Source organism: Engystomops pustulosus, chromosome 1, assembly GCF_040894005.1.
Source record: "Engystomops pustulosus chromosome 1, aEngPut4.maternal, whole genome shotgun sequence".
Classification (NCBI taxonomy): domain Eukaryota; kingdom Metazoa; phylum Chordata; class Amphibia; order Anura; family Leptodactylidae; genus Engystomops; species Engystomops pustulosus.
In genome coordinates, this window is record NC_092411.1 from 170,785,967 (window position 1) to 170,917,659 (window position 131,693).

At 43.5% G+C, this 131,693-nt stretch overlaps 1 protein-coding gene across 3 annotated transcripts; it reads right to left on the minus strand.

Annotated features, from left to right (window-relative positions):
- Nucleotides 1–16,930: 16,930 nt before the first annotated feature.
- MED11 (mediator complex subunit 11) lies at nt 16,931–111,111 on the minus strand. Of its 3 annotated transcripts, none has more exons than XM_072113872.1 (4): nt 110,920–111,111; nt 88,280–88,415; nt 50,086–50,216; nt 16,931–17,247 (listed from the first exon to the last, which is right to left on the minus strand). In XM_072113872.1, the coding sequence occupies exons 2-4, from the start codon at nt 88,362–88,364 to the stop codon at nt 17,107–17,109; spliced, it is 357 nt and encodes a 118-aa protein (XP_071969973.1). In that variant the 5' UTR covers nt 88,365–88,415; nt 110,920–111,111; the 3' UTR covers nt 16,931–17,106. The 3 variants fall into 3 exon arrangements, with proteins under 3 accessions (XP_071969973.1, XP_071969972.1, XP_071969971.1); XM_072113871.1 differs by lacking the exon at nt 110,920–111,111 and adding an exon at nt 110,646–110,780; XM_072113870.1 differs by lacking the exon at nt 110,920–111,111 and adding an exon at nt 110,634–110,771.
- Between the last annotated feature and the right edge of the window lie 20,582 nt (nt 111,112–131,693).

Sequence of the window (131,693 nt, forward strand, 5' to 3'; positions counted from 1 at the left end):
TTTGTAAATGAAGGAAATAGCATGAGGTGTGAGGTTGAGGTTTAAGCACCCCTGTTTGAAGTCAGAAAGGGTGCGCAACAGGTTATTGTGATTCTTAATGGAGTCGTAGAACTGCTTGAGCTGGTTGTATTGGAGGTAATGTGTGGGAGTAAGCGTCTCGTGGGGTAGTAAGAATTGTAGGGGTTTTAATGTGGAACCTGCCAACACTTGTGGAAATCTAATTGGTTTGCTGCAAGGGCGGCCTAGAAAGGGGGCCTTGGATTGTCCCGGTGGGAATTCAGGGTTGTCTGTAATTGGGAGCAAGGGTCCCCTAAGGTCTCTCAGGGAGAGATGTGTGTTGTAGTAAAGGAGATGGAGGTAAGATCCCCAGAAGTTAAGTTGGAGGGTTGTGAGGTCTCTGGGTGAGATTTCTTGGGCCAGCCCTACCCAGCTTTTTGAGGTTTTGGCATGGAAGAGGTCCACCGAGAGTAGGCTGCTGACAAGTAATAAAGACAACAGTCGGGTAGGGCAATGCCTCCCATATCTTCAGGGCAGGTCAAGGTGTTCCTCTGAAGTCTCAGGCGGCTGTTGAACCAAAACATTTTCGGACCTTCTTCCAGAAGGTGAGGGGTATAAACATTGGTATAGTCTGCATGAGGTAGAGCAGACAAGGCAATAGGGTCACTTTGAGGATCTTGAGCCAACCAAACCAGGAAAATTCTTTCTATTTCCAAGAGGTTTGGGTCCTGTTCAAATTTAGTAAGTAAAGCAGCAAAGTTGTCTGCAAATAGTTTAGACAGGTCCTTGCTGATTCTGATCCCTAAGTGTTTAATGTCGCCCAGCGGCCAAATGAAGGGGAATCCCTACATCAAGGGAGGTAAGTCAGCGGGGGGGGGGGGGGGGAGGGGGGGAGTAAGATGTTGAGGGCTTCAGATTTGGTCATATTGATCTTGAAATTTGACCATTTCCCGAACTTATCCAGCTCAGTCATCAGAGCAGGAAGGGAAGAATGAGGGTTAGTTAAGTAAACTAGTAAGTCGTCCGCAAAGGCCGAACACTTATGTTCTGATTCCCTTAATGTCAGGATTATTTCGAATCATCGCCAGGAGGTGCTCCATAACCAGGATGTATAGGAGCGGGATGAGGGGGCATCCCTGGCGAGTGCCGTTGTGGATGGGGAATGAGTAAGAGAGACTGCCATTTATCTTGAGGCTGGTCGAGGGGTTTACGGTAGAGGATTTTGGCTGTAAGATTCGGGCCTAATCCTATATTAGAAAGGGTCTGTCTGTGGGAGGGCCAGGAGATTGTCAAAAGCCTTCTCCGCATCTAAGGATATGATCATTGCAGGTATCTGGTGTGACTGGGCATAATGCATTATGTCCAACGTTTTTAATAATAATAATAATTCTTTATTTATATAGAGCACAAAGCATGTCAAATCGATTTTAAGGTGTTGTCTCGACCCTCCCTGCCCGGCACGAATCCCACTGGTCCCTGTTGATGAGGGACGGTAGTAATGGGTTGAGTCTGTTAGCCAGAAGCTTCGCAAAGATTTTTAGGTCTACGTTAAGAAGAGAAATGGGGCGGTAGTTGGAGCACAATTGTGGGTCTTTGCCTTGTTTAGGGATGATAGCAATATGAGCAGATGTGGACTGTGCAGGGAAGGGGGAGTCCGAAGAGACTGTGTTGAAGGCCTTTACCAGGATAGGATTGAATTCCTTTAAGAAATGCTAAAAGAATTTGCCTGTAAATCTGTCTGGGCCTGGGCTTTTGTCTTCCGGGAGGTTTTTAATCACCTGGGAAAGTGAATGGCTCCTCCAACTCTGATATGGTGCTTGCTGAAAGGGTACTGAATGGCGACTGGGGGTGTGTGGCTGAAGTGTAAGAGGTCAAGTCCTGAGGGTCAACTGGCAGATTGTAAAGGGACATGTAGAAAGAGAGAAAGGTGTCCGATATTTCTGGGATGGTGTGAACTACCTTATTTTGGGTGGATTTGATGTTGGGGATAAAAGTTTGTGTTAGGCGATGGCTGAGGGCTCTGGCGAGCATGCGGCCACATTTGATTTTCAAATGCAGGTACCTGCCAGGGTCTGATTTTTTTCATCACTCCCAGGTATTTAAAGAAACCATCGCTGCTTAAAATATCTAATTGTATCCCGAGCTTGGGGACTTCGCCATCCAATGGGAGCAATACAGTTTTTTCCCAATTAATCTTTAGGCCTGAAAACTGGCCAAACTTATTAAACAGGCTGCAAATATCTCCCAAATATTTCCTCCCTTCTAAAATAGTTTTTTTTTGCCCAGGAGATGTCATTGAAGTACATCCCTCTTACCAATAGTTTCAGCGCATCCCAGAACTCTAGCGGATTATTGGAGCCTTTATTTTGTTCCCAAAACTCTGTTACAAGTACCAACATCCTCACCGCACTGTCCAGTACCATCAACCAATGGGGATTCAAACGGAAGGGCCTAAGCCCACCTGTAGAAGCCCACTCAGCCATATTCACAGCTAAATTAATCGGTGCATTGTCAGAGATTATATTAGAGTCATATTTCATCCTGACAATATAAGTCAGTAAATTATCATTTGCTAAACGCAAGTCAATTCTGGATAGTGTAGAGTGTGTTCGGCTTATACAAGAGGCCTTTTTGTCTAAATATTTTACTCGCCAAACATCCTTAAGGTTCCATTCCTCACACAAATCCTTCAGCCCTGTTTTCCTTCCGATTGTCTTCATACTTAAACTATCTAATGAATTTCCATAGAAGCGTTGAAGTCTCCTAAAACCAAAATCGGACAGTTTGGTTTATCTGCAATGAATTGAAACAGCAAATTTAGTACTTCATATGAAAATGGGGGCGGTATATAAAAGAATGCTAGAATACAGAGTGTCTTACATAATTAACAAAAGATGAAAATAAATCTTCCCGCTTCTCCACCTATTAGAAATAATTTTTATATCCACCTTATTATGGACAAGGAATGAGATCCCCTTAGAAAACACAGAGCCATATGCATGTAACCTGGTCGAGGCTCATTTTTTATTCAGCTACCCTGACGTCTCATCAGTTTTCCCGGTAAATCATGGGTCACTAGATTCTCCACCATACCCTTTTTTTTACGATTATTTAAGTCACTCACATTCCATGTAAAGAATTGAACAGCCATTTTATCTGTAGTAGAGAGGGGAAGGAAAATTCAATTCTCTCTGTTGTATCCTGGCCGATGGAGAATCGTGTTTCAAGATCAAAGTCACTTCTTTGAGAAAGCAGAGGAAGCGTCTAGTTGGGTGGAGGCGAGGGGTTTTTAGACAGGGGTTTGTCTAGGTGGCCTTATCGATTGGGCTGATATTTGAAACTGTAGAAGTATGTTCTATATTTTAGATATATTGTTGTGGAAGGGGGTCCCGTATTGGCTGCAGAGTCGGTGGGCCCCAACCTAAATGAGGTGTTCCATACCGCTGGGGCTCTTAATCTGGCCCTGAATGTACCATTAAAACACTAGAGTGGTGGTTGTTGGAAATGGGCCTATATAGACAATGTCAGTTTAAAAAAAACAAAAAAACTATTGCATTGTTAAAATTTTGAAGAGTCTGCAACGTTTTGATCACTTACACTTTTACAATTACATTTTTCGTGTGATGTAAAAGTGTTTTATATTTTAATAGATTAGGCATTTTGGAACGCGGTGATACCCAACATGTTTGTGATTTTTACTGTTTATTATGTTTTAGATCAGTTCTAGGGAAAAGAGCAGGGGATTTGAATCTTTAAGTTTTTAAATTTTTTTATTACACAGCTGAAGACCCGAGCCTATTATGGCAACCGATCGCCACCCCACAAAGATGTTTGGGGTAGCGACAATTTCAACCGTTGCGGAAGACTGTTGGGAAAGCAGTCTTAAGGGGATCTCTTGTATAGGTTCAAACGGAAGTTTGGTAAGGCACAGGAGGACCAGAATACATGTTATCTTCTTTCTACTCTGAAGCAGTGTAGATGACTAGATCTGAAAGCAGCCACGCTGTTAACTCCATTTGACCGATTTAGGGGTGTTAGACTGGTCCTTGAGACAGGAGTTTTTGGTTCGGAGGAAGGATCCAGTAGTCTCCTGCCGACATTTAAAATAGCAGAGGGAAACAGGCTCTCTTCTCTATTCACTGAGAATTGTCCTCTTGATGTAAGGAGAAATATTTCAGTACCTAATGTTTTTTCCAGGATGGAAAGAGATCCAGTTCCCGCATTCCCCATTTTTGGGTAATCTGGTGGAAAACTTCTGGAGACAACGACCATTCCCTTTCGTCCAGGTGGACTCGCTTTGGGTGTTCAATTCCCCTTTTAGGTGCATCCATGAGGGAAAGTAGGTTTATTTCTTACCACCTGAAAATTTAAAACACCAGGTTGTTCAGTTTCACGCTCAGAGTACCCCCTTGTTTGTTTAGGTAACATCCGTCCGATAACATCTTTACATGGTATGAACGGATTTTGAAAGAGAATGCTAAAAAGGCTTCCTGAACTACTGTAGATTCTCGGAAGTTGGATGAGGCTGAACTTAACTCTTGATTCCAGACCCCCTGAGCTGTGGAATAGCTGCCTTGGGCTCCCCAGCTTTTCTTGCTGGTGTCCGTTGTAATCACAACTTGTGCAAATGGTTTCCAGGGGACGCCTCTTTGTAAGAGGCGTCCATGGCCAACCAAGAGAGGACAAGGTTTTCAGGGTGAATTCGAGGTTTTGAAGAATCGATGGGGCCTGTGCTGCCACCAGAAATATGGAATTATCTGTATGTTGCCATTATTTTGGTGAAGACCCTTGGGGCTGCCCATAGGCTAAAAAGGGAGCACTTTGAATTAAAAGTGACGGACCAAACCATCTATCTGGACCGCAAACCTCAGGAATCGTTGAGAGTTTTTGTGGATTGGCACATGGTGATTTGTGTCTTGTAGATCCACAGCATCTTTGTTTAGAAGATAGGTCGTCAATTTTTTAGTATAGGAGGTATTGATTTCATTTCAGGTTGATTCAACTTAATCAGAAAAATTGATGTTCCTCTGGAGGTAGGTGGACTATTCAAAAATAGTCTGGTGGACAAAGGCTTTCAATGAGATAGTTATGGGTGCCTCTCTTCCCAGAGATGCATTGAGAGCAACAATAGCTGTCATACCTAAACCAGGAAAAGATACCACCCTATGCTCAAATTATTGCCCAATTTCGCAATTAAATCAAGACCTTAAATTATCCGCGGAGGTCATAGCGATGAGACTTGCACCCCCTCCTTCTCAGTGCCATTCACTCGGACCAAGAAGGCTTTTTGTTGGGAAGAGAAGCTAGAGACAACACTACAAAGGCCATCAACCTGATATACAACGCCCAAATGGAAGTATGCCACGCAGAGTAAACTGGTCTTATATGTCCGGAATCCTTCGTGCTTTTGGTATTCAAACCAAAATGTTTTGCTGGATTATGTCTCTATACTCTGGCCCCTCAGCATCTGTCCGGGTGAATGGCACTCTCTCAGATAGCTTTGAAATAAGAAATGGCACCAGGCAGGGCTTGCCACTGTCTCCCTTACTCTCTCCCTGGAGCCATGTGCCCATTGTGTATGCTCGAATCAGGATATTTCAGGGATAGGAGTACAGGGGGTTACATACAAAACAGCAGCCTACGCTGATGACCTTCTCTTTTTCTTGACCAACCCTCAGATTTCCCTCCCTAACTTAATGAAAGAATTACACACATGTGCTGAATTATTGCACTTCCATATCAACTGGGCTAAATCGGAAGCTTTAAATGTCTCTCTCCCGGAGCATCTCCAGGAAACACCAGGATCGTTCAATTTTAAATGGGCGTCCCAGAGTATCACTTACTTAGAAACCCAGCTGCCTGCTGACCCGTCCAAACTTTACACACAACTTCCTTCTGATACTTAAGAGTACAAGAGGACTGCTCCAGATGGGCCAAGGGGCTTATATTCAAAATGAACGTTCTCCCGCGCTTCCTCTATCTTTTTCAAGCACAAATTACCAAAAGCATCTTTCCGCTCCCTAAACGCCATTCAACATAAATTTGTTTGGGCTGAAAAGCCAAGAATCAAGCGTAGAACTGTGTATCGCTCAAAGATCTCAGGGGGTATTGGATCACCACACTTCAAAGACTACCACACGGCCACCCATGTAGCTAGAACCACCCATGGTGCTGTAACTCCAGTCTGAAACTCTGGGTACGTCTGGAGCAGTCCTTCACAACAATCACAGGTGTTACAGTGGCTGCCTGCCGGAAAAACTACTGCCCTAAAAACACATCCCAGGTTCGGCATAACTGTTCTCCATTAGCTAGACACAGTCAGGAAAAGACTGCTGCCCAAACTCTTTCCGTTGACACTAATTTTGGGGAATCTTGATTTCTCCCCAGGATGTGAGGACATTGCATTTAAACAATGGAGGCGGACGGGCAAGACCAGAGCAGATCACTTAAGCAGGGACTCTGCATGGTTGACAACCATGGCCCATGCCCACAAGGAGCGTGGTAAGCGCAACAATTACGTCATTACTTTACCTTCCTTCCTCCATGCTCTCAATTCTCTAAAAGCCCAACCTCATTTAAAAGTCTTTGCTCCAACACGGGAAATATACGTCACGCGGTTTCTTCTTCCTACTCATGTCTCCAATCCATCCCGGACGACCCTGGCCCACAATACTTGACGCAATGGGAAACGGATTTAAATATTTCTTTCACGTCTTTACTTGAACAGACACACCTTCAGCAGAGGGCATAGTTCTCTAGATACCTTTATGACCATGCTGATAAATGTGGCCGTTACCTGGCTCGACTTTTGCACCCGCGTAGTATGGCAACTTTTATCCCCAAAATTCAAACACAAGGGGGGACCATTACCCATCACCCTCTTGAGATCCTAGATGTGTTCCGTTCATACTATGCAGACCTGTATAACATCCACACCCAATTTGCAGACATGGATCAACACCAGCGAAAAGATAGAATAAATGCTAGTAGTAACACTGCGTTACCGACACTATCAGAGGAAACAATTGAATCCTTGGAACAACCTTTAAATGAAAGTGAGATACACCATGCTATTAAAGAGACCCCAGCAGGAAAGAGCCCTGGTCCTGATGGGTTCACACCTGCCTTCTACAAATTTGCACGGGAAATACTGACTCCCTTCCTCACCAAGGTTTTTAATGCTGTCACTAATGACGCTCCGTTTGCCTCCCAATCTTTAGTAGCCACAATTAGTGTTATACCGAAGCCTGACAAGGACCCTGCGACACCGGGTAGTTACAGGCCAATAACGCTAATTAACGTGGAAAGTTATATGCTAAGACATTAGCGAACAGACTGGGCTCGCTTCTTCCCTCTGTGATACATAATGACCGGTCTTGAGGCCCAGGACAACCAATAAAACAGTACACTTGATTTCACACATTAAAACATCCAAAGCACCCTTCTGTTTGCTATCGATGCCAAAAAGGCGTTCGATAGGGTGCACTGGGGTTTCATGCGGCTTTATATTCAAAACCATCAAAATCATCAACGCAGGTTCAGATAAACGGAGCCTTGTCTCCCCCCCCCCTACACATCCATAACGGGACACGGCAGGGCTGCCCGATGTACCCCTTGCTGTATGCCATTGTCATGGAACATTTGGCCGTGGCGATAAGAAACAATCCAAATATACATGGAGTGAGCATGGGAGACATACATTGTAAGATAGCATTGTATGCTGATGATCTTTTAGTATATGTTTCCCAGCCTCCGATCACATTGCCATCCTTACTCCAAGAGTTTGAGCGGTAAAGCCTTGTAAGTAATTTTAAGATTAATTATACAAAATCTCAGACAGAAGTTCTACAGACTATGGCGCACTTTCCATTACGATGGCATACAGATTCTATTAAATATCTGGGCTTGCAAATCCCAGCAGATTTGAGCTTACTTTATTCCCTTAACTATAGCCCATTACTTGAGCGCACGCTGTCTGACCTTTCCATATATGATAAAAAAGGGCTCTCCTGGTTTGGGCGCATCAACGTCCTTAACCCCTTCCCGCCGCGGCCCTTTTTCGATTTTGCGTTTTCATTTTTCACTCCCCACATTCAAAAATCTGTAACTTTATTATTTTTCCATGTACAGAGCTGTGTGATGGCTTATTTTCAGCATAACAAATTAGACTTCAAAATGGTGGTATTTAATATTCCATGCCGTGTACCGGGAAAAAAATTCCAAATGCAGTGAAATTGGTAAAAAAACGCATTTGTGCCGTATTCTTGTGGGCTTGGATTTTACGGATTTCCCTGTGCACCCCAAATGACTTGTCTACTTTATTTATTGGGTCGGTACGATTACGGGGATACCAAATTTGTATAGTTTTTATAATGTTTTCATACATTTAAAAAAATTAAAACCTCCTGTACAAAACTTTTTGGGGCTAATAACTTTTTCATACTTTGGTGTATGGAGCTGTGGGTGGTGTCGTTTTTTGCGGATTTTGATGATGTTTACAATGTTATCATTTTTAGGACTGTACGACATTTTGATCACTTTTTTTGATCATTTTGATCATATTTTGATAGATCGGGCATTTTCGGATGCGGCAATACCTAATGTGTTTATGATTTTTACTGTTTATTTATATTTATATCAATTCTAGGGAAAGGGGGGTGATTTGAATTTTTAGGTTTTTTTATTTTAATTTTTTTTATTTTAATTTTTACTATTTTTCAGACTCCCTAGGGTACTTTAACCCTAGGGTGTCTGTACGATCCTATCATATACTGCCATACTACAGTATGGCAGTATATGGGGATTTTACTACTCATACATTACCATGTGCTGACAGCACATGGTAATGAATGGGTTAACCCGAAGTAGCTTTGTGTGGGGTTCTTCAAGACCCAGGGTGGGGTGGAAAATTTTAACCCGCCCCAAATCCTCCGGGGGGCGGGCCTCCCCAATTTACAGGTTTATCACTGGGTGACTGTGGTAATGCACTTTGTGTACTGGACATATAACTCTACCTCTAAACAATGGGTACTCTTAGAACAGCATACTGCACCTATATCCCTGAAAACTGTGCCTTGGATACAGGGGGATTTACACAATCGTTAGTGGGTTATACACCCTACGCACGAGCTGCACTGGTGCTATGGCGGAGGGGTCTTCTCTCCCGGCCTTCAGGGCCCTTAACTCCGTTGCTGAAGAATCCGATGTTTCCTCCAGGTATTGGTAGGGAATCGTTTCTGGTGTGGCCCACGCATGCACACTGTCCTCAAGGATCGATCTCTACCCTACTTTAACGATCTGAGTGCCCAGGTCCCCGACACCAGGCTTTCTTGGATGGAATATTCTCAGCTACAATCCTTCCTATGCTCACAGTGAGACAGGGCAACTTTTGGAGCTGATCTAACCACATTTGAGGGAATGCTCAACTCTTCCACTCCACCTATGCATGTTATTTATCAAATTTATACTAACTTGAAAGATGAGCTACATCCGGAGGACCCTGCATTTCTGACAAGATGGGAGCAGGAACTGGGTGTTGACTTTGGGCCACAGGAAAAAGAGAAAATGTTTGTCTTTACCCACAAATTATCTTCCGCGTGCTCTGCACAGGAGAAAAATTATAAAATTATGACAAGATGGTACCAGATACCGACAGTTTTACATGAATTCTACCCTACAGTGTCCGACAGATGTTGGTGTCGTCAAAACTCCAGAGGAACAATGTTACACATCTGGTGGGAGTGTACCGCTCTCAAACCTTTCTGGGACACAGTGTTTGCTACATACGAAAAGGTCACAGGCTGCTCAGTGGAGACCATAGCTCAGATAGACCTTCTGTCCATCCTCCCAGGTACAATAAGGTCACAGAAAAAGGGCTTATTGAGGTTTTGTCACACAGCTGCTCGCGCAGTCATTCCCCGTCATTGGAGATCCCCCCCCCACTCCCTTTTTTGAGTGGATCCACAAATTCTGTAATATCTGCCGCATGGAGGAGCTTTCGGCAGAGGTTAATCAAACCATGGAGAAATTCACTAGAATCTAGCAACCGTGGTTTCTGTTTAAGGGCACACCAGATTATGTAGCACTGTTTGCTTGAAGCCTTTGGCGAGTGACAGTTGTTTTGTGTTTCTAGCCCATCATCTTGTCTCCCCTACCCTTAGTCCCTCCCTAGTTTCCCCCGTCTCCCCCCCACTTAACCTCCCTCTCTTTACTTCTATTCTCCTCATCTTTATTACTCGCTTCATGAGGACTGGTTAGTCGGTCGGCATTATGTGTCATGAACACATTAAATAGGTAACATTTAAGACTCTATACTTATTTGTACTTTTACTCTTATTCATTACTTGCCATAAGTGTTTTATGGAGTCAGTCTTTCTATATGGGTTTGGTATGTTACCACTTCGCTGCAGTGCGTTCGCTGCGTGCGGGGGTTTCCCATTCACATTTATTGTCGTTGGCTCCTGCGTGTCCCACTGCTGTTACGATGCATACGGTCATTGTTGACAAAATTGTTTTACACTGCTTTTTTTAACTGTATGCATGCACTTTTCAATTAAATAAACCGTATTGAATATAAATATTTCTCTCACGCCTGAAGGGAAATCTTGCATTTTCGAACTCTGTCACAGTACCTCAGTTAGCTTAAGATACCAGGAGGCAGGATACAAACTCATGGCCAGGTGGTATAGTGTTCCTACCCGATTACACACCATCTTCCCACTGGTACCCACTACATGCTGGAGATGCATATTGAGATTCATATGTTTTGGTCACGCCGGGCCCTTCCTGGATCCTCCTTATCCTTCACCAATGTGATGTCTTGGCACGTTAATACAAAGGATCACTGCTCCGATACTTAATAGTAGCGGCCCGATAATGCATTCCCAATCTCTGGAAGCAGACCACCCCTCCAACAATTGCTATGAGGATCACCATAGTAAATGACATCATGCATATGGAAGACCTCATGTCCTCTTTGCACGGCACTTACGCAAAATTCAGCGAAACCGGCAGCCATGGATCCTCTTTCAACAATCGGCCGAATACAGGCAATCCATTTTACATACTTGAGTGGCTTCTTCTTCAGCCCTTTCTGGTTGTTGCTCTCCGCAACCCCCTCCCCCCCTCAGCCCCCCCGCGTGGACGTCCTCATTACTTTGTCTACCCTCCCACCCCACCCTCCATTCCTTTCTCCCACTATTCCACAGTTAGTGATTGCCCTGGGGAGCCCTCTGTGGATACTCTACTGAGTCCAGGGACTCCACCATGGCCTTGTTTCTTAAAATACTATACAAAAAAAAAAAAAGTTGTCCAGAGTTGATCCAAACAGACAGACAATCTCCTTCACATGGTATTCCTACTAGTTAACTTTTAGAGCTTGTGTCTCCAGAACAAGTTCTCATTCATGTGCATCTTCTTGTGGAACTTGATAAAGCAGTTACTCTCACCAACAATTTTATGAGGCATCAGCTATGTAGTTTTCTGCCTTCTTTAATAATGGTAATGATGCGATGATATCCTCCCTCGGTGTACCTGCTGAGAGACGATCTCCCAGTTGTTCTAACCACATGGACATAGATCTGGACATACAAGTTGCTGCAATGCTTGGCCTAAGCATAGCGGTATTGGTTTCCCAGCTTCTTTTTTACCCCTTATCACTGATGCTTGTTTTCTGCTTAGTGACCAGACTTGATTTTTAGAATCTGACATGTGTCACAATTATATGTTATAACTTGGAAAGCTTGCTGGATTGACAAGAAATGGTGTCACAGTAGGCTGTGACGTATTTCATTATATATATCACTAATCGGTGTTTGGTAGTGTATTACATTTGTATTCTCTTTTCATTCATATATATAACCATTGGTATTCTCTTTTATAATAATTTATATATATAATCATGTGAGTAACATGGACCTCTGGAGGTTTGTAGTCCTGGAATGTTCTACCCACCTCCAGAGGTCTCAGTGACCCCAAAGCTCCAGTGGGGGTTGCTGTACTAGGGTAATAAATTCCCACCCCCCCCTACTAGGTGATAACCAGATAGCAGAGGAGGTGGGGGTGGTCTTGGGTGTGGGGGCTGTGTTTTTGAAACAGTTTTGGAGATGGAGTTGTTGATGAACCTTTGTGAGGAGAGCAAGCTGCGGCACTCTACCTGAGGCCATAGCTGATATGTAACTTGTGATTATACTGGAATAAAACCTGAAGAAATATCGCTCAGTGCTTGTCTTCTCTGATCACGAGGGCCTTTCGTGACAAATGGTTTGGCCTTATCCGGGCTATTATTAATAAAGTTATGGGGGAGGAAGAAGATATTAAACAAGATATTTTAATGAGGGATAAAAGGTAAGGGAGGTCTTTCCCTTCCGTAATTTTTTCATTATTTTTTGGCCTCTCAGATCCAATTTATAATTGAAAATAAAGGAAGCTTGCTTTTTCAGATTCTTTCTAATGTGGTTGGGAGGCGGTTTAACTCAATGTTTGCCCTACTGGAGGCGGGACAATTGAGGAGACGGGATATAAGACAACTTGGCTATACTACTGACGAATACATGAGAGAGGTAAAGAAGGTGTTAGGAATCGAGGGAGGATTTAGATTTACATCTTTGTGGGGGCAAACTCAACTTCCCAGAGTTGTATAAAATAGAGGACTGCGGATTTTGGGAAAAGAGAGGTATTAGATCGTTGGAGCATTTGGGTGATAATGGGGAATTGCCCACGTTTGAATTTTGGGTAGACTCTGGTGCTCTCAAGGAAAGGGATTTATTTAGGTATTGTCAATTTTTCACGCATATAGAAGTGAAAAAAATCTTGATGGGTTTAACGTAGAAGGGAGTAACAGTTTCACAATTATTTTAGATTTAGGGGTGCTTCCAAAAAAACTTAGCAATGGTGTATCGGTTCTTACGGAATCACATTGATAAGGATATTGGTCACATTAGTCAAAGTAAATGGATAAATCAGGTTGGTGGGATCACTTTAGAACAATGGGGGGAAAGTATACAAAGTATACAATTGAATATTTTATATAGAATGTATTTTTCAGAAGTATACAATTGAATATTTTATATAGAATGTATTTTTCACCACAATTAATATATAAGATCGGGTTAAGAAATAATTCTAATTGTTTCAGATGTAATAGAGTCAATGCAGATGCCCTCCATGTTCTCTGGCATTGCCCGGTGATTGGGGAATACTGGTTAGAGATTTTTGAGATAACTGAGGCCAGGGCCTGTTGCTCTCTCCCGCGTACAGTCACTCTGGGTCTATTGGGTTTAATTCCAGCCAATGTAGGAACGAGAGCTAAACGAGATTTGGTTCTGAAGGTCCTGTTCCTGGCAAGGGTGGTGTTGATCAAACATTGGAAAGACGACAGCAAAATACAGTAGAGCGCATTAGATTATATGAATGTGCCTATGAAAAACGTTACAGAGGAGGAAGGAGACTGAAGGATAGATGGGATCAATGGCAGGCATAGGGATTTTTTTTTCTTTCCTCTGACCATTTCCAGTAGGGTTTAGAAGGTTGCAAAAGGGGGGATGTGTACTTTATGACATTCAATGTTTTCCTATGTGTAACTAATAATGAATTTCTGTAGGAATGACATGGATGATATATGTTTTAACACAATTTGCTGTTTCTTTGTTCGTTCCTGTTATTGTAACGAGTAGTATTATAATAAAGATTTATAAATAAAATTTTTTAAAAAGTGAAAAAAAAAAAAAACTTGGAAAGCTTTATCATATCCAGGTATTCTGTGATTGTTTTCTCAAAACACAATGTACTTCGTTAGTTGTAAAATTTAAGTGAAAAGTTTTGCGTTTCGTTCTAAAAAAAATGAAATTTTGCAAAAGGTCATTAAAATTCTTCATTTTAAAAAGATTGTTAATGTGTTTTTTACATTTAACTTTACCACACTTGGGCTTGAACAAACATTCATTAGATCACTTGTTCAAGTCCTTACACTCTAATACACAATGTGCACTGCGCATGCTCAGTTAGTTACAGCCAGGTCCTGCCAGAAGATGAGTCGGCAGCCTCGTAAGCTCACCTGGGGGGAACATCCAATCCAGTTTTTCCAATCTCGGGTGTTAGTGCCAGGTCTGGGCTGTTGTCACAGCCCGACACCAGAAAGACCTAATGTCCCGCAATCTTCCTCTGACGCACCGCCGTAGAAAGGTGTCGCGTCAGAAGACGTTCCCTTAATGACTGCTGTAGAAAACGATAGGGTGGTCATTAAGGCGTTAATATTGATTCGGCTTTCTTGTCCATCGGGCCTTCCAACGTCCCTGTGTCTTCAAAGTGAAGAGATGCCTTTTTCGAAATGCCGGCTATTGGTGCATCAATTTGGGGTATTTTGTTCCAAAGAAAAGCTGCTTGAATGCATCCGTAATAGATGTCCTTTGTTCCAAGTCTTTCCATTCTTTATGAATCAACCCTTGGATATTGCTGGGAACTGAAAAAACCTTTGATGTCTTCTCTTCCAACCCCTGAAACACGCGTTCTTGCACGGTTAAAGGTTCAACTGGATCTTCCAGATTCATTGTAATCTTAACTGCTTTCAGAATCTTCTGTATCTTCCGCCTGGCATAAGGGGTGGCCTTCTAGGTCATCTTGAGAGAGGAGTTCTCCCTCATCCAAAGGAGCCAGATCCAAGGGTCCAACTATGTCTTCCACCAATGTCGTGGCAGACATAGAAGGTTTAGGGTCTTTGCGCTTCCCCACTTCAACATCCACTTCATCTTTGATAAAAAATTATTTTTAGTGTAGTTAGGAGGGAAGGAGCTTCGTCTGCTACTACACTCTGAATATGCACTTGGTGCAAAGCGCTTTTTTGTAGGAAGAGGAAAGACTTCTTGCAAATGCCACATTTATTGGACCATGGTTTTGGTGGAGCAGTCTACTGAACATGGAAAAACATATTAGAGACATTAACTGTTTTTTTAAATTTCCCTCAGTCCCTTTAAGGAAGAGGGACGTAACTGGGCATGAGCTTCTGGGGGCACCACAGACCTGCGAGGTTCAGCTTCTGTAGCAGGCATCCTTGCTGTGCTCTACAAACAAAGCAACACATACCTAAAACACACTGGGTTTTAAGAAATTCAAATTTCCCGCCAGACCAATGGCGTCATCACAGGTGCTCCCTAATTCCTGTTGTTTCCCGTCCCTGGAGAGGTGGGGAATCCCTCCTGTCAAGTGCCTTTGTGGAGGTGTTAGGAAAACTTTAGTTATGGTCAAATCTAACTTATAAGGATCATCCCATGTCAAAGTTGCTTCAGAATCAAAAGGGGTACTTCCTTTTTATTGCTCTAGGGATAAAAGATCTTGTCAGGATTTTTCCAAAGATGTAATAATTTTATGTAGTGGAAAAAAGACATGTTTGCATTTTTCAGCTAAGCCCTCAAACATAACATGGATAGATCTGTATTCCTTTTTATCCTCTATGACCATGGTGACTGATGATCTGTGTTGTTCTGTGTCATCTGCTGAGAAAAAAAAAAAAAAAAAAAAAAGACATCCAGCATGTTCGGCAGAATTGCCATCAGAAATAGTATCTTCATCCTCCGATACGGACTGTTTGGCCTTAACATCATAGTTACAAGGCAGCTTTCTGCTACACACTCTGCTGTCCCCAAGATGTGTTCTACAAGTTGCTTACTTTAAGGAGAAGAGGTGCCTAAGTATCAGTAAAAGATGGTAAATCAGTTGCCATTCATTAAAGCAAAGTACAAAGATATAACCCACCACCCTGCAGTATAGTTACTGGGGTCAGATCTTACAGTAGCCACAATCTCACAAGTCTGTAGTAGTACACTCAGTTACCCACACCAAAGAATATTCATGGGTTTATAAATAGCCCCCAAAAACTGGGTAGGCGGGACTTATAGGATTACTAAAAACTACACAGCCTGGGAGGGAGAACTAACAGGCCTGGAATCCCTGTATGGGCTCTGGCTGGGTGAAAGAACCCAAAGCGACGCACATTGCGTCCACTGGTCTGACTGAGGTATCCAGGAGCAGTAACAATCTGGACTGGAAGTGACACTAGCTAGTGCATATTCCAGGCCGGCTGCCAGTTTCTTCCCGGCAGCATGGTGTAGCATGAAGGAAACTCTGGACCAGAAGAAGTCGCTCATCGCAAATTCCGGTCAAGCCCCCTGCTGGAAATCCAGCACGGGCACACAGAACAACCTCTGGGTGGAAGTGAAAGGTTTCCTGTCTCTAGGGAGGGGGGGGGGGGATACCTCTATCAGGTGGTGCCATCCTGGTGAAGGGGAAAAAAAATCCTGATTTTAAGTGCTGAGGGTCCAAAATTATGCAATACATCCTAGATTCCAGGCGCCATGAGTCCTTCGACCAAACAAATGCCATCCCGTGAGTATGTATGACATACATCCTTGGCAGAGAAACAGTTAACGGGAACCTGTAAGCAGGTTTTCACATTTCAGGATAATGACATTATGCTCTAGATCGCATTATACTCAAAACAAACATATCTGCATTTTCATTGTTTGTATGTTTTTTTTTTTTTTTTTAAACCACTCTGGTTTTAGAAGTTAAATAAAGACATAGCTATTCAAAGTTGTGTGTGTTTCAAGCAGAAGCCGAGTAATGGATTCAGGAATGATAAATAGATTTAAAGGCTTATCATAGTATATAAGCAGTGAGCAACTCTTGCTCACTGCACAAGTCTCAAAGGTGCCGGGATAGACCCTCTGGCTCATGAGCATAATTTTAAAAGTTGATTTTAGAAGGAAGGAGGTCAGGCTACCTATGGAGGTGAGAGTGAGGAGCACTCGCCCATCTCCAATGATCCGCAAATTTCCCCCAGTTTCCTATCCTGACGGGGTAAATGAAATTTACATAGATAAATATATAACTGCAAATTAATCACTTTCAATTTCTCAATAAAATGAGATATTACACAATGTTGTATTCTAAAAGAACATATTTAATGAAATTAATTACAAATGTACCCCACAACCAGAGATGTTAGTCAAAAAGGCAATAAGCGAGAAGAATAAAAAGCACATCATGACAGTATAAAACAAAAGATCTAAAGTGGGTAACTCTGTGCCATTTAAGCAAATTGGGCACTGTGCTTGATCAAAGCTGCTCCAACATCTGTTCACATGTTCTACCAAGTTCTGCTACCTTCACACGAGCATAGTCAATTCTGTTGAGTGCCATTGTTCCATCTTTACGTGCACTATAACTAGAACCTTCATGTGGTTGTCCTGTGGCTACCTGTGAGAGAATATAAAAATAAAGAAAACTTCAATAACGCAAAGGATAAAAAAAAATCATATCAACAGAAGTGTATTTGTAAGTAGGATGAGGACCTAGGGCAGTGATGGCAAACCTTTTAGCGACCGAGTGCCCAAAAAGGAACCCAAAACCCCCCTTATTTATCGCGAGGTGCCAACCAAAATTAAAGCAGTAACTTACAGCTCCCTGTTCTTCAACAATCATATTGGCCACCTGAGGACAGCAACACAGTAGAAAGATAGAAAATTTGCATAATTTTAGCTTATTTCCAGTGTCCCTCTGTACACAGAGAATAGTGGGGCCAGCAGGAGGTCCTCCAAAGATCGACCTTGTATACTCATTCTCCCTCTTCCTACAGCCCCAAGTAGCGAAGTAAGTATCAAATTATCACTGAAAGCAGCATCTTTTAAGTTGCTTGAAACTGCAGAAGGATTCTATGAGTCCTGTCTGGTGTGCTGGGGCGATGGCCAGAGTGCCCACAGAAAGGGCTCTGATTGCCGCCTCTGGCACCCGTGCCATAGGTTCGCCAACACTGACCTAGGGCATATGTAGTGGACATGCTGGAAATTAGTACTATTTTGGTCCCAAGCACTCTTCATTCTAGTGCTGTGAAGACTCAAATTGATCCCTGCTTTCCTTTAGCTCTACTACACATAGGCAGAGAGAAATTTGCTTTGAATCATAAATGGATTATTACTTCTATTTTGATAGCAGCAAGACAATGGATTGCTTCAAAGTGGAAAACTGTTGCATTTAGATCTTGAAGAGGTTTGTAGTAGAATTAATATGTATATGCATTATGAGCGAACAATGGCAGGTAATAACTGTCACTTCTCCAAATTAAAAGAAAATAAATAAAACAACCTACATAGTTCCTCTGAAATCATTCTGACCAGTTGCTGTTTGAGCTCTATTCCTCTATTCCCCCAGAATAAAAGTCAATTCCCTCTGGACTTCACTGTTAATAAGTGTTAAAAATTATGTGTAATGTTAGGTATATTTGTAATTTATGTATTTATATTTTTTAAAACAGTAGGAAACACTGACTGATGTGTGCACTACAGTGGCATGTTTCCTCAAATATCCATATATTACACAAATTCATGAATCAGTAGTAGTACATTTTTGCTATTGCCGACTGTGGGGATGTATGTACGGATTCTACATTATCATTCTGCTCCATACTTTCAACCATCTACCATCAGATTTAATTGTTCGCTATGTCCGTCTGTGCTTTTGGCATGTCCAGGAACAGCTGTATGACTTTATAAAATGAATCAAATGAGCCCGAAGAGGCAGAAGCACGAGTCAGTAGCTCCGCACTACGGCAAACTAGCACGGCTGCATAATCCGCAAAAACACCTCCCCAAAAGCAGATTAGCGGTGGCCCTAAAGCTGCAGAGTCTCACACGACTCAGAATACATGAAAGGGGGAGGCACAAAGAGGTCCACAGCCAAAGGCTCACAGCAGTCGGTCACAGAGTTTCGGCACACAGTAGCACATGGCAAAATGCCATCTTTAGCCCCGGGTCAGAGCGCCATTACTGCACCTGGGTCGCCAACACATGCCTTCCTGGCTCTCCTCAGCCTCTGCAGGAAACGTGTTCTATTGAGCAAAAAAGGACGTGCCTCAACAGTGTCCCCAGACAACCTTACCTCTTACTATGTCACCACCAGTTCAAGTGCCACAGGACCGTATTGAAGTCCTGCATGAAACTCAGCTCTAACCTTGCTGAAATACATCAAGAATTATATAAAGTAGAAGAAAGTGTCTCCACCATGAAGTCCTAGTTAGATTCTACAATCAAAAGAGTTAACCAGAACTTTTGACATTTCTCTGATCTACAAGTGCAACTTGAGGCAGCTACTACTAGAATAGAGGATCTTAAGAATCGTTCCCCGAGTCACACATAGATGCCCAGCAAGATCCAGTGTGTCGTCTCAAGGACCGGGATGAGGAGTGCATAGCGCTTAATTTAATGATATGCAGTGCTGAGGACTATATCTGTAGTGGAGATATTTTATCTCTCTAATAAAGGTCACATTTAGTTCTCATTGGTTGACCTGTTATCACTTAAGATTTAAAGTGTAAAATATAATCTGCCTTTGTTCAGGTGGAATCCTGTTTCATGCACTATATGATTGTCTAGGGTGTCCTCTCATGGTATAACACCGTCCCCCTCATAGGAGTAGGAGCAGTTGAATATGAGTGCTACCATGAGAGATCACTATATTAGCAATTCATTGTGGTGGGCTACAGAAGAATTAGTCACTATTTGGGGGTCTGTGCCTCAACTTTTCATTACATTGTGATGAATGGGTTTTAAAGACCCTGTTACATCCTGTGCTATAGCTTTTCTTTCAGAGAACTTATAGCACACATATTCCTTATCTATGAGAGCGTGCATAGGTTTATGTCTACCACCACAAACCCATCCCTTCCCTTATCCTCTCCACACCCTACTTTTCCGCCCACCACCCCCTTTGAGCCTGTCAATAAAAGCTTTTGTTACTCATAATATGATTGCACTTGTATTTCTGTATGTGATAAAAACATCTGACAAACACACAAAAACCAGAGGGCAACAGATCATGTGAAAATAGAATATTTGTGTCATTCTCAAAACTTATGGCCATGACTATAGAGAGCTGTGTGAGGGCTAATTTTCTGTGCAACAAATTTAGCTTCTTAGTGATGTTTATTATTCCATGTCATGTACTGGGAAGCTTTTAAAAAAAATTCCAAAATGTAGTGAAATTGCCGAAAAAAACGCATTTGCGTCACTTTCGCATGGGCTCACTTTCAAGGTGTGCTCCAAATTACACATCCACTCTATTCTTTGGTTCGGTATGATCACCGTGATACCAAATTAATATGGCTTTTATGGGGTTTTAATAAAATGTTCAAAATTTAAAACAGTGTACAAAAATAAAAATTTGCTTCAACATCTTATGACGCTAATAACTTTTTCATACTTCGGTGTACGGTTCTGTGTAAGGCGTAATTTTTTTTGCAAGAGCTGACATTTTCATTGCCACCAATTAGAGGACTGTGCGACCTTTTGATCACTTTTTATTTCATTTTTATGCAATGTAAAATTATGTAAAAGTGCCGTTTTGGACATTAGGGTGCTATTTTCCGTTATGGGGTTCGCTGCCGGGTGACAGTTTTTATATTTTGTATTATATATATTTTGTATATTTTATACATTTTTTTTACCTTTACAATTTTTTTTTAGACCATCTAGGGTTTTTTTTACCCTACACTGTATACTGTATTGCAGTATATGCCATTTTTACATAGGATTCTCCAGCATCCAAAAAGGTAAAATTGTATTAGTTTAATAAGGGGCACCATCTAAAGTACTGTATGCAGAGATTTATCTGTAGTATGTATGGGCCTAGCTGTATGTGCGGTTTGTGACACAATGTTGCGGTGGTGCTCTAACTCCAATAGTGAAAGCAACAATCTTCATAGTATTCAAAAGGAAAAAGCTGTCACTCACCGTAGGTGAGCCCTGGTCATACATATTGCAGCAAACACCCACCCCTAATACCTGCGATGGGTGATATAGATATTATCCCCTTGATCACCGCCACCGGCATTTTACAGACGATGGCGCGTGGGCGGCACCATCTTTGTTGAGAACACATGACTACACTGGAAGCGGCAGTCGGTTTCCATGACAGCCTCGGGTCTGATAAAGACTGGCTTCTGGATAGTATTCAAAAAGAGGAACACTTGTTTTTTAAGCGATACAGGGAGGGACATACGAAGCAGGAAAAAGTGTGAAGGACGACTCGTTTCGCACTACTTAATCTTTTTTGCATTTGCCCTCAATACTGAGTGCTCACCTATAGTAAAATGAATTAGGCATGAAGCACAGGGTTCGTCATAACATGGGGAGGAGTTGTGTTGATACTATCCAATAGAGTACAGCTATTTTTCGATAGCATCTATCAGACAATTTTAATGTACCATCTGAAACAACCATTCTATTCATATTAAATCCTTACAATTTCAAGATAAATTATCAATCAGCCTCATAAAATACCCCATATCATTTTTGGATTCTAATCTTCTGTTTTAATGATCCACCAAGCTTCTCTTCTCAGAAGGGTTTTGTGTCTATCGCCTCTGTGTTCCAGACCTGTGCATGCAAGTAGTTCTGGATCATAAGCCCAAACTGTACAGTATAAACAAACCGCGATACAGGTACACTGCAGAATGTACATATTGAACATTAAGACAGTCTCAAGTAAAAAGAAAATAAGGAAAGAGGGAAAAGCGAAACGATAAGACAGGGGAACGGGAGAAACTGAAAGATAAATAACAGGAAGCAGGGAAAGAGAAACAATTAATATCATTATTTAGATAATATTACAGAAAGGACCCCATTTCATTTTTGTCGTTCAGACCTAGAGGGCCTAACGCATTAGTTTTAATTCTCCAAGAGGCTTCTCGCCTTAAAAGGGTGCCATGTCTATTACCTCCGTTGGGAGGTACGGGGATGACCTCTAAAGTCTGCAAAAGAAATGGTATTGGGGTTACTAGCACGTGCCTCTCTAATGTGTTCAATGAGACGTGGTGCTCCTTCTCAAGTCCTAATAAAATTTCGATGTTCTCGATACAGAATGTTTTCTTATGTTTTTTCCTATGTTGAACCTACATTATAAGCTAAATAGCGGGGATATGCATAAAAACTGGGTATGATACCCCTGAGGAAGCCCGTGGAGGCGGAACACGTGGGGTACAATCTTCGACCCCCCAATGTTAACACGGTGATATCACTTTTATGCTGTTTGGACTTTATGTGTTTGACTGATTATGGTATAAGATGCATATTTATCACTTTAACAGGCACTTGCCACTTTACTCTCTGGAGTATCTTGCATTGTTTATACAACTAGTCCTAGCAGGTTGGGATTTTCTTGCATTGATATCAGCTTTGGGGTAGCAATGCTGCAGCAAGACGTGGCCTCTAGCAACCAGGGGACTGTCTGCTCCAGTAAGAAGGGTAATTAGAGCACAGGCAAGGTCAGACAGGTGCTGGTAGTGGGAGATTCAATTATTAGGGGAACACACAGGGCAATCTGTCACAAGGACCGTGCATACCGAACAGTGTGTTGTTTGCCGGGTGCTCGGGTTCGGCATGTTGCGGATCGGGTTGACAGATTACTGGGAGGGGCTGGTGAGGAACCATCGGTCATGGTCCACATTGGCACTAATGACAAAGTAAGAGGTAGGTGGAAGGTCCTTAAAATGATTTCAGGGATTTAGGCCATAAACTCAGGGAAAGGACCTCAAAGGTAGTTTTCTACGAAATACTGCCTGTACCACGTGCCACACCAGAAAGGCAGCGGGAGATCAGGGAGGTAAATAAGTGGCTCAAAAGTTGGTGTAGGAAGGAGGGTTTTGGGTTTATGGAGAACTGGGCTGACTTTTCTGTCGGCTACAGGCTCTACAGTAGGGATGGGCTGCACCTCAATGGGGAGGGTGCAGCTGTTTTGGGGGAAAAAATGGCTAGAAGGTTGGAGGAGTGTTTAAACTAGAGACCTGGGGGGAGGGCAACTACGCTTGTGCAGGGCAAATAGACAGTGTAGATAGAGAGCTGGGAAGAGTCATAGTCCATGGGGGAGGAAGGGGGGCTGGAATGAGATTGGGGATTAAGGACAAAACGAATACGGACAGGGAAAACCATATAAAGTGTATGTACACAAATGCCAGAAGCCTCACAAACAAAATGGAGGAACTGGAACTCTTGATGTTGGAGCGGAAATATGATATAGTGGGTATCAGCGAGACATGGCTGGACAGTAGCTATGACTGGGCTGTTACTATAGATGGTTATAGTCTTTTTAGAAAGGATCGTATAAATAAAAAAGGGGGAGGGGTTTGTTTATATGTGAATTCTTGCCTCAAACCTGTCTTGCGAGATGACATCAGTAACGCAAATGCAAATGTGGAGTCCCTATGGGTGGAGATAAGAGGAGGGAAAAAGAATAATAAAATATTACTAGGGGTTTGTTATAAGGCTCCAAATATAATGGAGGCAGCAGAGGAAATGCTGATAAGTGAAATGGATGCGGCTTCAAAGCAAGGTGAAGTACTTATCATGGGGGACTTCAATTACCCAGATATTGACTGGGGGGCAGAAACCTGCAGGTCCTTCAAAGGTAGCAGGTTCTTGTCAACAACAAAAGACAATTACCTGTCGCAACTAGTCCTGGAGCCAACAAGAGGGGGGGCACTGCTGGACCTTATCTTTACCAACAGACCTGATAGTGTATCAAAACTACAGGTTGGGGGGAAACTGGGGAATTGTGATCGTAATATCATTGATTTTGTATTACGCTTTACTAAGAGCGTTAGTGAAGGGGCAACCAAAACTCAACTTCAGGAGGGCAAATTTTCAGCAACTAAGGGAAGACCTTAAAGGCATAGACTGGGATAATGTTCTCAAAGACAAAAGCCCCCCCAAAAATGGGACTTTTTCTCATATATTCTTAAAAAGTCCTGTGAGAAACACATACCTTATGGGAAAAAGCATAAAAGGAACAAGAAAAAGCCTATGTGGCTAACTAGTCTTGTAAGTAAAGCAATAAGCGAGAAAGATAAAGCGTTTAAGGTGCTAAAACGTGAAGGTAGCGATGAGGCATTACAGGATTATAGAGAGAAAAATAAATCCTGTAAAAAGCAGATAAAGGCCGCAAAAATAGAGACTGAGAGAAATATTGCCAGGGAGAGCAAAAATAATCCCAAATTATTTTTCAAGTATATAAATGATAAGAAACTAAAAGCAGAGAGTGTGGGTCCCCTTAGAAATAACATGGGGGTCATGGTGGAAGGAGATGAGGAAAGGGCCAATCTACTGAATGTCGCCTTCTCAACTGTCTTTACCCAGGAAAATCCCCTGGTGTAAGACACAATGAGGAATAATGTAAATTCTTTTTGGAATGTCAACAGTTTAACCCAGGAAGAAGTATGGTGCCGCCTCGCAACCACTAAGATAGATAAATCACTGGGGCCAGATGGCATACACCCCCGGGTTTGCATGAATTATGTACGGTGATAGACAGACCGTTATTTTTAATATTTGAAGATTCACTGAGGACTGGTTATGTTCCACAGGACTGGCGCATAGCAAACGTAGTACCAATATACAAAAAAGGATCAAATAGCGATCCTGGAAACTACAGACCCATGAGTCTAACTTCTGTGGTGGGGAAAATATTTGAGGGGTTTGTTAGAGATGCTATCCTGGAGTATCTCACTGGGCACAACCTTATAACCCAGTGTCAGCATGGGTTTATGAGAGATGGGTCCTGTCAGACTAATTTGATTGGTTTCTACGAGGAGGTAAGTTCAAGACTGGATCTGGAAGACGCTGTGGATGTTGTATATCTGGACTTTTCAAAAGCATTTGACACCGTGCCACATAAAAGGTTGGTATATAAAATGAGACTTCTGGGAATAGGAGAAAATCTGTGTATTTGGGTAAGTAATTGGCTTAGTGATAGAAAACAGAGGGTGGTCATTAATGGCACATTCTCAGATTGGGTTGATGTTACCAGTGGAGTGCCACAGGGGTCAGTATTGGGGCCACTTCTTTTTAATAATGACCTTGTAGTGGGTTTACACAGTCAAGTTTCAATATTTGCAGATGATACTAAGCTGTGTAAAGTAATAAATACTGAGGTCGATAGTTTAGCATTACAGAGGGATTTGTGGAAGCTTGAGGAGTGGGCAGAGAAATGGTTGATGAGGTTTAACGTAGATAAATGTAAAGTTATGCACTTGGGCCATGGAAACAAAAAGTATAATTATGTTCTAAACGGTCAATTACTTAATAAAACTGGAGCTGAAAAGGACTTGGGGGTATTGGTGGATGGTAAACATAATTTTAGTGACCAGAGCCAGGCGGCTGCTGCTAAAGCAAATAAAATTATGGGATGTATCAAGAGAGGAATAGATTCTCATGATAAAGACATAGTTTTGCCCTTATACAAATCCCTGGTCAGACCACACATGGAATATTGTGTACAGTTTTGGGCACCAGTGTATAAAAAGGATATAGTAGAGCTGGAAAAGGTGCAGAGGAGAGCAACCAGGATTATTAGGGGAATGGGGGAACTAGAATACACTGACAGATTAAAAAATTTGGGATTATTCAGTTTAGAAAAAAGACGACTGAGGGGAGACCTCATTACAATGTACAAATACCTGAACGGACAGTACAAGGATCTCTCCAAAGATCTTTTTATACCTAGGCCTGTGACCAGGACAAGGGGCATCCTCTACGCCTAGAGGAGAGGCGATTTTACCATCAACATAGACAAAGGTTCTTTACTGTAAGAGCAGTGAGACTGTGGAACTCTCTGCCGCAGGAGGTTGTTATGGCGGACTCTATGTACATGTTCAAGAGAGGCCTGGATACCTTTCTGGAGAGAAAAAATATCACGGGTTATGGGGATAAAAAATTTATTTAATTCTTAAAGGTTGGACTTTATGGACTTGAGTCTTTTTCCAGCCTTATATACTATGATACTATGATACCAGTGTTGGTCCATACTGGACCTATTGGGGGCTGTAAGCATATTACGCACATTGGACGTATTTATGCATTGTGTTATGGCACATGTGGCCATACGATTTTAAATGTTTTTATGTTAGTGCTACTACATTTCAATAATGTAAGGAGTTATGTGACAATATATTTGATGATTATCCTTTTTTGGCCAGTTTTTATGCACATTCCCGCTGTTTAGCTCATGTTATACATTTGATATTGAGATGTGAGGCTAGCTAGTCCATGCATCAATACCTATCCTATGTAGAACCTGCCACATGGACAAAAAAGGACGTAAACCACAAATGCATTTTTGCATGAAATAAAGTGTTTAAGTGTGCACAGCCTCCAACATTTAAGTGTTTTCCTTTTAGAAAATAAGGCCAGAAATTACAAATGCCACAACAAAAATTTTTTTTCTCTCTCCCTTATTAATAGCACTTCAGATAAGAGTTTTCAAATAAAAATTCAAGGAGTTGGTTAAAGTTAAATTAGTTTTAATAACCCCTTCACGATATCCACACGGCTATATGCGTCCATTGCATTTGCACATGCCCCATGCAAAAAGCACGTTTGTAAACGTCTCGACAGTGACCAAATTCAAAAAGTCATATCTCCTGAACCCTTGATGTATTAATATCTTTAACCCCCTTCCCGCTGTAGACCTATTTCGTTTTTGCGTTTTCATTATTCACTCCCCACCTTCAAAAATCTATAAACCTTTTTTATTTTGCCATGTAAAGAGCTGTGTGATGGCTTGTTTTCTGCATTGCACTTCAAAAAGGTGTAATTTAATATTCCATGCCGTGCACTGGGAAGCGGGAAAAAAAATCCAAATGCAGTGTAATTGGTGAAAAACCACATTTGCGCCGTTTTCTTTTTGGCTTGAATTTTAAGGATTTCAGTGTGGTGTAATTTTTTGCTACTTTTGATGATATTTTTAATGCTTTCATTTTTAGGACTGTAAGATCTTTTGATCACTTTTTAGAGAATTTTTATATTTTTTAAAATTGCAAAAAAGTGCCATTTTCAACTTTGAGCGCTATTTTCCATTACAGGGTGAAGCGCAGTGAAAAACTGTTATATTTTGATAGATCAGGCATTTTCGGATGCGCCAATAACTAATGTTTATGATTTTTACGGTTTATTTATATAAGTTCTAGGGAAAGGGGGTTATTTGAACTTTTAGGGTTTTTTAAATTTAAATTTTTTTTAATTTTCCTTTTTCCAATTTTCAGACTTCCTAGAGTACTTTAACCCAAAGTTGTCTGATCGATCCTATCATATATTTTCCTCCACATTCATTACAATGTGCTGATTGCCACAATTTTTTTTTTAAAGCCCACCGACCGCGGGTGTTACCGGTAAGCCTTTTTCTGCAATATGGAGCAAAGATTTACCGGCTATGTTGAGGGCTCAACCCGTGAACCCCCTCCATGCATCCGCAACCCGGCATGTGACATTTTACTATTACATCACATGTTGGTAAGGGGTTAAAGTTGTACTAAAAAATGATTTTGATCATTTTTATGTACAGCTTTCTATTCCTTATTGCAACTTTATGAGTGTATATATCCCGTTCTGCTAAGTATTCATGCAAAATCCCTCACTCATATTAATAGAGGAGACCCTTCTGTTTAATATTACCCCAGAATTGTGTTTCTATGTGCAAATGTTCAGAAGCTATAGGTGGGAGAAGCAGCTGTGGGAGACTCTCTTTGCAGAAGTACATGCACCCTCTGCATCTGAAGCTGAACCAGGGAAAGGGTGAAGGAATAATGCTGTACATATTTATAACATATTTTAGTAAAAGGCACAGTATATACTCGAGTATAAGCCGAAGCCCCTAATTTTAACACACAAATTGGAAAAACTATTGACTCGAGTAAAAGCCTAGTATATAGCCAGAAGCCCTTTGCACCCAGTATAAATCTAGCCCTTTTCACCCAGTATACAGCCTGCAGCCCCTGCCTCCCCAAGTATATAGCCTGCTACCCCTGGCCCCACCGTATATAGCCTTCTTCCTCTAGTATTATTTATTACTATTAAATTTAGCCACCAGCCCCGCCCAGTATATAGCCTGCTTACTCTGCCCCTATTATTATTACTACTACTATTATTACTACTATTTTTATTACTGTATATACTGAAGTATAAGTTGACCCCAGTATAAGCCAAGACCCCTAATTTTACCACCAAAAAGTGGGAAAAACTATTGACTCGAGTATAAGCCGAGGGTGGGAAATGTATTGGTCACAGCCCCCATGTAGTATGATTTATTATATTACTATTATTACTATGCCATCAGCCCCTGGCCAGCCAGGCCCCGCATAGCGTGCGGCCAGCCAGGCCCCGCATAGTTTACATGGCCAGCACATTAAAAAAAAAAAAAAAAAAAAAAACAGACTTACATAATGACCTTCGGTCCCAATGCTCGGCGCAGCTTCCCAATGCTTCGGCCCCCACTGCTCCTCTTCTTTCTTCTCTCAGCTGTATTAGCCGGCAAAGACGCGTCCGCCTGGCACAGACTATGACGTCGTCAGCAGCGACACCACTGCATCACAGTGTGTGCTGGGTGGCAGATCGCATGGACGAATCTCTGCAGGCCAATACAGCAGTGAGAAGACAGAAGAGGAGCCGCGCCGAGCATCGGGGCACCAGAGGGTGAGTAGGCAAGGTTCTTTTTTTTTTTAAATTGACTCTTGTATAAGCTGAGGCGAGGTTTTTCATCAAATTTTTTGTGCTGAAAAACTTGGCTTATGCACGAGTACGTACGGTAAGCCATAGGCCCCTGCCCCCCTCCCCCCCAGTATCTAGCCTGCTTCCCCTGCCATTATTTTTATCAATAATTTTAAGCCATCAGCCCCTGCCCCCCCCCGCGTATATACCCTACTATTATTATTATTAACCCATCAGCCCCTGCCTCCCCAGTATAAAGCCTGCTTCCCCTGCCATTATTATTAATATATAGCCATCAGACCCTGCCCCCCTTGTATATAGCCATAAGCCCATGCCCCCCGTATCTAGCATGCTTCCCCTTCCATTATTTTTATCAATATTTAGCCATCAGCTCCTGTCCCCCCATGTATATACCCTATTATTATTAAGCCATCAGCCCCTGCCTCCCCAGTATATAGCCTGCTTCCCCTACCATTATTATTATTAATAATATATAGCCATCAGCCCCTTCCCCGCTAGTACATAGCCATAAGCCCCTGCCCCCCTAGTATATAGCCATAAGCCCCTGAATATTACTGAAAGCTGAACATTCACCTGCTGGTCCACAGTGATTCGCATGCACCTGGGGCGCATACTGATTTTGGCTGCCGTCTGAAGTTATTCCGTGTGGCGATCTAGGAATTGTTTGGTTGGTAAGCAGCTACTTCGCAACTATATTTGCTTCATATACTCTGGACTGGAGTCTTTTTGCTTGCCAACACATACACTCAGATATTTCATCAGTGACTGATATTACGGCATGATTTGAGCCTTTATCACGATTATCATGCCATAATTAACCAAGTTCGCTAAGACACTGGGACATTTAATCTTCGGTCTTGCTCGCTGGAAATGTGTTGCTACCTATTACATCATGACTACAGCTACAGCGGATTCACTTGCCGCAAGGAACTGTAAGTAGAAGTTTTCAATGTGAACATAGACTGTATACCGGTCTCAATTGAATTTAAAGATTTCATGATTAAACTTGAAAAATTGCTGACACAAAAGTTAGAAATGTGGTGGGATCATAATACTCTCAGTTCTTACTTGGAAAAAAGCTATGATCCCAAAAGGACTTTGCATAAAGAAATTCCAGTCAAATGGAATATTATTTTGTCAGAGTGTTCCCTTAAACTCATTGAACATATACTGTTTGAAGAGGACATTAAAATAAAAGAACTGAAAGAACAAATTTTTCAAGTAGAGACTTCATTAGATAATATCATTTTTTAATTTAAGTATAATGATATGCGGGAACATGTTAACAAAAATTTAGAGGAGCTAGAAAATTCTATTGTCCGGGTGAAAAAACACAAATTTGCTAGAGATTTGGTCATGTTTACACTAAGAAACAGGAGGGTACCACCCCTGGTCTATTTTTTTTAAAGGAGAAAACATAAAAGGGCAAAACAACGTACCCAACGTAAAGTATCCTTTAGTTGCTCAGTTTAGTTGCCGGATTCCGATGATTATAATTTAGACTTGAGTGTGTCTACGTCCTCTGTTCATTCCGATTCATTAGGGGAAAAAAAACTACTAAAAATCAAAAAACGGGGCCACAAAGCAGGTAGAAAGCACAGGAGATAGCAAAAAAACATAAAAGCTGTTCCTTGTGCTGATGTGTGCGATAGTGTTCTGAACCTGTCAGCATGCATCTTTTCCCAAGATCAACTTGATGTGATATCGAAGGGATTAAATTTTGTACCAACTAATCATTTCAAGCTATTCCATACCTCGATTGATGTCAATAAATTTCCAAGACTTAACAGTCAAACATTTTCTTGATTTGGATGCTATACAATGGGATTGCAAAAATAGGGATTTTGCTACAGATATGACCCAGGATCCAAAACAGGTATGCCAATCCTGATTTTTGCGATCAGTGCATTCTAATGGATCTTGAAAGTCTTACCAATAATAGTAAACCATCAAGACATATACAGAGTATCATTTTCTATACCCAATCCCTCCTTTAACACTATTAATTCACGGGTTGCAGCTTAAGATCAATTTCAGCATTTAGTTGAGAGAGATCTAGTCAAACTATTGGACACCAACAATAATGCAATACTTGACAATAATATTAGTCAAAAACAACGACTGGCTATCAATGATCTCAAGCTGCGCCCACATGTCATAATCAAAATGGCAGATAAGGGCTGTAAAGTTGTCATAATAAAAAATTATCCCTGGATATATTGATGGACTGTGAAACTTATCATCCCTTGTCTTGTGATCCAACAATTCCACTCAAGGAGAAAGTAAAAGAGTTGTTAAAAGAAGGAATTCATTTAGGTATTTTACAAGACAATTGTATAGATTCAATGTGTCCTAAGTTTCCAATCATTCCCATTTTTCACAGGCTGTTCAAAATACAGACCAAATTTTAGACCTATTATTTTAGACATAGGTTCGCTCAATGAATATTTGTGTCAACGGTTAGGCAGATTATTGCACTCATCCTGGCTAGCAGAAAAGTATTACGGGTATTTGATAAAATTGAATGGCAGGAGAATTACATGTGGATCACTTGTGATGTTTGTGCCTTATATACAAGTACAACCCATGATCTTGCATTAATAGCGTTAGCGCACCATTAGTGCAAATATGGAAATTATTCAAAGGAATTGTGTGAACACGCTCTTGATGTAACAAAATTTCTGTTGGGACACAACTACTAAGCTTTTGATGATATCTATTATATTTAGCTTAGGGGGGCACCAATGGGTGCACATTTTTTTGCCCTCATTGGCGAACCTCTATATTGCTTGGTGGGAGGAGTTTATTTACTCCCCTAACAATTCCTTTAGGGGGGAGTGTGGTCCATACCAAACCTAACTGTATACTTGAACAATAATTCCCTGAACCACAAATTCATATCTTATACTGATCCGATCAGCATTCCATTCTTGGACATTATCCTAACGGGCAGTCCAGGTCATCTAGTAGGGGCATACCTTTACAGAAAAGAGACAGCTGGCAATCCCACACTACATGCCCACAGTAATCATCCCCCCACACACACACAAAATCAATACCTGTGGGAGAAGCAATACAACTCAGAAGGGCTTGTTCTGATACAGAAAATTTTAGAAGCCAGTTTTAACATCTTGTGTCCAGATTGGGTTACTCCGAATGAATGCTCAAAAGAGGGTTTTTACATAGCCATGAGCAAACATTGCTCGGATTTATTAGCCAGCAATAATAATAGGGACAAAAACAGGAATAAAAAATATCTGGTCAATGAGGACAGATACAAAATTACTTTTTCCACCGAGTACAGTTTGGAGAATGAACAAGCCAAACAGATTATCAAAAGAATAATAAATATCCAACAGCTCCGCTTTAAGTAATGGCTGACAGGCATGCACAGCATGTACGCCACACGCAGGTAAGGCAACCTCTGCTCTTGACTGCCCAAGAGCGAGGTCCCTATCGCCCCATAGCAGTGGTGGCGAACCTATGGCACGGGTGCCAGAGGCGGCACTCTGATCTCTTTCTGTGGGCACCCAGGCCATTGCCCCAGGACACCAGACAGGACTCAAAGAATTTAACTGTAGTTCCAAACAACTTAAAAGATGCTGCTTGGGACTGTAGGAAGAGGGAGAATGTGTGGACAGAGACAAATTATCTTTGGAGAAGCTACTGCTGGCCCCATTGGTTCTCTGTGTACAGAGGGACACTGGATAGAAGCTACAATGATGGAAATTTTCCCTCCTTCTTTCTACTGTGTTGGTGTCCTCAGGAGGCCAGTATGATTGAAAGTTGTCCAGGGAGCAATAAATTACTGCTTTAATTTTTGGCTGGCACCTCGCGATAAATGAGGGAGGTTTGGGGTTGCAGTTTGGCCACTCCGTCGCTAAAAGGTTCGCCATCACTGCCCCATAGGAACACAGAGCTGAGGACGTGGCACCTGGAGTCGAGCAGCCATGTGGGCCTACGCTGTCGTGTAAACCAGGTCAGGGCCCGATCAATGCCGCATTGCACAAACCTGAGGTCCCGTCCACCTCTCGGACCAAGAACACACTGGTACCTAGGGGGAGCAGAGACACCTGACATGGGGACAATAAGGAAAAGCAGCAACAGTGCCCGGCTCCATGCGCAGGCCCTCTCTCCCAGAGACACTTGCACTCTGAAATAGGCCCCTCTTCCCCGGCGGCACCAGATCCTACAGAAATGTGCTGCGAAATACAAAAGGGGCCCTCACACCTCCGCCTCCATACGGTTGCCATTTCCTTCTTCCCATGGGTACCATGCAATCCCTGACAATGCTCAGATCAACACAGGGAGCTTGTCAGGGCCGTCAGGATCACCCTCGAACCCCAGGGAAGGAGTCACTGGACGCTTCTCCGTTTGCCTCTGGTCGGCTAACCCGGTCATGGAATTAAGATATGGCTAAGGATCCATGGGAGTACTCCCAGCCTACAGCACCTGTGCCATGCCAATCAAGAGTCAGGGCCAGGCCATGCTGATAACCAGAATGGCTGGAAAAAGGTCAACCATATGGGCCTCCTGCTCCCCGACACCTAGACATATTTCCCCCAGACTCTCCTCTTACATCTAACCAGTTGGCATCAAGTCCGAAGCATCCCTTGTCACAAACAGCTTGATCGCAACTCTATATAAACACTATACAGCATACTTTACAGCTCTGATCATTCAAATCTCACTTGAAGGCGATTTCTACAAAGGAAGACACGGGGTGCTCTATCTCGAACAATCATATAGTTTGGAGATAGCAGGGGTTAGAGAAGAAGTCCAACAACAGTCAAACGGCTCGGAAGTGGCACACAATACCCTGCAAGAACGAATGGGCACACAGGCGTTCACAATTGAAGCTAACACATATCAACCACAGTTCCTAGCGGATCAGCTAGATGGAGAAAATAAAGCCCTGCGAGAAACAGTTGAGCCAGCACAACATCACAAGTAGCTGCAGACCTCAATATTGCTGTTGCTAACATAGAAAAATGGCCAGCTCTTCCGGTTCCACTGGGTCTTGCGGCTCCACCTCAGCCCCAGCAACCCCCAGACGGTGACCAAGGCGAGAACAGGAGCCACCTGACTGACTCCATTTTGGTTCTCAGGGGTGATATAAATTACATGTTACCTTTCCATGTTTGCCTACTGTGAGGTATAGGCTTTTCAATGCACAACCAAGCTTTGCTTGATGAAAATAATCCAAAAGGAGTTTATTTTGAAAAGTCCATATATAACATAATAGGTTCAATAAACACAAGGCTCTTGTAGTTCCACAGACCAGCAGAAGGCAAGACACAAATCTCCACAATCATAATCCCCCAGATTGCTGGTCAGTGACACCTTTTTAAACAATTGAAATACCCACAATTCTCTGCAGCATCCCCTATAAAACACTAGAGCTGCTGCTGGCCTGCCTCTTATAAGGTCAGAGCAGACCCACCATGCTGCAGGTAAGTAGAACATAATATATATTACATAGTATATTACATAATTTTACATTGTAACAGCACATTCCCTGGTTTTGGTACACAGCTCCCAGGTGGTAATACTATACAGAAGAGAGTAGAGCATTAGGTGGCCGGCCTAATGAGAGAAGTAGAATAAGAAGTCATTCACACAGAAGTTACCAACCAGGAAACTAATGTACCACAACCAGAGTTACAGGAAACCAGTTTTCAATACTATAAAAAAAAAACATGCGTCTTCTTCACACCTACATTCATAAATATCTTACCATATATGTTTTATATAGAATAACCATATGTTAGTTACTTCAGCTTACTGAATAGCACTTATTAAGTTCTTAATCTTTAGCCAAAATCTTCATACATATTCTGTATTTAGCCTTCCTTTGTCACACGGCGGCCTCTGGGTTGGGCCTCCTCCGCAGTTAGTTTTTCCTCCTAACTGGGGACTCACACACTCAGCTGGTCTGTGTGCATATTTTCTTACCCACACATGAGACTACACCAGACGCACTTGTCGTCTAGGTCTTTTAATACTCTCTCTACATACTTTCCCTTAGTGTATATCTCGGTTTCCCTCTCCTAGAGATGCCTTCTTTGTAATACATTGTTAAAAACATAACTGTTGTTTATTCCTACCGCCCTCAGATTCAGTAAACACTCCCCAACATGAGCAGCTTACATCTGTCCTTCTGCACATTCAACGTGAGGGGGCTTTACATACTGACCAAATGATGTCAAATATTGTACCGTATGCACTAGAAGCGGGTGATCATTGCCATGTTCCAAGAGACGCACTTTGTGGAAGGAGCCATAGCCAAATGTTCCTCCAATTTCTACTCTACTAGGTAATAAATATTTTCTAAGACTTTTTCCTCTGCAGAGAGGAATTAGGGAGCTCACCACCCAGTCTGCATATATACAGATCCTAAAAATCTCCTGCATCTCCAGACAGCCCAACGTCTCAACCTTACGCAGGTCACTTTTCTTTTCACTTTTCAACCTACTGATCCACTTCTGTCCTGCGGAGAAGAACATCAAAGCTGATGTCCTTTTCCATGCCTTTGAAGTCATTGCAAAAGAGCCGGTCCCTCGGCATATTATTTCTCCTGAACAACTGGTTGTTGCTGCTCCGGTGGATCTTCGGCAGCTTCCCCCCAAACAAGATGTATGTCCGACCGGCACTACAAAAGAGGATATTGACTTGAGGACATTGTTCCCGTCTGACCTGGGGTACAGTGCTCGGTGGCCCTCATCTCCTGTTTCTACTGGTGGGCTGACCTAGTCAAAGATGTTCCAAAGATGTGGGTTCCTGCACTTCCTGTTCTCGTAATAAGCCATCTTGCTTTAAAGTGTAACCGTCATTCTGAACAAAAACTGAAACATAAATTCTGCTCCAGGTGTCCCTGGGAATTATTCCTCAAAGTATTTTGCCTCTCGGTCCTCATTTAGTACCTTTTTCGGCCCATAGCAACCAGCTCTCAAAAAAACTACAAATAGCAAGATGTAGGGGCGGGACCTGCCTCCTGTCACCTCATAACCAGCGCGTTCTGTTGACAAATGACACCATATCTATCTATATCCTATGTAACCATCTAGCTCATATCTATCTAATATCTCATATCATAAGATATCATATCTCATATCTATCTATGTATATCCTTTCTATTTATCTATATCCTCTCTCTATCTATGTATATCTTACAAGTTACGTCTCCTCCCACCACACGCATCCGGAATTACTTCCTTGTTTCCATGCTGAAACCAGTCATCCTGAATCGCCTGCTCCTGAAGCCCATGCTACTGACATCTTTGAGGGAAAATAAATCCTTGATATGAAGATGGTCAGAGGGAAGCAATTCTATATTGTCGACTGGAAGGGGTTTGGGCCAGAGGAGAGATCCTTGGAAGTGGAGGATAACATCTTGGACCATGGTCTTCTACAGAAATCCATCCGGTTCAAGAAGAGGGGGAGACCGGAGGGGGAAGGGGGTACTGTCACAGATGCTCCCGTGACCAAATCACTCGGGTCAAGGGAGAACCCGTGCTCCTCCGCGTGCTCCCGAGTCCATCACGGCTCTCACCTATCCTGGATCCAGCATTGGCTCCGACAGGCTGGCACGACCGCGGACAAGTCGCGCCTGTGGAACAACCTGGTGGCACCACACCGCAGCAAGACCAACCCGCTTTGCGGCGGGCTCTGGTGATAACCGGATGCCACTTAGATTCCAGTCCCAGGTGTCGGCTTGTGTCATCGTCTGTGGTGGTGCACTACCCCAGAAGCCTGACAACGTGCACATACCTACTTATGGTCGACAATCACAAATAGACACAGTATACATCATGAGTTGCAATGTTATATGATACACTGTTGGGTTGATTTTTGCAGTGTTTATTATAAAATATATAGTTTTGACTTGCATACAAATTCAACTTAAGAACAAACCTACAAACCTATGTAACCCGGGGACCGCCTGTATTGTAAAAAGAGAAATACTTTTTTTTTTTAATAGAAATTTTTATTTAATTTTCCATACGCAATTTACAAAACTTACATAATACATTAATAAACATATTACAAAATATCCCCCCTTTTTCACATGATTGACAGTTTATTCAGCTGTACCTCTTATATCAAATGTCCATCTATCTTTAAATTACTATATAATTCAAACCCCAATCCACCCCCCAACCCTAATCTGCAAAGGGGGGAAAAAAGGTAAAAAAAAAAACAAAAAAAAAAACATCCCTCATTAATATCTGTTTCCCAAGCTACAAAGCCATTTTCCAGATTATTTCCCACCTCCCTGGATATCCCATTTTCTCATAATATATTCTTTCACAATTCCTGATTATTTTCATTAGGGATCTCCAGTCCGCAATAGTTGGTGGTACGGGCTTCATCTAATTTCTTGCGATCAATACTTTTGCCACCATTGATAGCCTACAGATAATTATTTTTTGTTGTTTTGATATCTTTAAGATTTCCTCATTAACGAGATCATTAATCACTAAGACCTCAAAAGAGCACGGTAACAGGATACCCAGAGTGTTAGTTATAGAGACATGTACCTCTGCCCAGAAATTTTCTAGGACTGTACACCCCCAACTCATATGCAAAAAGTCGGCTTGTCTTTCATTGCACTTGGGACATACCGCCCTATACCCAATCTTAGCCGTACGACTATGCTGTATCACTGTATCAGCCTATGGTTCATATTTAAGGAGGAGTATACAATTTTACTACTGACCAGTGAATAACAGTGTTCTAAATAATATCCCTTTGCCATGGTTTTTCTTAATTAAATTTAATGTCCCTTAAAATTTCCAGTGTTCAATATCTTATATACCTTAGAAACAGTGAGACTGTCTGTACAATTAAAAAAAAAAAATAAAAAAATAAAAAATAGTGTTATAAGAAGCCATGAGTCGTGTTTTATCTTTTGCAAAGAGATCAGTGCTCAATTTACAAATAATTGTTCTATTTTAGGGATATACAGATATGGGAGTCACTGGGTATCAGAAACTCCTCTAAATTGTGATTATGCCAAATCGGTGTATAGATTAAGGATCTATACACCGATTCCTAATACATTTCCAATTCTCATTAAACATTGGCATCCTCCTAGCTCCTCTTGTTCCCAATAACCCAGCTTCTAGTATCTCAAACAGGGACATTTTATGCCCTACTATGATGTTTTTACGTACCACCTCCATCAGTCCCTCCATCTGTTTATAAAAAGAATTTTAGCCGCAAGAAAATATAATTTAAAGTTGGGTATGGAAAGGCCTCCTTCTGTACTTCCCTTATATAAATATTTAATCCTAATTCGAACAAGTTTCCTACCCCATACCAGATAATTTATTAATCTATCAATCGAAAAAACATTTCTTTTATCCACACCGGGGATGCACAAAGTACACACAATAAATGGGGCAATTGAGATATACTTATTTCAACACCTTATATCCGTTCACTGTGTTCCTCTTTAAGAAAAGTAGAGGATTACTAAGAACTATGCTATATTTGACTAGTTACAATCTTTAGTATAAATTTTTTGGCTCACTGGGTTAGACAGAAAAAAAAGGTTTGATATTTCCCTTTGTTTGATACATAATTTAATACATATGATGTTACTTGTTTTGTAAACCCTTACCTGGCATAATCAATGAGTGGGTCCGGGAAACGATTTGACTCTGATCCGCCTATTACTTGACTTAACAGGCGGGTATTTTGAGGGTGGAGTCAAATGTTGCAGTTACAACTGCATTTGCAATCAGTTTTGAGGTGGTTTTAGGTGCAGTTTTGTAAATTTAAAGAGATTAACTGAATGGGTGAATTTGATTTTGAAGGAGGAAACCTGATCCACAATTGTCATTTACCTGTAAAATTAACAAAACTTCACTACCTTATATCTGATTGTGATGCAGTTTTAACTGCAACGTGTGTCTGCACCCTAAAAGTCTATTATGTACTCCGGAATCTCAGGTCATGATTAAGATGCTTTGCGTTGAAACTAATTGACCCACAGCCATTGCTGCATATCATGCAGTATGGACATTTTTGTATCCTTGTTGATAAAGAAGTTCTTCATATAAATCTCCCAATCCTGCTCAGCCCAGGAGAAGGGATATAAGATTATGTCAAGATGGTACCGGGTGCCGACAGTGTTACATCTAGCCTTCCCTTCGGTCTCAGACTCTTGCTGGCGCTGTGGAACTAACAAGGGAGACATGCTGCACGTGTGGTGGAGTTGCGAGGCTCTCAAGCCCTTTTGGAACCAGGTGTTCGAAACATATCGCAGAATTTCAGGCAAACAGGTGGCTGCTAGCCCAGACGTGGCTCTCCTCTCAATTCTTCCCGGCCAGATCGGGGCCCAAAAAAGAGATATTTTGCGCTTTTGCTTAATCGCGGCCAGGGCGGTAATCCCGCGCCACTGGCGCTCCACCACATGCCCGTCTATGGCCGAATGGGCCAACGAAATGTCTCACCTCTTCCGCATGGAGGAACTGGCTATTATAACCCCGGAGGCTCATGAAAGGTTTCTGCGTGTGTGGTCCCCATGGATGAGCTATAGGGACTCCGAGTATTTCAAAGCTCTTTTCGAAGCCCAGGCCACTTGATGGGCTCCCTCGGCTCTCTTTTCAAGGGGCACTTATAACTCTATTATAAAGGTTGAAAATATCTGACCATTTCCTCACTTATCCCTTTTCATGATACAAGGGGTAACACCCACTAGAACCCTCCTTCCACTGTGTTCTTCCCTGAATGTTGTCTATCTAATGTGTGTTTTTGTCTTGTGTTCTTGGAGTTTGTCCTTCTTGGGCCATTTACTGGCATTTTATTCCCAGCAGACATATGGTTTCATACTATGCCCTAATATATACGTCAAGAGATAACAGGCCTCGTGGGGAAGAGGAAAGGGGGCGACACGTATATCTTTAATGGTTTTACCTCTGAGTCTGGCCTCCTCATCACCTTGGAGGCCTCTATACTCCCACAGGGCTTTGCTGAACAAGAAATATATGATATGGATATATGTACGTATGTTTCTTATTGCAAGTTATGTTTGGGTTTTTGGACTTGTGACTTTCATCGTTCAATAAACTTGATTCAACATAAATCTCCCAATCACAAATATAAAATGTTTAGGGACCGTGTACCTATTAATTTGACAGGGGTCCACTAGGTGCACTACCAATACTGCAAATTATATTACAAAAAAAGGGGACCAATTGTCACGGCAGGGAGTTAGTTACATAGGGAAATGCAAAGCTGCCTCAGGCAGAGAAGATACCCATATCCGGACAAGCAAAATTGTATCTTATTATAAAACGTCACTTTTATTAAACATCAAAATAAAATAAAGAAAGAATTGTGTGGACGTGTTTACTGCAAAGCACTTTAAAAAGTTGCAATTAAGAACACAGTAGAGTCGGCTCCATGGGTCAATAAGGAGTATACACTCGCTATTAGTATGTCACATAGACATCATGCCTGCATTGTATAAACTCAAAGGCATAGCTATAACGTGAGGGGTAAAGTAATAGACTCCGCTAGATCTCCAGCACTCGGGGTGAGCCCCTACATAGCTCGGTCTAAAAGGTTGTGGCAAATAATCGCCTATTCCTGGTTGTCACACAGGCAATGCTATGCTACTTAGATTTCATAAGGCGTTGATACTAATATTCATGTATGAGAGTCAAAAGACCGATTAGTTCTGGCCCCCTTAGGTGTACTTGGGTTGGTCATGTAAAGTGACCAGAGCCCTACACAGCAGGAGTCTGTAAATTAGTAGCGTAACACTAGCCTCACTAAGCTAAGACTGAGGGCAGGAAACTAGATGTACATATACTGTGAGTTTGACTCAGAGCCTGACTAATACTGCTGATTAAAAGGAAAAAACACATAAGCCCCCCGACATGTTTCACCAGCAAGCTGGCTTCATCAGGGGTAGGGCTATTAGTGTCGGCGGCGAGACAACGCCGGACATTTAAAGGTGACACTCCTCCCATTTTCAATTCCAAAGGCCTATAGACAAAGGTAAGTAAAAGACGCCTCCCACATAACAATACCTGATGGGTCCGAATTGTGATGACGCCTATAGGAGGGCGGCGATCATGGGCTTAGTGATGATGCACAGAACGATGTGACAGGTCAGCTGATCATAGTGGATCAGCTGACTGTGTCAGCTGACACATTGTTGTTGACATCGGGGCTGGCGCCATGTGCGCATGCTCCTGGACTTAGAATAGTCAAGGAGTGCGTAGTTGAGGCAGTGCCCGCTACGGGACTCAGGTAAAGACAACTGAAACCTTATCTCTTCAGAACATATGGGTAGATATACTAACCATGAGTGTATACTGTTGTAGGAAGTGCTGATATATATATATATTGTAATGTACACACTATGCAAAGTGAGCCATTCCAGAAAAAAGTTAGTTAATTATGTAGATGCCAATAGTACTTAGTACTTTATTTAGCAATTCTCATATACGAGCAGAGAGCGCTTGAAGGCAATTAAAAGTTCATGCATGCCTGTAAGGCAAAGGTATAGCGTATATGAGATGATAGTACTCCAAATAAAATGTAATATTATTGACTTGGTTTGGAGAGTATTCTGAATCAGACTCCCATGCTTGGTATATATAGACAACAGATAAGCCACAGATTTTTTGATCAAGAAAAAGGTTAATGTGGAATATTAGGGAGGAAGAACGGTATGTTTTTGGAAGAAGGGAGGGGGTAAATACCAACAATAAAGTGTTGCAGTAATAACTAGTCAGAGAGATTATTTGTATTTATTTGAAAAATATACAAAAGGTAAGTATACTCGAATATATTCCTTATAAGTACGCGGAGAAGGTAAATCCTTCATTCAAGCCTTTTGGGCTCAAAGATCTCAACCTGTGAATCCATCTAGCTTCCATTTGCAAAAGCTTGCGATCACTATTTCCTTGACGCGGTCCTGTTTGGATCTGATCAACGGCCCAGAATTTGAGGGCATCTGTCTTGCCCCCATGATGTAGTCTTATTTGTCTGGAAATAGGTGTATCCTTGCTGGTTGTAATGGAGCTAATGTGATTGGATATTCGCCTCCGTAGTTGTTTTATGGTTTTGCCCACGTAAATACGTGGGCAGGTACATTGTGCCACATAAACTACTGCTGTGCTTCTGCAGTTCAAGTAGCGCCTGATTGTAATGGTGTCACCATTGGCCGGATTCACAAATGATTTAGTTCTAGGCATGAATGAGCAGAAAGCACAGGAACCACAGGGGTAAGAGCCAAGAATGGTGTTTGTGGGTCTTTGGGTTGGTGTTGGGGTTTCGCTAAAATGGCTATGTACAAGGAAACTTTGGAGATTAGGACCTCGACGGTATGTAACTGTCGGTCTAACACTTAATCTGGTCCTCAGGTCCGGATCCGCTGTGAGTATGGGCCAATACCTGCCCATGATCTTTTTTAATCATTTCAGCATAGGCATCATATGTACCGATGCATCTGATAACTTGCTGCGTGGATTGTTGTTGTTTATCCTTGAAAAGAGTATTTCTCTCCGTATGCTTAGCTTTGGCATATGCCTTGTAGAGACATTTTTTAGGGTAGCCTCGGCTCCTAAATCTCTGATAGAGGGTATCGCATTCCTTCTTGAAGGATACTTCATCAGAGCAGTTTCTACGTGCTCTTAGATATTGGCCGATGGGTATACCAGTTTTCAGGGGTTGTGGATGCCAGCTCTGCCATTGCAGCAAGTTATTTGTAGATGTAGGTTTCCGGTAGATGTCAGTCATAAGGTGTCCTTGTGGGTCAATGTAGATGGTTAAATCCAGAAAGTTAATCTGGGTATCGTTAATCTCTGATGTAAATTTCATACCGATGTTGTTGTTGTTAAGTACTGTGACGAATTCCTCAAAAAGTTGTTTTTCACCCTCCCAGAAAATAAGCACATCATCAATGTACCTTCCCCAGTACACTATGTGTTGGGTGTATTTGGTACATGACTCAGAGAAGACGATGGTATCCTCCCACCATCCAAGAAAGAGGTTAGCATATGAGGGCGCACAAGTCGCCCCCATTGCTGTCCCTCTAACCTGGTGGTAGAAGGAGCCCTTGAACAAAAAGTAATTGTGTGTGAGCACAAAGTTTAAGAGCTTCAACAAAAACCGGTTATGCTCTCTGAATTGTATCCCTTTCGTGTTGAGAAAATAGGCGACCGCTTCGAGGCCTAGATGGTGAGCAATATTACTATATAAGGACTCAACATCCAGGCTGGCAATGAATACCCCAGGCGTGAATGTTAGGTCCTGTATCTTTTTGATAGTATCTTTCGTATCTCTTAAATATGAAGGGAGAGCGCACACGAAGGGCTGTAGCAGCTTGTCTATGTAGACACTGCATGGCTGGGTCAAACAGTCACATCCGGAGACGATCGGTCTCCCTGGGATAGGTATTCGCCCTTTGTGCACTTTCGGTAGTGCGTAAAACGTAGCTACCGTAGGTCGTTTGTTGAACAAGACCTTGTACTCATCATCACTCAGCAAGGAATCGTTTTTGGCCTCCATTAGGAGTTGCTCCAATTCATTGATGTACCTAGGTGTAGGATCAGTGCGGAGAATCTCATACGTATGTTTGTCAGAAAGTAACCTCTGAACCATATCAACATAATCCTTAGTGTCCATCACAATCGTGTTGCCCCTCTTATCAGAGGGTTTCACTATTATATCAGGATCTGCCTGTAGTGCTTCTAATGCCTGGATTTCATCGGCGCTTAGATTCTTGAATTTTTGCTTGCTGTCCATTTTAAGCTTCTCTATATCATTAGAGACGAGTTGCACAAATGTCTCTATATTCCGATATTTGGAGAAAGGCGGAGTATGTTTGGATCTAGGTCTCATGTCTGTAAGTGGAGCTTGAATTTTAGAGGGACCTGACGTATTTTCTTCCTCCAAGGTGAGGAGTGCCTCAAGTGCTTGAGTCTCCCTCTGTTTTAGTCTTTTCTTATCTGTTTCTTCCTCCACATGCATCTTATGTAGTGCTAGCTTGCGAGCAAAAAGATTTATGTCTTTAATCCACAAAAATTTATCACTGAGGGGTGTGGGGGTGAAGGTTAGGCCTCTTTGTAATAGTGTAAGCATTTGTGGAGAGAGTGTCTTGGATGACAAATTCATGACTAAGTTCTTTGGGGGATTTAGTGCTTCATGTGACATCATTTCCCATTGTACCCCCATTTCTCCCTGTCCCTGAGCTGGACGCCCGGGATTTGTGCACCTAAAAAAGGAGACGAAAAAGATGTAGTCGTCAAGTGCGGTATGATAGACGTTTGTGTGTTGTGCAATGGCAGTTGTGCCAGGGGTAGAGTTGTGCATGTAGGCATATTTTTGGATTGTGTTGTTACAGTGCTTGCAAGACTGTGTTGACTGATGGATGGTACTGCAGAGGTAGAGGAGGAGGAATACGTGCCTAAAGCTGGAGAGGCGCTCATTTCCATACATGGTGGCACCGCTATGGTGCGGGTTGAGTTATTATAGTTCCCTGTGGGTCTCTTGTATTGGGGTGAGTTGCGATTTCTAAAATTCTTACGTTTAGTGCCCCCTTGTGAGACAGATCTGGTTGATCCTGTGTCTTCCGTGCTTGAGATATCGGACTCAGATATATCTGTGTAGAGGGGTTTGGGATTCGGATTCTTGTTGCGTCTTTGAGTGTTTTTACGAAAGGAGCCGACTCTACTGTGTTCTTAATTGCAACTTTTTAAAGTGCTTTGCAGTAAACACGTCCACACAATTCTTTCATTATTTTATTTTGATGTTTAATAAAAGTGACGTTTTATAATAAGATACAATTTTGCTTGTCCGGATATGGGTATCTTCTCTGCCTGAGGCAGCTTTGCATTTCCCTATGTAACTAACTCCCTGCCGTGACAATTGGTCCCCTTTTTTTGTAATATAATTTGCTTTCTCCAGGAGTTTAATCTCTCCATATTAGGACCTAGGGACCTATCTGTCCCACCATCTGCTCCTAAGAATTACAGGAGCATAGGATATACTCGAGTTCTATATATCCTCTAACCGGCATACCTCTTTGATCTCTATACTGTCAATAATTCATTCTTCTGACTGGGCCCCCCCCCCCTTTCTTTGGATATTACACAGCCGGTCATGGCCGGCTTTCTATCACAGGTGATCAATCTAGAAAGCATTGTACAACAGGCCTCACAGGTCTTCTCTACTGAAGACTTACCCCTTGATCAAAGTAATATTCATCTTGCCTTTAATGATCTTGGCAAGACTTATAAACAGTTTATAAGAGCAAGTTGGGAAGTAGTCAGCTTTGAAACCTATCTAAGCCAGAAACTGGTATATAGGGGCCTAAGAACACAGCTAACCCCAAATTCGCACCAAGAAGACCTTGAGTTTACCAGAGGCTGGCAGTCCATACTAACCGAGAGTTCTCTGCGCATGATTGAATATCTTTGTACCTACGAAAAAAATAACCTTCAAGAAAAACTTCAAAAAGAAATTCAGGGCATACAGATATTCAATCAACATCCTGAATTCCCATTGCTTGAAACCAAATTACAGAAACACATTGACACTCTAACTAGGGAGACTAAGGAAAAAAAACATCAGAAATACATGAGGGACAGGAGGGATTTTGAGACAGGTCAAGTCTACTTTCGTAAAAACACTCAAAGACGCAACAAGAATCCGAATCCCAAACCCCTCTACACAGATATATCTGAGTCCGATATCTCAAGCACGGAAGACACAGGATCAACCAGATCTGTCTCACAAGGGGGCACTAAACGTAAGAATTTTAGAAATCGCAACTCACCCCAATACAAGAGACCCACAGGGAACTATAATAACTCAACCCGCACCATAGCGGTGCCACCATGTATGGAAATGAGCGCCTCTCCAGCTTTAGGCACGTATTCCTCCTCCTCTACCTCTGCAGTACCATCCATCAGTCAACACAGTCTTGCAAGCACTGTAACAACACAATCCAAAAATATGCCTACATGCACAACTCTACCCCTGGCACAACTGCCATTGCACAACACACAAACGTCTATCATACCGCACTTGACGACTACATCTTTTTCGTCTCCTTTTTTAGGTGCACAAATCCCGGGCGTCCAGCTCAGGGACAGGGAGAAATGGGGGTACAATGGGAAATGATGTCACATGAAGCACTAAATCCCCCAAAGAACTTAGTCATGAATTTGTCATCCAAGACACTCTCTCCACAAATGCTTACACTATTACAAAGAGGCCTAACCTTCACCCCCACACCCCTCAGTGATAAATTTTTGTGGATTAAAGACATAAATCTTTTTGCTCGCAAGCTAGCACTACATAAGATGCATGTGGCGGAAGAAACAGATAAGAAAAGACTAAAACAGAGGGAGACTCAAGCACTTGAGGCACTCCTCACCTTGGAGGAAGAAAATACGTCAGGTCCCTCTAAAATTCAAGCTCCACTTACAGACATGAGACCTAGATCCAAACATACTCCGCCTTTCTCCAAATATCGGAATATAGAGACATTTGTGCAACTCGTCTCTAATGATATAGAGAAGCTTAAAATGGACAGCAAGCAAAAATTCAAGAATCTAAGCGCCGATGAAATCCAGGCATTAGAAGCACTACAGGCAGATCCTGATATAATAGTGAAACCCTCTGATAAGGGGGGCAACACGGTTGTGATGGACACTAAGGATTATGTTGATATGGTTCAGAGGTTACTTTCTGACAAACATACGTATGAGATTCTCCGCACTGATCCTACACCTAGGTACATCAATGAATTGGAGCAACTCCTAATGGAGGCCAAAAACGATTCCTTGCTGAGTGATGATGAGTACAAGGTCTTGTTCAACAAACGACCTACGGTAGTTACGTTTTACGCACTACCGAAAGTGCACAAAGGGCGAATACCTATCCCAGGGAGACCGATCGTCTCCGGATGTGACTGTTTGACCCAGCCATGCAGTGTCTACATAGACAAGCTGCTACAGCCCTTCGTGTGCGCTCTCCCTTCATATTTAAGAGATACAAAAGATACTATCAAAAAGATACAGGACCTAACATTCACGCCTGGGGTATTCATTGCCAGCCTGGATGTTGAGTCCTTATATAGTAATATTGCTCACCATCTAGGCCTCGAAGCGGTAGCCTATTTTCTCAACACGAAAGGGATACAATTCAGAGAGCATAACCGGTTTTTGTTGAAGCTCTTAAACTTTGTGCTCACACACAATTACTTTTTGTTCAAGGGCTCCTTCTACCACCAGGTTAGAGGGACAGCAATGGGGGCGACTTGTGCGCCCTCATATGCCAACCTCTTTCTTGGATGGTGGGAGGATACCATCGTCTTCTCTGAGTCATGTACCAAATACACCCAACACATAGTGTACTGGGGAAGGTACATTGATGATGTGCTTATTTTCTGGGAGGGTGAAAAACAACTTTTTGAGGAATTCGTCACAGTACTTAACAACAACAACATCGGTATGAAATTTACATCAGAGATTAACGATACCCAGATTAACTTTCTGGATTTAACCATCTACATTGACCCACAAGGACACCTTATGACTGACATCTACCGGAAACCTACATCTACAAATAACTTGCTGCAATGGCAGAGCTGGCATCCACAACCCCTGAAAACTGGTATACCCATCGGCCAATATCTAAGAGCACGTAGAAACTGCTCTGATGAAGTATCCTTCAAGAAGGAATGCGATACCCTCTATCAGAGATTTAGGAGCCGAGGCTACCCTAAAAAATGTCTCTACAAGGCATATGCCAAAGCTAAGCATACGGAGAGAAATACTCTTTTCAAGGATAAACAACAACAATCCACGCAGCAAGTTATCAGATGCATCGGTACATATGATGCCTATGCTGAAATGATTAAAAAAGATCATGGGCAGGTATTGGCCCATACTCACAGCGGATCCGGACCTGAGGACCAGATTAAGTGTTAGACCGACAGTTACATACCGTCGAGGTCCTAATCTCCAAAGTTTCCTTGTACATAGCCATTTTAGCGAAACCCCAACACCAACCCAAAGACCCACAAACACCATTCTTGGCTCTTACCCCTGTGGTTCCTGTGCTTTCTGCTCATTCATGCCTAGAACTAAATCATTTGTGAATCCGGCCAATGGTGACACCATTACAATCAGGCGCTACTTGAACTGCAGAAGCACAGCAGTAGTTTATGTGGCACAATGTACCTGCCCACGTATTTACGTGGGCAAAACCATAAAACAACTACGGAGGCGAATATCCAATCACATTAGCTCCATTACAACCAGCAAGGATACACCTATTTCCAGACAAATAAGACTACATCATGGGGGCAAGACAGATGCCCTCAAATTCTGGGCCGTTGATCAGATCCAAACAGGACCGCGTCAAGGAAATAGTGATCGCAAGCTTTTGCAAATGGAAGCTAGATGGATTCACAGGTTGAGATCTTTGAGCCCAAAAGGCTTGAATGAAGGATTTACCTTCTCCGCGTACTTATAAGGAATATATTCGAGTATACTTACCTTTTGTATATTTTTCAAATAAATACAAATAATCTCTCTGACTAGTTATTACTGCAACACTTTATTGTTGGTATTTACCCCCTCCCTTCTTCCAAAAACATACCGTTCTTCCTCCCTAATATTCCACATTAACCTTTTTCTTGATCAAAAAATCTGTGGCTTATCTGTTGTCTATATATACCAAGCATGGGAGTCTGATTCAGAATACTCTCCAAACCAAGTCAATAATATTACATTTTATTTGGAGTACTATCATCTCATATACGCTATACCTTTGCCTTACAGGCATGCATGAACTTTTAATTGCCTTCAAGCGCTCTCTGCTCGTATATGAGAATTGCTAAATAAAGTACTAAGTACTATTGGCATCTACATAATTAACTAACTTTTTTCTGGAATGGCTCACTTTGCATAGTGTGTACATTACAATATATATATATATCAGCACTTCCTACAACAGTATACACTCATGGTTAGTATATCTACCCATATGTTCTGAAGAGATAAGGTTTCAGTTGTCTTTACCTGAGTCCCGTAGCGGGCACTGCCTCAACTACGCACTCCTTGACTATTCTAAGTCCAGGAGCATGCGCACATGGCGCCAGCCCCGATGTCAACAACAATGTGTCAGCTGACACAGTCAGCTGATCCACTATGATCAGCTGACCTGTCACATCGTTCTGTGCATCATCACTAAGCCCATGATCGCCGCCCTCCTATAGGCGTCATCACAATTCGGACCCATCAGGTATTGTTATGTGGGAGGCGTCTTTTACTTACCTTTGTCTATAGGCCTTTGGAATTGAAAATGGGAGGAGTGTCACCTTTAAATGTCCGGCGTTGTCTCGCCGCCGACACTAATAGCCCTACCCCTGATGAAGCCAGCTTGCTGGTGAAACATGTCGGGGGGCTTATGTGTTTTTTCCTTTTAATCAGCAGTATTAGTCAGGCTCTGAGTCAAACTCACAGTATATGTACATCTAGTTTCCTGCCCTCAGTCTTAGCTTAGTGAGGCTAGTGTTACGCTACTAATTTACAGACTCCTGCTGTGTAGGGCTCTGGTCACTTTACATGACCAACCCAAGTACACCTAAGGGGGCCAGAACTAATCGGTCTTTTGACTCTCATACATGAATATTAGTATCAACGCCTTATGAAATCTAAGTAGCATAGCATTGCCTGTGTGACAACCAGGAATAGGCGATTATTTGCCACAACCTTTTAGACCGAGCTATGTAGGGGCTCACCCCGAGTGCTGGAGATCTAGCGGAGTCTATTACTTTACCCCTCACGTTATAGCTATGCCTTTGAGTTTATACAATGCAGGCATGATGTCTATGTGACATACTAATAGCGAGTGTATACTCCTTATTGACCCATGGAGCCGACTCTACTGTGTTCTTAATTGCAACTTTTTAAAGTGCTTTGCAGTAAACACGTCCACACAATTCTTTCTTTATTTTATTTTGATGTTTAATAAAAGTGACGTTTTATAATAAGATACAATTTTGCTTGTCCGGATATGGGTATCTTCTCTGCCTGAGGCAGCTTTGCATTTCCCTACCAATACTGCCACTCTGTCCTATTTCTATTTTCATGTATTAGTTAATTTTTAGCCTGCCCTCTTTCCTCTTCCCCCTTAACAAACTACTAGTAATTTCTAGTTGTGTACACCGGGAAGGCCCTCAAGAAAACAAATCTGCTAGAATAGACCTTTTTCTCTGTATAACAAATATAAAATTACCAGTGTCACTCTGCCTGGATCTAGGAGTAAGCGGCCTTAGTTTATCATGCTTAACCGATGGTAAATTCCTTAAGCTTTTTACTAAATTTCAGTTAACTATATAGCGGAATAGTCACACAACTTCAATCCATTGCTCCCAAAGCCATCATGGGGAATGAAGCAATTTTTTTTGCCATGACAGGTCGGAGGCAAACACTATAATCAGACAGAAAATAGAAGAAAAAATCTAAAATTTGAAAACTTAAAAACAAGTAAAATTAGAAAAACATACCTGTGTAAGGTAACGTATTTGTCCTGATAGTTCAGTTTCAACCTTCTGCATGGATGTACTAAATTGAGAGGAATGCCTGTCTAAAAGGCGTTCATTTGGTTTCTCTTTGGAGAGTTCCAACATGACATTACCTGCAGATAAGAAAAATATATGATTTGTATGAGCGTATTCATTTACATAAAGGTGTATATAGCCAAGATGATGCAATCTTGAACGAAGGATGATAATTCTAAGGGACATTGGGGCATCGTGTATCATAAGCCTGTCTGTGTGTGCCAGCCTTTTTTGGTTTGGTGAAACGTCTGTTACATTTTTTTAGTGGTTTTATCAATTGTATGCTGTATATATTTAATAAAGATTCTCCTATTTTTTGGTCCTCTATTGCATCTTCTTTTCTTCTTTGAGTTTATGATATAATATTTGGTAGTGCAAGCTTCCACATAGGCAAGCCTTTTGGAATCCAAAAGTGGAAAGGGGGGAACGTGAACATGCAACCAAATGGTCACTTACACCTGAGGAAGTCGAGCTGGCTTTTTGCTGGGGAGGGGCTTTTTTCTGGCTATATACAGGGGGGGGGGTGCTGGCTGTATACTGGGAGAACTGGTGGTCTATATAAAGGGTGGGCTGGCTGTATACTGGGGGGCAGGTTTGGCTATATATAGAGGGGCTAGCTGTATACTGGGCCGGCTGGCTGTGTTATGTGGCATAGTAATTATATTCCTGTACATAGGGGCGGTATTATAGCAGTTATATTTCTTACATAGGAGGCAGTATTACAGTAGTTACACGCTTGTACATAGGGGCAGTATTATAGTATTTCTATATTCTTGCACATAGGGAGCAGTATTATAGTAGTTATATTCTTGTACACAGGGGGTAGTATTATAGTAGTTATATTCTTGTACACAAAATGCAGTATTATAATATATTTTAGTTTTGGGCAGTATTTTGTATACAGGCAGTTACGTACAAGATAGGGTCCGTAGGTTTGTTCTTAAGTTGAATTTGTATGTAAGTCGAAAATGTATATTTTATAATGGTAGAAAAAAAATTTTTTGCCCCAGTGACAATTGGAGTTTCAAAATTTTTGCTGTAACTGGACCAAGGATTATTAATAAAGCTTCTTTACAGCTACCATACAGCTGATTATTGCAATCTAGGACTATAGTAAAGCATCCAGAGAGCTTCACCAGAGGTCACAGTGGGCAGAGGGGTCCGTCTTTAACTATGGATCGTCTATAAGTCGGGTGTCCTTAAGTAGGGGACTACCTGTATATAAGTCAGTATTAAGTTGTCTTCTGTTAAAAAAGAAGCGTTATTCCTGTACAAGGGAGGCAGTATAAGTCTCTTTCTCTGCGCCCTTCATGTTGATTTAGACAATCTATAAACAGTTTGTGTGGAGTTTAGTAACTCCACCCACATCACATGGTCACGCCTACTTGTTTTGACCCTGCCCACAGAATGGGGCCATTTTCACATTTTTTTCCAGGGTCACTTTAAATTCCCATAAACATTTTAATAAAAATTGTTTTATAACCATAAATTACAATAGTCAAAATTTACATTAAAGAATTATGGTAGAAAAATTGTAGAATTCACTGGAGGACAGGAAGTGTGGCCACTGGGAGTGCAGGTAAGCCAAGGCAGCTAGTGGTTGTAGGGAACTCTATAATCAGCCAGACAGATAGAATAATTTGTCACCAAGACCGCCTCAACCGAATGGTTTGCGGTCTCCCTGATGCCAGGGTTCAGCATGTGGTGGAAAGGGTAGATAAATTACTGGGAGGGCTGGGGATGATCCTGCTGTCATGGTCCATGTTGGTACAACTGACATAATAGATGATAGGTGGAGGAGCCTGAAGAATAGTTTTTAAAGGATTAGGTTCAAAGCTTAAGGGAAGGACCTCCAAGGTAGTATTCTCCAGATTTCTACCTGTGCCACGCACTACACAGAGCAGACAGTGGGAGCTCAAGCAGCTAAATGAATGGCTCAGATCCTGGTGTAGAGCAGAGGGATTTGGGTTCCTAGAGCACTGGGCTGACTTTTCATTAGGGTAGAAGGTGTTCTCTGCAGTTAACTTGCACCTAAATGGAAGGAGGGCTGCTGTGCTGGGGGAGAAGATCCTAGCAGGTGTGATTGAGTATTTAAACTAGGATCGGGGGAGGAGGAAAAGGAAGACACAAAAGGGGTAGACAGGTCATGGCAGGTTATGTTGGTGGGTGGTGGAGTAGTGTATGTAGGACTAAGGCAGTGGATAAGTAGATCAGATCCACCTGATCCAAATCAATAGTGCTGATAAATGTGCTAGTTAAATTAATTTTCCACAGTTATTTATCTGATTTAAAGAAAAGTGTGTGTTCACAAATGCCAGAAGTATCACAGGCAAAATGGGCGAGCTGGAGGCTCTCGTATTAGAGGAACAGTTAGATGTTGTTGGTGTAGCGGAGACATGGCTCGATGCCGCACAGGATTGGGGTGTTAATATTCAAGGTTTTACACTCTTTCGGAAAGACAGAGCAAATAGGAGTGGAGGTGGTGTACATGTGTATATTAGAAGAGACTTAAAAGGCGATTGTGAATGAGACAGTGGTCTCAGAAGAATGTGAGGAATCTGAAACTTCAAATTCAAAACCAAAAAAGCGTAGAGAAAATCATTTTTATGTATTTATAGACCCCCTAACATCTCTGAGGTAATAGAAGGTCACCAATATAAACAGATGGAGTAGTGATAATGGGAGACTTAAACTTTCCAAATATAAATTGGGTTCAGGGCTCTTCTTCATCTGTGAAGGGGAGAAATTTTATCAACTTTCTGCAGGATAATTTTATGGTGCAGCTTGTAGAAGATCCCACAAGAGGTGATGCATTGTTGGACCTTGGGATTTCTAGTAGTGCGGAGATTGTCCAAAATGTCAGTGTCCGGGAAACCCTTGGAAACAGCGATCAGAACATAATTATTTTTCTCTTAAACTGTAAAAAGCAAAAACAGGTGGGAAAATCAAAAACTTTGAATTTTAAGAAGGCCAATTTCCAGAAATTCAGGGCTGAACTACAGGCTATAGACCGGCATCAAATACTATCATGTGATGATACTAATGTTAAATGGGAGAAATTCAAATCTATCCTGGGTCATTATACTATTTTATACAAAATTTATTCCAATAGGTAACAAGTATAGACAGGCTAGATTACACCCCGCATGGCTTAACGGTACAGTAATAGGGCAATTAATGATAAAATATTAAAAAAAATATATAAATCTAAAAAATATAAAATACAAATACAAAATGAAAGACAGGTGGCTAAAGTTAAAAAAAAACAAAAAAAAACAAAAAAACTTTCTTTTGCTAACTATATCAATGCAAAAAATCTAAGCTGATCCTATCTCAGCTGAATTAAATCAATGTGTACAAGGCTCCTGGACCATATGGGTTACACCCCAGAGTTCTTAAAGAACTCAGTTCTGTTATTGCTGTACCGTTGTCTAAATTCTTCAGGGATTTCGTAATGCCTAATGGTGTGGTGCCAAGTGTCTGGCGCAAGGCAAATGTGGTGCCAATATATAAAAAAGGCTCTAGAACAGTGGTGTCGAACCTATGGCATGGTTTCCAGAGGTGGCACTCTGAGCCCTTTCTGTGGGCACTCAGGCCATCACCAGAGATGACTTAAGGTATATTCCTACAGTCCCAGACAGCCCAGGACTTGCTGTGCACAGAGCTAATTTTTTTTTTTTTTAACAACAATTTTTATTTGTCTTTGCATAGTTTACAATAAAGCAGCCATAGAAAATAAGACAGTTTTACAGTATTATCCATAAGCGGACAGATACATATTTGTCAATTTTCACAATAGTACAGCACAGTTATGCAAACTTTTTATTATTACAACTTTTTTATTATCCGAAACCAATAAATGGAACAAACTCAGCCTGTGATTCCAGCTTTCCACCTTGCCCTCCAGCTGCTGGTACCCCCCGTCTGTAACACCCCCCCCCCTTCCCTTTCCAGGAGATCTCTTTCCCTAACCTCTTTACTCCAAGGCTCCCAGTCTTCCCTTCAGTTGTTGATTATTGTACCATGTGGTGTATTGAAAAGTTTTCATAAGTGTTTGTACCTCTGCTTCTGTATAATATTTTAAAATAAACTCCTTCCATTTTTTAAAGAATTTTTCAGAATCTCTTTCTCTATGTCTCTCTGCTTCTATTCTATCATATAATAGAAGCGGTTTAAGGGTGCTAATCACTTCTGGTATGTCAGGAATGGTCGACACTAGCCAGTGGCGTAAAATACATTTCTTAGCTACCTGTATAGTTATATGTACTAGCTTTTTGTCCACTATACACGTCTCCTCTGGATTCCCATCTACAGCTATGTGGTGGAATAACATTGCCTCTGGGGCCATTATCACCTCCTGCCTCCACACCTCTTTTATCATGACTTTAACGGCTTGCCAGAAAGGCTCCAGATGCGGACATGACCAAATAGCGTGGAATAGATTTGCTCTATACAAGCCACATTTCGGGCAGCTTCTTAAATAATGCGCTGGTGCGTCTCTTGGGGCAAAGTTGAAAGCATACGTAGCTCTGTGCATCAAACAGTACTGCATTTCCCTCCACTGTTCATTTATCATTGCTTTCCGTACCTTTTCCCAACCAGCTGGTATTTTGTCATGCAAGTCTGTGGTGTCTATTTCCCTTTCCCATCCCTGAAAGCAGGTCCCTTTCCATCTGTGTAGCATTTGTTCCCTCATTCTCACATGGATTTCCAACAAAGAATCATGGCGTTGAGGCGTGCCTACCAAAGTATCAAACGAGCCTGACCTTTCTGCTTCTGGCATTTCTCTGACCCTTGCTTTACTGGTCTCTAGAATTTTAAAAAACTGCAGGTGTTGTGCAATGCCCAGTCTATATTTGTCTTTAAATTCCCTAAATAGTCTATTATTTCTGGTTTGTTTGTATATCGGGTTCCGCTGTATGGGGGTATATTTTAATCTTTCTGATTGCTTTCCATGCTCCCACTGTATCTTTCAGTAGATAGCTCTTCTTTATATTAGAGGGGAGTTCCGACCATTTTAGATGTAAGCAAACTAGATATGTTGCCAAACTATACTTTCCCGCTAGTTCTTGTTCCAGAGCCACATTGGAGTGGAAATTTATATTATGAAATCAGTCCCTAATGTGTCTAAACTGTGCCGCTAGATTATAACATCGCAGTAGCGCTAACTGTATGCCTCCATCATATTTAGGTTGGACTAACTTATTATAGGCAATTCTGGGACGTTTGCCCTTCCACAGGAAGCGTACATAAGCCGTCTGTAACCTCTGAAAATCGGCATGTCGTATTCTGAAACTGCACAGAGCTATTTTAACGTGGCAGCGCTACCTGGGACTACTGGAGGAGTGGAGGGGGGGGGGGCAGATCTGGATTTATCATTGTAGCTCCTGCTCTGGCCCTGACAATTCTTCCTGTTTATGGGACCCTGGAGGGAAGCTACAATGATCGTCCAAATTTCTTCTATTTTCTGCTTTATTGGTGTCCTCAGGGTGCTGGTATGAATGAAAGCTGTGACAGAGCAGGGAGTATAAATCACAAATTAAGTAATTTGTGCACTCAGTCACTAAAAGGTTCGCCATCACTGCTCTAGAACTTCGCCAGGCAATTACAGGTCTGTAAGTTTAACTTCCATTGTGGGCAATATATTGGAAGGGTTAGTAAAAGACTATATACTGGAGTATGTGACATCAAATAGTATAATAAGTGACAGCCAGCATGGGTTTACTAAGAATAGAAGTTGTCAAACTAACCGGATATGCTTCTATGAAGAGGTGAGCAGATGCCTGGATGGAGGAGCTGCTGTGGATATTGTGTTTTTGGACTTCGAAGGCATTTGACACTGTCCCTCATAGACGCCTGATGGGTAAAATAAGGTCTATTGGTTTGGCAGGAATCATTTGCAATTGGATTCAAAACTGGCTGAAGGATCGTGTCCAGAGAGTTGTGGTCAATGATTCCTACTTGGAATGGTCACCAGTTATGAATGGTGTACCCCAGGGTTCAGTGCTTGGCCCACTGCTATTTAATATATTTATTAACCGGTTAAGGACCGGGCCCTTTCCCGTTTTTTCATTTCCATTTTTCACTCCCCACCTTCAAAAATCTATAACTTTTTTATTTTTACACGTAAAAAGCTATGTGACGGCTTGTTTTTTGCGTAACAAATTGCACTTCATAGTGATCGCATTGAATATTCCATGCCATGTACTGGGAAGCGAGAAAAAAATTCCAAATGCAGTGAAAATGGTGAAAAAACCGCATTTGTGTCGTATTCTTGTGGGCTTGGATATTACGGCTTTCACTTCACGCCACAAATGACGCATCCAGAGGTCGCATTAACGCCTCACCACGCGTCATAGACGCGTGATGAGGCGCCATTACCCCCCAAAATAATTGCCATGCGTAAAAGAACGCATGGCAATTATTCCCTGTAGCGCGCAGGCTGAGCGGTTCAGCGTGCGCTGCAAATGAGGGAAATGTCTATAGAGCGATCGCAGCGCGCGCTGGACCGCTCAGCAGGACACGTGACTCAGTGTCAGGGGCGGGCAGGAGAGACCCGCAGCGAGAGCGCAGGCCCCGGGCGAGGCATGTGGGCAGCGGGGCTGCCGCTCCCCGTCCTGCTCCAAATGCTGCCTGCGTTTATGTGATCGATGGGACCGGGTGAGTGTGTGCAGTGTCCTGTGTGAGTGTGTGCAGTGTCCTGTGTGAGTGTGTGCAGTGTCCTGTGTGAGTGTGCGCAGTGTCCTGTGTGAGTGTGCGCAGTGTCCTGTGTGAGTGTGCGCAGTGTCCTGTGTGAGTGGTGTGTGTGCGCAGTGTCCTGTGTGAGTGGTGTGTGTGCGCAGTGTCCTGTGTGAGTGGTGTGTGTGCGCAGTGTCCTGTGTGAGTAGTGTGTGTGCGCAGTGTCCTGTGTGTGTGTGCGCGTGCAGTGTCCTGTGTGTGTGTGCGCGTGCAGTGTCCTGTGTGTGCGCGTGCAGTGTCCTGTGTGTGCGCGTGCAGTGTCCTGTGTGTGCGCGTGCAGTGTCCTGTGTGTGCGCGTGCAGTGTCCTGTGTGTGCGCGTGCAGTGTCCTGTGTGTGCGCGTGCAGTGTCCTGTGTGTGCGCGTGCAGTGTCCTGTGTGTGCGCGCGCAGTGTCCTGTGTGTGCGCGCGCAGTGTCCTGTGTGTGCGCGCGCAGTGTCCTGTGTGTGCGCGCGCAGTGTCCTGTGTGTGCGCGCGCAGTGTCCTGTGTGTGCGCGCGCAGTGTCCTGTGTGTGCGCGCGCAGTGTCCTGTGTGTGCGCGCGCAGTGTCCTGTGTGTGCGCGCGCAGTGTCCTGTGTGTGCGCGCGCAGTGTCCTGTGTGTGCGTGCGCAGTGTCCTGTGTGTGCGTGCGCAGTGTCCTGTGTGTGCGTGCGCAGTGTCCTGTGTGTGTGTGCGCAGTGTCCTGTGTGTGTGTGCGCAGTGTCCTGTGTGTGTGTGCGCAGTGTCCTGTGTGTGTGTGCGCAGTGTCCTGTGTGTGTGTGCGCAGTGTCCTGTGTGTGTGTGCGCAGTGTCCTGTGTGTGTGTGCGCAGTGTCCTGTGTGTGTGTGCGCAGTGTCCTGTGTGTGTGTGCGCAGTGTCCTGTGTGTGTGTGCGCAGTGTCCTGTGTGTGTGTGCGCAGTGTCCTGTGTGTGTGTGCGCAGTGTCCTGTGTGTGTGTGCGCAGTGTCCTGTGTGAGTGTGCGCAGTGTCCTGTGTGAGTGTGCGCAGTGTCCTGTGTGAGTAGTGTGTGTGCGCAGTGTCCTGTGTGAGTAGTGTGTGTGCGCAGTGTCCTGTGTGAGTAGTGTGTGTGCGCAGTGTCCTGTGTGAGTAGTGTGTGTGCGCAGTGTCCTGTGTGAGTAGTGTGTGTGCGCAGTGTCCTGTGTGAGTAGTGTGTGTGCGCAGTGTCCTGTGAGCGTAGTGTGTGTGTGTGTGTGTGTGTGTGTGTGTGCGCAGTGTGCGCAGTGTCCTGTGAGCGTGCAGTAGTGTGTGTGTGTGTGTGTGTGTGTGCGCGCAGTGTCCTGTGAGCGTGCAGTAGTGTGTGTGAGTGTGCAGTGTCCTGTGAGCGTAGTGTGTGTGCGCGCTATGTGTGCTATGTGTATTACAGAAATTTTCATACTCCTCCTCGGGTAAAAATACTCCTCAAAAATGGTGAGAGGAGTATTTTTACCCTTCTGGAAAAATGTTAGTGCGACCTCTGGACGCATCTAATTTATTCTTTGGGTCAGTACGATTACAGGGATACCAAATTTGTATAGGTTTTATAAGGTTTTCATACATTTACAAAAATTAAAACCTCATGAACAAAATTTTTTTTTTATTTTGTCGTCTTCTTGTGCTTATAACTTTTCCATACTTCGTTGTATAGAGTTGAGTTGTATGGTATCATCTTTTGATGATGTTTTCAATGATATTATTTTTAGGACTGTACGACCTTTTGATAACTTTTTATAGAATTTAAATTTTTTTTTAAATGGCAAAAAAGTGCCAGTTTTGACTTTGGATGCGATTTTCCGTTACGGGGTTAAACGCAGTGAAAAACCGTTATTATATTTTGATAGATCGGGCATTTTCGGACGTGGCGATACCTAATGTGTTTATGATTTTTACTGTTTATTTATATTTATATCAGTTCTAGGGAAAGGGGGGGTGATTTGAATTTTTAGGCTTTTTTATTATAATTTTTTTTTTTTTTACTTTTTTTTAATTATTATTTTTACTATTTTTCAGACTCCCTAGGGTACTTTAACCCTAGGTTGTCTGATCGATCCTACCATATACTGCCATACTACAGTATGGCAGTATATGGGGATTTTACTCCTCATACATTACAATGTGCTGATAGCACATTGTAATGAATGGGTTAACCCGAAGTAGCTTCGGGTCTTAGTGAGACCCGAAGCTACCATGGCGACGGAACGCCGCTCCCCGATGACGTCATGGGGAGCGGCGATCCTGTTTGAAGCCGCTGGCAGCTTTGCCTGCGGCGATCAGCAAGAAAACCCTCGCGATCGGTGCCGGCACCGATCGCGGGTGTTACCGGTAAGCCTTTGCTGCAATATGCGTGAATACACGGCGGGCGGTCGCGAACCGGTTAATGATAGAGGACACCAAGTTGTGTAGTGTAATACAGTCTATAGAGGATGTACCTAGGCTACAGGGTGACTTGGACAAACTGAGTGTTTGGTCATCCACTTGGCAAATGAGGTTCAATGTGGATAAATGTAATGTTATGCACGTGGGGGCTAATAATGCACAGGCACAATATGTCCGGGGGGAGTAAATCTGGGAGGTACTAGTAGATCATAAATTAAATAACAGCATGCAATGTCAATCAGCTGCCTCTAAAGCCAAAAGGATCTTGTCATCTATCAAAAGTGGTATGGACTCTCATGATAGGGAAGTAATATTACCACTGTACAAGGCATTGGTTGGGCATCACCTGGAATATGCTATCCAGTTCTGGGCACCGGTCCATAAAGAGGATGCCCTGGAGCTGGAGAGGGTTCAATGTAGAGCCACAAAAATGACAAGGGGTATGGAGGGTTTCAGTTATGACGAAAGATTAAAACAACTAGATTTATTTAGTCTGGAAAAAGAGACAACTACAAGGGGACATGATTAATTTATATAAATATATGAATGGGCCATACAAAAAATATGGTGGCAAGTCGTTTCAGATTAAATCAAATCAAAAGACGTGGGGGCACGGTCTTCATCTGGAGAAATCAAGCTTTAAATCAACAGAGGTGACAGGGCTTTTTTACTATGAGAATTGTCAATTTGTGGAATAGCCTGCCTCAGGCGCTGATCACAGCAGAGAGTTTCAAGAAGGGTCTAGATGCCGTTTTACACCTAAATAACATTGACAGTTAAATTATATAGAATTGTTTCCCCTAAATCCCTTCCTCATCCAATCCCTTCCTTGGTTGAACAGGTGTCTTTTTCAACCATAACTGTGAAACTATGATACACTGTTCCGGGCTCACAGCAGGTCACATGAGAAGGGAATGCATGTGACCCTGTGGCATCAGCACAGACAAGGCACTCCTACATTCTCCTGCTCCTATATTCTCCTGCTACTGAGCGTGCATATGCTAGTTAACCCTCTCAACACCACCTATCCTCCTCTTCTCCGTCAAGGAACAGGCCAGACAGCCAGAGGGAGAAGGTAACTGCTAGCTACCAAGCGGCTGCAGATAATAAGTGTAAAAATGCTTATTTTGGCTTAGTGCTGAGCTAAGCAAAAAGTTTTGTACTTTACAGTTGTACTTTAACCCTCTCTGGTCATACAACATTATTCTGTGTGTTAATTCCTATTTATTCTAATTTCTTAGATACTCCCTGACATCACTACACTCAATATTTCTACTACTTTTTTTTCCCTTGCATTATAGACTCACCCCGTAATATTCATAACTAACATGTCCCTACTTAAAAACGTATATATAACAATTTGTCATATTGTAAACTCATATGTCTACAGCACACACACTAATATAAGACTATATAAAAAAATAAGATAAAACACTATGCTGGATTTTTAAAATCATGAGTGAATCCAGTAATAGTTTCATACACACACTTATATACATACATACATACATACATACCGTATATACTCGAGTATAAGCCGACCCGAGTATAAGCCGAAACCCCTAATTTCAACACAAAAAAACTGGGGAAAACTTTTGACTCGAGTATAAGCCGAGGGTGGGAAATGCATTGGTTACAGCCTCCCAGTATATAGTCTGCCAGCCCCTGTAGTATACAGCCTGCCCAGCCCCTGTAGCATACAGCCTGCCCAGCCCCTGTAGTAGGAAAAAAAATAACACTGTACTCATCTTTCCGACGTCCTCCATAGGTCCTCTTCTGTCTCAGACAGAAGAGGACCTACAGTTGATGTCAGAAAGGTGAGTTTTGATTTTATTTTTTTAGTTGACTCGAGTCTAAGCCGAATTAGGGTTTTTGAGCACAAATTTTGTGTTGAAAAACTAGGCTTATACTCGAGTATATAAGGTACACACGGCATATACTCAAGTATAAGTCGATCGGAATATAAGACCAAACTTAATTTTACCACAAAAACCTGGGAAAACCTATTGACTCGAGTATAAGCGTAGGGTAGGAAATGCATTGGTCAATGCCTGCCCTTCAGTATAAAGCCACACAGCTTTCCCCCAGTCCAGTATATAGTCAGCCATCCCCCAACCCCTGTATACAGCCAGCCAGCATTCCCCCAGTATTTAACAAGCCCAGAGCCATCCCCCTGCCCCAGTACTTTATATAGCCAGCCACTATTATTCCCCCAGTATACAGCTGCCACCATGTACAACCAGCCCCTGTATATAGCCAGACTTGTTTGCCCAATTCAAAAAAGAAGAAACACAATACTCACCTTTCCGATGCCACCCCCCACCCCCACCTCGCTGGTCTTTGCTTCTTCTGACATCAGAGTGTGTGTCAGCAGCCGGGCTGATGCAGGGAGCGAGGTCTTGTGGGTGTGGGTGCCCCCCCTCGACTCCTGACTGTAAGTCCTCCCTAGGAGGCCAGCAGGCTTGTGGTGGCTCCGTCGCGCTTGTGCGGCAAGCGGGGAAGGCAAAGCAGGGCAACATCCTCCATCCCAACGCCATGTCTCAAGAGTGAGGAGCTCAGGATGACATCTAGAGGTTTGGCACCACATTTTAAAATATAAGCAAGCTTTTTGCTGGTGTGTGTTGCTGATACTGTGTCCCAGATTAGCTATGGATCCTTAACCCCATAATCCCTCGGAGCCTGGTGATGCCACTGCCCAGGTATGTCCATACTGTTAAACAAGCCCTTAAGGGGATCCTTGTTTAAAGGCAATTTTTCTGATAAAAATACCTTGTTTGATCTCTCCTGTCATCTGAAGCAAAAAAAAAAAAATGAAGTATTTGCAAGAAATCGCTTTCTTCATCCTATAAAATCGCACCTTGTACAAAGTATATCCAAAAAAGTTGTGGATGAGTTGCCCTTATTCCTAAAAAGCATCAAAAGTACGATCAAAGATGAGGTTGCAGCTGCTTTGAAAAACGTTAAAGATGACACAAGTGGCCCTTCCACATCCACGAGTGGGCATACATCCAACCGCCAGAACCTGTGAAACAGCATCTCCTAGATGAAGGGGAAATTGATTCCCAAGAAGAAGAAGGTCAAGAAGACCCTACTGGACTGCCTGTGTTCTATGGACCATGCAGACGAAATCCTTAGAGCCTTGGGTAAACAGAGGTATCGCACTCCAAAATGTTGGGAGGGTGCTTTTGATAATATGACCACTCAACAGTTTGTTTTTTCTTTTTCTTTCTTTTGTGTTGTTTCATTATGTGCTGTTATAAATCATAAGGCCCCATTTGGCCAGAGCAAATGGCTGAAGGGGAACTTTGCTTTACAATCAGCCAGGAAGAGGGGCTGGGCAGGGAGCCTCTGAACCCCAAGGAGTCTTAGTGAAGAGCATGTTTTTCTTATCAAATGTTATGGGGTTTTAATAAAACCCCAGACCCAGTACCTCACTGATGGGAGGGGGATAGAAAAACTCCCCCTCACAGTGACATCACAGCCATGGTTTGGGGTCAAAAATCCCCTGGGTTTAAATTAGTGAAGCAGCCATATGGCTTTGGTTCTGTTTGAGGATTCTATTCAATAGAAGACTGGATCGCTGTCTGGCTAAAGAACTTCTACCTATTTCAAAAGCAAGAGTTTTTTTTTCCGTTTCCTTCCTTAACTGTTTGTAAGTATTGTATGTGTATTTTTTTTAACTTATTTCATTTTATCTGACAATTTTATTCTTTGAGTGTACTGTATTTTTTATGTATATTAAAGTGTTAACTTTAGTAAGCCTCTGCTTGTAGCCTTAAAGAATCTGAGTCTCCGGAGGGAATTACATTACCTGAAGTTATTTTTAGCATAGTCTATGTAGTAAGCGAGTGTGAATTTATCATTTTAACCCCTTCCCACCGCAGCCCTTTTTTGCTTTTGCGTTTTTATTTTTCACTCCCCACCTTCAAAAATCTATAACTTTTTTTATTTTTCCATGTATAGAGCTGTGTTATTGTTTTATTTTCTGCGTAACAAATTACATTTCAAAATAGTGGCATTTAATAATGCATGCCGTGTACTGGGAAGCGGGAAAAAAAAATCCAAATGCAGTAAAATTGGGGAAAAAAAAAAATGTATTTGTGCTGTATTCTTGTGGGCTTGGATTTTACAGATTTCAGTGTATGGCCCAAATGTCTACTTTATTCTTTGGATCGTTACGATCACGGGGATACAAAATTTGTATAGGTTTTATAATGTTTTCATACATTTACAAAAATTAAAACCTCCTGTAAAAAAAAAAAAAAAAATCTTCATTTTGCCGTCTTCTCGCGCTAATAACTTTTTCATACTTTAGTGTACAGAACTGTGGGTGGTGTCATTTTTTGTGACTTGATGACGTTTTCAATGCTTCTATTTTTAGGACTGTACAACCTTTTGATCACTTTGTATAGATTTGTTTTCTATTTTCAAAATGGCAAAAAAAATGCTTTTTGCGACTTCGGGCGCTATTTTCAGTTACAAGGTTAAACGCAGTGAAAAACATTATTATATTTTTATAGATTTTTATATTTATATGACTTCTAGAGAAAGGGGGGAAATTTGAATTTTTATGGTTTTTAATATAACTTTTTCTTTTTTACTATTTTTCAGACTCTCTAGAGTACTTTAACCCTAGGTTGTCTGACTGATCCTACCATATACTGCAGTATGGCAGTATATGGGGATTTTGCACACCATCTATTACAATGTGCAAATCGCACATTGTAATAGATAGCCTAGATCAATGATGGCGAACCTATGGCACGGGTGCCAGAGGCGGCACTCGGAGCCCTCTCTGTGGGCACCAGAGAGGACTCAAGGTATCTTTCTGCAGACCCAGAGAGCCCAGGGCTTGCTGTGTACAGAGCTATTTTAAAGTGACAGGACTACCTGGGACTACTGGATTTATCATTGTAGCTCCTGCTCTGGCCTTGACAATTCTTTCTGTCTAGGGCAGTGATGGCGAACCTTTTAGAGACCGAGTGCCCAAAATGCAAACCAGACCCACTTATTTATTGCAAAGTGCCAACACGACAATTCTAGCATTAAATTATAAAAATCTTCTTGCTCCGTGCTATACCACAGCTCTCAAGGGTCCTGAGGACGCCAATATCTTTGACAGAAGGTGGGAAAATTCAGATTGCCATTAGAGCTTCCCTGAACATGAAAAATTGTGGGGCCAAGAGCAGGAGCTTCATGGCTCCAATGATAATCTGACCATTTCCTCACCTTCTCTTCCTGCAGTCTCAGGTAGACCAAGATGCTTCACGTTTTGGGCTACTTGGGCCTGCAAGAGGATCCCTCAAGTCCTGTCTGGTGAATTCTGTGCTGGGGCAACAGCCTGAGTGCCCACTGAGAGGGCTCAGAGTGCCACCTCTGGCACCCGTGCCATAGGTTCGCCATCACAGGTCTAGGGGATCCTTGAGGGAAGCTACAATGATCATCCAATTTCTCCTATTTTCTGCTTTATTGGTGTCCTCAGTGAGCTGAATGGCACTTTGTGATAAATAAGTGGGTCTTGGTTGTAGTTTGGGCACTCGGTCTCTAAAAGGTTCGCCATCACTGGCCCTAGATCATGATAGCCTCGGATCTTTGTGCGACATCCGATGACGTCACGGGGAGTGACGATCGAAGTCAAGCCCGTGAACCCTCTTATTGCGCTATGGGATTAAAGAAGGGAAATTATGGTAGCAGTTTGAGAGAGAGTGCAGGGGAAAGAAGACAGAGATCAGACAATGAGAATATAGCTTGGATGTAATGACAACCATGTAGTTTTATGAGGCACAATTGTATCAGCATAATCACTCACAGTGTGCAAATCCTATTCATGGCCTGGTGGAAAGATAGAGAAATAGTTCAGAGGTGTGCAGGCTTTTATTCAAGTTGGCGAACTCGGCTGAGTCAGTGTTGCCCGACTCGGATGCCCAAGTTCCTCCTTATTTACATATTATAATTATTGTCCTATTGCATTATCTATGCACATTTAAAGTATCTGGATTCCAGTAATGTAAACTTTACTCCAGATCTAGCTTGACAAAGGAATCCACAGTGTTCCCAGTACATGAAAATATATCAGGCCTCATCCTCAAAGAGTGGAAAGATCTGGAAAAAAAGGCCTACCATAACTGAAAACTTCAAAAGGAAATACTGACCACTGGAACAAAATCTCCAAGGTAGACACCCCTATTGCGGGCATCTCAAGAAAAGCGTCCAGCGTTTGAGGATGCAGGCCTCCTTAACGCTGATGTCCTTTTTAATTTTTGCGTTTCCATTTTTTTACTTTTCCATGTAAGGAGTATGAGGGCTTGTTTTCGGTGTAACAAATTGCAATGATGGTATTTAATATTCCATGCAATGTACTGGGAAGCAGGAAATAAAATGCCAAATGCTGTGAAAATATGCATATGCCCTTTACACTTGTGTATACGTAGTCCTGTAGGGAAGAGGAGAGGAACGAGAACTGGCGCCAGTGATATGGAGCGAGATGAGGAGAGGTCTTGAATGGTTAAAAGTTTTTATTTATCGCGACCTTAGTTCATGTTTCGTATGATGCTAGTGCACAAGCTGCGACTCCAAGGAAGCTTCCCTGTGTGCCCATAATTGTCAATTGTCTCACATGGATGTAATGAGAACAGTTTTACATTATTGACGATGAACCTACGTAGTCATAATGGGGCCTTTCGAAAGGAGCAGACACATTTAAGTTCCCGTTTGGGATAATAAAGTTTACACTTGTGGGCTTGGATTTCACCTCTATCACTGTGTGCCCTAAATGACAGGTCTACTTCATTTTTTGGGTTGGTGCGATTGTGCGCAATTATAACAAATTTGTATAAGTTTTATGTTTTGGTGTTCGGAGCTGTGGGTGGTGTCATTTCTGAAGTTTTAAATACTACCATTTTTAGGAAAGTATGGCCTTTTGATCACTTTTTATAGATTTTTTAATATTTTTCAAAATGCCAAAAAAAGTGGTATTTTCATCTTTGGGTGCTAATTTCCGTTACGGGGTTAAATGCAGTGAAACACTTATTATATTTTAATAGATCAGATGTTTTGGGACTCGGCGATACCTCACAGAAATATCATTTTTACTGTTTATTAATATTATAACTTCAAATTTTTTAAGGTTTGTTAATTTTTTATTTTTTTTTTTTTTTAATGTTTGGGTTTTTTTTCAATATTTTTCAGACCTCCCCATCCCCCCAGGGTACTTTAAAGAGAAGCCGTCATGCGAAATAACCCCCCTAAACTAAATATATTTTCATAAACTGCCATTAGAGAGCATTGCCTCTATCCCTTCATTATCCCTCTACATGCCTGTAAACCTAAGCAATGAGGTCCTAAAGCTGTATGACCTGTGAAATGTCCAATGAAGCATTAGCATATTCAAGCTGTCCACTCTATTCATGAGTGGGAGGTACAGTCACACCCCCAGTGCTTGACTGACAGCCTGTATAATGATGTGAGGCTGTATAATGATGTGCTTCCTGGTGCTGGTGGCCACGCCCCCTGCAGCCTGTGTGTGCATGTGTGTGTGTATAGGAGAGATACAGCAACTCCAGGCAGCCATGTTACAGCAGAACATGTCAGATTCATGTGTAGCTGATGTCTGTGTCTCTCACCTGTATATTAGGAGGATGCAGCATGTCAGCAGATACAGCACACATTACACACAGACATGAGCAGGGGGAGGAGAGGGGAGGGGGAACAGGGGTGACATCACTGCCTCTGACCATGTGACCAGCCTCATTTACATGATAAAGAATAGATGATTTTATAATGATTAATGTATGAAATAACTAGATAAAGGCTGGGATGGGATCCTTGTGAGCTGCTCCAACAGGAAGAGGTGACAGGACTAGTGGCAGAGACCTGATGGCAGGTGTCCTTTAACCCTAGTTTTCCTGGTTGATCATGCCCTATACTGCCGTACTACGGTATGGGATTTTCCTCAATTCATTACAATGTGCAAATCGCACAGCTAGGTCCATTTCCTTATGGCTGGAACAGCTAGAAGGACAAATTGCCAAAAGAACTCCCAGGAATGAGATTCTCACATCTTTTCAAATATTCAAAAAAGTTCTGAATTTCACAGCAGATACGAGCAGATGTGATTAAACTGTCCACTAGAGCAGCCGCCTTATCCAACATGGCAAGAAAATGTACCTGGATGAGGACTTGGTTGGGCGATGTGGGCTCAAAAAACAAGCTGGCGGTGGAATTCCTTGCGAAGGTGACTGCCCTTTTGGAACAGAACTGGAGGACATCCTGGAAAGGCCTCAAAGTAAAATTTCCACAAGAGCAAAAATTTAACAATCAAAGACGGGCCTTACCAACTAGAATAAAACCAGCAATCAACCAAGGACAAAAAGTCCCAACTCTACAGAGGAAAGCCTAACAATATTTGCTTCAAAAAACCATCCACCTATAAATCACAGTCCCAATGATACCAGGCTTCTGGTCAGGCAGGCTGAAGGAATTCCACCAGGGGTGGGAGAACATTACAAATAGTCCATGGATATTGGACCTGATAAAGGTTGGATACAAGCTGGAATTCATATATCTGTATAACCTGCAGATCAGGACCTCCTGAGTAACAAAATTGTGTTACTACTGAAAAAAAAAAGATTATTCAAGTACCACAGTCTCAACAGATGAGGGGTTCTTCTGCCTATCTTTCTAAGGAGAAAACCAAATGTAACATTCAGGGCAATTATAAATTTAAGAAAACTAAACGAACACCTACAAAAAAAATAAAAGATGGAAATAAACCACAACTTGTGGTTTATGCCAACTTGCGACCTAAAGGATGCATATTATGTGCCAATTCATAACCACTACCAAAAGTTCCTAAGGTTAGCAGTAAAACAGCAAGATCTTTCACTTCCAATACAAAGTCTTACCATTCAGGCTCAATGCTGCTCAGAGAAAATTTACAAAAGCGATTCCGGAAGTTGTGGGGTTTCTTCATATGAACAGGATCCAAATAATGCTTTCTTATTTCGGCCTACAGGCCTTCCATATTACAGGCAGTCCCCTACTTAAGAACACTTGACTTACAGACAATCCCTAGTTACAAACGGACCTCTGGTAATTGGTAATTTATTATACTTTAGCCCTAAGCTATAATAAACAGTCATAACAGTTATCAGAGGAGTCTGTAAGCTTATGATAATCAAACATTTTTAAAATCCAGTTGTCATAGAGACCCAAAAGAATTTGTCTGGAGTTACAATTATAAAGTATACAGTTCCAACATGCATACAAATTCAACTTAAGAACAACCATACGGAAACCATCTTGTACGTAACCCGTGGACTGCCTGTACTAGAAGATTTGGAAAACCTTTTCATCTCTAGGCTGGCTACTGAACAGAGAAAAATCCAATCTCATTCCTTCTCAGACAATCCTATTTCTAGGAATCCTTCTAGTCTCCAGCATTCTAATGGCTTTTCTTTCAGAGGAGAAAGTAATCTCAATACTCCAGAAGATTTAGTCTGCTCAAGAAGGGAGATAATGAAGATCCTGGGGCTTGAGACTTTAATGTTGCCAGCAGATCAATAGGCTCAGTCCCATACAAGGACTCTACAGTCTTTTCTGGGCCAAAAGTCCTTTATCATTTGAGAAGAAGGTCCTTCTCCCCAAAGAAGAGCTTGAACTGGTGGTTCTTAAAGGAAACCCTAAGAAGCAGAGTGGCCTGGAGATCGCTTTACGGTGGTAGCTTAACTGAACAAACAAGGAGGCACCAGGAGCACACATCTTATCAAGATAACAGACAACATCTTCCAGTGGGCAGAGAATGCCCTCTCCACCTCAGCCTTGCACCTGAAGGGCAAGCTATTCGAGAAAGAATACTTAAGCAGTCACAGGTGTCAAACACAGTAGAGTGCGTCTGTATTGATGTTTATGCGTAGAAACGCCATGTTGCGCCACTTTCGAATGAGTGTCACACCTGCACCATTTTTACCTCACTTTGGCTGTGCGGCACGCCTACCCCCTCATCACCACTCCATATCCCCGCCACCATGCTGCCTCGGAGCCACAGCGATCCATCTAAACCAGAGGTACACAAAGTAAATAAGTACAGTTGTACCTACGTGGCTCTACACCGGATCTGTGGCTACTGTTTATTACATAGACAGGTAGTAGCCACAACCCTATTACAAGGTTGGTGTGGCTAGTGTATGTAGAATATACAGACAGTAGCCACAACCCAATGTCATATAAAGGCAATATCCACACCCAAGTGGCTACCCCTGTAAGATATGGGTTCCCGGGCTACCCCTGTGAGAGATGGTTAGAAAACAAAATAGGCAAGTCTAAAACCTTAATTGTAATATAGCTGAATTGCTGTGCTTGTTTTTTGATGGTTTCTCAGATTCTTTTTAACATTATGTTCAGCTTTCTGGTTGTTCGCAAAGGGCTCATTGTGATGGTATTGCTGTATTAATTTTACTAAACAGCTCACCTAACGGTTGAGAAGCATCTACATTTTTACATTATATTTGGCCTTTTTAAAAGGCAACCATAAGGCTCATGTGGCTCTCTGTGAAAGTGAGTTTGCTACCCCTAGTCTAAGTAAAGGAAGGAGAGTGGAAACTCAACCCCAATATCTTCTCCCTCCTGGTGCAGTGATGGATATGTTTGCCACAAGGGAGAACAAGCAAATACTCCAATTTTGCTCTCTCCTCCCCATGGGGTAGATGTCCTAGCCCAGTTCTGGCCCCAAGGCCTGCTGTACGTGTTCCATCCTTTCGCCCTCATTTCCAGGACCCTAAAGGAGATCCAACAAATACAGCCATCAGTGATCTTCATCGCGCCCTTTTGAACAAGACAATGGTTCCGGATACTTCTTCAAATGTCAAAAGGGGATTACTTAATGCTCCCACAAGTTCCAGATCTCTCGTCTCAGGGGCCAACCCATCATCCAGAGCTTCTTCAGCTACAACTAACAGCATAGAGGTTGAAATCGTAACCCAGAAAAACAGTGGGCTTTGAGACAGTGATCTCCACCCTTCTAAAGAACAAGTAGCGCCTTTCTGGACATCAAGTTATCTGAAAACTCTTTAATTAAAAGATTCTTGAAAGCAACAGAAAGAATTAGACCATTCCTCCTTGGGATCTTTTGGTAGTTCTTTGTCATCCGACTACTGCTCCCTTTGAAACTGTAGAAAAAAAATTCTCTCAAAACAGCTTTCCTTAAAAACAGCCTTTTTACTAGCATTTACAACAGCTAAGAGGATTGGAGAAATCCACATACATGTAATGTGTTTATGTATGGCAGCCAGCAACCTTTCCCAAGGTCCTGAATGTTATGTTTTTTTTCAGCAAAACCACTCAGCTCAGGGATTCATAAAATTGGATTGGTTCATAAAAGGAAATCTACCATTTCATTTCATGCATTAAGACTATCATATCCTCGGCTTACCAACTTGAGGGATTACCTATCCCCACTCAACTTAATGCTCACTCTACATGGGCCGTTTCTACCTCCTGGGCAGAAAAAGCATTGCCATCAAAAGAGCAGACTTGCATGGTGGCCACATGGAAAAATGCTACAACCTTCTTTAAACATAAGGTTTAAAAAATCCAATTACCTGTAAGAGTAATTTTCATCTATCTACATAAAGAAGAGCAATAACATATACCATTGCCCAATTTAAACGTATTGCTGCCATGTGGTCTTCAATTTATCCCATTGTCAACAGATCATCCAGACTTGATCTAACCACAAAATGGTGTCCTCTAAAGGAATTCATACAGAAATTGTCACTCATTAACTCTAAAGCATAAATTGATTATATTAAATTAAAATTAGATATTGAATAAAGTCTGGAGAAGACCAAGTCAAAGATGTTTCCCTCATTAATAGTGGGAGAGTCATAGAGATAAAGGAAACCTACCACTTAAAAGTGGTAGTTTTTACACACATATACATGGCACCAGCTCAGGGTAAGCTGGTGCCGGAGCATTTTTATTAGTAGAATAAAGCGCCTATCGCGATTTATAAGGGGGAAACAGGCCGTGCTAAGTTGTGCAGGCGCACGTATGCCTGAGAGCTCGGTGACGTCACCGGCTCTCCAGCACTTCAGAATCCGGCGCACGCACGGGCGCGCGCATGGTGCGCTGTGCCCTAGTGCGGTGCGCTGAGATATAAGTTAATATAACTTATAAATCGTGATAGGGGCTTTATTCTACTCATAAAAATATGCTCTGGCACCAGCTCACCCTGAGCTGGGGCCATGTACATGTGTGTAAAAACTACCACTTTTAAGTGGTAGGTTTCCTTTAAGAGCTGATAAGAGCTGAGAGGGAGGAAGGGAAATCAGTGTTAATAGGTATGTTAAAGTCTCCCATGATAGTTGTTGGAATCTCACAGGATAGAAAGTAAAGGAGACAAGAGGCAAAGAGATTACATGAACTGGTAGGGTGAGCCAGGAGGATGGTATACTACATCCACACAAAGAGAGTGGGTAGAAAAGTCTGAGGGTGTGGACCTCAAAAGATGGGAAAATGAGAGGGTACAGGGAAATGGCCAGGAAAGTGCATTATGGGTAGTGGAGAAGAGGGAATACACTAAATCTTGATAAGGTTGGCAGGGTTTCTGTGTGAAGTGATAAAATGAACAGAAGGTGGGTCTCAGTTAACAGAGATGTCCCCTGCAGTAAGCAAGAGGAAGAGACAAAAGATGCTTCAGAGATTCATAAGAAGTTATTTCTATGTATTAGTTATTAGTATGGTTACAAAACAAAAAAGAAAACAAAAGTTTGTAGACAAACATAATTGTTAGTTTTCTCTGCCATCTTACCCGTCTCCTGCCCTGTCTAACTGCAATGTATAACTGTAGTCTCATACTTGTCAGAATATTATATTTAGCACCAAGAATCTTATACTACCAATAAAACTTAAACCCAGAGAAGACAAGAGACAAGGCCCTAATTCAGCTTGTAAAACAATTCATCTAGGAAACTTAAACCATGTGGGTTAAGTTCTTAACAGAGAAAAACAAACTCATTTGAAACTCATTTGATGAACATTAAATCAGTTAGGACAGAAAAGGGTCAAATGCTAGAGAAAAACAGACACATGCAATACTACAGTAATTAACAGAAATATACCATTATAAAGGCTGTGAGTGGCATAAGGCAGGAGTACAAAATAATATGTAAAATCTACAGCTTATAAATAAATCAAGTTTTTGAATTTTTATCATACAGTACTGTACTATGCGTGTTTACTGTTCCAGATTTCCTAGTTGAGGGGACTTTACAGGGAAAAATGTTTTGAATTAGACAACACAGTGGTTTATCCACTTCAACAATAGAGAAATTGTGGAACTGACTTGGAGAACATATCACCTGGAAGAAATTTGAAAACTCCTGAGGTATAGAATTATGCTCACCTGCTGAATCACACTACAAAAGTGTGTGCTATAAACCATGATTAAGAGCCAATAAAAAAGACAAGTTTTTAATTTTAATTCCATCCATCGTGCTGGATTTACTTATTCATTTCAATAACTCAGTGAACACTGGAGAAAACCAGACAGTGGCTTTGAATGTGCACAAGCACCACAAAAAGCTGCAAAGAAAGAAAGAAAGAAAAGGCCAAACCAAAACTTGGATACATGTGCCCCATTGTTTATAGAAGAGTGCCTTTAGTGTCTGTTTAACCCTTTCCCGACATTTGGCGTACTATTACTGCATGGCGGGAGGTGCGTTCCCACAATATGCGGTATATTATAGCCAACACCCACCTCTAACACCCGAGATCGGAGATTTCTCCCGACCGTGTCAGGGGCATATAACAGGGAATCGGACCCCCCTCGTGGCGCTTACCTAGGGGGGGGGGGGGGGGCTGTGGCTCTGATCGAAACCCTGGGACTGCCTGGGATCTTCTTCCTGTGACGCAGTGAAAATGCACATGTCACATAATACAGTGTAATACATCTGTATTACACTGTGTTAGGTGAAGAATAGCTTGAACAAGCGATCAGAGGATCGCTTGTTCAAGCCAACCTGCAAAAGAAAAAAAGTAAAAAACACTAAATTAAAACACACTTTTTAATAAAAAGAATTAAATAAAGTTAAAGGGGTATTACGTGAATATGAACGTCTGACACAAAAACCCATAATACTATAAATAAATGAATACAACAATACTCAATGTCATTAGTCACAAAACGGAGCTTAAATAGTTTGATTTTATGATTTACAAAATTTATGGCCTCTCTAAAGTAGGTGGAGTTATCACTAAGATGGCCGCCACTAGAAACTACAAGTTCCATGATCCTTTAGTTCTCAGTAACTCCTCCTCCCTCTTATGCTCTGCTCCCGATGATGATATAACAGACTTTCCTGCTCTGTTACCGTAGTAATGATGTGTAACTGCCTTCGCTGCACATCACCACAACACCGGCCATACTGGATCCACTGCAACCAACATAGTGGTGATCACATGACCTGTCCAGGCAGGTGCAGGACATGTGATGTGGACATGTGACCAGCAGCCATCTTCTGTCCTGTGTCTGCTCCGCAACGGACCGCGCGGAGGAAATTAACGGACTGATTAAAGGGCCAGTAGCATATTAATTCTTCATTATTGAATGTTACCAGCATTTTCTGCTAAGGGGAGTAAAATTTTAAATAACAACTAATTACACATTAGCTTATATTTTGAGTACCCATTTGTATATGAATTATGCTTATTCCTGGAACACCCCTTTAAAGTCCACTAAACGCAAACATTCCCTATACACATCTAATGAAACAAAAAAAAAAACTGGAAAAAATCACCAAAACCCCCCACATATTTGGTATCCCCGTGTCCGTAACAATCCGTACAATAAGTCAGAAACATTATTGGACCCGTACGGTGAACGCCGTAAAAACAAAAGCCGAAAAACTCGCCCAAAAATGTAATAATAATGTAATGTAATAAAATCCCTTTACAAAAATGTTCCAAAAAGTGATCAAAAAAAGTTATGTGCGCCAAAATGGTACCACTGAAAAGGATAAACTCAATACGTAATAAATAAGTCATAAACCAGCTATGTCAACCAAAAAATATTAAAGTTGTATCTCGGAAAAGATGGCGATGCAAAAACAAATGAGATTTTCTTTATATTAGTTTTTTTCCAGTTAAATTGTAAAAATATATATAAAAATTCTATAAATGAGGTATCACCATAACCGTAGTGATCTATAGAATAAAGATAATATAGTATTTTTAGGGTACGGTGTACGACCCCCAAAATATACAAAGAAAAAGAAACCCAAAATTGACAATTTTCTTTTCCTCCATAAATTAAAGAGTTAATAAAATCTCATCAAAAAGCTAATGACCCACTAAAATGAAGTATTTGTAAACTGCATCTCATGTCGCAAAAAATAAGCCCTTATATGTACAAATTGCCAAAAAAATAAAGATGGTATAGCCAATAAAATGTGACAATGCATAATCTGCTCTAAATGGCGCAGCTTCCCTTAGATGCCCGGGCATGTGCCCATACAGCAGGTAACCACCACATAAGGGGTATTGTTATACTCGGGAGAGATTGGGTATCAAACTTTGTGGAGCATTTTGGTATTTTATCCACTGAGAATTTGTACATTTTATGAAAAACACATTAATTTAGCCAAAAAAAATTTCATTTCGAAATTGCATCCGATTTTGTTTTAACCCCTGTAAAACAATTAAAGGGTTAACAAGCTTCATAAAAGTTGTTTTACCTACGTTGAGGGGTGTAGTTTCTAGAATGGGGTAATTTATGGCGTTTTACTTTTATTTAGGCCTCTCAAAGTGACTTGAAACCTGAGCAGGTCCCTCAATAGCAGGATTTTGTGTTTTTTATGAAAATGTGAGAAGTTGCACCTGACGTTCAAAGCCCCATAACATCCTACAAAAATGACAGTATGTATAAAAAACCAACGCAGGCATAAAGTAGACATACGGTGAATGTTATTACGTTTTTTGCTGTTATAACTATGTGTGGAAATTTTCACCAAATATCTGATTTTCTCATAAATAAATGCAAAACATACCACCAAAATTTTTTAACTAACATGAAGTACACAGTGTCACAAAAAAACTAATTTCAAAATCATTTGGACATGTTAAAGCGTTATAAAGTTATAACCACTTATAGTGACGCAGGACAGATATGAAAAAATGGGCCGTGTCAGGAAGGTGAAAAGTGGCTTCGGCGTTAAGGGGTTAAACATTTTATCAGGTTTCTTTATCTCCAAGCTGTCAGTGTTTGAGTATGGATATATAAAACATATACAAAGTATATAAAACTTAGTTTATTATCATCAAGTGCACTATTTATGCAAATTTTTACCCACAAACCACCACTAAGCAGGTACCCACATATGGTGGGTACAGAAAGTATTCAGACCCCTTTAAACGTTTCACTCTTTATTTAATTGCTCAAAACTTATAACTCTGCATTTTACCTTGCGAAACAGGTCTATTTTACTAATCTAATATCCACTCTCTCTAACAACCCCAAAAGGCCCTTTGATACTCTTTACTCCTTACTAACGCCAAAAGTTTCAACCACCTGTCACAGACCTTGAGGCTGAAGATCTGGCCAACTACTTTAAAGATTAAATTGATTGCATTCACCTGAAATAATTTCTCAATCTGCTCACTCCACAGAAGAAGAAGTGTCCAGGCTCCTTTCCTATACTCGCCCCACTACCCATATCACTGACCCCATCCTCTCACATCTCGTACAGTCTTGTCTATCCAGCAGTCACTTCTCACCTCACTAAAATCTTCAACCTCCAGCTTGCTCCAATCATTGCACTGACTTTCCATCTCATTGCGAATTCAGTTTAAAATAATAACCCTCATCCATAAAGCTCTGCATAATGTTGCACCTCCCGATCTTTCTTCTATCATTTCCGTCTAATCGCCCAACCTGTGCTATTCGTTCTGCCAGTGATATTAATCTCTACCTTAATTCGAACCACTCATGCACATCAAGCAGGAACCACCAGATATATACTAAGCTCCAGGCTTCTCTGCAGTCACTTTCTCCTTGGACTTTGTATATAGGATGGTGGCTGGTTCAAGCAGCAGAATTTTTATTAAATTATTTTAGATTGTTCCCTTATAAAAAATGGCTGGACCATTATACAAGCTCTAATACCTCTTGCGTTGCAAGAGCTTACATTCAATGAGGATGAAGGGTGCAAGCAGGGCCCTCACTCATATTGTTACATATGACTGTTTGTACTCTAATGCAATATTATATGCGTATATGTATATGTGTTGTAAAGCGCTACAGAATTTAATGGTGCTATACAAATATTATTAATTGCATTCAATTAGTAAGGTAATAAAAGTTCTTCTTTTGCTCATTAATGCACACAATCTTGACAGAAAAACAGAAATGTAGATATTTTTGTTAATATATTAAACAATGGTTAAAAGTATTTAAACCCTGGGGGGCGTGGCCGAACTATGGAGGAGGCTAGACGTGTTTCAGAGTAGCTCCCGCAGCCGAAACCCCGCTCAAAGCTGTACCACACCGCTATCTAGGAATTTTCTCCAGATGGGTCCCAAGAAAAGGGGAACACCCCAGGCACCGAGTGCCACCGTTCCCAAGACAGCTGCTCGAGGGATCGGAAGATTTCTGTCTCCCCTGACAGCCTCAGTGCCTGCGACACGTGGATCGGACATGGCAGCGGGAACTTCCACGCGGCCCTCTACAGCGGCATTATGGCCCCGTACTCACCAGTCACCAGGTACCGGGGATGGATCCGTAGCCTGTGGGGAGGATTCCCCGAGAGAAGGCTCCCGAGTCTCTGGCGGGCGCTCAGCGGAGGAAGCGGCACAAGCCGCAATGTCATCCGGAGGACGGAGAGCCTAACCAGGCACATAGGGGCTCAGAAGAGATCCCGGAGGTGAGCACGGGACTGACCAGACAGGAACATAGCAGCACAGCTGCTTCACTTAACGCTCCCTCACATCAGGCAGCTTCTTCTGGCCAAGTGGATTCGGGCCCCCAGGCGGTTGACCAGCTGATAGGGCCATCCGTGGCCCCCAGAAATGAGGACTTGGGGCTATTGTCAGCAATTGCTGCTAAGGCTGGGCAGGGGGAGCCACCCAGAAGGATATGATATGTCCTCCACAGGGGGTCCACCATGGGTCAACTCCGGACCAAAATGTGATCCTGGACTGTTCCCTACCCCAGGGACTGGATAACCCACACTCTCCAGCCCTCTGGTCCTCTCAGGGCGAGGAATGGCCACCCACACCTGGGAATTGCTCTCCAGCAGCCGTTGCATCTCCTCCATCACCTTCTTTGTCAGCATCATTCTACCCTGGTGGATCGGCACCTGCAAGGTCTCCTTGCTCCACTCATCCCTCTCTGCTGCCACAACAATCACAGATGATGATGTCTGGCTTTCCACCTGTCCTTTTATCACAAGAATTGGGGGCACTAGCGGAATTGAGAGCCCTCTGCGCTCACCTACGCTCTATCCCTACTAGGGAGGACATGGAAAGTTACATGGCGAGACTGGAACAGTCATATGGGGCGGAACTAGGGGTAGTGAAAGAGGACGTTCAAAATCTCACCGTTAGAGTCTCTGCTGCAGAAGACAGCCAGGCATCCATCTCTAACAGAATGGACAATCTTGAATCTACCCTGTCTCTGCACTCCTTCCAATTACAATTTCTACATAAGGGTCCGTGGCTTACCAGAAACAGTAGAAACCTCTCATTTGAATGACACCCTTCGGCAGATATTTAATTCTATACTCGAGGTCCCGGTTGATACGCCTCTAGAGTTGGACCGGGCGCACCGCTCCCTACAAGCTAAACCCGGTGACCAGGCCCCACCTAAGGATGTCATATGCAGGGTTCATAAATATCAAATCAAGGATGCTATAATGTCCAAAGCCAGGGATATGGAAAACATCCAGTTCCAAGGCACAAACTTACAACTACTCCCGGACTTGTCCTGTCTCACGCTGCTTAAACGGAGGGCCCTTAAACCTCTACTTGGAGAGCTCCGCCACAGGAACATTCCATACTCCTGGGGATTCCCATTTTGTCTCCATGTCCGCTACAAAGGGGGCAGATATACTCTAAGACATCCGGCTGAGACTCCTGATCTAGCGGCTGCCTTGGGCTTCCCGGCCCCGATCATCGCTGAATGGCCCAGGTTGCCTGTACCGGAGGGGTTGGGGGGTGTCCCCCCACTCCCGGCTAGACCTCCAAGACGCCGGGATTGCGGAGGCAGAAGAGGGCGTCAGGGCGCACCAGATAACCAGTGATATATCATGTCTGTATGAGTTCTTTGATGGTGTGTTGTATATTGTCAAGTTGCCAAAAGTCTTGCACTGACATTCTATTGTGTTTTAGTCGCAGGTTTGCAATACTTTTCAGTTATCAGGAAAAACCTACACCTGCGGGGGTGGTCCATGTGATCTTCCCCCTCTTTAAAATTTCTTGCAAAAATTAGATAGCTTTCTCTCTTTCTTTTTCACGTTCCTTCATTCACGGCAATAGGGGGTCGCTGATGCTGTATTCGCGTACTCCTCCTCTCTAGTTTACCCGTTTCCCATTGGGGTTTACACGTACGGCAGGCCCGTTCGTGTATACATAGTTTACACCCCACCCTGATCTTTGAACTTATATAGATTAGGGCTTATTGGTTTGTTGTTGTAATTTTTGCTTGGCGTGTTTGTCTTATCTTACCCTCCCAACCCTTCCCTCAACCATCCCAACCCTTCCCTCTACCCTCCCTTCTCTAGCCGTTCTTCTCTCATCTTTATCCCTATGTACTGGTCATGCATAACGTCGGGCTGTCTTTCTGTTCCTTTAATGTCAAAGGTCTCAATGCCCCGGCAAAAAGGGGGCAAATATTATATAGGCTTAATAGACAGAAAATTCTTATAGCTCTTTTTCAGGAAACTCATTTTGTGGCGAACGCGATACCTAATTGCCCAACCAACTTGTACTCCAAATGGTTCCATTGTCCACACCCGGATAAGAAGGCTGGGGGGGTCTCTATTGCTTTTCATAAAACTCTGAAATACATCCTGATAGATTCAAAATACGATTCAGGGGGTAGATTTCTGTTTCTAAAAATCAGTGTTGGAGGTGCTATATTTACCATTGCTAATGCGTATTTCCCTAACTCTAACCAGGTCTCCTTTGGAGTCTCAACGCTTCGATCCTTGGCGGAATTTGCAAATGGGTCGGACATCATTCTGGGGGGAGACTTCAACATGGTGATGGACGTTGATCTGGACACAACCACAGGCAAGTCCCCTGTCTCCTTTGCCAAACGCCGTAGACTAAAAACTGAACTCAGAGCTCTTCATCTGGTCGACATGTGGCGCACATTACATCCTTCCACCAAGGAGTATAGTTACCACTCTCTAGCTCACAACTCCTTCCATAGATTAGACTACATCTTCCTCTCACACAGGTTGCTAGATATGTTACCTAGATGCTCCATTGATACATTCCTATGGTCGGACCATGCCCCGGAATTTGGCTCCCTAGAGGGTTCCCCCTTCCCAGGCCGGAAAGGCACATGGCGGCCTAATGATCATCTATTGGATGATCAATTATGTTGTGAGGAGTTGAAAGCAGCAATCCGCTCTGCCTCAGAGAATCCCATGCAGTATGCCTCCACACTCCCAGCTACATGTGATGCTTTCAAAAGTAAACTACAATCCATTCTCATTTCACATGGGACAAGATTGAAACGAGAGAGAGCGCATAAACTTAAAACATTATTAAGATCCTTAGCCGACAGAGAATGCGTTAATAAGGCGACCCCTTCGGAGCTCTTAAAAGCAGAGATCTCCTCCATACGCCAGGAGATCTTGTCTATCCTAGACCAAAAATACCGGTGTGCTAGGGAGCGCATGCAGAAGGGCTTCTTTGAATATGGTGATAAATGCGGAGCATGGCTAGCTAAAGCACTCCACCCCCGCAACCCGACCACTCATATTTTTGCGATAAATTCCCCGGAAAAGGGGCTGGTGCATAAAGAGTACCAAATTTTAGATGAATTTTCCAAATTCTACTCAGAGCTATATAACCTTGGAGGTAATCAATCCAGATCCTCTGAACCCTCCACAGAGGAGATCAACAGTTATCTAGAGATGAACTCATTACCCACTATTCCGGATGCTGAGGCCTCCTCTCTAGAAGAAGATTTTTCGGAGGAAGAGGTCACATTTGTTGTCAAAAACTTCAAAACGGGTAAAAGTCCAGGCCCTGACGGATTTACTCCTAGGTTTTACAAGAAATGCAAATTGGAATTGATTCCCTTGCTCACCAAAACTTTTAATACCATTTCAGAGAATAGTCCATTTTCAAACCAAGCACTGCAAGCCTACATTACTGTGATCCCCAAGCCAGGAAAAGATCAGACTCATTGTGGGAACTTTCGTCCGATATCCCTGCTGAATGTGGACACCAAAATATATTCTAAACTCCTAGCGCTCCGACTTCAGCCCTTCATTCCTTCTTTGATACACCAGGAACAAGTGGGGTTTGTCCCGGGGCGAGAGGCCAGGGACAATACGATTAAGACTACATCTTTGAAAGCGAGGGCTCAGACCTCCGGAACCCCCATGTGCCTATTATCCATCGATGCTGAAAAAGCTTTTGACAGAGTACACTGGGGGTTCCTGGAGGCTACCTTGCGCTCCGTCGGCCTTGGCCCTCATATAAGAGAGAGAATCATGGCCTTATATCGAAGCCCTTCGGCCAGGGTTAGAGTTAATGGTGCACTTTCATTGCCTCTGTCTATATCTAATGGGACAAGACAGGGTTGCCCTCTGTCGCCCTATTTATATCTCCTAGTAATGGAATCCCTGGCAGTGGCGCTTCGTAGCAACCCCGATGTCCAAGGAATACGGATAGGACAAACTCACCATAAACTGTCCCTATTTGCGGATGACCTGCTCCTTTATGTCACCAATCCTTGTATTTCTCTCCCAGCAATATTGAAGGAATTTCACATATATGGGAGACTCTGTAATTTCAAAGTTAACTTACAGAAGTCGGAGATGCTGAACGTGTCACTCCCCCAAGGGGAGGTGTCTCACCTGACATCGGTGTTCCCTTTTCGCTGGTCTGATACGTCCATTAAGTATTTGGGTGTCCATATTCCCTCGGATCTCTCACGCCTATACCTTCTCAATCATGAACCTTTGTTGAAAGCCATAGTGGCTGACCTGACTAAATGGCAACCACTGACCTTGTCCTGGTTTGGGAGAATCAATGTTCTAAAAATGGATATCCTACCCAGGCTTCTATACCTTTTCCAGACTGTGCCCTGGGATATAGCTCGTGACTTTCTTATCCCTTCAAAAATTAGCCCGCCACTTTGTTTGGCGGGGTTCCTTACCTCGTATAAGAAGGAACCTTCTTATACGATCTAAAATAAATGGGGCGGCGGGGATGCCCGATTTCATATCCTACCATAGAGCAGCAATAGGTACATGTGTCTTGGATTATTTTCATCATAAGTCAACGAAACTATTGGTTACATCAGTATTGGAAATCTCCCCTCCACAGGCACTTGGTTTTTTCTGGTTGCCACAATCCGTCAATTTACAACCCTTTCATCTGCCACATACTCTGCAGACTATCCTGAAGGCATGGAGGAAATTTCCATTTAAACTGCGAATAGTGTCCGTACCAGGCCCTATGACTCCGATCCTGGGCAATCCGCAATTCATCCCGGGGATCAGTGCCCGGTCCTCCCTGGGAATGGATAACACGTTACCTAGAATAAGAGATGTGGTAGATGAAAACGGGCTCCGCCCCCTCACGGAATTAGGGAGTGGGAACACACCAGGATCCTGGCTAATGTACTTACAACTCACACTTTTTGTTTCCTCTCTGACACCCACATCAGCTCTCACAGCCAACCTCACTACATTTGAAGAGTTATGCCTCACTAACACCCAACTAACTCATACAATATCACTTCTGTATGGCGTATTTTTGACAAGGGAGACAGGGGACGTGGGAAACCGCACTGGAGAAGGAACTGACTACGGAACAGTATTTATGTTAACCCATGTCCTCTCCTCTTCCTGCAGACTCCAAGAACTAAACTTTAAAATTCTCTCACATTGCTATCGCACCCTGGTTAAGCGGAGCCAAATTGACCCTCAGATCTCAGACCGGTGCTGGCGGTGCGAGGGTGACATTGGCTCCATGCTACATATCTGGTGGAGCTGCCCTCTCATTGCTCCCTTGTGGCAGAATGTTAACCAGTTGTATAATGAATTGTCCAGATCCCATGTGACCTTCACCCCGGAACAGGCCCTTCTTTCTGCTCTCCCGGGACCAGTCTCTAAGATCAAAAAGGGTTTACTACGCCATTTTCTCGTGGCTACCCGCCAGATTATTCCCCGCTGTTGGAGATCATCGACTCCTCCCTCTAGAGCAGACTGGGTGGCTGCCTTGAATCATTTATTTAGAATGGAGGAATTAAGGGCTATTGACAATGACAGAATTACTCAGTTTCATAGTACCAGGTCTCCCTGGGTGACCTTCAGGGAGTCTCCCTCCTTCGCCACCTGGGTTACATCGGGATCATTTTCCTGAGTGGTCTGGTGTTGGTCTCAATCTCTCTTCTGATTCTTGCCCCCCTACTTCCCCCCTTCTCCTTCCCTACTTTTTTCTTAATATACTCTCTCTAGACTCTTTCACCGCTTATTCAGTCCCACTCCCCTTGTCTACCCCTTGACCTTTCGTCTTACCCTACCCCCACGTCTTTGTTATCAAAATGTTTATAGGAAGCAATACGGTCTTACTCAGAAGCTATATGTGGATCAAGTTTATATTTTGTACTCTGCCATATACGACAAGTGGTCCTATAGATTATATTCTCCTAGTTCACAATTCATCTGTATCATTCATATCGTATTTGCTTCCATCTTATGACTAATTACGTTGTGATTTATTGTACGTTGTATGTTTCAATAAATGTTTATTGACTCTAAAAGTATTTAAACCCTTAAGTGTAACACTAATTTATGTTACATGTTGTCCATTTACTTCTGATCCTCCTTGAGATGGTTCTACTCTTTCATTGGAGTCCAGGCACACACCTGTCTGTACAAGACCTCACAGTACATGCTAGAGAACATGATAATCATGAAGTGTAAGGAACTGCCCAATGAGCGCACAGACAGAATTATGGCAAAGCACAGATTTGGCCAAGGTTACATAGAATTTCTGCAGCACTCGAGGTTCTTAAGAGCACAGTGACCACTATAATCCTTAAATGGAAGAGTCAAGAGTGTTGGTGGTCCTTATGTTCCAAGGTGGAGATACTAAATTACTCGTTTGAGGTGGGTATGTTGCCAGCTTCAATGAGGGAAGCAATTATTGTTCTGTTATTGAAAGAGGGTACATGCCCCCTTGAAATGCACCGTTACTGGCCGATCTCCCTGCTCAATTCTGACTATAAAATACCAGCAAAAGCATTAGCATTCAGACTACCGCTGGTAGTGAGATCAATGGTTCATAATGATCAATCTGGATTCATGCCGCAGGGATTGGTCAGGTATAATATCCAACTATTATGGTGGAACCTGCATGCTCCATGCGAGGTTAAGGGATGCAAGGCTGTGGTCTCACTCGATGCGGCCAAAGCTTTTGACCGTGTCAAGTGGGATTACATATAGCTTATCTTGAAAAGAATGGGGTTTGGTGCCCATTATGTGAAGTGGGTGAAACTGCTATACACTGGGGTAACTGCTAGAGTAAGGGTTAATGGGAGTGTGCCTCTACAGTAGGAACGAGTCAGGGATGTCTTATCTCTGCTTTATTTATGCTGTGGCCTTGGAGCCGTTGGCTTGGACTCTTTGATCATGTAGTCCGCTTACGGGATTTGTCAGGGGTCCCAAAGTTGAGAATGTCATGTTATATGCGGATGATCTGCTTCGCTTTCTTGATTTGACAGAAAATATGGTTGAGATAGTCGTTTGTCTGATTGAAGTACATGGTCTTTTCTAAGGCCTATCTGTGTTAATAAAAATGGTAATGCTCCATTGAGGGGCTGAAACGTCGCACCGCAGGCTTGGGAGAATAAACAGCATTTTTTCATACGGATGTGCTGCCTCAATTGTTTTGTGATTCCCTAAGTTTTACCTGTGAGGCTGGCATCCTGCTCCCCTACAGCTACAGAGCGACCATCATCGCTGTGCTGCTCCATCTGTGTACTTGAGAGCAAATGGTCTAAATACTTATGACCAAAATATCTACATCTGCTTTTTTGTGTCAAGATGGGGTACACAGTGTACAATAAATTTAAAAGGAGTCTGAATACTATCCATGCCCACTGTAGGATAACCATGTTTTCAGTTAGAATTTGCCATAAGTAAATAGCCTTCAAAAGTGTTTTTTTTGGTCATCGCACATTAGTACTGTGAACACCAGCCCAAGCCACAAGGTCGACAGACCGTTATGAAAACCATTACTAGTAATAAACCAGTTTCCACTGAATTTACTTTTCAATGCACCCCTACTTGAGGAGTATAATATTTTGCACTCATTGGCATGTATCATTTGCTTACTTTAGCAGGGCTATATGTTTTTGTAATGCATGTCTTTTTTCTTGGTCTCAGTTTTGCAGGGTTTTTTTTTTTAATTTTTGTGCCTCTTTAGGTGCATTTATAGAACTAAGCATGGGGTCAGTTGTACTTCATTTTTCACCTAAAAGTCTCTAAAAAAGTAAAAAAAACTAAAGAAAACATCTTGGAAAGATCATTTAGGAACAATGCAGCAGACACACCCTCCAGTTAACTTTTTAAGCCACTGGCAGAAATTTAAAACATGCACCCAAAAAATACAAAAAACAACCCCACAAAAAGCAAAAAAAATGTGTAAAAATAAAGATACATGTCCCCACACAACTGGATCAATTTACGCACTGATAAGATATCTTTAGTTAAAAACTTCCCAGTGTCAATATTTTGTTGATTAAATGCCAACAAATGTTGATTTTTATGATAGGATTGCAATATAGTATTCGCCTTTCTCTGGCTCAACTGAGATTTGATGGCATCAACATCAATGACCTTTCTCTAGCTGATCTATTGAAAGACTTTTCTGTCAAGGCTAGGGTCGGGAAGTAAGAGTTCTCCTTTCGGAGATAGCCAATTAAGAGTGTGGAGTCTTATAGACTGCTCCACTAGGGGGATTCTGAGAAAATATGCAAAGTTTTCCAGGATGGGATAAGGAAAACCACGCCTCTTTTAGCTACCTTATAAGGCAGCTCCCTTGACATCAAGCATGATGTCAAGGGAGGCCTTATGACATGATGCAGGATTAAAACCAAACCAGTATATCTATTCCAGAAAAATAGATTCCCAACTGTAGACAGCACTGTTTCAACCTGATTGGGTCTCCTCAGTACAGGGTAGGGCAGGGACAGGGAACCTATGGCTCGGGAGCCAGATAAGTCTCTTTTGTTGGCTGCATCTGTCTCTCGGACAGATCTTTAATACATAGTGATGGCTGCTGTGTGTCTCTTAAGCTGATCACTGAACACAGGCAGTTATGTTACCGCAGCCTACATCCTTTGTATGACCCAGGCACCATCGCCTGGGTCAAAGAGAAGAGAAGAGCGATGAGAAGCTGGTAAGTGAAGACTCGTTTTTTTTTGCTGTGACTACCTATCTACTGGAGGGCATGTTCTGTGGCTACCTTTCTACTGGGAGTATGTGCTGTGGCTACCTATGTAAGAGGAGTATGCGCTGTGGCTACCTATGTAACAGGAGTATGTGCTGCAGATACTTATATACTGGGGGCATGTGCTGTTGCTACCTATCTGGTAGCCCCCGGTCCTTATAGGTACAGCGAAAGTGGACAGTGCCACTTTAAATCCGCGAGTGACGGCGCACGTGCTGGCCAGCCAGGATGGGAGACGGAAAGTGGTGGGTTGAGTGAGCTCGGAAAGGGGCGCCGCTACAGAGAGGGGCATGGGCATACCTGCGATCCAAGACCTAGATAGCAGGGACACCCGTGACACTGGGACTACCTATCTACTGGGGGGCATGTACACATGGTACGACTCTTCCGGAATAACATTTTTAAATTTGTGGCGTTCATGGCTCTCGCAGCCAAAAAAGGTTCCTGACCCCTGGGGTAGGGGACTGTTTTGGCTGGTGGAGAGGCTTGAGACTAGGGTCGGGAAGTAAGAGTTCTATGGAGACTGACAATTAAGGCCACCATGTAGACCATGTGGAATCTTCTGGCCATGGATGCTCCACTAGGGGGGTTTTAATACCACATTATGTTATAATGCCTCTTGTAGGTCATGCTTGATGTCAAGGGAGCTGCCTTACAAGGTAGCTAAAAGAGGTGTGGTTTTCTTTATCCCATTCTGGAAAACTTTGCATATTTTCCCTGTCTGAGCTAGCACATCCAACCCAAATATGGCCATCATACAACTCTGTATAACTACTGCATTGCATGGGAGATATGTAGCTGCCTTGGCAAAAAAAAGAAAACACGGATTAAACTTTTTGTGAAGGGCATTCCTACACTAAATGATGTTTTCAGAATTTAGCTGATTAAACCTTAGAATCCTGGTATCACTTACATTTCAGCTATTAATATCTATTAATAGGCAACAAGCAGTTACCATATATACTCGAGTATAAACAGAGACCCCTAATTTTACCACCAAAAACTGGGAAAACCTATTGACTCGAGTATAAGCCGAGGGTGGGAAATGGATTGGTCACAGACCCCCCCCCCCCCCAGTATATAGCCAGCCAGCCCCCTATAGCAGTGATGGCAAACCTTTTAGAGGCCGAGTGCCCAAACTACAACAAAGACCCGCTTATTTATCGCAAAGTGCCAACACAGAGATTTAATTTGCGATTTATACTCCCTTCTCTGTCACAGTTTTCATTGATACCAGCACTCTGAGGACAACAATAAAGCAGAAAATAGTTCCAGGTAGAGCTGTCACTTTAAAATACCTCTGTGCACAGCAAGTCCTGGGCTGTCAGGGACTGCAGGAAGATACCTGGACTCATCTCTGGTGATGGCCTGGGTGCCCACAGAAAGGGCTCTGAGTGCCACCTCTGGCACCAGTGCCATAGGTTCGCCACCACTGCCCTATAGTATATAGCCTGCCCCCAGTAGTATACAGCACTGCCCAGCTTGCCCCCAGTAGTATACAGCACTGCCCAGCTTGCCCCCAGTAGTATACAGCACTGCCCAGCTTGCCCCCAGTAGTATACAGCACTGCCCAGCTTGCCCCCAGTAGTATACAGCACTGCCCAGCTTGCCCCCAGTAGTATACAGCACTGCCCAGCTTGCCCCCAGTAGTATACAGCACTGCCCAGCTTGCCCCCAGTAGTATACAGCACTGCCCAGCTTGCCCCCAGTAGTATACAGCACTGCCCAGCTTGCCCCCAGTAGTATACAGCAGAGCCCAGCCTGCCCCCAGTAGTATACAGCCCAGCCCGCCCCCAGTAGTATACAGCCCAGGCCAGCCCAGCCTGCTCCCATTAGTATACAGCCCAGCATTAAAAAAAATAATAATAAACTTATATACTCACCCTCCGGTGGCCCCGATCTGCAGCACTGCTCCCCCGATGTCCGCGCGGGTCCTCTTCTGGCTTCCGCGCCCGTCCTCTGTACATCGCGCTGGGCGCCGCCATTGCTGTTTCCCGGGCGCGATGTACAGGAGGCAGCAGAGGCGCCGGGAAGCCAGAAGAGGACATCGGGGGAGCAGCGCTGCAGATCGGGGCCACCGGAGGGCGAGTATATAAGTTTATTATTTTTAAGTGTTTTTTAACTCGTTGTGACTCGTGTATAAGCCGAGGGGACGTTTTTCAGCACATTTTTTGTGCTGAAAAACTCGGCTTATACACGAGTATATACGGTAGTTCACATTACACTATTTCATAAAAAGGAATGAAATGTCATCAAGAATGCATTAGATATACATATGTGTGCGTGTGAGTTTGTTAAAAGAAAATACATAAAACTTTGGAAAGATTATAAAATATTAATTTTCCTTTCACCAAATTACCTGCATTTGATAAGATAGCAGCTATTTCTCTCTCAATCTCCTCCAGGATATGCAGTCTTTCATTTGCCAGGTTATAGGTAGCCATGAGTACCAGAGATCTTGCCTAAAATATCCAATTAAAATGCACCATAGCCACCTGCAATTTATTTAAAAAAAAGTGTCATAAGTTTCTTTCTTTGATATATCAATTACACAAAATGTCACAAAATTGGAAAGGATGCGCTTAACCCCTTCATTGCACAACCCAACCAGATTTTAGTACAGAAATCTGCAGCACAAAACAGTATGTGACCCAATAGTAATGCAATGGTTTATAATATAATCTAATCTTACATTTAAAACAGGTGAATTTCAGATACGTTTTTTACCCATTGATTTCAATGGAATTGGAATAGTGTTCGTATATATCAGTTTATATATCTTATGTTATTTAAGCGGATAGTAGAATGCAAACTGCTAAGCAATTTTTTGATAAAAATCAAGACCATATGTCATCCATAGAAAACAGTTTGTGCCATCAGTTATCCATCTGTTTTTTTACTCAGTATGCGCTGATTTTACATTCCAGAGAGTTTCAAGGTAACCTCTCTGCCAAAGCAGAGAAGAATAAAAAAATGGCCTTGAAACCATGAAAAACAGAAACTGCTGTTAATCAAAATGGTGACTGTACAGTGGACCTCTTTGCTCAACTTGAAGAGTCTCCACTCAAGCTTCAAAACCTTGGAAACAGGTCCCAAAAGAGTCAATTTCAGAATCAGGGGCTTGCCCAAATCAGTCTCTGATATGGAAAGCAGTACAAGATTTCCCTAGACTACTGCTGTCTAGTCTATCTACTATGTACTGCAATGTAGAGGAGCAAGAGGAGTAGTAATACCCTCCTGGAAAAAGCCTCTGCATAGGCCTTCCCATTCCACTTGCTGTTAACACACCAGACCAAGAAATTGGGACAGATATTCCTATGATTTCTAAAATCCAACATCTTCTACTCCTGCTACGGATGGATCTGACATTGAGCTTTAACTCCTCTTGAAAGTTAGTTCCTCGAAGAAAAGATGGACCTGAACTCCTTCTTGCTGTTCTACCTCCTGTTGGATGGACACTTTGATTTCTCCTCTGTTTTGCAGGTTAAAGGGGTTAGGCAAGTTAGGCCCTATCCACCGGACTGTCCCACAAACCCCTGTAGCAGCAGAATGTAGGTGCTTGTACACAAAGGGAGTTATAGATGGCCTTTATTTAACAGAGGCCACATCAAGTCCCACACTATTTTGCCACTACATCCTATGGCACTGGGGCATAGTGGGGGGGGGGGGGGGGGTTATATTGCGGTCTTTGGCTTCATATATTTAGAAGGCAAAGGTGCAGCCTATACCGCTTTTGCCCAATTTGTACACTTTAATCCCATATTTAACCCCTTAATGCTGAAGCCACTTTTCACCTTCCTAAGTCACAAAAAGAACAGAGGCATGAAAAATAGATCAAGCAAATAGTATCTTTATTAATAGAAAAATACACCACAAAACATGCTTAAAAACCTTTAAAAATTGTGAAAGAAGTCACAAATGAATGACATCCTCGGAAAGTGCTCAACACATGATAATGTGCACTGTTCCCTGAACTCCAGCTCCCCCTTCTGGCCACAATATAGTATACAACAATGTACAGAAATAAATATTATCAATGGTGAGCCATATTCCTGTACAATTTGTGTGTTCTTTGTCACCCCTACGGGTTATGCAATTTTTCTTTTAAATTTTTGTCATGTGTTTTCTTGACTAAGGGTTAGTAAGTATTCCCTTACAGGTGAGAATATACACTCACACTTCACAATCTGGGGTCACATTTCACAACTTTGTGCACTGGGCGGGGCTTACCGCCCACTGCCTCAATAGTTTTTGGCGCATGCTTAAATTAATACAGGTTGGGTATTTCTATTATTTTGTAATCCCTTGTTTACTAGATGTCCTTACTTCCCACCAGTTTAGATTTGGCCTATGATCTTCTTCTCTTGTACTGGTTGTCTCAGAAAAATGGGATTTATCTTCGCATCCATGATCGAATTTTCTCCTATTGGTTCTCCATCCATCTATCTACTTCTCAGCGCATGGTTCTTCCAGTTTAATTTATATTATGATTCATTACTATAGACATTGATAATAGTTTATAATTTATTCCTAAAAAATATTTTTCAAGCTCCCGCTCTTTAAGAGCATATACAAAAATGGTTTGCCCTTGACTGCTAATATCAAGGGCCCTCAATATGTGATCCATTATATACATAATAAATTAGCACTTTATAACTTTAAGAAGCACCAGCACTTTCATGTTTTACTGATAAAACTCTTTACTCAATAATACATATAATTTAGATATGAATTTTTCACACTATGGTAGGGTTCACACTTTATGATTATATTTGTGTGGTATGAATGGAGTGTTTATGGTGTGAATGGCTCATGGGCCCATGAGGTGGATGTCTGCGAGTGTGCTCATTATTTATTTATTTATTCACTTATCATCATTCATTAATTTGTTTCCAGGAGATTTTATTGGTGTATGTGCATACACAATTTTTAGAGCCGCGTTAGAGGATTTAATTTTGTCATTAACACTTCATCCTAATTTGATGTGCATATTTTAAAAGCACCTATAATTCCCTGTATCTTGGTCCATGTATGCGCCCTTACTCTTATCTGTGACTGATACATATGTGTGAAACTCATTCATTGCACATGAGCTAGGTACTATCATGTCACAGCAATCCAAATGTGTACTGTGCAGGCATCACTGTTTCCACACGGACTGATTTAATGGCGCACCTAGTACTTCCGGTCAAATGTGCACTATGCAGGCATCACTGTTTCCATATGGACTGATTTAATGGGCACACATAGTACTTCCGGTCAACACAGGAAGTTTAAAAGAAGCTTGCATCACACCAACAGATTACCCCTGAGGAAGCTACCACGAGGTAGCGATACGCGTGGGGCATCTATCCCCAGCACCCCGCTCTCATGGCCTGAGCATTTAGGTATACAACTTTCTTATTTGTACATGGTTCTGTGCTGATCCTTGAATTATGTGTCCATCCATTATTGTGTTTCACCCCACTTTTTGTTGTTATCCTGCATTTGTATGGACTTATCTAAAGATTTGATTAGCTCACCATTGATAATATTTATTTCTGTACATTGTTGTATACTATATTGTGGCCAGTAGGGGGAGCTGGAGTTCCGGGAACAGTGCACATTATCATGTGTTGAGCACTTTCCCGAAGATGTCATTCATTTGTGACTTCGTTCACAATTTTTAAAGGTTTTTAAGCATGTTTTGTGGTGTATTTTTCTATTAATAAAGATACTATTTGCTTGATCTATTTTTCATGCCTCTGTTCTTTTTGTGGCTTTTGATTATATATTTTGGCATGTTTTGATCAGTGGTTACAGTTGGGCAGTACTGGTCCACCTCTTGTGTACACTTTTCACCTTCTTGACACAGCCCATTTTTTCAAATCTGCCCTGTGTCACTATAAGTGGTTATAACTTCGGAATGCTTTAACATATCAAAGTGATTTTGAAATTGTTTTCCCGTGACACATAGTACTTCATGTTAATTGAAAAATTTTGTTGATATGTGTGGCGTTTATTTATAAAAAAAAAAAACTGGTGAAAATTTGGAAAAAGTCGATTTTTGAAACTGAAAAATGTCCTAATTTTTCCATACATAGTCATAACAGCAAAAAAAACTTTATAACCAACATTAAGCAAGTGTCTGCTTTAGGGCTCCATGGTTCTTTATGCATAAGATGTTATAGGGATTTTAACTTTAGGTGCAATTGTTCACATTTTCATTAAAAAAAAAAAAACCATTGCTTTTGCGGGACCTGCTCAGATTTCAAGTCACTTTAAAAGGTCTAAATAAAAGTAAAACCATCTGAAATGGATAATTGTTGTGTGTTTTTGTACAAGTTTATAAAAATTAATAAAAATAAAATTTGACTAAAAAAATAAAAAGCAAAACCCCATAAATGACCCCATTATAGAAGCTACACCCCTACATATGTAAAACAACTTTCATGAAGTTCATTAAACCTGTGGGAGATTTGGCCCAGTAGAGACCGTGGTAGCGGGGTGCTGTGATGCAGTTCAAGACAGTGACACCAAGGTACAGTCCAAAACAGGTCTCGCCTGCGTTTATTGTAGCAGCAAAATAAAACAGCCTTTACATTCAGGCATTAAACAAACAAAATCCTACCCGTCAGGGTGCTAACTATACAGGTGTTCACTAACTCACCACTATACAAAATCACTTGGCTGCTCCAGGCACAGAGGTCAGGGCTGTGTGCTCTCCAGCCTCCTTCCAGAGAGAGACAACACTTCCAGCTCTGCTGAGCGGTTTAAAAAAAGAAAACTGATTGGGCTGCTCCCATCACCTGTGTCCAAGGAGCTGGACACCCAACCTCAGCACTAAGGCCTTGCATAATAGCAAAACCTAGGGGAAACATACCGCCCATCCACAGTTAACCCCTTCAGTGTCTCACATACCCTCCCCCTCTGTTTGACCCTGTGGGGGCGAACACTTTTGGCCATCAGACAGTGGGTACGGGATAGGGCATCGGCATTCCCATGCAGCTTTCCCGCTCGATGTTCTACCGTGAATTTGAAATTCTGCAACATTAGGAACCACCTTGTGACCCTGGCGTTCCTCTCTTTGGCCTGACTCATCCAGGTGAGGGGAGAGTGATCGGTCACTAGTGTAAACTGTCGCCCTATCAAGTAATACCTCAGGGATTCCAGAGCCCATTTGATCGCCAAGCACTCCCTCTCAACTATACTGTAGTTCTTCTCAGGAGGTGTGAGCTTGCGGCTCAGGAATGTCACGGGATGTTCCTCACCCTCAACTACTTGGGACAGGACAGCCCCTAAGCCCACGTCAGAAGCGTCAGTCTGCACAATAAAGGTCTTGGTGAAGTCAGGGGTGACCAGTACCGGTCCCTTGCACAAAACCGTCTTAAGTCGCTGAAACGCCCCCTCAGCCTCTTCACTCCACTTTACCATCACCGCCCTGCTACCCTTGGTCAGGTCAGTCAGGGGTGCCGCTATGGTAGCAAAATCGGGGATAAATCGGCGATAATAGCCCACTATGCCTAGGAAAGCCCTCACTTGCTTCTTGCTCATAGGTCGTGGCCACTGCTGGATCGCCTCCACTTTATTTACTTGGGGTTTGATGACACCTCGCCCAATACGGTACCCCAGGTAACGGGCCTCTTCCAGACCCAGAGCACATTTTTGGGGGTTCGCTGTCAACCCTGCTGCCCTCAGGGAGTCTACCACTGCTTGCACCTTGGCCAGGTGACTCTCCCAATCGTTACTATAAACTATGATGTCATCCAGATAGGCCGAGGCATATCTCCGGTGAGGTTTTAGCACGAGATCCATTAACCTCTGGAATGTGGCGGGAGCCCCATGTAGCCCAAAGGGGAGTACCACGTACTGAAAAAGCCCATCAGGAGTAACAAAAGCGGTCTTCTCTTTGGCCCTGTCAGTAAGGGGTACCTGCCAATACCCTTTCGTCAGGTCAAGGGTGGAGAAGAACCTAGCCTGTCCAAGTCGTTCTATCAACTCGTCAACCCTGGGCATGGGATAAGAATCAAATTTGGACACCTCGTTCAACTTCCTAAAGTCATTGCAGAACCGTAGGGAACCATCAGGTTTGGGAATCAACACAATAGGACTCGACCAGTCACTTTTAGACTCCTCGATAACCCCCAGGTCTAACATCTGCCTGACTTCTTCGGATATGGCTTTCCGGCGCGCTTCCGGGACCCGGTAGGGTTTTTGGTGTACCCGGATGTGGGGTTCGGTTACGATGTCATGCTTGATGACTGAAGTACGTCCCGGTAACTTAGAGAACACATCCACATTTCGGAGCACAAACTCCTTCGCTTCCTGAATCTGGGCCCTGGAGAGGGACTCCGGGATCTGTACTTCAGGCACCTTGGCATCGGGTACACCTACCTCCGGTGTCACCTTCTTGGGGACAGACGCTTTTTCTACTCCCACGGCTATCAGGGACTCTCTTTCCCTCCATGGCTTTAGGAGGTTCACGTGGTATATCTGTTCGGGTTTCCTCCTCCCTGGCTGAGATACCTTGTAGTTAACCTCCCCCACTTTCTCCATGACCTCATATGGTCCTTGCCATTTTGCCAAGAACTTGCTCTCAACGGTGGGCACCAGAACTAGCACTCTGTCGCCTGGGTTAAAGGTCCCGAGTCTGGCTGACCTATTGTAGACCCTAGACTGGGCCTCTTGTGCCCTTGTCATGTGCTCCTTTACAAGGGGCATTACCGCCGCTATGCGGTCCTGCATAAGGGAGACGTGTTCTATCACACTACGGTGGGGGGTCCTCTCCTGTTCCCAGGTCTCCTTGGCTATATCCAAAAGCCCACGTGGGGAACGGCCATATAACAGCTCAAAGGGTGAGAAACCCGTGGAGGACTGGGGAACTTCACGTATGGCAAACATCAAATAGGGCAAAAACAATCCCAGTCCTTCCCATCCTTGCTGACCACCCTCTTTAGCATCCCCTTCAAGGTCTTGTTAAACCTCTCGACTAGGCCATCTGTCTGAGGATGATACACAGAGGTGCGGAGCTGTTTAACCTGCAGTAACTTACACATCTCCTTCATTACCCTAGACATGAATGGGGTACCCTGGTCAGTCAAGATTTCCTTGGGGAGGCCTGTGCGTGAGAATACCTGGAACAGCTCCCTAGCAATATTTTTGGAGGAGGTGTTCCTTAATGGAATCGCCTCGGGATACCGCGTAGCGTAGTCCAGGATAACCAGGATGTATTGGTGCCCCCTTGAGGATTTGACTATCGGGCCAACCAGATCCATTGCAATCCGTTCAAATGGCACCTCTATGATTGGTAGCGGGACCAAAGGACTCCTGAAGTGGGACACCGGGGCAGTAAGTTGACACTCAGGGCAGGAGCTACAATACCGGTTTACCTCCTCCCACACCCCGGGCCAGAAAAATCTCTGCAGGATCCTCTCCCGGGTCTTCTCAGCACCTAAGTGCCCTCCCAGCACATGTTTATGTGCCAAATCTAGCACCAGCCTACGGTGAGATTGGGGTACTACAAGTTGCTCAACCTCCTCACCCCGTATCTGGTCGACCCTGTATAACAGCTCCCCAACAATCACCATTCGGGGGTATATTTTGTCAGCCCCTGGTATTTGGAGTACCCCATTTATCACCTTAACATTCTCCCGTGCTTTAAACAAGGTAGGGTCCTGTAGCTGTGCAGCCCCAAAATTCTCACGGGAAATCTCAAGGTCCGGCATGTCGGCCACCTCCTCGTGGCCCTCGACCTCACCAGCTAGGACCTCTAGGGGAGAGAATTCATCACATGGGGTCACCCCTACTGCTGGTGTGGGTACATCGGCCTCAAAGGGTTCAGGGGCCAAGGCCGGACATACCTGACGTCCATTATCTGCAACAGCACCTGAGGTGGGTCTTCGTCTCCAGAGGTCCCAAAACACCGGTAAGTCTCTGCCGATAATAGCCTCATGAAACAGGGTCCCCACCACCCCCACTTCATGGGTAATAGTACCACAAGGTGTATGTAGGTTGATGACAGCAGTGGGATATTCGCGAGTGTCCCCATGTATACACAACACTCCCACTTTACGCCCACTGTACAGTCCAGGATCAACCAAAGTTCCCCGCACCAGGGTAACCAGACTCCCTGAGTCTAGCAAGGCTTCCACCGTGTGACCACCGATTGTGACCATACACACTTGGGGTTCTGCATCCGTGACTGACTCGGCAGCCAGAACCGGCCGGGCAAACAGTGACATTCGCCGGGTCTGGTTGCAGTCCATTGGCTCCACTGACAGGGGACAGTTGGCAGCAATATGGCCCATTTCATGGCATCGCCAGCACTGGATACGGCTATGACCTCGGTCACGAGCCTCACTGGGTTTCTGTGTATCCAAGCCCCCCAGTGTACCCCATCCCAACCTGACCTGTTTCCCTTTTTCTGCAGTAGCAGTCTTACCAGATGGTTTAATGGCCTTGTCACTGGCACTGCTTCGTGTGGGAGGGATAAGTAGAAGATCCTCCGTAGCCCGATATCTCTCTACTAGGGACACGAGTTCCTCAGCATTTGTGGGACCGGCCTGTCCAACCCACCGCTGGAGCCGAGAGGGCAGAGAACGGGTGAACTTGTCAAGAACCACTCTCTCGACCATCTGTGCTGGGGTGCAGTCATCGGGTTGTAGCCACTTCCGGACAAGATGGATCAGGTCATGCATTTGGGAGCGCGGGGGTAGTTTTTCAGAGTATGCCCACTGGTGGACCCGGCTGGAACGAACTTGAACGGTGACCCCAAGACGAGCCAGAATCTCCGCCTTTAGCTGGGGGTACTCACGGGCCTCCGTTTCACTCAGGTCGTAGTAGGCCTTCTGCGATTCGCCGGTCAGGAACGGTGCCAGGACATCTGCCCACTGCTCAGCTGGTAACTCCTCTCGCTCAGCTACTCGCTCGAACACAGTGAGATAAGCCTCCACGTCGACGGTCGCCGTCATCTTTTGTAAAGCCTTCTGCACTGCAGCCCGTGCGGAACGCTGGACAACCGGGTACCCTTGCAGACCAGTATGGGACCCCTCAGTAGTCGTCGCTTGCGGTGCTGCCATAACGCCAGAAAACTTTTCCATCATCAGCTGGAACATGGCTCGGGACTCTGCCTGCTGCTGCTGGAGCATGGCTTGCTGCTGGCGGGACCTCTCCTCCTGCTGCTGGAGCATGGCTTGCTGCAGCTGTCGATTAGCCTGGGACTCTTCCTGCTGCTGCTGCCGATTAGCTCTGGCCTCCTCCTGCTGCTGGCGGGATCTCTCCTCCTGTTGCTGGAGCATGGCTTGCTGCAGCTGTCGATTAGCCTGGGACTCCTCCTGCTGCTGGCGGGACCTCTCCTCCTGCTGCTGGAGCATGGCTTTAATAAAGTCCTCCATCTTGGCTGTATCCTGCAATTTGCCTGCTGCTTTCACCCAGGCCATGCAATGTTGCAGGATGTAGCGAGCCTTTCAGGTGTGTGTCTTTTTGAACTGCCCGCAATCCAAAGCACCATATGTGGGAGATTTGGCCCAGTAGAGACCGTGGTAGCGGGGTGCTGTGATGCAGTTCAAGACAGTGACACCAAGGTACAGTCCAAAACAGGTCTCGCCTGCGTTTATTGTAGCAGCAAAATAAAACAGCCTTTACATTCAGGCATTAAACAAACAAAATCCTACCCGTCAGGGTGCTAACTATACAGGTGTTCACTAACTCACCACTATACAAAATCACTTGGCTGCTCCAGGCACAGAGGTCAGGGCTGTGTGCTCTCCAGCCTCCTTCCAGAGAGAGACAACACTTCCAGCTCTGCTGAGCGGTTTAAAAAAAGAAAACTGATTGGGCTGCTCCCATCACCTGTGTCCAAGGTGCTGGACACCCAACCTCAGCACTAAGGCCTTGCATAATAGCAAAACCTAGGGGAAACATACCGCCCATCCACAGTTAACCCCTTCAGTGTCTCACAAACCCTCCCCCTCTGTTTGACCCTGTTTACAGGGGATAAAACAAAATTGGATATGCCATTTTGAAATTAAAATTTTTTTGGTTTGAGTATTTAACTTGTTACAACTGCCGGCGTCTCTCACGGCTAGAGGAAGCGCAGGACTGTGCAAAACGGCCCGTCGCCGTGAGTGATGCCTTGTCATACCTCCCTGCCCAGGCTTGTTTAACCCCTTAAGGACGCAGGGTTTTTTCGCTCATTTCTCGCTCTCCACCTTCAAAAATCCATAACTTTTTAATGTCGCACAGTCTTGAAAATGGTAGCAATGAAACCGTCGGCTCATTTTGCAAAAAATGACACCACATCCCAGCTCCGCAAACCAAAGTAGGAAAAAGTTATTAGCCTCAGAAGATGGCAAAAAAATGTTTCTTTTTTTTACACATTCATTTAATTTTTGAAAATATATTAAAACGCAATAAAACCTGTATAAATTTGGTATCACCACGATTGTACCTAACCAAAGAATAAAGTAGAGGTGTTATTTGGATCACAGAGCGAAAGTCGTAAAATACTGAGCCCACACGCGTTTTTTATTTTTCCACATTTTTTTCCAGCTTCCCACTACATGGAAGGGAATAATAAATAACATCATGGGAAAGTAAAATTTGTTACGCACAAAATAAGCCCTCACACAGCTCTGTACACAGAAAAATGAAAAGGTTATGGATTTTTGAAGATGGAGAGCGAGAAATGAGCGAAAATACCCTGCGTCCTTAAGGGTTTAATCACTTTTTAGAACATTTTTGTGAAAGGATTTTATGAAAAATGTACATTTTGGCAAGTTTTTCGGGTTTTGTTTTTACAACGCTCACCAAGCTGGTCCAATAACGTTTCTGAGTTATTGTACAGATTGTTACGGACGCGGCAATACCAAATATGTGGTATTGCCAAATACTGTGTTACTTCTCTTTTTTGGTGATTTTCTGTTTTTTTACTTTATTAGATATGTATAAGGAATGTTTGTGTTTAGAGGACTTTAACTTTATTAAATGAATTATTTGGATTAATATGCGTTGTAAACTTTTTTTTTTTTTTTACTTTAACAAGTTGGGTTGAACAAGCAATGCTCTGATCACTTGCTCAAGCTCTTCTTCACCTAATACAGTGTAATACAGATGTATGTGCTGCGCATGCTCAGTGTGTTACAGCCGGGGTCCTGCCAGAAGGACGATGCCGTGCAGCCCTGGGGCACTTGTGGGGGGCGATTTGGCGCACGGGACAGCTGACACCAGCTGCTTCTGGTACCGGCTCCATTCAGGAGCAGGTGCCAGAACCATGACAAGGGGTCGGTCGGACACCACGTTTTCTTGATCTGCAGGGACTCAGCACTGAGACCCCCAATGATCAGCAAGTTAGGCCCTTTCCCATGGGAAACCCCTTTAAATAACTGCATGTTGAATGAGAACCACAAAACGGGGGTGCACAGTACTTGTGGATGCTGTAGTCGAACTAGCAATTTGGGAAAGCGAATCACTATAATTGCCGTCACTGCTGGAAAACATTTTCATTTCAGACGCAGTTTTGGTATCCCTTCTTCAATCCGAGCATAACATGGAGTACGCCTGCTCCACTGTCAGAGGTCGCGTTAACGCTTCTCCAAGCGTCATAAGGCCCCATTACTCCCCAGAATAATTAAAAGTACGCTTGGCAATTATCCCCTGTAAAGTGCTGAATAAGCAGACCAGCGTGTGGAACGATCGTGGAGGAAAAGTATCACTGGGATCGCAGCTCGCGGGCTCCTTTCACGCTGCAAGTATTAAAGGGGTTATGCCACAAAACTATGTAAAAATCTCCCATAGAGGTTAAAATATTTCAAAATCCAGTTCATAATGGTAACCTGGAGTTATAAATACTTTTTTATTTGTTAGTTTAATGCTTGTGCAGCATCTATTCTGTGTCACAGAAAAGCAGATATGGGAGGGGCCTAGCGGGCACATGCACAGCACTGACAGAGGCAGTTTAACCACAAGTCCTATAATGCTTTGCTGGCGCCTCTCTCTCACTTACCTTCCACCGTTGTTACATCACTGCTTTTAGAGTATGCTTCCACCTGCTGTGTTCAAGTAGTCCTTACACTTACTGATCCCCAGTGCAGCAGATTCCGCTATAGAAATGCCTTTCAGTCCTTGTCAATATATATGAAATACAGCTAATAATAGCTAAGCTATACTTTTTTCAAACCCATATAAAAAATTAAATATGATCTAGGATTGGCTGCTAGTGGCAATATAGACAGCTTTACCGTAACAGTTTTTTTAAAAATATTTTTTCCCCATACAATATAACATATGTACTATACTGAGGACTAACTGGTGAGATATATATACTATACTGGACAGGAACCCTGGAAGGTACAGCAGGACACAGGAATGGCAGCAACACAGAGGAACACTGGTAACGCTGGAGACAGGAACACGCAGGAACACTGGAGACACAGCGTTTGGGAACTTCTGCAGGAACGGCTTAGGGAAGCCTGGCATAGAAATTATAGAGATCCTAGGAGAAGAACTGGCGGCGAGTGAAGGAAGGTACCAGCTTATAAGGGTGAGCCGGATTAGCCAGCGCTAATCAAGAGGAGGCTGGCCCTTTTAGGCTAGACGAGTCGGCGCACGCAAGCCCTAGTCCGGAAGCAGGCGTGCGGCCTCGTCGGACCCAGAGCAAAGCCAGGAGAGGCGAGTATTGGCTGGGATATAGACGCCACATAGAAGGACAAGGGGGTGCCCACAAACTGAAACATGTCCACACGGATGATCGCAATCCTATTCCCTCGTCCTACCCGAACCTAACGGAGATGTGGTCACAAAAAAAAAAAAAAAAAAAGGTAAAAACCTCATGGTGTCTTGTACAGGGGTTCCCGTCAGAGGTCATCACCATAAACATTAAAGATATATTTGAGTATTTAAAATTAGAGGAAGCGTTAAACCATGTACACCATAGAAAAAAATTAAAACAGGAGTAATGCCTGTATGCTCGAGACATGACCGGGGTGGATGAACCCGCGAGACAATGCCCCGGTCCGTGCATAGTGAGACTAGCGGTGACTTAACTGCTGGATATCACATATATGCACCCGGTTCCTGGAGACAACCTCTGTCACTTCGATGGCCCTATATAGGCTATCCGGAATGTCTAGAATGCAGCAGGGGCCCCCGGTACGATGCTGGGAGAGGTCTGCCCAAATCCAAGATGGCCGCCGGCACTTGATACTCGAGTGCGCATGCACTAATTCTCTATACACTCCGGTCGTCGTAGTAACGTGACACTTCCGGACAACACGGAGCGGAACCACAACATAGTGACGACTTCCGCCCACAATTGACATGACGTAATAGTCATGCAGGTGCATGGAGAGCCATTTCCATAGCCGGTAAGACTTTGCTGCATATTGCACCAAGCATGGGCTCCGCAATCTTGGTGGAGATTGTCGCTCGACGTGACGTCATGGGGTGCAGCAATCAGTCACCATGACAGCCTCGGGTCTTCCGCGGCTGTGTTGTTTTAACCAATTCATTAAAATGTGCAATTAGCTTAGTATGGCAGTATACGGTAGGATCAATCAGACAACAGGGGGGGGGGGGGGGTTTAAAAAAAAGTAGGGGGGGAAAAAATTATATTAAAAAACAAAAAATTAGAACTGATATAAATATAAATGGCACTTTTTTCCCATTTTGAACAACATAAAAAAATTCTATAAAAATAAAACAAAAGTGATCAAAAGGGTGTACTGTCCTAAAAATAAAAGCATTGAAAACGTCATCAAAAGTCACAAAAAAAAGACCCCACCCACATTATTATTATTATTATTTTTGTACAGGAGGTTTTAATTTTTGTAAATTAAACATAAACATTATAAAACCTATACTATAATATAACCTATAATTTGGTATCCCCGTGACGGTACTGACTCAAAGAATAAAGTAGAGATGTCATTTGGGGCATTTAAATCCGAACATCCAAGCCCACAAGAAAATGTCACAAACGCGTTTTTTTTAACCAATTTCACTGCATTTGGAATTTATCTTTAAATGGAAAAAAAAAAAAAAAGTTATAGATTTTTGAAGGTGGGGAATAAAAATGAAAATGCAAAAAACGAAAAAGGACATTGGCGGGAAGGGGTTAAACTGAAGATTTATGTGAGCATATCGTTACTCAAGAAGATACCCTCAGGGTGCGGACACACATTTTGGGTTGGTTTTAGGTGGTATTAGTATTAAGTGAAAGACATCAAATTAGCAGATGAATGAAATTTGTGGAACAGCTTTCTCTTTGAAAATCAAATTCACCCATTCAGTTCATGTTTTTTACCTGTGAAATTGACAAAACTGCACCTAAAACCACCACAAAACTAATTACGATGAAGTTTTTACTGCAACGTGTGACTGCACTCTCAAAGAGCATGCTGTGTGTGCTCCGAGAGGGAAAAGAAGTGATATGCGTCATTTTTGTCCATACTGCCCTTTTTTTTCATTTTTATTGTTCACTACCCACCTTCAAAAATGTATAACTTTTTTATTTTTACAAGTAAAGAGCTGTGTGATGACTTGTTTTCTGCGTAATAAATTGCACTTCATAGTGCCAGTATTTAATATTCCATGTCGTGTACTGGGAAGTGGGAAAAAATTCTAAATGCATTTGCACCGTTTTATTTTATTCCATACAGTTTTATTTTATTGAATCTTACAGTTTTAACTGTGCGCCCAAAATGACATGTCTACTTTATTCTTTGGGTCGGTACGATTATAGGGATACCAAATTTGTATAGGTTTTACAATGTTTTCATACATTTACAACACAAAATTTTGGGCAGGATTTTGCCATCTTCTGGCGCCAATAACTTTTGATCACTTTTTATAGATTTTAATATATTTTTCAAAATGGCAAAAAAAGTGGCATTTTTTTACTTTGGTTGCTATTTTTTGTTACGGGTTACGGGCATTGGGATATATAATGTGTTTATGATTTTTACTGTTTATTTATATCAGTTATAGGGAATTATTTTTACTAATTTTTCAGATTCCCTAGGGTACTTTAACCCTAGGTTGTCGGATCGATCCTATCATATACTGTAATACTACAGTATGGCAGTATACGGGGATTTTCCTCATCATTTATTACAATGTGCTGATAGAACACCCAAGGCTGTCATGGTGACGAATCACTGCTCCCTGATGACGTCACGGAGAGCGACGATCCTCGGCAAGATGGCGGTGCCCATGTGCCGCCATCTTTTTAAAGCAGTTAGCAGCTTTCCCGTCAGCGATCGGCGGGATTACGGCGCACGTCATTAGGGGGTTTAATATTACCCTAAAAAAATCTCTTGATCATAACCTGAAAGTCTATGCTCAAATGTATTTCTGGTTCTTAAAAACGAATTTTACAATGTAACTGAACTCCCCCTCATACTGTAAATACTCGTGTACAAGCAGAGGCTCCTAATTTTACTACAAAAAAAAAAAAATAGAAAAAATGTATTGAATGGAATATAGGCCTAGAGTAGTAAATGCAGCTGCTACTCTAATAAAATGTACAGCAGCCGCACCTCATTACTAAAATGTCCATCCCAGATGCCACCCCTTTAATGAAATGTCCACAGCCGATGACCCCCTTTAACTAAATGTCCACGTATGTCCCCCCCCCAGATGGCCCCCCTTTAATAAAAATGTCCACCCCCAGTTGTCCCTTTTTAATGTAATGTGGGCAGGGCCCACTTATAAAAAAAAAAAAATCTATACTCACCGTCCGGCTTCTTCTCCCCGTCCCCTCCTTCCTGCCCGGACGCATCACTTTAACGTGGCGGTGTCGCAACCAGCGTGACGTCATAGTGTAAGGGCCCCCACGGCGCATACAATATGATGTCATGCGGCCGTGACACCGCCACGTTACAATGATGCACCCGAGCAGAAGACGGAGCTTTGGGGCAAGGGAAAAAGAAGCCGGAAGAAGAGTATAGGTTTGGTTGGTTTTTTTTTAAAGACTTATGGCGGATATTCATATAGAGATTCAAGAAGGGCCTAGATGGACTGATGGACATGTGTCTTTTTTCAACCATATAAACTATGATACCATGAAGTATGGGGTTAAAATGATCTTTATTGTGTTATCACTAGGGGGATTAATTTTGAGAATTTTCTTTCTGCTGTATAAGCACTTCTGAGCTGAGCTCACTCAGCGCCAGAAGCTGCGGGTGTCGGCAGTATATGATAGCAGACACCCGCCTTTAAAACCGCGATCAGAGATTTCTCCGATTGCAGGTGTTAACCCCCAACACGCCGCGGTCGCACTGACTGTGGCGTGTCAGGGGCAGTTAAATGGAATCGGACACCGCCCCCCCCGCGCGGCTCCGATCACAGCCACTGCCCGGGGCTGCGTGATCTTCTTCCGGGGTGCCAGGTCCTGCCTTCTAGCAGGACCCGGCTGTGGCATACTGAGCATGTCCCCTAAATACAAACATTCCCTATACACATCTATTAAAGTAAAAAAAAAGAACTGAAAATCACCAAAACCCCCCCACATATTTGCTATCGCCGCGTCCGTAACAATCTGTACAAATAGTCAGAAACATTACTGGACCCGTATGGTGAACGCCGTAAAAACCAAAACCCGAAAAACTCGCCCCAAAATGTAAATTTGTCATAAAATCCCTTTACAAAAATGTTCCAAAAAGCGATCAAAAAAAGCTATGTGCGCCAAAATGGTATCACTGAAAAGGACAACAACACGTAAAAAATAAGCCCTAGACCAGCTCTGTCAACCAAAAAATATAAAAGTTATATCTCCGAAAAGATGGCGATGCAAAAACAAATGAGATTTTCTTTATATTCGTTTTTTTCCAGTAAAATTGTAAAAATATATTAAAAACCGATATAAATGAGGTATCACCGTAATCGTAGTGATCTACAGAATAAAGATAATATAGTATTTTTAGTGTACTGTGTACATCCCCAAAAAGATACAAAAAAAAAGAAACCCAAAATTGACAATTTTGTTTTCCTCCATACATTATTTTATTATTATTATTAAAGAGTTAATAAAATCTCATCAAAAAGCTACAGACCCACTAAAATGAAGTATTTGTAAACTGCATCTCATGTCGCAAAAATTAAGCCCTTACATGTCCAAATTGCCCAAAAAAATAAAGATTGTATAGCCAATAAAAAGTGACAATGCATAATCTGCTCTGAATGGCGCAGCTTCCCTTCAATGTCCTGGCGTGTGCCCATACAGCAGGTAACCACCACATATGGGGTATTGTTATACTCAGGAGAGATTGGGTATCAAACTTTGTGGAGCGTTTTGGTATTTTATCCACTGAGAATTTGTACATTTTACGAAAAACACATTAATTTAGCCAAAAAAAAATTTCATTTTGAAATTGCATCCGATTTTGTTTTAACCCTTGTAAAACAATTAAAGGGTTAACAAACTTCAAAAAGTTGTTTTACATACGTTGTGGGGTCTAGTTTCTATAGTGGGGTAATTTATGGGATTTTACTTGTATTTAGGCCTCTCAAAGGGACTTGAAACCCGAGCAGGTCCCTCAATAGCAGGATTTTGCATTTTTTATAAAAATGTGAAAAATTGCACCTGACGTTCAAAGCCCCATAACATCCTACAAAAATGAGAGTATGTATAAAAAACCATGCAGGCATAAAGTAGACATTCGGTGAATGTTAATTATTACGTTTTTCCAAATTTTCACCAAATATCTGATCTTCTCATAAACAAATGCAAAACATACCACCGAAATTTTTTAACTGACAAGTACAAAGTGTCACGAGAAAATTTCAATATCACTTGGATATGTTAAAGCGTTCCAAAGTTATAACCATTTATAGTGACACAGGGCAGATTTGAAAGAATGGGCCGTGTCAGGAAGGTGAAAAGTGGCTTCGGCGTTAAAGGGGTTATCCGGGTTTAAAAAATTTTTTATGGCGGGCTGGGGAGGGCTAGTTAAACATAATAAACATGTACTTACCTCCTCCGGCGCCGCCGATGTCCCGCGCCGCGGTCACTTCGATCCGTGCCCCTGTAAACAAACAGGGGCACGGAAGCCGCGCACAGGGAGCTTCCGGTCCGCGTTGTGGACGGCTCCTCCCATCCGTCCCTATCTCTCAGCGTTGTAAGCGCTGGGAGATGGTGCGCATGGGAGCTTCCGGCCAGCCGGAAGCTCCCTGTGCGCCCTTGTACTGAAACCGGCGCACGGAGAAGACGGGCCGCGGCGCGGGACATCGGCAGCACCGGAGGAGGTAAGTACATGTTTATTATGTTTAAATAGCCCTCCCCAGCCAGGCCATAAAAAAAATTTTAAACCCGGATAACCCCTTTAAGAGGTTAACATGAAACTGTATAATAGAAGAGAAAAATGAGTTATAAAAATTTTTAAATCAGGCATGAGAGCTCCAGGGTGTAACCCTCAAGGTCACTCGCTGCTCCCACATTAGTTATGGACTATTACTGGTTAGTTCCTTTGCTTTTAGGGGGGTCATTTTAATTATATTATATATAAGTGCATATAGGAAAACTAGTCGTGTTTTTAAAAATATTTTATTTATGCATTTACATTTTTATTTTAACTTAATTTATTTTTTACTGTCTTACTAGGGCACTTACAATGGGGATACATTGATCCCTTATACAATACATTGCAGTACGTCCTTACTGCAATGGATTGTACTTGTCAGTGTTTTACCGACATTTTGCCTGACACCCAGTCTTGGACTGGACCTCAAAGGCCACCGTACATGTCAGACCTCTGGCTGCCATGGCAACCCCCTAACAAAACGCGATCACACTGCGGGGGAGTAACAAAGGGAACCCTGGTCTGTCTGTCTGTCTGTCTCCTTACCTGCCGCATTCATACTCAATCGTGTCAGTTAAGGTGTTAAAGTGCCCGGCACAGAGTAATCTCCATGTCGAGCAGACACAGTAGGGACCAGGCTTTATGTAACAACTGGTCTCCTGCTGCGGATCACACTGACCGCAGCAGGAGTTTGTGCCAGCACGATCCCAAAGACTACATAAATCGTCCTCATGCGGCAACGGCCCACTAATGAGGACGATTTATACCGTCTCAGGTCCTCAAGCAGTTAAATAATGACATTAGCTATGCAGAAAACAAGCCCTCATCTGACTATGCCTAATGAATAGGTGTTCTTCCGAGGACACTCAATATAACCCACAAACAGCGACGCACCATCCATGAAACGAGTTTAGAATCGCACCTCAGGCGATACCCCCCCCTGGTGGAAAATATGGGGGCGGCAGGACTGAGGAACACTGGCCGTGTAGCGTAATCCAATGAGGACATGCTGCATTAAAATAACCATGGCGGTGACAGGTCCTCGGGGCTGGACGGGAGGCGGTCCGACAGGAGGTGGCAGGCAGCAAAGCAGGCTTAAGGTTAGATGAGTGCTGTCCGACCTAAAATATAATAACGATTTTTCCCAGCTTTTAACCCCATAACAGAAAACAGCCCCCAAAGTTGAAAGTGCCACTTTTTTGCCAATTTGAAAAATATTTAAAATTCTATAAAAAGTGATCAAACGGCCGTGCAGTGGTCAAAATGATAACATTAAAAATGTCATCAAAAGTCGCAAAAAATGACACCACCCACAGCTCCAGGCACTGAAATATGAAAAAGTTATTAGCGCCAGAACATGGCAAAATGAAGAATTTTTTTGTACAGAAGGTTTTAATTTTTGTAAATATATGAAAACATTATAAAACCTATACAAATTTGGTATCCTTATGATCGTACCGACCCAAAGAATAAAGTAGACTTGTCATTTGGGGCACTCAGTGAAAGCTGTAAAATCCAAGCCCACAAAAATATGGCGCAAATGCATTTTTTCATAATTTTCACTGCATTCAGAATTTTTTTCCCAGTACACAGCATGGAATAATAAATACTGTCACTATAAAGTGCAATTTGTTATGCAGAAAACAAGCCCAAACACAGCTCTTTACATGGGGAAAAAAAAAAAAAAGTTATAGATTTTTGAAGGGCTATGTCCTTAAGGGGTTAAACATAGAATCTCATGTTTATAACCATGAATTTATAACTCATTCATGTTTTTAGGTCCTATAGAACTAAAGATATCAACAGTTAAAGGAACTGTCAGGAGGATTGCATATGATGCCATTCATGAATACATAGTTGTGGTCATCTGAATGACCTGTCTGATATACATAGAATCCTTTAGAAGATGAACGGCGGAGAAGGCTGCAGTTCTGTGTACAATGTGGGGCCACAGCAAGAGGCCTGTATGCTACTGTAACAAAACTGCTGTACACTGTACAGGCAGTCCCCGGGTTACATACAAGATAGGGACTGTAGGTTTGTTCTTAAGTTGAATTTGTATGTAAGTCGAAACTGTATATTTTATCATTGTAGTTCCCGACAATTTTTTTTTTTTGCCCCAGTGACAATTGGAGTTTCAAATTTTTTTGCTGTAATAGGACCAAGAATTATCAATAAAGCTTTATTGCAGACAATTTTAAGCTGATTATTGCAATCTGGGACTATTTTAAAGCATCCAGAGAGCTTCACCAGAGGTCACAGTGGGCAGAGGGGTCCGTCTGTAACTATGGGTTGTCTGTAAGTCGGGTGTCCTTAAGTAGGGGACCGCCTGTATCTCCATACATTACACAGGACTGCACGTAACTGCCTGCTTTTGTATCTTACACAGGACTACTGCCTCTTAATTTACACTTGACAATTTACACTGACAAAGTCAGTGGAGAAAAAAAGGTAGTAATCATATGGAAGGATAGAGTGCAATTTGTAAAACGTGGGACTACTTTCAGATTTTTTTTCCAGGGGCCACTTCAAAGAGGACCTGACACACTAAATAAACCCTCTAGGGTTTAGTCCCTAGCCCTACCCCAGTGATAGCAGTGTTAAATCGCTAGCTTAATCGGAACATACCGTTTAAGCTAGCAAACACTGCAGTACATAGCTCTCAGAACACCGGACCAAAAACTTACAGAGGTCCGGCGTATTCTTAAGGGGGTGGTACGTGGCACTCCCCTCTCCTCAGCTTCAGACCACCCCTCCCACACCATATGCCAGTGGTGACTGACAAACTTCAATCTGCAGTCACAGCCTCCTCGGACTGTTCCCATAATAAATACGCTGTACCGCTGTAAGCTTGGTCTGGCGTTCGGGCCACTCTATGCTGCAGTGTAACTGCTATAACTCAGGTAGGGCTAGGGAGCTGCTTACTTTATGGAGACAGGTCCTCTTTAAATTCCCAGTCCACACCTGCACAGGTGTACATTGTCACGAGTGCCTTTCGAGTTAGCGGCCTAATCAGCCCGAAGTGTCCCAGCCAAGCATAGTTGTTGGCGAGCAGAATCACTAGCGCAGCCAGGTCACTAAAGCGCTGCAGCTGTTCACGTACTCCCTGAACCTATCAGCCCAAGACTTGCTGTCTGCTGCTACATGATCTGCCCCAGGGGCGTTGCTAGATCAAAAGATCTTTTGGCCAGAGCCCTGAATGTCCCTGTCCATCGGCTCTCTCTACTATCATCTCTACTTCCATCCTCTGGACACATATAGAAATCGCGTCTCCTGCTTCAAGCAGCTCCCTATACCTGGAGCGGAGACGCGATGTAGTGACGTCACAGCGCCTCTCATTCACACACAAGGAAGAAAAAGACATTCACGAGTGAAGAGAGGTGAGTATTAGTAGTTTTTTTTTTTGTTATACAGTATGTATGGGGTTTTGGGGGCATTACCGTGGGGTGGAAGCTATCCATTAGGGGAAGGCTTTAAACTAATTAACTGCTATTACTGAGTGTGAGGAGGTTATTCCTGAATATGGGGGCCATAAGTGAATATCGGGGATTGTACTAAATATGGCTAATGGTGAGAGTGTGTGTGTGTGGGGGGGGGGGGGGGTCGAGGTATAATAAATTGTGGAGGCCATCACTGAATGGATGGTTATTACTGTGTGTGGCTAATCATGAGTGTGTGAGGGGGGCTAATATATCGTGCGGATGGCTGTTACTGAGTATGGGGGCTACTACTGAATGTAAGAAGTTATAAAGGAGTGGGAGGGGGTATTAGTGAAGTGAAGGGGCTGTCTGTTACTGAGTGCGTTGAGTGTGCTGAGGCTCTTACTGGATGTGAGGTGGGGGACCCATTTCTGAGTGGCATTTTTACATGTCAGGCCACTTTACTAAGTGTGAGGGACACAAGAGTGGGGTGTGATGTAAAGTATAATTGGGGCTTAATTGTAAAAAGGGGTATATTACAAAGGGCTGTTTCACACTATTCCGTTATAAGTCTATGATCACGGCTGTGACAAGTGCCATGCCATAAACTGATGGCTCTGCTACATATCTGGGAAACAAGAACTCCATGCATCAAATATCAATATAATGCACAGAGTATTATCCCCACCATAGAGATCAGTCCATGGCACGGGACACCCAACACGGCCATGATCAATGTGTAATGTGATACAGTCCAAAGTGTGATGGCCATAATTGGGAATCTGGAATATAATCCTGTATAGAGAGGATACGTTCACCCCTGACTACAAATCACACACCTAAAGGTGTATGCCCACAGGTAATAAAGCACTATAACGCCTGCTGAAAACCTAAACACAGGTTTTCCAGTAACAACCACTAAATGTCCGGTGGTGAGACACCACCAGCTACATGGAGCGAGAATATAGTGGTGCTAACGATAAAAAGATTGTATATCTTTTCATAACGTGTGGCTCGTTACCGTAAGACTGACCTTCTTTTAACACCCAACTCCGCTTCCTCTAGATTCGCAAGGAACAAGTGCTCGTTGTAAACGGAAACGAGAAGCCGCCAATTCCTACAACGAAAAAAGAACCTTCTGACGTCACGGAGTCACGTGACATTATGAAATCATGTGACTCCTCGGCGAAACCGCTGAATGCTTGCATAGCTCCCTCGCAGCCTCGTTTTACCATATAATGGCTGTTGCAGTGTGGTCTTTACCGCAAGTAATTGTACTGGGTGCACATCTGGGGTGATGTACTCACAGATGGGTCGGTGAAGACACCGCCGGAGGGTGAAGATGGCGGGGAATGAAGATGGAGAATAGCACAGGTGGTGGCGATCGGTGGGTGAGGATAGTAAATATGTGGGGGATTTTAAAAATGGGGCGGTGAGGTCGATAATTAAGAGGGTAGCGTTGGGGTGGGTAGTGAAGGTGGCAGGGGTTAGGGGAAGTGAAGGTGGGGTGCAATGAAAATGGGGGAATGGATAGTAAAGGTGGTGGCAATGGGAGGGTGTGGTCAATAATGAAGGAGGCAGCCATGTTGGGGTGGGGATAGCGTAGGTGGTAGTCATGAGGGGTGGGAATAGCAAAGGTGACTGTGATGATTGGGTGAAGATAGTGAAGGTGGCGGCGATGGTTCCGTGAGGATAGTGGAAGTGGCAGCAATAGGGGGATTTTGAAGGGGTGGCGATGGGGGGTGGGGTCGAATGTGAAGGTGGCAGCGATGGGGGGGGGGGGGGGGAGGCTAGTGAAGGTAGCAGTGATCAGCATACCTCCCAACTTTTGGACAAGGGAAAGAGGGACAAAAGCCCCTCCCCCTTTTTCTAAACCACACCCATTGTCCCACCCACAAGCATAGTATAATATCAACCTTGACGGTCCCCACATAGTACAGTGCCCCTTACTTTGGCCAACCCCCACCCCCATGGACCCATATATTATCCCATAAAGCAAATCTGCAACATATAAAACCCCTCTTTAATTTTATCCTCCCTTGACATTTCGTTTTCCACTTTTATTTATCTCCCCAAACTTACACATAATATTATCTGTGCCCCTACCCCCACCCCTCCTCACATGGTGGGGTCCCTGTTCTCTATCCTCCTCATAATGTAGCCTCCTGTCCCCCAGCCTCCTCCTGTAGCCTCCTGTCCTCCATCCTCCTCCTGTAGCCTCCTGTCCTCTAGCCTCCTCCTGTGACCTCCTGTCCTCCAGCCTCCTCCTGTAGCCTCCTCTCCTCCAGCCTCCTCTCCTCCAGCCTCCTCCTTCAGCATCCTCCACCTGTCCTCCAGTCCCACAGTCCCCTCCAGAATCCTCCTGTCCTCCGACCTCCCCCTCAAGCATCCTCCTGTCCTTTAGCCTCCTTCTGTCCCCCAGCCTACTCAAGCATCCTCCTGTCCTCAGCCTCCACCTGTCCTCCAGCATCCTCCTCCTGTCCCGCAGCAGCCTCCTCCTGTCCCGCAGCAGCCTCCTCCTGTCCCGCAGCAGCCTCCTCCTGTCCCCCAGCAGCCTCCTCCTGTCCCCCAGCAGCCTCCTCCTGTCCTCCTGCAGCCTCCTCCTGCCCACCAGTAGCCTCCTCCTGTCCCGCAGCAGCCTCCTCCTGTTCCCCAGCAGCCTCCTCCTGTTCCCCAGCAGCCTCCTCCTGTTCCCCAGCAGCCTCCTCCTGTCCCCTTGCAGCCTCCTCCTGCCCACCAGCAGCCTCCTCCTGTCCTCCTGTAGCTTCCATTAGCCCCTGTCCTGCTCCTGTGCCCCACCCGTCCCTGTCCACCTGTAGCCTCCAGCCCCCCCTGTCCTCCTGTAGCCTCCAGCCCCCCCTGTTCTCCTGTAGCCTTCTGTCCTCCAGCCTCCTCCTTCAGCATCCTCCACCTGTCCTCCAGTCCCACAGTCCCCTCCAGAATCCTCCTGTCCTCCGACCTCCCCCTCAATCATCCTCCTGTCCTTCAGTCTCCTCCTCCTGTCCCCCAGCCTCCTCCTGTAGACCCCTGTCCTCCAGCCTCCTCCTGTAGCCCCCTGTCCTCCAGCCTCCTCCTGTAGCCTCCTGTCCTCCAGCCTCCTCCTCCTGTCTTCCAGCCTTCATCTGTCCCCCAGCCGCCTCCACCTGTCCCCCAGCCGCCTCCACCTGTCCCCCAGCCGCCGCCTCCTCCTCCTGCAGCCTCCTCCCGCCTCCACCTGTCCCCCAGCAGCCTCCACCTGTCCCCCAGTCTCCTCCTCCTGCCCTACAGCCTCCACCTGTCCCCCAGCCTACTCAAGCATCCTCCTGTCCTCAGCCTCCACCTGTCCCCCAGCCGCCTCCACCTGTCCCCCAGCCGCCGCCTCCTCCTCCTGCAGCCTCCTCCTCCTGCAGCCTCCTCCCGCCTCCACCTGTCCCCCAGCAGCCTCCACCTGTCCCCCAGTCTCCTCCTCCTGCCCTACAGCCTCCACCTGTCCCCCAGCCTACTCAAGCATCCTCCTGTCCTCAGCCTTCACCTGTCCTCCAGCATCCTCCTCCTGTCCTCCAGCATCCTCCTCCTGTCCCCCAGCAGCCTCCTCCTGTCCCCCAGCAGCCTCCTCCTGTCCCCCAGCAGCCTCCTCCTGTCCCGCAGCAGCCTCCTCCTGTAGCCTCCAGCCCCCCCTGTCCTCCTGTAGCCTCCAGCCTCCATGTCCTCCTGTAGCTTCCAGCACCCCCTTTCCTCCTCCTGTAGCCTCCAGCCCCCCCCCCCTGTAGCCTCCAGCACCCCCTGTCCTCTTCCTGTGCCCCAGCTCCCCCTTTCCTCCTCCAGTAGCCTCCAGCACCCCCCTGTCCTCTTCCTGTGCCCCAGCCCCCCCTTTCCTCCTCCAGTACCCTCCAGCCCCCCCCTGTAGCCTCCAGCACCCCCCTGTCCTCTTCCTGTGCCCCAGCTCCCCCTTTCCTCCTCCAGTACCCTCCAGCCCCCCCCCCCTGTAGCCTCCAGCACCCCCTGTCCTCTTCCTGTGCCCCAGACCCTCTTTCCTCCTCCAGTAGCCTCCAGCTCCTCCCTGTAGCCTCCAGCACCCCCCTGTCCTGCTGTAGCCTCCAGCACCCCCTGTCCTCTTCCTGTGCCCCAGACCCTTTTTCCTCCTCCAGTAGCCTCCAGCTCCCCCCTGTAGCCTCCAGCTCCCCCCTGTAGCCTCCAGCACCCACCTGTAGCCTCCAGCACCCCCCTGTCCTGCTGTAGCCTCCAGCACCCCCCTGTCCTCTTACTGTGCCCCAGCCCCCCTTTCCTCCTCCAGTAGCCTCCAGATCCCCCCTGTAGCCTCCAGCACCCCCTCCCTGTCCTGCTGTAGCCTCCAGCACCCCCTGTCCTCTTCCTGTGCCCCAGACCCTCTTTCCTCCTCCAGTAGCCTCCAGTTCCCCCCTGTAGCCTCCAGCACCCCCCTGTAGCCTCCAGCACCCCCCTATCCTTCTGTAGCCTCCAGCACCCCCCTGTCCTTTCTGTAGCCTCCATCCTCCTCCTGGCTCCTCTCCCTGTGCTCCCCCTGTCCCCTCATTCTCTTACCTTCTGTCATTCCATCTTCTCCCCTGGACTCGCGGAGGGGGCGTGGCCAGCAGGGGGCGGAGCTCGCTCCTCACATGATTGGTGCAGACATCATGTGAGGAGGGAGCAGGGGCTGGTCCCGCCTCCTCCCAGCCCCCATGCCTTGGCTGCTCTGCAGCTCTAAACTATGGGGGCTGGAGGAGGCGGGACAAAGCGGAAAAAGTGGGCGGGGCCCGGGACATTATCTCCCCCTTCCGTGGCAGCGTGACAGAGCCCATAAAACGGGACTGTCACGCTGAAAGCGGGACGGTTGGGAGGTATGGTGATCAGTGTTAGTGAAGGTAGCAGTGATCAGTGTTAGTGAAGGTGGCAGCGATATGGGGCTGGGGATATTGAAGGGGGGGGTGAGGATAGTGAAGGTGGCGGCGATGGGTGGGTGAGGATAGTGAAGGTGGCGGCGATGGGTGGGTGAGGATAGTGAAGGTGGCGGCGATGGGTGGGTGAGGATAGTGAAGGTGGCGGCGATGGGTGGGTGAGGATAGTGAAGGTGGCGGCGATGGGTGGGTGAGGATAGTGAAGGTGGCGGCGATGGGTGGGTGAGGATAGTGAAGGTGGCGGCGATGGGTGGGTGAGGATAGTGAAGGTGGCGGAGGTAAAGGTGGTGCAGGCGATGGGATGGTGGGGGAGTGCCGATGGTGGCGCAGTGGGATGTGCTAAGCTGTGTTATACTGTATCCACAGGATAGCAATCCGACTGGTGGGGGCTGAATGCTGGGAACCCATTCACTTTTTCGTTAGGGATTTAAGACTTTTGTTGCAGATTCAAAAAGTTTGTCATTTTTTTTTCATTGGAGCAGCTGATTTGTAATATGTCTCTGATGTGGAGATGGCAAATAACCTCAAGTCTAGAGCAGGTGTAGGCAAGAGGTTGCTTAACCCCTTAAAGGGGTTTGCCCAAGAAAATTCTCAAACTTCAACCCCCTAGTGATGTTTACACAATAAATATTTTTTTTTATACCCCTTAATTTACAATTTTACTCGGTTTTATTGCTGTTTTAGCGCCTATAACTCAGTGGGGGTCAGTGTAAAATTTGGGAAAAGACTTTCTAAGCAGACTCTTCATGATTTCTCTAATTCTGTGTGCTGACAATGGGGTTAGATTGTCACGGAACAGGTTTATATACACTTTCAATTAGCTTCTGAACATTCCCTAGTATCTGACACATAGAAAGAGAGATGATGGCATCCATTAGATGGATATTACACATGATATCACAGCTCTACTATTACAGGCATAACATACACAGCTCTGCTATATCTCACCTATAACACATACTGTCAGATCTGCTGCCTGTCTTCCCCCAGTTAAAGATCTTATCCCTCTGTAGCTTTACTCTCCTTGCGATGTGTTGTTTGCCGGCAGGAAGTGAGTGTGTGTCCGTGTGTTCTCACAGTGAAGAAGCCCTGTCGCTTCTGGTGATTAAACCTTGTTTTCTCTAGACAGAGACAGTGCCCCCTTATCTTTTGACTTGCTTTAATCTGGAACATCTTACCACCATATCTATTGTATAGACCATTCATCACAAAATTTTACGGCGTATGTCTGTCCTTGTGTCTGTGTTTGTCTCCTAAAGTAATCTGTACCGTCTCGTTTACAATAACCAAATTTGTCACCGTCGACTTAGGGAACATCTTAGACTAGGTTTTGAGCTGAAATCTTCACCCCACACTTTCCAAAATCCACCATATACAGAAGCCATTGTCTGTTGCTGCTGCGGTGGCAGTTGGAAGCTGAGACGTGATTGGTTGTTGTTCGGTCACATGTCATTAATATGAGCTCTGAGCTGTGATTGGTTACTATAGGAAATGAGTGTAAGACGCTTATGCGTGAGGTAAGATAGGTAGAGACAGATGTGGGGGAGATGTATTAGAAACGTTTGAGGTAAAACTGTTCCTTATACATGGCAACAAATCAGACATCAGCTGAGCGTCAGGAAAGGACAGTCCTTGGAATGAGATTGGCAGGGACAGACAGTTGCTGAATAAGAGTGTAAAAAAAAGTTTATAAAAAAGGGATGGTAAGTGACAGTCTGAGACAGTATATAGATACATATTAAATATTTCTTTTTAACCTACTCTATTTTGTTGACGCTAGGAACAGTTATTCATTATCCCGGGCAACGCTATAACGCTATAAATATAAATTTATCATGTCCCCTCATAGTCGTGTCTTTTCCAGACTAAATAAATCTAGTTAAACCAAAAAATGCCCCGGTATAGAATACACTAACAAAGCTCCCAACAATTCAAATAGTCAATATCAGCAAAAAAAGAGCTAGGTAAATCGTTACTTGAAGAAAACACATATCTTTTTATTCATAATATTCCAAGTCAAACACATATATATATACAGATCATATTAAAAATATACCAAGGGTCCCAGATGACAATTGGGACCACACAGAATACCAGAACGGCCCCCCTCCGTCTAAAGCCCCATAGGTAAAAATATGTAGATAAATATGGTAACGGTGCCCAATAGTAGGGCCAATAAAATAGAAGAGGGTAAGTGGCAATGCAGTCCTAGCCTGTTTAGTACCCCGGAGGTACCTTCCGGTGTATATAGTTAATGGCTTTACATATTGCACTTACCCGCAGGCATGGTGAAATAGACAGAGGGCAGACAGGAGGAAGACCGAGCAGGCACACCCCGACGCGCGTTTCGCTGATGCTTCGTCAGGAGGTGAAGAGTGTGTGTTGTGTCCTCCTATATATACATCTGAACGGCGTGTCTGCTTAAAGACGCGCCCACCGCGTGACGCATCGGTCCACTGAGGTTGCGCACTGGGCATACGTCACCATGGTGCGCCCGACCCGATCACGTGGTCAGGTCGCCGCTGCCATGGAGACGCGTCCCGCCTGTGTGCACTCCCCCATGGACCGGCGCGGCGCACGCGCCTAGGCGCGTCAGCAGAACGTCGGGATGTATATCAACAGGTACGTATGAATCGAAAATACAATACAATACATTAAAATAATAATATGATAAAATAGCCTGTGGATGTTTTAGCATTAGAGGGTTTGGAAGACAGAAAAACCAAGGGATTATTCAATATGCATTATGCATGTGTTATCCAATATATCCGTCCTTCAAACTATGCTCAATCCCTTATGCTGAATGAGTAAATACACATACGTGTTCTATGAACAGTGGGTACATAAATAAGAACATATTTATAGTTATACATAACAAAAATAGATGAGCAGATACACCGGTACATTAGTATATGACAGGATACCCTTACAATTTATATTCTAGAAAGCCAAAAGAAATGTCCCAGGTGTCCTAGTGTATGTGCAAGCGAAAGAGCCATTACCATAATATAAAGTGCATGATATAATTATAATGTGTGTAAACACTGGTGTTAAAGTGCCCGTGCATAAAAAATGGGGTTAAAATGTAAAAAAATGGCCACATTTAATATAAAAGCCATAAGATACATAACTATCAATGTGAAATAAAGTGTATATGAGTGCAACAAAGTGCACGTGCCAAAATCAGTGTAATAAACATAGGGAAAAAAGAAGGCCATCATAGACACCTGTTACAACCCGTATGGATGGCTAAAACATCATAGTACCACAACACAAAAACAAAAAAAGAGCAAAAAAACAACCAAGCATGAGGGGAACATATCACATGTATACATGCAATGGGGCATAGATGTACATTATGCCCCCCCAAGAAAATTATAATTAAAGAGTGTGTGTATAAAATACAAAGGATGTCGCCACTCAGACGCTTTTCTTCTTCTTGAAAGTACCGGGAGTCCCAAGATGGAGAGACTGTATATAAATCGAACTGTGTTTATTAGAAATTGTATGTTATCTACAGGCAAGAACAAAAACAAAGATTAGACACAACATCAAAGTAACTATATAAAAAACATTATAAAAAAGGTTTAAAGCTAGTTGCCTCATTGAGACCCTTTGGTTGTATGGTGTCCAGGAGGGTGATCCACCTCAATTCTTTTTGCAAAAGTTTTTTCTTCCCGTCACCCCCCCTAAGTCCCTAAGGACCCTATCTATTCCTCATACTGTGAGTCCTTTTGGGTTACAGTTATGTTTCTCCCGAAAGTGTTTGGGGACCGGCTGCAATTTGAAGTCTTTTGGAAGACCCAAACTGTTGTCAGGACTGGCTGCTCTAATGCTCCGCACATGTTCGAGGACCCTTACCTTTAGGGGTCTCGTCGTCATACCGACATATAGCTTTCCACAGGGACAGCGTAAACAGTAGACCACCAACTCCGTATTGCAGTTGATGTGATGCAGAATTTTACATTCCTTCTCTGCATAGGAGTCGGTGAACCCCTGTGTGCGCTCCATATATTGACAGGCCTTGCATTTCCCACAACAGTATGACCCCCATTTTGGGCAGTTCTCCCTAGCCAGCTCTTCTCTACATGGGGAACATAATGGCTCCGCACCATCATGTCACGCAAGTTGCGTGATTTGCGCCACGTAATTGATGGATCTCTTGTGAGACACTGTGCTAAATCCTTGTCTGTCTGTAGTATGGACCAATGCCTGTCAATCTCCCTAAAGCCTCTCCATTGGGAATTGAAGTTGGTAATTAGTCTCACAGTTTCAGTTGCATTTCGCTTCTTGGGTTTACTTACCAGAAGGGAGCTACGAGTCTCTCCCTTGGCCCGGTTATATCCTTGTTGGATAGTGGCTTCTCTGTAGCCTCTGTCCCGGAAACGTTTGGTCAAATCACTGGCCTGCTTTTCGAAAGCTTGGTCGCTGGAGCAAATCCGTCTCATTCTTAAAAATTGTCCCACTGGGATAGCTTTCTTGGACTGTGGATAGTGGGAGGAGGATGCATGAAGGAGAGAGTTCACGGATGTCTCTTTTCGAAAGACATTGGTGGTGACAAATCCTTCTGTATTTTTTCCAATGAGGACATCCAAAAACTCTATCTGGTCCCGACTGTACTTCCAGGTGAGTTTGATGTTCTGTTGATTGACGTTGAGGCCCTGCAAAAATAAATCCAAGTCAGTATCGGCACCCTGCCAAATGAATAGTATATCATCTATATACCTGGGGTGTTGTCAACGACTTCTCTCTCCCACAGCCCCAGGAAAAGATTGGCATATGAGGGAGCACAAGTCGCCCCCATAGCCGTTCCTTGGAGCTGTAGGAAAAATCGGTCGCGGAAGGTGAAAAAATTATGTTTCAAAATGAAATCCAAAAGAAGCATGATATACTCCACCAGGTCGGCGTCCAGATTGGACATTTCTAAAAAATACCTAGACGCCCGCATCCCGTGGTCATGGCATATAGATGTATACAGGGCCTCAACGTCACATGTAACCAGCCACATATCAGGATCGAGATGAACTCCCTCCAGACGGCGCAGAACATCCGTAGTGTCCTTAACAAAGGAGGGGAGTGTTTCCACACAACTTTGCAGGTAAAAATCTATAAATTGACATACTTTTTCGCATAGTCCCCCCCATTCCCGATACAATCGGCCTACCTGGGGGTTTTATGGCATTTTTATGGACCTTGGGTAATAGGTAGAAGGTCGGTATAGTTGGAAAATCCACCGACAGGCCCTTCTTCATTTTAGGTCCAATTATGTGATTCTCCACTCCCATGTGTAACAAAAAATCCATTTCTTTCTTAAAACTTGACAGGGGATTAGAAGATAGCTTCCTGTAACATTGTGGCATACTCAATTGTCGGAAGACCTCCTCCTTGTACATCTCCGTTGGCCAGATCACAACATTGCCCCCCTTATCCGCAGGTTTAATCACTATGTCCCTGCGTTGGCTAAGTTCTCTAATGGCTCGTCTCTGTGCTGGGGTGACATTATCCTGCGAAATTTTTTCGGATATCAATTTCAAATCCCTCCTAACCAGTTTAGTGAAAATCTCAACTGCAGGGCACAGGGTTGAAGGGGGGCAATGTTGCGAGCGGCGGTAAAGATGCACGGGGAGGTTAGATTCCGTTGCCTGTTCCTGCTCTTCCAAGAGGGCCTCAAGTATGGAGATGACCTGTTGGTCCTGTTCATCACCTGAGAGATCCCCCGTCTGATGTTTGGAGAAGTGTTTTTTAAAAATAAGCTTACGCGCAAAGAGTTCGACATCCTTCACAGCTGTGAAGTAGTCGAATCTTGCCGCCGGTGCAAAGGATAAACCCTTCTGTAACACATTTTCCTGTTCTCTTGTTATGGGGATAGGGGATAGATTAATTACCTTCAGTGTTTCTTTGGCCTCTTCTCCCAATTGTACATGCCTCCTGTTTTTCTTTTTACAGTCGGGGTTCTTGGGGTCGGAACCAGATCCCTTAGGCTTCCCACATCTCCAGAGTCCCGGCGTCTGTCTAAAAAAACGATCTCCACATCCTTCTTCGGAATGGAGTGAGGCACTAGAGATGGATCTCGTAATCGATCTGGATCTTTGCCTCCTAGATCTCCAACGGTAAACTTGGTTGTTCTGGAAATCAGTCAGATCCCTCTTGAATTTCTTACTTTTTAACTCCAAAGTCTCCTTCTCCCACTTATCCAGGTCGTTCTCTAATATTCGATTGAACGCCTCGCAGTCCTCTTTGCTCGTGGTCTGTTCAAATTTGAGTTTCAATTGGTCAATATCTTTTTCTATTTGCTCCAGCGACCGTCTATCCGCCCCGATGAGGAGCTCCAGGAGTGTTCTGGAGCATTTAGTCAAAGACTCTTCCCACTTCGTAATGAAGGTCTGATCCTCAACTTCAAAGCCAGGGAATACCTGTACCCGCAGGCCCCTCGGGATGATGTTCTTTTGTAAATAGTTTTCCAAGGCGGCCTTATTCCACCAGACTCTAGTACGTTTTCTCAAAAGGTCTCTAATTTTTTGCTTTAAAGCCTTAATGTCATGATTCTCGGTCTCTGTGCTATCCTGTTCTCCGAAAATTGTTCCTAGTTTCGTGACCCACGTTAAGTCACATTTTTTATAATCCATATGGTCTGGGGCTATATCTGAAAATTCAGATGAACAAACATTTAAACAGCAAAACCAAAAAATGCCCCGGTATAGAATACACTAACACAGCTCCCAACAATTCAAATAGTCAATATCAGCAAAAAAAGATCTAGGTAAATCGTTACTTGAAGAAAACACATATCTTTTTATTCATAATATTCCAAGTCAAACACACATATATATACAGATCATATTAAAAATATACCAAGGGAACCAGGTGTCCCAGATGACAATTGGGACCACACAGAATACCAGAACGGCCCCCCTCCGTCTAAAGCCCCATAGGTAAAAATATGTAGATAAATATGGTAACGGTGCCCAATAGTAGGGCCAATAAAATAGAAGAGGGTAAGTGGCAATGCAGTCCTAGCCTGTTTAGTACCCCGGAGGTACCTTCCGGTGTATATAGTTAATGGCTTTACATATTGCACTTACCCGCAGGCATGGTGAAATAGACAGAGGGCAGACAGGAGGAAGACCGAGCAGGCACACCCCGACGCGCGTTTCGCTGATGCTTCGTCAGGAGGTGAAGAGTGTGTGTTGTGTCCTCCTATATATACATCTGAACGGCGTGTCTGCTTAAAGACGCGCCCACCACGTGACGCATCGGTCCACTGAGGTTGCGCACTGGGCATACGTCACCATGGTGCGCCCGACCCGATCACGTGGTGAGGTCGCCGCTGCCATGGAGACGCGTCCCGCCTGTGTGCACTCATATACACTTTATTTCACATTGATAGTTATGTATCTTATGGCTTTTATATTAAATGTGGCCATTTTTTAACATTTTAACCCCATTTTTTATGCACGGGCACTTTAACACCAGTGTTTACACACATTATAATTATATCATGCACTTTATATTATGGCAATGGCTCTTTCGCTTGCACATACACCAGGACACCTGGGACATTTCTTTTGGCTTTCTAGAATATAAATTGTAAGGGTATCCTGTCATATACTAATGTACCGGTGTATCTGCTCATCTATTTTTGTTATGTATAACTATAAATATGTTCTTATTTATGTACCCACTGGTCATAGAACACGTATGTGTATTTACTCATTCAGCATAAGGGATTGAGCATAGTTTGAAGGACGGATATATTGGATAACACATGCATAATGCATATTGAATAATCCCTTGGTTTTTCTGTCTTCCAAACCCTCTAATGCTAAAACATCCACAGGCTATTTTATCATATTATTATTTTAATGTATTGTATTGTATTTTCAATTCATACGTACCTGTTGATATACATCCCGACGTTCTGCTGACGCGCCTAGGCGCGTGCGCCGGTCCGATGCGTCACGCGGTGGGCGCGTCTTTAAGCAGACACGCCGTTCAGATGTATATATAGGAGGACACAACACACACTCTTCACCTCCTGACGAAGCATCAGCGAAACGCGCGTCGGGGTGTGCCTGCTCGGTCTTCCTCCTGTCTGCCCTCTGTCTATTTCACCATGCCTGCGGGTAAGTGCAATATGTAAAGCCATTAACTATATACACCGGAAGGTACCTCCGGGGTACTAAACAGGCTAGGACTGCATTGCCACTTACCCTCTTCTATTTTATTGGCCCTACTATTGGGCACCGTTACCATATTTATCTACATATTTTTACCTATGGGGCTTTAGACGGAGGGGGGGCGTTCTGGTATTCTGTGTGGTCCCAATTGTCATCTGGGACACCTGGTTCCCTTGGTATATTTTTAATATGATCTGTATATATATATATGTGTTTGACTTGGAATATTATGAATAAAAAGATATGTGTTTTCTTCAAGTAACGATTTACCTAGCTCTTTTTTTGCTGATATTAAATAAATCTAGTTGTTTTATAACTGAGACCTTCCACCCTTATCATTTTTGTGACTCTTCGTTGTACCCTCTCCCGCTCCTCGGCATAATTTTTTATGGACCGGTGCCCAGAACTGGACTGCATATTCTTGGTGAGGCCAAACCAATGCCCTGTACAGTGGTAACATTTCATCCTTCTCTAAAGAGTTCATACCACATGACAAAATCTTGCTGGCTTTACAAGCAGCTGATCAAATAACAGCATGCAATGTCAATTTATGCTCTACTAGTATACCCAGATCCTTTTTAAAAAGGGACTCCCCCAAGGACATATTTTCCCTTTGGATTATTAGCCCCCAGGTGCATAACCTTACATTTATCCACCTTCAACCTCATTTGCCAAGTGGACAACCAAACACTCAGTTTGTCCAAGTCACCCTGCAGCCTATGAACATCCTCCATAGACTGTATTACACTACACAGCTTGGTGTTATCTGCAAAAATAGACACAGTGCTATTAATTCCTACCTCTATATCGTTAATAAATATATTAAATAATAGTGGTCTCAGCACAGAAGTGTCCCAAACACATTGCCCCAGCTCTCCACTCACCCCTGTCTAGAAGGTTTAGAACCTACAGCAGGATCTCATCTTACGTTTGTGTGTCTGGGTTTAATAACATGAATTAATATATGTTTGAGCTTTGATCAAACTATAGTGGTTGATACTATGTATATTTAACAATCTGTTATAGATATATAGATATGTCATTTTGCTATGGAATCATGTTTTCAATCTAAGGTATTAATTATTTGACAACCCTGTCCCACGATGTCAGGGGAAGTAAAGGGGTGGAGTGTGCCTTGCTTTTCTTTTTTAATGAATAGAGGGGAAAGCACAAAAGATCATGGCTAAGGCCATATAGGTTGAAACGCATAGATCTTACCTGTTTTCCATATGCATGTTATGCCAAGGAAGATATGTGAGCCCATTTTGATGGAATTTTAAAAATAAACATGAATAAAGTCAACAGATATATTTCTTTATTTCAATCAAAAGGAATTATACCACAATTTAAAGGACACCTGTCATCAGGTCTGTGTCACTAGTCCTGTCACCTCTACCTGTTGGAGCAGCTCACAAGGATCCCATCCCAGCCTTTATCTAGTTATTTCATACATTATTCATTGTAAAATCATCTATTCTTTATCATGTAAATGAGGCTGGTCACATGGTCAGAGGCAGTGATGTCACTCCTGTTCCCCCTCCCCTCTCCTCCCCCTTCTCATGTCTGTGTGTAATGTATAGTAAAGTATTGCTGGTATCTGTGCTGCATCTGCTGACATGCTGCATCCTCCTAATATACAGATGAGAGACACAGACAACAGCTACACATGAATCTGACATGATCTGCTGTAACATGGCTGCCTGGAGCTGCTGTATCTCTCCTATACACACACAGGCTGCAGGGGGCGTGGCCACCAGCACCAGGAAGCACATCATTATACAGCCTCACATCATTATACAGGCTGTCAGTCAAGCACTGGGGGTGTGGCTGTGCCTCCCACTCATGAATAGAGTGGACAGCTTGAATATGCTAATGCTTCATTGGACATTTCACAGGTCATTTGGATACAGCTTTAGGACCTCATTGCTTAGGTTTACAGGCATGTAGAGGGACAATGAAGGGATAGAGGCAATGCTCTCTAATGGCAGTTTATGAAAATATATTTATTTTAGGGGGGTTATTTTGCATGACGGGTTCTCTTTAATAACAGATAATAAACTAGAATTCATTCTAAAAAAGGTTAACAGATAGTGGCAAGTAGTAGGAAAGGTACAAAAGACAAAATGGAAAAGATTAAAACATGCAGAGGAAGGTGAGTATCTTTTTTATTTTAAGATAAGTGTGAGGGTCTGCAGTTAGATACAGATAATACTGGCAATGGCTCCTAATTGCATGGTTTATAAAACAGTGCCACTAAGAATGCTGTCCCTTTTACAAGGCATATACACAGATGTTTACCAGTATAACCTGATTGCTTTAATTTACCTGTTCAATATAGGTGTAATAGTGAGGAGCCAGCGTGCAGACCCCAGAGAGAAGACCCGTTGTCCAGGGATACACCATTGACGCGCGCTTCGCCGATTGGCTTCGCCAGGACGGTCTGACGGGGTTTTGGGAAGATCACGTGCGCCGATATCAGGCAGGTCAATTGCCATAATTGCCCCCCTCTACATCCATTGGCCACACAACAGTATAAATATACATACCTCCCCACCCACTACATGCCTCCTGACTCAGCCAATCGGCGAAACTCGCGTCGAGGCTGTATCCCTGGATGCTGGGCCTTCTCTCTTGGGTCTGCACATTGGCTCCTCGCTATTACACCTATATTGAACAGGTAAATTGAAGCGATTTGGCTATACTGGTATACACCTGTGTATTTGCCTTGTAAAAGGGACAGCATTCTTAGTGGCACTGTTTAAAAACCATACAATTAGGAGCCATTGCCAGTATTATACTCGAGTATAAGCCGACCCGAGTATAAGCCGAGGCCCATAATTTCAGCACAAAAAAACTAGAAAAACCTATTGACTCGAGTATAAGTTGAGGGTGGAAAATGCATTGGTCACAGCCTCCAGTATTTAGCCTGCCAGCTCCCTGCCCCGGTATACAGCCTGCCAGCTCCCTGCCCCGGTATACAGCTTGCCAGCTCCCTGCCCCGGTATACAGCTTGCCAGCCCCCTGCCCCGGTATACAGCTTGCCAGCCCCCTGCCCCTTCGGTCCGCGGCTCCCCCGTGGTACAGCTAGATGATTAAAAAAATAAATCAATCAAAACTCACCTTTCCGGTGGCCCCTTCAGGTCTTCTGTGTGATCCACGCGGCAGTGGTGGCAGGTCCGTGCGGCGCACAGCTCTGACGTCAGTCGCTGACATCAAGAGTGTGTGCCGGCTGCTGGCACACACATACCATGTGACCTGCTGCTGCGCAGATCGCACAGAAGACCTGCGGGGACCGCCGGAAAGGTGAGTTTTGAGCTATTTATTTTTTTTACTCGAGTATAAGCTGCGTTTGAGTTTTTCTCGGCTTATAAAAAACGAAAAACTCGCCAAAAATGTCAAATTTTTATAAAATCTCTTCACAAAAATGTTCTGAAAAGTTATTAAAAAAAAGCCAAAATGGTACCACTGGAAAGGACCACTCAACTTGTAAAAAATAAACCCTAAACTAGCTCTGTAAACCAAAAAATATTAAAATTACGTCTCCGAAAAGATGGCGATGCAAAAATAAATGAGATTTCCTCTATATTAGTTTTTTTCCAGTAAAATTGTAAAAATAAATGAAAAACTATATAAATAAGGTATATCTGTAACTGTAGTGATCTATAGAATAAAGATAATAGTATTTTTAGTGTACAGTGTATGACCCCCAAAAAATACAAAAACAAAGGAAACCAAAATTGACAATTTTCTTTTCCTCCATACATAAAATCTCATCAATAAGCTAATGACCCACTAAAATGAAACATTTGTAAAGTGCATCTCATGTCGCAGCCCTTATATGTCCAAATTGCCAAAAAAATAAAGATGGTATAGCCAATTAAAAGTGACAATGGATAATCTGCTCTAAATGGTGCAGCTTCCCTTAGATGCCCTGACGTGTGCCCATACAGCAGGTTTCCACCAAATATGGGGTATTGTTATACATGGGAGGGATTGGGTATCAAATTTTGTGGAGCGTTTTGGTATTTTATCCACTGAGAATTTGTATATATTTTGAAAAACACATTAAATTTAGCCAAAAAAAAATTGTTTTAAGCCCCGTAAAACAATTAAATGGTTAACAAACTTCATAAAAGTTGTTTTACGTACATAGGGGTGTATTTTCTATAATGGGATAATTTATGGGGTTTTACTTTTATTTAGGCCTCTCAAAGTGACTTGAAAACTGAGCAGGCCCCTTAATAGCAGGATTTTGCGTTTATGAAAATGTGAAAAATCGCACCAAATGTTCAAAGACCCTTAACATCTTACAAAAATAAGAGTATGCATGTGTGGAAAAAGTAGAACATTTTGAAGTTCGAAAATTGAGAATTTTTCCAAATTTTCACCAAACATCTGATTTTCTCATAGATAAATGCAAAACATACCACCAAAATTTTTCAACTAACATGAAGTACAAGGTGTCACGAGAAAATTTTAAAATCACTTGGATATGTTAAAGCGTTTCAAAGTTAAAACCATTTATAGTGACACAGGGCAGATTTGGGGTTAAGGGGTTAAAATTAGAAAGATACCCGGCTTCCTCTGCATTTTTAATCTTTTCCATTTTGTCTTTTGTACCTTTCTTACTACATGCCACCATCTGTTAACCTTTTTGGCTTTTTTAGAATTAATTCTAGTTTATTATCAGTTATTAAATTGTGGTATAATTCCTTTTGATTGAAATAAAGAAATATATCTATTGAAAAATACTCTACAGCCACCTTCTGGTGTTTTTGTATAGGTGCAGACTAGGAACTCATGTGGTATAGAGATATCTAAAGCAAACTTGTCTTGGAGAGGACATTCTTTTGGTTGAATGAATAAAGTGAATTAAGACAAGTTTCCCTTTTACTATACCGGAGAGTGCTGGACGTTTGTTTTAATGGTGACCATTCTGAGTAGGAATCATTGACCACAACTCTCTGGATACAACCTTCCAGCAATTGCAAATGATAAATTTTCTGTAGATGGGGGGCACATATTTGGCAGCAGGAGCGGACTGGCCATATGACCCATTGGGAGATATCCCGGTGGGCCGCTGAGTCTCGGGCCAGTCTGGGGCTTGTGGGGCCATTTAAAAAAAAAACAAAACATCTACTCACATTGCCAACGCTCCCCCGAAGCTCCGCTGCTACAGTCCGGCCCGCGATGACAGCTCTGCGTGTGCCGGTGTCGCACAGAATATGACGTCGGCAAGCGTCGTGGACTGTAGCAGCGGAGCTTCTGGGGAGTGCTGGAAAGGTGAGTAGATGTTTTATTAATTTAATGTGCTCGGCAGGCTGGCAGTATAGAGGGGGAGGCGGCTGGCTGTACACAATAAAGTTGGGAGGGGTGGCCAGGCTGAATACTGGAGGGGGGGGTTGGGGAAGGGCTGGCTATATACTTGGGGGTGGGGGCTTTCTAACTATATACTGGGGGGGCTGGCTATATACAGGGGGCTGGATGTATACCAGGGGAAGCTCTTTGGCTATATATAGGGGGGCTAGCTGTATACTGGGGGGCTGGCTGTCAAAATACAGGGGGCACTGGCTGTATGGTGGGGGCGCTGTTTGGCTATATACAGGGGGCTGGCTGTATATTGGGGGGACTGGCTGGCAATATACAGGGGGGAGCTGGCTGTATACTGGGGCAGTAGTTATATTCTTATATATAGGGAGCTGTATTATAGTAGTTATATTCTTGTACGTAGGGGACAGTATTATAGTAGTTACATTCTTGTTTAATGAAGAAGGTATTGTAGTTTTTTTTGTATATATTAGTCAGTATTAAGTTGTGCTCTTTTAAAAAAAGAAGCGATATTCCTGTGTAAGGGAGGAAGTATGAGTCTCTTTCACTGGGCTGTACATGTTGATTTAGACCATCTATAAACAGTTCTTGTGGAGTTTAGGAACTCCACCCACATCACATGGCCTACTTGTTTTGACGCCACCCACAGAATGGGGCCACTTTAAATTCCCAGTCCGCCCCTGTTTAGCAGTTGGGGTTCATGGCATACCTTCCACCAAATGTGGTGCATGCAGTGTGCTGAAAAGCAAGGCCTTTTTCCCCATCCTACTACTACGCACCCTAGTATAATGCCCATTTCTTGGTGCTGCCCCAACTAGTATAATGCCCCTTTCTTGGTGCCTCCCACCTAGTATAATGCCCCATTCTTGGCGACTGCCCCACTCTTAGTGGTCCCTCCCACCTAGTATAATGCCGGTCTCTTAGTGGACCCCACCTAGTATAATGACCATCTCTTAGTGCCACCCACCAAGCATAATGCCCCTGTTTTTGTGACCCCTCACCTAGTATAATGCCCCTCTCTTAGTGGCCCTCCCACCTAGTATAATTCCTTGTCTCTTAGTCCCCCCCACCTACTATAAAACCCCTCTCTTAATTCCCCTCCCCACCTAGTATAATGCCCACCACCTAGTATAATTCCCCTCTTGGTGGCTTCCCTAACTAGTTTAATCCCCCTCTCCCTTTTGGTCCCTCACCTAGTGTAATGCACCTCTCGTAGTGGCCTCCCACCTACCCTGATTAATGTAAATATATAGCACCTCCTAATGAATATATGTATATATATATAATTTATTTTTATAGGCCCCCCAGTATAAACAGAATCTGGCCCCATATAGATATATACAGCCCCCCAGTATAAACAGTATCCGTCCCAAAATAAATATATACAGCCCCCCAGAATAAACAGAATCTGCCCCCCCCATATAAATATATACAGCCCCCTCAGAATAAATAGAATCTTGCCCCCCATATAAATATATACAGCCCCCCCATATAAATATATACAGCCCCCTCAGAATAAATAGAATCTGCTCCCCCCCCATATAAATATATACCATCCCCAGTGTAATAAGAATTTGGCCCCTCATATAAATATATACAGCCCCCCCCCCCAGGAAAAATGGGATCTGGCCCCTTATAAATGTACACAGCCTCCCAAGTAAAATTAAAAAAAAAAAAAGAAATCTGGCTTCATATAAGTATATATAGAAGACCCCCCGCCTCCCGTTAATGAATAAATAAATAACAATAAAACTTATACTTACCCCTCGCAGCAGGGTGCTCCCACGGCGCGTGGCTCCTATATTCACGCAGATCTTCTGGCAGCCGCGGCCTGTGTCACTGCACTGTACGGAGCGACGCCAGCTGCCGGAACGGCGCTGCGCCACTCCGCATTTAAATCGCACATGTTTCTTAAAGAGACAGGTGCGATTTATCTGGAGGGTGATTCGCTCTTAAAGAGGTCTGCATTCTGCCCCCCCGAGGCGAGATTTTCATCTCGCCTCAAGGCAGATGCGGCCCTGTACATATACATAACTTGGAAGTGTGGCAGCACTCAGGAAAAGGCTGAGAACAACTCAGGTGCACATCCCAGGAACTGGACCAGAATCCATCCACATGTAAAATGGCAGCACTCTGAGATTTGAATGTGGAAAAAACTTACTTGTTTATTCACATGTGTCAAAGCTACGTTTCGGCTCCTTAAACCTAGAGCCTTTCTCAAGCAAAGGTGTATACAACATAGAATTTAAATAAAATATGAACGTCTGAAAAGTCACTGGAAACGCCAAACTGGCAGATGCTCCAGCTACAACAGTCTGCTCCAGTGTTGCCAAAGAACCAGGCCCCAAAGCTGTGGACTGAGGACTTTCCCCTGCTGTGTAAAAGACAATGGGGGTCATTTACTAAGGGCCCGATTCGCGTTTTCCCGACGTGTTACCCGAATATTTCCGATTTGCGCCGCTTGTACATGAATTGCCCCGGGTTTTTGGCGCACGCGATCGGATTGTGGCGCATCGGGGGCGGCATGCGCGCGACAGAAATCGGGGGGGCGTGGCCGAACGAAAACCCGACGTATTCGGAAAAACCGCCGCATTTAAAAACCGAAAATGTGTCGCTTGGGGAGCGCTCACCTTCACCTTCTATGGGATGGTGCATTCCGGGGCGTTAAGATTATTTTCGGCGCTGCAGCGCCACCTGGTGGACGGCGGAGGAACTACCATCTTAAATCCCAGCCGGACCCGAATCCTGTGCAGAGAACGCGCCGCTGGATCGCGATTGGGCCGGGTAAGTAAATGTGCCCCAATGACTTGGACACTTTTTTGCTGGCTTTTGAAAAAACTTGTTTACAAGTACCATGTACCTGCGACTAATGGGTTCTGAACCTTACCCCTCATATCAGAAGGAAGGCCCTGGAATATTCGGCTATTTGTCTAGAGAGACCACCCTGACTTATGAGGATATCAAGCAGGCTCTGGTCTTTCAGTACAACCTTACCCCTGAGTCCTACCGGAACAAGCTTCGGAGTTTGCAGCGGGGGTCTTCTGACAGCTGGACTGACTACATGAGGGCCCTCCCAGGGCAGTGGACCAGTGCACCTTAAGACTGGTGCTTACCATCATTCAGCAGCGGAAGAAGCAAATCGCAATCAAGTGTTTTTTGTGGAATTGCCCAGAGGATTTACAGCAGCATATTCGTGATCAGAAGCCAAAGGAGGCTTTGGAAACAGCTGCAATGGCGGATGAATACAGCAACAACCGGACTCTAGAAGCCAGGACACCTGCTGGCTGGAAAGGGGGTAAAACAAACACCATCCCTGCTATCCTTGCCCCTAAGCCCAAGGGGGCACCTGCCCATGCTCCCCTCTCCACGCCACTTGGTGAGCCCTGCGTATGTAATCTATGTAAACAGCTGGGACACTTCAAATCCATTTGCTCCAGCGCAACAAAGACCCGGTACCGTCCCTAAAACTGTCCCCTGTTTTGTGTGTGGGTGGGGATGGTGGGAGGTCTCATGATAACTTGCAGCCCATCACCATAGGCCAAGCCCTGTCCATGGGACTGAGACACACTGGAGCTGAGCTAACCCTTGTACGACCAAAACTGGTGTCCCCACAGGATTTGATATCCAGGAAAACCCTCACTGTGTCTGGAATTGGAGGAATAGAATCGGCACTACCCATTGCCA

What these genes read in the sequence shown, in the direction of transcription:
- MED11 (XM_072113872.1), bottom strand. Translation starts at nt 88,364, where the DNA reads ATGGCTACCTATAACCTGGCAAATGAAAGACTGCATATCCTGGAGGAG. An exon ending in TGCTATCTTATCAAATGCAG is followed by an intron (nt 50,217 to 88,279) that starts GTAATTTGGTGA and finishes TCTTATCTGCAG; the next exon opens with GTAATGTCATGTTGGAACTC. An exon ending in AAATACGTTACCTTACACAG is followed by an intron (nt 17,248 to 50,085) that starts GTATGTTTTTCT and finishes ATTCTCTCACAG; the next exon opens with GTAGCCACAGGACAACCACA.